This window comes from Tachyglossus aculeatus, chromosome 26 (assembly GCF_015852505.1).
Source record: "Tachyglossus aculeatus isolate mTacAcu1 chromosome 26, mTacAcu1.pri, whole genome shotgun sequence".
In the NCBI taxonomy this organism is placed as follows: domain Eukaryota; kingdom Metazoa; phylum Chordata; class Mammalia; order Monotremata; family Tachyglossidae; genus Tachyglossus; species Tachyglossus aculeatus.
The window spans coordinates 8548233-8692411 of record NC_052091.1 but is presented as its reverse complement, the minus strand read 5'-3'; the positions used below and the strand labels follow the sequence as shown (position 1 = coordinate 8692411).

At 48.4% G+C, this 144179-nt stretch overlaps 1 protein-coding gene across 1 annotated transcript; it reads right to left on the bottom strand.

Annotated features, from left to right (window-relative positions):
* Window positions 1–34476: 34476 nt before the first annotated feature.
* On the bottom strand, window positions 34477–117243 carry SMAD6 (SMAD family member 6). The gene is made up of 5 exons (XM_038766996.1): window positions 117072–117243; window positions 116543–117025; window positions 101490–101546; window positions 97473–97550; window positions 34477–35085 (listed from the first exon to the last, which is right to left on the bottom strand). The coding sequence occupies exons 1-5, from the start codon at window positions 117241–117243 to the stop codon at window positions 34544–34546; spliced, it is 1332 nt and encodes a 443-aa protein (XP_038622924.1). The 3' UTR covers window positions 34477–34543.
* Window positions 117244–144179: the final 26936 nt, after the last annotated feature.

Sequence of the window (144179 nt, the reverse complement as noted above, 5' to 3'; positions counted from 1 at the left end):
AACTCTGAGAAGGAGAGACATTGTGAGCCTTTCATAGCCAGTTTGGCTACAGTAAAATGTCCATGTTTCTGGTGCCTCACAATTTTCCTCCTGTAGAGACAGGACTACTTTAACAAGCCATACAGATAGGTGGCAAAGTAGAGAGATGATTCAGGGCCGTAAAATAGGGAAGGATCTATGGAAAAGTCAATTTTTATCCCTCCACCCTCCCACATCCCAGCTTAGGTGCGGGAATTCTGTTGTCTGTGCTATTACAGGGATTTAGGGAATTTTCTGCTGTGCTGGGGGAGGGGAAGATATTCATCCCATTCTCTCTGGGTTATGTTTAGGGATGGAGATGAGTGGCAAAGAGACCAATTGTCCAGGATCACGCCAACAAGCCTGGCTTGGGTGATCACTGATGGTCCCAGAGGGTGCCCAATGCCCAGATGCACGTGACATCATATGGGTTACACCGGGTGTGCAGTGTAAAATAATGGCATCATGCTCACCATTCTGCGGAAGTCTGACTCCACCCGAACCCGAAGTACAGTTCGGAGAAAGGAGGGTGGAGGGTGGCGAGTGGTGTTCTGACCCCTCCCTTGCTCCAGAGTCATTCCACTCCCTTCGCTGGTCCCCGTGACTCCATGGCAAAAGCCCAAACCCAGGGAACCTGGGTGCTAAAAATGTAAGTGACAGATGTAAAGTCAACCACTATGCTGCTCTCTGAATCAGAAAGGGGGGAAGACCAGTTGAAACCCAGACCATCCGAAGTAAAATCAGACCAGTTGCTGGCCACCCTGAGATCTGGGCGTAGGCTACTACTGAGGAAGAGTCATGAAGTCAAAGAGGAGAGAGTGAGTAGGCATGGGGCCAGAGCTCAACTGGGAGCTGTGCACACTTCCTCCACTGCAATGTATGGATGCTGCTCCAATCCCACTACCAAATCCCTAAAAATCCTTTCTCCAAGAAGGGCACCAGGGGAAGTTGGGTAAGTGCTTTCCTTCTCAGTCCTGAGACTACTGAAATGATCGGTGGGTTATTTTTCCCATAGTCATCACTGGTGTTATCACTACCAAACATTAGGAAAACAGTCAGTACCTGGTGCAGTGCCCATTAGAGCATAAACTCCTTAAGGTTAGGGAGGGCACATCTTGGACTTGGGTTCTTTCTCAAGTGCTGAGGACCGAGCCATTGCATCAAGTGGGTGCTCAATAAATACCATTACTACTACTAGCTACTACCATCAAAGAGAAATCTATTTCCTCACAGCAAGAAAGGGGTTCATTTAGGAGTCCAACCGGAGAGGCAAAAGGATTTTTTCTGGTCCTCAAAATGTTACCCTTCTCTCTTCTGCACGCAACTGAAACTGCCAGTCTGAGTGCAGGATCAGACATCTTCTTGAACAGGTCTGTGGGAGGGATGTTCCCTCGTGAGTCTGTTTGCTGCTTTCTGCTTTTCTATATTTTTAAGCCAGCAGGCCCCCAGACTGCTGCTCTGAGCAGGAGGCAGCTGTTTTCCCTCCAATTTTATATTTTAAATGTCTCTCTAGAATCACAAAGGGAGCAGTTCCTTTATGAGGCACACATTCAGGCGATAGTATTGCAGTTGGAAATTTTATTTATAAAAGCATAGGGGTGAGTTCAAGTGAAAGATACCCTTTTACAAATCTAAAATTAAGAAAAAAATCTAAATAATATGGTCAAATGCCGAGGGAGAGGTCACTTTTCACATCAACAAATGATCTCCAGGTCACCATAGGCTTGAGGCTCCACCCTTTAGGAAGCAGACATGAATGCCCTCAATGAGAAGACCCTGAGGAAAAAGCTCTCACTCGAGCATGGGCTGAGCCTGCTTAGTAAAATTGCCCACAAACACCCAGTGCCTGCTCATTTCCTCCTGTGAATGGGGGTACAAGAGTCTTGCCAGGGAGAGGCAACCATGAGCCCAACTTTGGATGCCATACCTCCCCCATCAAGAAATGGACCTTAGAAGAGTCCCGGTCAACATGGGGAGCAGCTTCCACAATAGTGGAAGCAGGGAGGGCCCTGGGGCCTCCACTCATCAGGCTGGCAATCTTCTAGACTGTCTGGCGACCAAAGAGAGTTGCTAGGTGTGGGGGCTTCTGGGTTTGGGACCATATTGGGTAAACTTCTAGGGTGGGCACTGATGGCCCTCTACTGGGCACATAAACTCAGGTGGACCCACAAGTGATAAACAGCTGGGTACCCCATGTAATGTGGTGATGTCATCATAAGTGACATTTGGCTGAAGTACACAAAGTCCCCCCCGTCCCCAACCTAGAGTGGTTCCCTTGGACCCACCCCCATTTGCTCCAGAGCCTTTGCGTTCCCTGCATGTCCCGGAGAACACAGGTGCCCCCGCTAAACTGTGGGAACAGCAGTGGAAGCCAGGGCTGAGGGAGTGCATGAAGGCAATCTGGCGCCTTAGCCGTGCTGAATGGGAGACAGACCAGTTAAAAACTGGATGGTCCAGAACAGTACAGGGTGAATGGCCACTTCGGTGACATTACCATGGGACGGAGCTAGAGATAAGCCAGAGATGCTACTGCTCCCATGTCCTCCTGGAAAAATCCAAAAAAATGTGACTTGCTATCCAGGTCAGAGGCCCCGTGCCCAAATCCCCTTTAAGGGGATCTGACCCTTCCTGGTGGGAGTCACAAACAGGAATTTCATTAGCTTTTTATTGTTCCCAGAGAAAATTCTTGTAATGGAGCCCTGCTGTGCTTCTCCTAAACCTCTGGATGCACGTTCATAGAAAAAGACGATTCCCCCATGTGAACTCTAGTTACCCCAAATCTAACCCCGGGACACTTTAGGGCCTGTGTGGGAGTCCTTCCACTCCCAAGAAGGTGGAGTGGGGGCCATTTTGGGGATGGACATGGGGCAGGAAGCTCAAAACAATCATGGGGAGTCAACCAGAGGAAAGAGTGGATCCCATAGAGACTGATGAATCAATCGATTGATCAGTGGCATTTTTTGAGCACTTGGAAGAGTACAGTACAACAGAATTAGTAGACACGTTCCCTACCTACAAAGAGCTTGCAGTCTAGAGAGGGAGACAGACATTAGGACAAATTATGGTTGTGTACATAAGTGCTGTGAGGTTGAGGGTGAGGTGGTAAATACAAGGACCTACGTGCATAGGTGATGCGGAAGGGAAGGGCAAAGAAGAAATGAGAGCTTAGTCAGGGAAGCCCTCTTGGAGGAGATGTGATTTTGATAGGGCTTTGAAGGTGGGGAGAATGGTGCAATTGCAATGCAAAGATAGAGGGAAAAAAATCCTGACACTAGATTCAGAAACCCGGCGTCAGCCTACTCACTCTCTGTTCTGAGCTCAGATGGAGCTCACCCTCTCATCGGAGGAGTTGGGATGGGACTATTTTGCAGGGGGGCCAGCTGGTTTTAAGTTCTGCAGTTCCCTGTAGAATAATACATCCACTCCTCATCACAGCCCCCCACCCAGCAGTCAAACCCGGCAATTTGTAATCAGCAGTCAGCATGGTCCAACTGCAGTGCCATAAATCATGGTCGAGCCCCTGTTTAATCATAAATCACTGGTAACTCACTTTAATGCAGTATCCAGCGAAGTTCTGAAGCGAAGATTCAGAGTCTTGGGGAAAAAAAAAGAAAAAAAAAAGATAAAGACATAAAGACTTTAGGAGAGGCCACCAGGGGTCACTGTCATGGTAGAAATGATCCCAGAAAACAGACTTTAGAAATGGGGTGGCCAGATTAATTTTTGCTCCCTATAAACACAAAGCAGTGGGTGGGGTAAGAGAGCATTTCCTGAGCCCAGGTCAATTGAAATTTTTTTCCCTTCAACCCACAAAATCAAAGTAAATGGAGGGGTGGAGTTTTAGCCAGAGACCCACCATCCCTGCCTCCACACAGCTGAGCCCCTCTGGTTTCACCTCCAAGACTGCACCATCAACCAAAACGAGGAGCTTCATGGAGGACTTTTCCCTGGATAGAATGCAATTAGGGTGAGAAGCAAGTTGATGTAGTGGATGGATACAACAAAGGTCAGGAAGCCACTTGTGTGCTGTGTGACCTAGGACAAATCACTTCACTTCTCCGGGCCCCAGTTTCCTCCACTGTAAAACAGGGATTAGCTATCTGTTCTTCCCTACCTTTGGATTGGGAGCTTCATGTGGGACAGGGATTTGATTATCTGGGTTATACCCCAATGCTTGGCACATAGTAATTGCTTAATAAACACCATTATTAAAAATACCTTTATTTCCATGAGATCAAAGACCAGCAATGAGCTGAAGTAGGGAGCAAAGTTGGGTCTATGGTCCTCTCCCCAAGAGGATCCAGTCGCCTGGGGGTTTTCATTGTGGCAAACGTAAGGAACCTGGAAGGAAAATGACTTCCAATCAGCAGGGCGCAATGACATTTATCCTAAAATATTACAGCAGGCAGCAGGGAACATAGGTCTGGCTTCAGTTAAACTCTTCCATATGCTCAGTACATTGCTCCACACTCAGTAGGTATTCAATAAATACGTTCAATTAGTTGACTAAAGGCAAGCATCCAGGTGACCTGCTCCCCAGGCCAGGTTCCAAGCTTTGCCATACTCTGGGAAGAGCCAGCATCAAAAGTCACCTGCTTGATTCTAGCGGGGCGTTAGCCTTGTCTCTTCCCAAGAGTGGAGCAGGTTAATGAAGGATAAAGGATAAGGACATGGTGCTTATCTTTACCTTTAGTCAAGAGTCCTGAGAATTCATAAAGGACAAGACACAACCCCAAGAAATGGAAAAGGTAAATGCTGTGTCCACCATTAAGTTAAAATGAGGCCCCTGTAATTACAGATCAATCAGTGACATTTATTGAGCGCTTACTGTGTGCAGGGTATTATACTAACCACTTGGGAGAGTTCAATAGATCAGATTTGGAAGACATGATCCCCACCCTCGAGAAACTTACACTCTAGTGGGGAAGGTCAATAAATACCATTGATTGATTAATTGGGTGACAAACATTAAAAGAAATTCAGATAGGAAAGATGGCAGAATACTGGGATATTAGACAAGTGCTACGGGGGTGGGTGCAAGTGAATGTCAAAGTGCTTAAGGGTGATGTGGGGCTGGGGCAGGAGAGAAAGTGCTAAGGGATGCAAGCATAAGTGCATAGTTCATTCAAGATGGTGGGTGAATAGCTGGGGATTGGAGTACTTTGAAGATGGGAAGAATGATGGAGTGTTAAATGAAGGGAGAAAGAGTTCCAGGTTAGAGGACATGAGCAAGGGGTCAGCAGCGAGACAAATGAGATTGAGGTACATTGAGCATATAGGTGGCAGAGGAAGGAGAATGCAAGCTGGGTTGTAGTGGGAGGGGACAGCTGATTGAGTGCCTTAAAGCCGATGGTAAGGAGTTTCTTTTTGATACTTGGGTGGATGGAAAACCATTGGACATTTTTGAGGAGGGGGAGATATGGACTGAATGGGTTTTTAGAAAAGTGAGCCAGGCAGCAGGGGGAAGTATAGTTGGGAATGGGGAGAGACTCGAGGTAGGTAGGTCAGCAAGAAGGCCAAAACAGTAGTCCAGATGGGATTTGATAAGTGGTCGGAGCAGCATGATAGCACTTTTAGATGGAGAAAACAGAGGGGTTTGTAGACATCCTGTGATGAAAGAACCAACAGGATTTGGTGACAGACTGAATGTGTGTGTTGAGAGAGGTGAGTTGAGGATAATGCCAAGGGTATGGGGCTTGTGAGATGGGGAGATTGGCAGATTGGCCAATTGATTTCAGTGTCTGGGAAAATGGCCAGACAGACTGTTTGCCACAACCTAAAACAGCCCTAGATCCTCTGAAGCAGCCTAGGTCTGTGTCCAGTGTGGCACATAGCACAGGCTTAGCAAATACTACAAATCATTATTATAATTAAGACGATTTGGGGAAGAGCAAATGGGGCTGGATAAATTTAATCTCTTCCTGGATTGCCAGTACTGTGGACAGGTGGAAATTATGTCTGCAACTGATCTCACTACAGCAATCAAGCTTTAGTTCAGTCTCATCCCAGGGGAAGATTGGGGAAGGTCTCAGGGGTCAGAACAGAGGGTAGGAGCAGCCTAATCTGAAGCAGAACCCCTTTTTCCCTCTCCCTGTCCCTCCCCAAAAAGCTAGAGATTCCTCCTTGAACTTCCATGGGGCCTGCAAGAGGTTTAAAACCTCCCCCAAAGTTTTCATCGATGTGGAGCAAAATTCTGCATTGTGGGAATAAATGTCAGCAGAGTGTCAGAGTGAGTTAAGAGAAATAATTCTCTGCCTTCAAGGATTTTTGATGCCAAGGCCTTGGAGAGATATGCACATTATTTTCCCAGGGCCTCACCTATAAAAATGGAATCAGCCACAAAGCTATTTGGCCCAGAGCCACCTAGGAGAGTATCTGTGGACTGCAGGGAACCAGATTCCCAATTTCCATTTGATTTGGATTCTGGTCTCCAGCTTAAAAAATAGCAGTCTGGGAGTCAGGAGACCTGGATTCCAGTCCTGCTCTGCGGATTCCCTGCCCTGTGACCTTGAGTTGTCCTTCAGTTCAAAAATGTCTTTGCCAAAGGTAAAGCCACATCTATAAATGTGAGTGTCTTTGGTAGAGATCCACTTGCATAATGTGTTCATAAAATTTCAGTTCTGCTCCTTTTCTGGCCCCTTTGCAATGGGGTGAAAATTGTGCCCTAGTCAGCGGAACTTACTCTGGAGTTGGTTCTGCAATGGTGGTGGTGGTCCCCGCTGAGTCCTCCACATTCTTTTCCCTCAACTGAGGGAGTTCCTGGAGGCTAAGACTGCAGATCTGTCTCTTCTGACTCAGAGAGCCCTCTTGGAGGGTGATCAGCCCATAGCCCAGGGCTCCACGCGGTACATGGAATTTCAGGGAACACAGCACTCAATCTAGCTTCTTCTCGTCATCAGATCCCAACAGTCTTAGCCAAAGATTTGGAAAGTGTAGAGGAGGTGGTGGGGATTCCTCTAGACTCTCAGAGTGTAGTAGGCAAGGGAGCCTGTCTACCAACTCTGTTATACTGGACTCTCCCAAGCACTTAATACAGTGCTCTACACGCATATAGTGCTCAATAACTACACTTCACTGTTGATTGACTGATCATTGGTTGTGGGCCAGATAGCTGGACAGCCCCTTCTGGAGGAAGACAATGAGGCCTGCCTCAGTTCCCCTGGTGTGTGTGTGTGTGTGTGTGTGTGTGTAGGAGGGAGAAGGCTGATGCCAGGTGAGAAGGTGTGGGGGGTGGGGGGGTGGTTTCACCAGCAAATGACACTGGTTCAACAGGAAAGGAAACCAGTGGCTGGGGATATGATGTCTAGTAAGATCAATCAATCAATGCTCTTAATTGAGCACAAAATGCTACATGAAGCTCTTGATGTCTTAAATCCAGTTCTGGAACATTTTGGGAGGGGGTTTCTAATTAAGCAGCCATCAGAGTCTGGTTGTCAGTGTGGCTTCAGTGAAGATCCAGTTTTGGGCATTTAGTGTTGGACATGGCTGGAGAAACTTAGTAAATGGGCATCACTTCCCAGTGTTCCCAAACTGACAATGAATAATCCCCTGAAGCCTGCCGGCCGGCAACACCAACCCACCAACCTCCCTTTGCCCTGTTTCTCTCCTCTCCCACCCCCTCATCTAATCCTCTCACCGGACTTCTGCCCCAACATCCCTCCCTCTTCTGTGCCAGCCTCTCCTCCCAGTGGTAACCTCACCCCTATCTGAGGCAAAGCATTCCCCAAACCCACAGCCCTGTTCTTCCCGCTAGGCAGGGCCTAAGGGACCTGTCCCAGATGCTTCTGGGATTCTCACAGCCCGATGATGGCAAAGCAGGCACTGAGCTCAGCTGAGGCCAGGGGCCGGCGCAAGCAAAAGCCGAGAGAGCCAGGGTCTACTAAAGGGCATCTGTAGATGGAGAGACTGATGCAGCACAGGTCGGCCAGGTGGAGCGGGCTCCTCTACTGGACGATCTTTCTGGGGCCATGATTCTGATGGCTGATGGGATCATTGTGGGCAGGGAATGTGTCTGTTTATTGTTGTATTGTACTCTCCCAAGCGCTTAGTACAGAGCTCTGCACACAGAAAGTGCTTAACGACTGAATGAGCTAACATGGCCTGTGGAGGCTCTGCTCCACAACCTGCCCTGAGCATCACAACAACCAGCTACTGAAATGGCCCTCCCAGACCGGTCAATCGATCAGTGGTATTTCCTGAGCACTTATTATGCGCAGAACACTGTACGAAGCACTTGGGAGAGTAGAAGAGAAAATAATTAGCGGACACGTTTCCTGACCATAATGAGCTTATGGTCATCAGACACCTCTCCACTCCAATGTCCTGCAGGAGGACCAAATCGGGCAAGAGAGAAGGGGCAAGTCCCTCCCCAGGAGGATGGGAAACAAAACAGGAAGACTTGTCCCACATCATTCCCAAGTGTCTGCCCTGCCGAGACCTGCTTCCTATACGGACCCTAACTCTGTCCCACTCCAAGCTCTACAGGTTCCCGATCCCTTCCGTCAGTTCGGAGAGTGTGGTGTTTTTCACCCTTTACCAATCTCTCTCTTCTTCCTATTCTGTTGTATCGTGATCCTTCCAAGTGCTTAGTATAGTGCTCTGCATATAGTAAGCACTCAATAAATACCACTGATTGACTGATCCTACCTCAAGGGGATGTCAGGTAATGTGCCCTCAAATGATTCTGTGGATCCATGACCCCTTCACTGTAATGATGCCCTGGAAAGACAGGGCTGACTTCAGGGAGCAAGACAGCATGACCTAGCAGATGGAGCATAGGTCTGGGAGTCCGAGGATCTGGGTTCTAATCCCAGCTCCACTGCTTGCCGTCTCTGTGACCTTGAGCCAAGTTACTTTACTTCTATGGGCCTCAGTTACCTCATCTGTAACATGGGGATTAGGACTGTGAGCTCTATGTGGGCCAAGGGACTATGTCCAACTTGATTAGTTTGTATCTATCCCTGAACTTAACTAGAACTTGGCAAATAGTAAGCACTTAACAAATGCCATAAAAAAAGGAAGGCAGTAGTCCGGGAGATTTTTGGCTCTCTGTGCCTCAGCTTCCCATCTGTAAAATGGGGATGATGCTTCTTTCTCTTCCTCTTAGGTTGTGATCCCCTTGAGTGACAGGGATGTTGTCCAAAGTTTTTTATCTATCCCAGTGCTTGACATCTAAAAAGTGCTTAATAAATACCATACTCATTATGTATTTACACCCATCCTCAGCACTTATGAACATATGCCTATTCAATTGTACATTCAATTATTTATGCTACTCCATCTTAAAGATTTTTGCTGCTCTCAGTTATATCCCCATTATTCCTCCTGCTCCCATTTCTTTCAAAACTTTTGTGCTTGCTTGTCTCGCCAATTGGATTGGAAGCTCCTTGAAGGCAGGGACTGCATCTCTTGCTTCTGCTATACTCTCTTGGGCTCTTAGAACAGCATTCTGCCAGCGGTAGGCATTCTATAAATGTCATTGATCAAGAAGCCATCTTCATTAATAATATTAAGGACATCATTACCCACTTACTATATGTAGAGCATTGGGTAGATTCAAGGTTATCAATCACACACAGTCCCTGACCCACGGGAGGTTCACAATCTATCTTATTCCCATTTTACAGAGGAGAAAACTGAGGCCAGAGAGTTTGTGACTTACCCCAGGTCACATAGCAAGCCAGTGGCAAAGTTGGAACAAGAACCTGGGTTCCCGACTCCCAGGCCCATGTACTTCCTTTGAGGCCACTGACTAGCCAATGCCACCTACCAGCTGGGAGACAGTGGCCAGAGACAGACCAGCATGGCACATTGCCATCCAAAAAGGGTCAGCTCTTTTTCCAAGCAGAAACTGCAAATCTGGGATTAAATCTGACTTCATTATCTTGGATACAGAACTAACCAAGGGCTTTGGATGGGGCAGGACACATAGTGAACACCTAGCAATACCATCATCCTAATGAGACTGGGAGGGGAAATGAAAAATGCCCCAGGACTCGCAAAAAAAAAAACAAACACCACAGCAGAACGTAGGACAGTCTTTGTGTGCACAGACTGTGGTTGAGACTGTGGCACTGGCATTGGTCTTTTCAGCCACACATGCCTCCACACATAAATTTCACTCCCAGTTGGCACCTTTGATAGGAAGACTGGTGCATGTAGTAAGGGAAAAGGAACATAGAGAACACTTGCCAATTTCCCAGGAGTGTTTCTTCCACAGCCTCCCATTTCCACAATCTCTCGACTAATGAGAGTATGAGGTTTCAAATTTGGGACATGATACTTAGTAAATATGTAATATTTTGAAACCCCTGAACAAGAAGAGGTGCCATCCTTGCAAGCATTTCCAAAGGATGGTATGTGGTGGGCCAAATCATTTCAAAGCTTCCAGCTTCAAATGCTCTGTGTGAATCAGTGGGGCCCGATCAGTGTTCGGTTATGAATGTTTAGAGAAAGGCACTCAGGAGAGAAATTAAACAAGCCTTGCAAATAGTTACTTGCCCAGAGTAAGTCCCAGTGCAAGCCAAGTAATTAGAAAAGGAATTAGCCAAGTAGTTAGGAAAGACTGCAGACCCATTCCTTTGAAACCCCAGATGGCTTAAAAAAATCCAAAAGGCACTACTCTTTTTGTACTGAGTTCTCCTAAAATGAACAATATCATTAAATGCTAAATGTGTGTAAAGGACTGTACTAAGCATTGAGAAAGAATACACAGCAGGAAATTAAACAAAGGTCCCTGTCCCTTAGGGAGCTCCCAATCAATCAATCAACCAGTTGTATTTATTGAGTTCACACTGTGTGCGAGCACTAGACTAAGCATGAGGGAGAGGACAATACAACAGAGTTGGAAGACACGTTTCCTGCCCACATTGAGCCTCCAGTCTAGAGGGGGAGACAGACATTAAATCATTTATAGATATGTACATAATTGCTCTTGGGCTGAGGGTTGGGTGAATATCCAATGCCCAAAGCGGTAATATATAGTCTACACAGGAATGGTATTGCTGATGTACTCCACATTATGGAAATCTCATGCTGAAATATCCACTCGACCATTTTTTCCAACATCCAATCATATTCTCTCCATGGCAGATGTGTACTGTCGGAAGAAATTCTTTAACTCCCTAATATTCTACCCAAAATGTATATAAAAAGCAGCATGGACTAGTGGATAGAGCACTGGCCTATTGCTAGTCAAATTGCTAGGAGACCAGCAAGTCACCCTCTGGGGTCTTTTCAGCCTGGAAGCCATCAATCAGGTCTTTTCAGAAACTTGGGAGGAGCAAGCCTGGGAGTCTCTAACTCAGAAAACTATGGGGCCCATTGCTCCCATCATCCTACCCCACTGTGGAGAGGACACGTTTTCATCAGCTTCATTCAGGTAATCCTCAAAACCATGCCAGGCTTATTGGTCATATCTTGACCATTATTTATGCTTCTCAAAATAACCTCTGCTTCTGTGCATAGAATAATAATAATAACTGTGGTATTTGCTAAGCACTTGCTATTTGCTAACTGCCAGAGTGGATACAAGGTAATCAGGTTGGACATAGTCCCTGCCCCATATAAGGCTCACAGTCTTAATCCCCATTTTACAGAGGAGTAACTGAGGCCCAGAGAACTTAATTGGCTTACCCAAGGTCATGCAGGAGACAAGTGGCAGAACCGGGATTAGAAACCAGGTCCTCCTGACTCCCAGGCCTGTGCACTATCCACTAGGTCACGTTGCTTCTCTGTGAAAGTTGGTGACTGTGAATGTTAAATGGGACCTCACCTCCTGAATTTCTTTCTCCAACTTCCAAAAGAACAGAGGCCTCCTGTCTTCCAAAATGCTCTGTTATATGTTTCTAGGGGAACATTGGATCTGAACGGTGGCTGTCCCTTCCGGCTGGATATACAGCAAGACTGCCTCACTCTGGGAGAGCTAATCAAGGGGCTCCAAGCTGTCATTAGGCCTGCTTCCAGGACTGCACCGTCAGCAGCTTTCCAAACCATGCCTTGGTGTTGAGCCAAAACTCAAAAACTCCCTAGGCCTCAGAACCCCTGATTCTCACATGTCCCCAACCCCCAGTTTCCTTTCGTTCCCTAATTTCTTCCGGGCTCAGGGGTCCACATTGATTCGCCTGGCTGGGTTGCACCTATCCCATTCACACTGTAGCCATTGGCCTCAGGGGCCACGCCTTGGGCTCTCCGGCCAGGCCTCTGGAAATTCCACAAGAGCAGGAGGAAACATTCTCCGGCAGCCCAGGTGGTAGCTTCAGTTACCACCCCGAACTTTCCCAGAGAAGCACTGCACATCTGATCTAACAGAGCCACTGACTAACATCCATCCAGAGGGATCAATCTGCCGCAGAGCCCGCGCCCTTGGCTCACAGCCGTACTCTGCTCGAGCCACAGAAACGCACAGTAGCCCAGCTGGAGCTAGAGCTGAGGTGTCTAGGCTTGGATCATCATCCGTGGTTTTTATTGAACACTTCCTATGTGCAGAGCACTATTCTAAGCACTTGGGAGAGCACTGCACTAAGCATAGGATGATGACTTGTGGAAAATACACTCAATCAATCACATTTATTGAGTGGTTACTATGTGCAGAGCACTGTAATAAGCGCTTGGGAGAGAACAATGTAACAAAGATGGCAAACACAGTCCCTGCCCACAATGAGTTTACCGTCTAGTCTCTCTCCCTCATCTCAATCTCCCCACATCTCCCCCCTATCAGGCTCATGTCAAATAGTTTTCTGGGACATGGTGTGGGGGCCTGGGGGGAGACCATTGTCCTCTCCTGGGGAGTGGAGCCACAAAGATACCTAACTGGAGGTTTTGGATTAGGGGGCTGAGGGAAGAGGAGGGCATCCCCTGAGTCCAGGTGAGAGATTTCCAGTTTCTGGAGCCTGTATCTCTGCAGGGGTCTCTGCTGACTTTGGGGTTTTATCTAAACCACCTCAAAACTCCTCCGGAACCAATCACTCATTTTCACTCTGCATGGGCCTGTCCCACAGGAAGCCTGCTGTCCCTCAGCCAGGGCTCTTTTGTGATCATCGGCACTTGACTCGAAAATCAAAAAGGAAGAAATTGGTCGGGGTGGCGGGGGCGGGGGGGAGAAGGGAGCATGAGGCTACGGGAGGAACCAAAAGGGGGTCGAAGAGATGTTTCCGACCTCGCTAAACCTTTGTGTTCAGCGGGATGGGGAAGGGCTCACCCTCCCCACATCGGTCAGTCGGTCTCTGCAGAGGAAGCGGTAGCAAGCACGGACTGAAATGACCTCAGGGCCTGGAAGGCAGGCCAAGAGGCTCCCCAAGCCAGGAGTCTTGGCTTATGACTTTCCGGGGAATTTACCCGCCTGCTTGCACCTGGGGGCGTCAGTGCAAATCCTATTAAAGGGTCAGTCCCTGGGCAGCAGCTCCTAGCCACAGATAAACAGGAAGGAGTGGGGACCCCCCCCCTCAACTCCTGGCAGAGATACCAGCCCTTCCCAGCCCCAAGTCTTGCCTTCGGCCAGAATCCCGGGCACCGGGCACACTGGCTTCAAGTGGTCTTCCAGTAGGGCCAACCATCGCTCCGGCCCCTGCCGAGCGCAAGCCACCCCAACTCCTCCCGGATCCCTACATTCACCCCCACCCCACCGGCTTGGCGGGGGTGCAAGAGGGCGGGGGGTGGCGGGTGGAGGCCACCTCCCTGACCAGAGCTATTTCCCCAAGCCCTGTTGTTTAGTTCAGCCACTCGAGCAAAGCGGTAGTTAGAGGGTTCTCGGTGGGATGACTCACATTTCCCCAAGAATTCCGGGAAATGCCTTGCTACTTTTTAACGAGTCGAAGGTTTGCCGTTGATTTCCATAACCAGTCTAATAAACGTGGAAAGGAGTAAGACATTCCAGGAATACGGGGGAGGGCGAGAGGTGGGGTGGGGAGGGGCCGGAGGGGTGAAACACCTCTGCTGACCAGCAACCGGCCCCCGGGTCCACCTTGCCCTCAAAGCCCAAACCTGGTTCAGGCTGAGGTGCGCGTGCACATTTTTTTTTTTGCAGTGGGAAGGAAGGGGTGGGTAAAGGGGAGGCAGCTGCCAGGGATGTTTCGATGCAAACGGGGCGGCTTCACAAAGGCACAACTGTCAGAGAGGTTGTAATTTGCCCAAATAAAACTTAATTTGATCCATGAAATAACTGAGGTGGATGGTGTAATATATGTGCTATGTGCGTTTTAATTTAATGGAATCCAATATAATTGTGATCCAGGGTAGCTTGGGCAGGGCGAGGCAGCCTGTTCCCACTGTGCATGGCAGGGATGCAGCGCCGGGCACGGGATGGGCGGGGCACCAGCAGGGAGTACGGTGGCGTTGTCCAGGCGATATCCAGAATCCCGTGGGAGCGAGGGGGGAAAGGCGGATGGAGGAAGCTGGGGACTGTGGAGAGAAATGGAGGCTGGTTGGGGAGGATGGACTCCTTGCCCGGTTCAGCAGGGGAAAGGGCACAGGACTGGAAATCAGGAGGCCCAAGGCCTAACCTGGCTTTAATAATAATAATAATAATGACATTTATTAAGCGCTTACTATGTGCAAAGCACTATTCTAAGCACTGGGGAGGTAACAAGGTGATTAGGTTGTCCCACAGGAGGCTCACAGTCTTAATCCCCATTTTACAGATGAGGTAACTAAGGCCCAGAGAAGTTAAGTGACTTACCCAAAGTCACACAGCTGACAATTGGCAGAGCTGGGATTTCAACCCATGACCTCCGACTCCAAAGCCCAGGCTCTTTCCACTGAGCCACGCTGCTTCTCTAGTGGCTTTGCCACTTGCTTGCTGGGTAACCTTGGGCAAGTCACTTAACCTCTTAAACCTTATAGAAGGCACATCTCCTCCAAGAGGCTTTCCCCAACTAAGCCCTCTCCTCGTTTTCTTCAACTCCTTCTGCATCATCCCGACTTGCTCCCTTTATTCATTCTTCCCCCTGCCCAGCTCTATAGGATGTGTGTACATATCTGTAATTTATTTATTTTCACGGCTGTCACCCCTCTTGACTGTAAGTTCGTTTTGGGCAGGGAATGAGTCTGTTATATTGTTCATTTATTCAACCATATTTAATTAGTGCTTACTGTGTGCAGAGCACCGTGCTAAGTGGTTGGGAGAGAATAATATAACAATAAACAGACTCATACACTGCCCACAACGAGCTCTCAAGCACTTAGTACAGTGCTTTGAACATAGTAAGTGCTCAATAAGTACGATTGATTGACTGATTCTCTGGGCATCAATTTCATCATCTGCAGAGTGGATGTAAAATATCTGCTCTCGCTTCCTCTTTGACCGTGAACCCCGTGTGGGACAGTGACTGGATCAGATCTGATTACTTTGCATCTGCCCCAGTGCCTAGCAGAGTCCTTGGCACATGTGGTTCAATAAATGCCATCATTAATAATAATAATGATAGTAACTGTGATATTTGTTAATTGCCAAGCACTGTACTAAGTGCTGGGGAAGATACAAGATGATCAGGCTCCACGTGGGGCTGAGAACAGTATTGAATCCCCCTTTTACAGAGGAGGAAACTGTGGCCCAGAGAAGTGAAGTGATTTTCTTAAGGTCACACAGCAGGTGAGTGGCAGAGGCAGAATTAGAACCCAAGTCATCTGACTCCCAGCCCCACACTAATAATAATAATAATAATAATGGTATTTGTTAAGCACTTACTACGTGCAAAGCACTGTTCTAAGCGCTGAGGAGGTTACAAGGTGATCAGGTTGTCCCCCAGGGGGCTCACAGTTTTAATCCCCTTTTTACAGATGAGGTAACTGAGGCACAGAGAAGTTAAGTGACTTGCCCAAAGTCACACAGCTGACAATTGCACACTCTTTCCACAGCCACACTGCTTCTCCATTGTTACTACTGTTTGGCCTCCACCTCCATGATCCTGGCCACTACTCCAGGATCGTGGGTGCCTTTGCGGTGAGTGCATCAGGAGGGGTTGGGGGTGGGGGGAGGAATGGCCAGGAGTTGGGTGCCCCCCCAGAGGGAGGGGGTCCAAGCCTGGCCAGCAGGCTCTTGGGAATTTTATGGCCACGGCCCAACACCCAGCTTGCTCCGCTCCCAGGCAGGGTTCACAGGGAAAACTCCCTGGAGGAGCGTGAGTGGCAGGGAGGGTCCAGTCGGGCCCCCTCCTCAGTCACCAGCCCAGAGGCTGGGCAGGAGACCCCAACCCTTCCCCCTCCCATTCCTACTCCCCCTTTCTCTCCAGGCCGCTTGTGGTTCCAGGTCAGCAGCCCGGCACGGTGCCGCAAAGCACGAAAACGGTCACCCCTAAGGGCCCCCACATGAGAAGCAAATGCCAGCGGAGAGAAACTTGGGCTGAATAACAAACTTTAGGGAAAACAATCGCTGAAATATCAGCTGTCAGCAACTCAGCCATCCAGTGGTCAATCTTCAACAGGCCAGTCGTGAAAACCCAAACTAATCAGCACCCATCCCTCTCCCACTTCCTGACCCCCACTTCACCCTTCCCTTCCTTCAATTTGCTGACAACAGGGGCCATAGGGTTTGATTGCAAAGTGTGGAGCCATCAACAGCTTGACTTGGGTTTATTTCTTTTAGGAGATCTGCTGCCCGAACCGTCTTTTGTACATATACCGCCTACCTTCACGTTGGGACGGGATACTATTGAAGGGGTCTCCCAAACTAGAGTGTCAGCTCCTTATTAATAATAATAATAATAATAATGGCATTTATTAAGCCCTTACTATGTGCCAAGCACTGTTCTAAGCACTGGGGAGGTTACAAGGTGATCAGGCTGTCCCTCGGGGGGCTCACAGTCTTCATCCCCATTTTACAAATGAGGTAACTGAGGCACAGAGAAGCGAAGTGACTTGCCCAAAGTCACACAGCTGATAATTGGCGGAGCCGGGGTTTGAACCCATGACCTTTGACTCCAAAGCCCGGGCTCTTTCCACTGAGTCACGCTGCTTCTCTTGAGGATAGGGACCATGTCTTGTGCTTCTCAGAGTCGGTCAATCAGCCAGTCAATTGTATTTATTGAGCTCTTACTGTGTGCAGAACACTGTACAATGCACTTGGGAGAGTATAATAGAACAATATAATGGACACCTTCCCTGCCAACAATGAGCTTAGAGTCTAGAGGGCCACAGCACCAAGTACATCCATTATGTATCCTTCCTACCACTACTAGATATCCTTGGGAGGGGGAAAGGGAGGAGGAGCTTAGGGTGACCAGGAGCCCCTTCCACATCAATCTGGCCATGGCCTAATGGAAGGAACAGGGGCCTGAGAGACAAAGGACCTGGGTTCTAATCTCAGCTCTGCCATGTTTCTGTTGCATGACCTTGGACAAGTCACTTAACTCCTCTGTGACTCACTTACCTCATCTGTAAAATAGGGATTCATTGCTACTCCCTCCTACTTAAACCATGAGCGTCATGTGGGACAGGGACTAGTGTCCAACCTGATTAACTTGTATCTACCCCAGTGCTTGGCTCATAGTAAGCACTTAACAAGTACCATTATTGTTACAATTATTATAATACTCTCCCAAACACTTAGTACAGTACTCTGCACAGAGTAAGCTAAGCAATGTGGCTTAGTGGAAAGAACATGGGCTTGGGAGTCAGAGGCCATGGGTTCTAACGCCGGCTCCGCCACTTCTCAGCTGTGTAACTTTGGGCAAGACACTTAACTTCTCTGTGCCTCAGGTACCTCATTTGTAAAATGGGGATTAAGACTGTGAGCCCCATGTGGGACAACTTGATTACCTTGTATCTACCCGAATGCTTAGAACAGTGCTTGGCACATAGTAGGCACTCAACAAATACCAGTATTATTACTATTATTACCTTGATTGATTTAGAGACTCCCCCCCAGGAGCCCCTGACCTTATTCTTTCATTCTTCATCATCATCATAAATAATATTTATTGCCAGCCTACTGTACACAGAGCATTTTATTTTTTTTAATGGTATTTGTTAAGCCCTTACTATATGCCAGGCATTGTACTAAGCACTGGAGTTAGATACAAGATACAAGGCACTTGGGAAAGAACAATAGAGTTAATGTCACTGCCCTGATGGAGCCTCCAATCTAGATCTGCTTCTAGACAACCAGTCTGGCTTTTTTTCTCCACAGGAGCCCCTCCCAGGCCCGGTTGCCATTCCCTAGGCAGCCCTGCCAGCTACCAATTATGCCCACCACAATGTGACTTTAAGTTGTGCTTGGTGGGTCTTTCAGTCATTTTCATTCATTTATTCATTCATTCATTCAATCATATTTATTGAGTGCTTACTGCGTGCAGAGCACTGTACTAAGCACTTGGGAAAGTACAGTTCAACAATAAACAGTAACATTCCCTGCCCACAACGAGTTTACAGTCCAGCGGGAGGGGGACAGACATCAATACACATAAATAATATGACAGATATGTACATAAGTACTGTGGAGCTGGGTGGGGGGAAGAGCAAAGGGAGCAAGTCAGGGAGACACAGAACGGAGTGAGCAGGGGTATGTGTATTCCTTCCTCATGGTGATTTGCACAGCAGTTGCCCTGCAGCAGTGACCTTGGAAGCCTGTTTTCATCCATTCCAGGGAACTGAGGGGGCAGTGAACATCATTGCCAGGTGTGTAGACTGGCTATACTGTAGGACGGATGGACGGACGGACGGACAGACACACACACACACACACACACACACACAAACACAACCACCACCACCACCCCCTCCCACCCCAGTTCTCCAAAACAGCAAGGCATTTCCTCCGGGGGAGCCTCGCTCTCTCACCCTCTGTCCCTGCGGGGCCTAGATTTTTGCTGCTCTTCAAAGTATGGGGCAAGAGGCACCGGCCTTCTTGGCCTCTGGCTCTCTTTTCCCTAGGAATTTTAGCTAATCAGTCAATCAATCAATCTATCATATTAAGTGCTTGGGAGGGTACAACACAACAGTGTCACATTACCTGCCCACAACGAGCTTATAGTCTAGAGGGGGACAGACATTAATATAAATAAATAAATAAACTACAGGTATGGACATGAGTGCTGTGGGGGGAGGGTGGGTGGTGAATAAAGGGAACAAGTCAGGGCAACGCATAAAGCCATGGGAAAAAAGGAAATGAGGGCTTAGTCAGGGAAGGCATCCAGGAGGAGATGCCTTCAATAAGGCTTTGAAGGTGGGGAGGGTAATTGTCCGTCGGATAAGAAGAGGGAGGGCATTCCAGGCCAGAGACAGGATGTGGGCAAGAGGCTGGCAGTGAGACAGACAAGATTGAGGTTCAGTGCTTAGGTTGCCAGCGGATCTGGTTTACAGGCCAGATTTTGAATAGGGGTTTTCACACCTCCATCCGCCAACTAAAGTCAGGCAGCTCCTCAGCTGGGCTTTACCTGGAAGAGATCTGAAATCTAAATGCAGCCAAAGCTGCAACAGAGTAGAGAGACAGCCTGGCCTAGAAGAAATGGCTTGGCACTGGGAGTGGAGAAACTCAGGTTCATGTTCCACTGATGCTACCTGCCTGTTGCGTGACCTTGGGAAAGTCACTTAGCCTCTCTAGGCCTCAGTTTCCTCATACTGAAATGGAAGGGAATGACGATTCAGAGAGAATCTGCCTTGCACAGTGACAATAACAATGCTGCCTCTGGTCATTTGAAAAAACAAAGCCCCAAATCTCAGAACAAAAATTGGGAGTGTGCCGCAGAAGGGCAAGTTAACCTTCAGGCGGGGTGACAGCAAGTCAAAAAGTAAATTTCAAGTCAGGTTAGGGATAGGTCAGCATGATTTTCTGATTATTTTTCAAATGCATTAGTAATCATTTACCAGGTAAGACACTTGTTCTGAGACCCTGAAAGCCAGAGGGGTGAAGTTGGTGTTGGCTTTGGGTTTAATATTAATGGAACCTCAGTCGACTGGTGGGGGCCTGGAGAGATTTAATTCTCAGCATTGCTCAATAAATATGATTGATTGATTGATTGATTGGCTGGTGAGCTGCAGGGTCGTTGGATGGAAACCGACCTGTACAGCTCTGGCTTCCAGGTGAGGTAATAATAATAATAACAATAATAATAATCGTAACAGTGGTATTGGTTAAGACATTCACTATTTGCTGAGCACTGTACTCAGTGCTGGGGAGGATACAAGATACAAGCAAATTGGGTTGGACACAATCCCTGTCCCACATGGGGCTCACAGTCTTAACATGTATTTTACAGATGGGGTAACTGAGGCTCAGAGAATGAGCACTGCTGATGGGGAGGGTGGAAGGGAGGCTCTGACTGAAACAATCACTGTACTCTCCCCAGTACTTAGTATAGTGCTTTGCACACCGTAAAAGTACTCAATAAATACTACTGAATTGAACTGGACCACCTGCCCAGCCCCACAAGCTCCCCTAAAGTGAGGCTTCTTGGTTCATTCACTCATTCAATGGCATTTATTGAGTGCTTAGTGTGTGCAGAGCACTGTACTAAGTGCTTGGAAAGTACAATTCGGCAACAGAGACAACCCCTACCCAACAATGGGCTCCCAGTCTAGAAGGCGGGAGACAGACAACAAAACAAAACAAGTAGACAGGCATCAATAGCATCAAACTAGATAAACAGAAGTGTGTGTGTGTGTGTGTGTGTGTGTGTGTGTGTGTGTGTGTGTGTGTGTGTGTGTTGTGGGGGTGATTTTTTTTGTTGTTTCTGCTGTTTTTTGTTTTGGATTTCTTGGGTTTTTTTTTACTTTTCCTCTGCATTTCACCAGAAAGTGGAAAGCACCCTCCCCCAATCCTCACTGAGCCCCTCAGCATTATACTCACTAAAAGCTTTCTAGGGCCCAGCAGTTGTCCCTGCAGCTGCCACTGCTGTTGCTGAGGTAGAAATATGACTTATTAAATGCTTACTGTGTGCAGAGCACTGTACTTAGCACTGGGAAAGAGTACACAGGTGGAAATTAGACACGGACCTGGTCCATAGAGGAGCTCACAATTTCTGAGTTCTCAGAAATGTTCTGGCCTGTGACGGTCTCACAGTGGGGGTAGCTGCACATGGGGGGACTGGGCCAGACAGTGCGGTTGGCTCCACGACCACCCTCACCACTACTACCTAAACAACTCCAGCACATGTCCTGCTGGTGGTAAGAAAAACCTTCCCCCTCTTAACCACTGGGGTCCAAAAAGCACTCCCCACAAATGGCCAGAGACCTCAAAAGGTGCCCAGTGATTTTTTCATAGATTCAGGGTGCAAATGTGCCAGAGGAAGCCCCCTGACTCAAGCTCACAAACGCAGGATTGCCATTGGCACGACCATCTTGGAACAGAAGGTTGACTTATTTCCTGGGTGAGGTCTCATCCCTGACTGGAAGGGGCAGATATGAAAACGCCTGCCCTAAAATGTCTTCACTCTCCCCTGCCCCTTATTGCTTACCATTCATGACTTTTTAATAGTACCCTTCTCTACACTTCCCTAGGGCAGGGATCATGTCTTCTAATTCTACAAGCAGTACAGTGCTCTGCACGCAGTAGGCACCCAATCAATCCCACTGACTGATAGACAGGACTCTCCCTGTCCTGCATTACAACCCTCATTTTCAGTCTGTCACCAAATCCCATCAGTTCTACCTCCTCAACATCTTTGGAATCCACCATTTCCATCCAAACTGTTACTACTCTGATCCAAGTGCTTATAATAATAATGATGGTATTTGTTAAGCGCTTCCTAAGTGCCAAGCACTGTTCTAAGCATTGGGATAGATGCAAGGTAATCAAGTTGTCCCATGTGGGGCTCACAGTCTTAATACCCATTTTACAGATGAGGTAACTGAGGCACAGAGAAGTTAAGTGACTTGCCCATAGTCACACAGCTGATGTGGCGGTGCCAAGATTAGAACCCACGACCTCTGACTCCCAAGTCCATGATCCTTCCACTAAGCCACGATTATCCCACCTTGACTACTGCATCAGTCTTCTCACTGACCTCTATGCTGCACCATGCTCTCCCAAGCGCTTAGTACAGAGCTCTGCCCACAGTAAGCAATCAATAAATAATAATAATAATAATTATGGTGCTTGTTAAGACAGTCAGTCATATTTATTGAGCATTTACTGTGTGCAGAGCACTGTACTAAGCACTTGGGAAAGTACAATATAATAATGAACAGGTACATTCCCTGCCCACGCTTACTATGTGTCAAGCACTGTTCTAAGCACTGGGGTAGATACAAGTAAATCAAGTTGGACATAGTCATTGTCCCACAAAGGGGTTAGAGTTTAAGTAGGAGGAAGTAGGATTTAATCCCCAAACAGGAAAGGGACAGTTGTGTTTGACACAGTGCTTAGAACAGTGTCACACATAGTAAGCACTCAACAAATACCACACACACACACAAAAATGTTCTGGGTCGGCTGTGTTTATGTCCACAGCCGCTGTCCTATCTCATCTTAAGCCTCTCCAAATCAAAGTCAGAGGCAATTTCAGAGTTTGAAATACCATGCGTCGCCATGAGCAAGGGTGGGGGCTGACAATTTCCAAGTGAAAAAATTAATCAAGGCACGACCAAGCGCATGCAAAAAATGAACAGCCCTCTCAAAACTACATTTTTGGAGAATCTTCTGAGTGTGGAAAAGATTCCTTTCTTCACGATTTGGGAGGAAAATCCAGGGCCCCACAGCCAGGGCTTGGCATTTCAAATTTTATCCCTAAGGAAATGCAGACTGCTGAGCCCCTCGCCCTTGAAAAATCAGGATTATAAATCATAGAAAATCCAAAGGACTCTTCACTAGTGTTCCCCCAATGGTGCCATTAGGGCTTGATAGGATTTGGTGTGGTTTCCTACATTAGTTGATTTTATAGTTGCTGTTTGGAAAGAAGGAATTATTAAAAATTGAAATAGTCATCTCTCAAATGCTAAAATGGCAAGCATCTGCCCCCCAGGAGAGGCTGTGGGCTTCCCCAAACTGGGGGCAAAAGAAAAGGGAAACTTCAATTTCAGAATCATCTGCTTTTCGTTAAGAAATTTAGAACCCCCCACCAAAAAATGCATCATTGTAATAAGGCAAGAAACTGGGAACAAAGATGTAGGGGTTAGTTCTGAAAACATTTTTTGCAGTCTTACAGGTAGGGCCACGGTACACAATGTGATTTTTTTCTCTTTTAGGTTTTTTTTTAATAATAGGTATGGAAATGTGTGGGTATGTGCTTGTGTGTTTCTGTGCATAGAGAGTGTGTGTGCGTGTGCGCGCGCATGCATATATGCAGGCAGGGGTAGGTAGTATGTGAATGTGTGCGTGCAGGTGCAGGGGTCAATACTGCAATAATAATAGTAATAATAATAATAATGGCATTTGTTAAGCTCTTACTATGTGCCAGGCATTGAACTAAGTGCTGGGGTGGGTACAAGCAAAGCAAGTTGGACACAGCCCTGTCTCACATGGGGCTCATAGTGTCAATTTCCATCTTACAGATGAGGTAACTGAGGCAGAGAAGTAAAGTGACTTACCTAAGGTCACACAGTAGACAATAATTCTTAAGTGTTCAAGCTCTGTACTAAGCACTGAGTTGACACAAGACAATCAGATCAGACACATTCCCTGCCCCACATGGGGCTCACTGATGAGGAAATGGAGGGCCATAAAAAGTGAAGTGACTTACCCAAGGTGTCACAGCAGGCAAGTGACAGAGCCAGGATCAGAACTAGATCACTTAACTCCCAGGCCCAAGCTCTTTCCAGGACGCCTGAGAAGCCACCGGGTTATGAGCCATGGTTGGTGGGGGGGGTTGTGTGTGTGGTGTGGTGTGGTGTGTGTGTGTGTTCGCACGTGTGCACATGTACCCAGGTGTGTGTGCAGAGGTGTGTGAATATCTGGCCGCTCTCACAGCCCAAAAGTAACCAGTGGCCATCTCACGCCAGCAAATTTCACTTTTCCTTTGGAGGCAGTTTCATTTTCTACTCGGCTTTCAGGATCCAAGCATAAGTACAAAGAAATTAAAGGAAAAACCCCAACAGCGATGAGTCCACGTTGGAAAAATTCTGCTCATTGTCTTCCCCACCCCAGCTCCTCTGGACGGCAGACACGAGACCGAAATGAGAAACAGTCACAGCCTGCGTCTGGCGGGAGGCCTGCCTTCAGAAAGGACCCGAACTCACTGCCGTTGCGGGGCCCGGGGAGGGGGCGTGAAGTAGATGCGGTTTCTCTTCGCAGTGGCAGGGTTTAGTGTAGAGGCATTCCAGCTAGGCAGGGCGAGGGGACACAATGGCCTCCCCATCCCCAGCCCAGGAGAGTGGAAGGAAGACCCTGAGCAGATACGGAAGTGACAGATGGAACTTGTGTGACATAACGACTGTGTAAGTGCCCCCCAAAAGGCTCTTGGCAGGAATCCTCAGATCCTAAAGAATCCCACCAGCAGGACAGCTACCCAACTCCCTTGCTCCACAGCCTCTGGAATACAAGCAGGGAATGTGTCTGTTTGTTTTTATAGTGGACTCTCCCAAATGCTTAATTCAGTGCTTTGCACACAGTAAGCACTCAATAAATGATTGAATGAATGAATGCATGAACAAAGATAGCTGGGGCCAGTTTCAGACTGGGCAACGGAAAGACCAGAGGAAACCTGGCAGTGTCCACTGAAAACCTAGAAGTCAGTCTGTCAATAGTATTTATTGAGTGCTTACTTTGTGCAGAGCACTATACTAAGTGCTTGGGAAAGTACAATACAATAAACAGACACATTCCTGGATCACAATGAGCTTACAGTCTCAAGAGGTCTAGAGGGGTCCAGATGAGAGATGACCCCTACTCACAGCCCAGAGCCTAGCATGGGTACAGCCCGTGGGTTAAACCAAGACAGAAAAACATCAGAGGTGAGCCAGGAGAGGCAGTCCCCTCAGGTCCCAGCACGTTCCTCCCCCACCCCCCAAAATCACCCGACTCTGGGTGTAGTGGCTAGAGCATGGGCCCGGGAGTCAGAAGGTCATGGGTTCTAATCCCGGCTCTGTCACTTGTCTGCTGTGTGGCCTCGGGCAAGTCATTTCACTTTTCAGGGCCTCAGTTACCTCATCTGTACAATGGGGCTTAAGACTGTGAACACAATGTGGAACAGGGACTGTGTCCAACCCATTTACCTACCTTGTATCTACCTCAGTGCTTAGTACGGTGTCTGACATATAGTAAATGCTTAACAAATATCACATAACAAATTATTATTATTATTACGATTACCACAAGTGTCACTTCATTCTTAAATCCTCCTTCGTCACAGGAAAAGCAAAGTGATACTTCGGAAGTCAGGGTCCCATTAAAGAGGGCATCCGACTTCCTGGTGGACAGAAGCACCTGGCCCAATCTCAGACGCTGCTTCCACCAAGACCTCTGCAGAGTGCAGTTGGGCCAGCCGGCTGACCGGGCCATGGGGAATTTCGGATCTGGAAAGATGGTCCAGCGGGGACTGGAATGGGGTGGTTAGGGGTGGGACGAGAGGAGGAGGAGTGAGGCTGAGGTCGGAAAGCAAACCAGATAATCTAGCCCTGATCCCTATATTGTGGAGGGGGTGGGCGGGTGGTCTGTCCCACTGAAACTCAGGCAGGTACCCCCACTCTGTCACTGCCTAAGGAGGTCTCCCCATGACTGCCCGGGGACAGATGCGGCAGGGGCTCAGAGCCGGCTCTCACTGAAACTGCTTCTGCTGCTCTCCTGGCCCCTTGGCCCATTGCCTGGGAGCATTGGCTTGCACACCAAGGTCCTCTCCTCTCACGGGGCCCCAGGCCTTCAGACCCCCTGCCCCTACTCCACTTGGCCTCCTCAGGTAACACTGGGCCAGCCCTCTGGTCTGCAAAGAGACTGCGGCCACGCCCACCATTGAGCCTCTCCGGCCTCCAGAAAACTTTCCAGCCTGGAAGAAGCCAAAGAGGAGGGCTAGCTCTGAGGAGAAATGGAGCGAGGACCGAGGGGAGCCCCTAACGGAGGGGAGAGCAGAAAGGGGGGGTGTCGGTGAAGCGAAGGAGGGAGCTGGAGGCCCAGCTACTTTTCTGTCTTTTGAGGGAAGGAATAGGACCCGAGGAGGCAACACTGCAGGCAGGGGACCATGCGCCCCCAACTCTGGAGGAACTATCATTGAAGGAGTCGTTGAAGCTCTTTGGGTATGGATTCTAAAACCTGAGGAGGAACCCAAGACCCAGGCTCCTTCTGTCTCTTCTGGTCCTCCTTCTCCTCTTCCTCTGCTTCCACGTGACTTCTGGAAAGCCCTTTGGCTTGTTTAGATTGAGTTTCTAGAGCTGGAGAAGGCTAAGTCACGCGTGCCAGGGAGCCGGGCCCCTGGGTGGTCTGAGGGAGACCGTAGCCAGGCCTGTTGGAGGAGCACACCCCCTGCCACTCACCCTCCAGCTCTGGGACTCATGGCGGCATGGGAGGGTGGGGACGAGACACGGCAGTGGGGTGGGAGAGGTGGAGTCCCAGGACCTGGGATTTTTCAGGGGGTCCGCAACTGAACACAAAACTGCTCTTTTTACAGGATGGTTAAATCCCTAGGGGACTTGAGAGGACATCTTGACCATCCCCACCCCCAAAGCAAGCAGCCCCTGCTCTGACCCAGCCAACTGACGCGGCCTGGGATGGCAGAGAAGCAGTATGGTGAAGGGGGTAGATCCCTGATCTGAGAGTCCCGGCTCCACCACTTCACTTCATTTCACTGGGCCTCATCTGTAAAATGGGGATTGAAACTGTGAGCCCCACGTGGGACAGGGACCATGTCCAAGCCGATTTGCTTGTACCTCTTCCAGCACTTAGTACAGTGCCTGGCACAGAGTAAGCACTTAACAAATACCATTATTATTATTATGGCACCAGGTTCTCAGAGGGAATTTTAACCCCAAGGTAAAAGCCCATCTCAGCCCTGTTCCTTCCTCGCAGCCCCGCGTGGCTTGGGAAATGCTTTGGGGCCAGCTGGAGGGGGGCTGTTGTCTGTTCCAACAGGATCCAGTCAGTCCATCGTATTTATTGAGCGCTTACTGTGTGCAGCACTGTACTAAGCACTCGGAAGAGTACAATATAAGAATATAACAAGCAGACTCATGTTTCAGTCTCCTCTCCTCATCCTCTCCTCATTGACTGTGAGCCCACTGTTGGGTAGGGACTGTCTCTATATGTTGCCAACTTGTACTTCCCAAGCAGTACAGTGCTCTGCACACAGTAAGCGCTCAATAAATACGATTGACGATGATTTGTGGCCAGAAACTTCTTCATTAGAACTACTGGTCTTTGCCCGCCTGGGTGAGGCGGGACCCAAGGCAGTCACCTAGTGCAGCCCCCTGCGTCCAGGCAGCCTCACCTTGAAACAGACAATTAGCAACAGTCTCCAACTTGAACTCCTCCTTAATCATGGTACGTTTCACACTCTGGTGACCCCTCTCACTTACTTCCCACATTTCACAAGATGCGGGGGATAGGCTGGTGAAGGCTTTCTTGGCCTCGTGGCAAGAGCCCAGCCCTGGGAGTCTGAGGTTGTAGGTTCTAATCCTGGCTCCGCCACTTGTCAGCTGTGTGACTTTGGGCCAGTCACTTCACATCTCTGGGCCTCAGCGACCTCATCTGTAAAATGGGGATGAAGACTGTGAGCCCCACGTGGGACAACCTGATGACCTTGTATCTACCCTAGTGCTTAGAACAGTGCTCGGCACATAGTAAGCGCTTAACAAAAACCATCGTTATTATTTCTTGAAATTGTCAGACGCGAAACTCCTTCAAGTTGGAGGTGGTGACTCCCAATTCACTTGTAAACCTCCAAGCACTCAGCACAGTGCTTTGCACAAGGTAGGAGCTACAAAAAGATGACTGATTGGCTAGCAGAGAGGAAGTGCTTCAATACCATGGATCAGGAAGTTGGAAATCCAACTGGCGCCCCGATTCTAGAATGTGGCATGATCTCCAGGTGCTTAGTACAGTGCTCTGCACACAGTAAGTGATCAATAAATATGATGGATTGATTGACTGAGATGCACCCAATTTTCTCCTAGCACATGGGCTCTGGCTTCACACTTTGGGTAGAATGCCATCCGGGAATTGGAGAAGGGTCTTCCCCTCGATCTGTGCCTGCATCGATAGAAGGTCATGTCTCTAGACTGAAAGCTCTTTGTGGGCAGGGAATGTGTCTGTTTGGAGCAGCACAGGCCTGGGAGTGAGAAGGTCATGGATTCCGATCCTGACTCTGCCACTCATCTGCTCTGTGGCCTTGGGTAAGTCACTTCACATCTCTGGACCTCAGTTCCCTCATCTGTAAAATGGAGATTAAGACTGTAAGCCGTATATGGGACAGGATCTATGTCCAACCCAATTTGCTTGTATCCTCTCCAGCGCTTAGTACAGTGCCTGGCACATAGTAATAATAATGATGGCATTTGTTAAGTGCTTACTATGTGCAAAGCACTGTTCTAAGCGCTGGGGAGGATACAAAGTGATCAGGTTGTCCCATGGGGGGCTCACAGTCTTAACCCCCATTTTACAGATGAAGTAACTGAAGCACAGAGAAGTTAAGTGACTTGCCCAAAGTCACACAACTGACAACTGGTGGAGCCGGAATTTGAACCCATAACCTCTGACTCCTAAGCTCGTGCTCTTTCCATTGAGTCATGCTGCTTCTCTAAAACACTGTTCTAAGCGCTGGGGAAGTTACAAAGTGATCAGGTTGTCCCACGGCGGGGATCACAGTCTTAATCCCCATTTTACAGATGAGGTAACTGAGGCACAGAGAAGTTAAGTGACTTGCCCAAAGTCACACAGCTGACAACTGGCGGAGCTGGGGTTTGAACCCATGACCTGACTCCAAAGCCCGGGCTCTTTCCATTGAGCCACCCTGCTTCTCTATTGAGCCACCCTGCTTCTCTTAACAAATACCATAATTATTATTAATGTTATATTGCACTCTCCCACACGTTTAGTACTGTGCTCTGCAAACATTAAGCGCTCAATAAATACAACTGAATGAATGAATGTAGTAAGAAACAGCGGCGAGGTCATTTTTAGAGTAGCCCCACTGAATGTGCTTGGGTATTAAGGCAGGGAAAGTATTTGCTAATTCTGTTTTCCTCTCCCAAGCGCTTCGTACAGTGCCAGCTTCAAAGGCTGGGGGATCGGGGTTGTGGGGGCGATCCAGGAGGTGGGGAGGGCTGGGGGTGGATACCATTTCTCTGTCAGCAGTGTTTATTGTAACATAAGCAAAGGACTCATCCCGTCACGTAGTATCATAGCCCTCCAGTGGCCTGAATTCTGCAGAATCCCCCTTAAAACTGTTAAAACTCCCAATGGGCAGGGACCGCAAATACCAACTCTATTGCTATGGCCCCTCCCAAGAGCTCAGTCCAGCGCTCTGCACACATCTAAGCAATTAATAAATACAATAGAGCCAGTAATTTCAGGCAGAACGCAGAAGACTCCAGATGCGCTCAAGAGGCGACAGTTGGATGACCACTCACCAGGACAGCGTGAACGTAGGGTGGCCCGTCCCTTGGACAAGACCGAGCCGGGCATTCGACGACTGCTTGCCGACTGTCTGTAGTTCTCGGCTTCTGGCCTTCATCCTTCTCCATTCCCTCTGGTGAATCCTGTGGCTTGGAAGCAGCTCAGTGTTCAGGGGACCTGGGGTGGGGGAGGATACCCTGGAGCAAGGGAGGGGCCAGGGGAGCAGCATGGCTTAGTGGGTACAGCACGGGACCGGGAGTCAGAAGGACCTGGGCTCTAATTCCGGCCCTGCCACCTGTCTGCTGCTTGACCTTAGTCAAGTCTCTTCACTTCTCTGTGCTTCAATCAATCGATCAATCGTATTTATTGAGCGCAGAGCACTGTACTAAGCGCTTGGGAAGTACAAGTTTGCAACACATAGAGACAGTCCCTACCCAACAGTGGGCTCACAGTCTAGAAGGGGGGAGACAGAGAACAAAACAAGATATCAGTTATCTCATCTGAAAATCAGGGATCGCGCTGTAGTAAGCGCTGGGGAGGACACAAGCAAATTGAATTGGACACAGTCCCTGTCCCACGTGAGGCTCAAAGTCTTGATCCCCATTTTACAGATGAGGGAACTGAGGCCCAGAGAAGTGAAGTAACTTGCCCCAAATCACAAAGCAGGCAAGTGGCAGAGCCAGGAGAACCCATGACCTTGATTCCCAGGCCCGTGCTCTATCCAATATACCACACTGCTTCTCTAAGATTAAGACAGCTAGCCCCAAGTGGGTCAGGAACCGTGTCCAACCCAATTTGCTTGTAGCCATTTCAGTGCTCAGTACAGTGCCTGGCACATAGTAAGCACTCTAATACAGGAACAAATATCCAGCCATTCAGCGAATAGGTCGGTTCCACCAACATCCACCCAAACCTTGTGTCTGTTTCTTATATAAAGTAAGCTAGGTCAAGGGGTATCTGGAATTCCTTCATGCCATCAGTGGCCACCCTCCTCAACTTCAGGCTTGACCATAACCACACCACGATCCCTTCTGACTCACATTCTCTGCCCCTTAGGAAACGTCTAAACCATCTAAACCTAAAAGGGTGTTTGGGAAAAGCCCAGCGGCCAAACAATTAGAATGCTTTGCTGAACAGAGAGGCTTTCTCCATGGGGCTTCCTGTCGCCTCAGAGGCCCGAGGGGACAGACAGGGAGGGCGGTGGCAGCTTCTATGTCTTGTTTCACTGGTCACGCAGTGAAGCGAAGTGACATCATATTCACATTCGTAGAAACCGCATGGCCTAGTGGAAAGAACACAGGCCTGGGGGCGGTCACGCTAATCCCCCGCTCTGCCAACTGCTTGTGGTGTGACCTTGGGAAAATCACTTCACTTCTCTTGGCCTCAGTTTCCTCATCTGTACAATGAGGATTAAATGCTACCCCCTCCTACTGGAGACTATGAGCCCCGTATGGCATAGGGACTGTGTCCAACCTAATTAATAACTTGGATCCACCCCAAGCGCTTACAACAGTACTTGACACATAGTAAGCACGTATAATAAAAGTCCATCTGAGCCAGCCTAGTCCCAGAACATTTCTCTGGGGGAATCCCTGCTCAAACCTTCTCCGCTTGTTCTATAAGTAAGTTGCATTCCCTCCCTCGCCCCTAGGAATAGGGGTGCCTCTTCTGAGCCATGGGATGCAGAAGCAGGAGCCAGGGTGGAGAGAGGCTGGGCACTGGAAAAAAAAAATACTTGACAGGACTTTGGTTGTTGTATCCATATTGAGCAAGGGACAGGCCAGTCTGGAACCCAGACTGTCTAACATAAAACTGGACAAATAATAAAAACGATTATGATATTTGTTAATCACTTACTATGTGCCATGCACTGTACTAAGCGCTGGGATGGATACAAGCAAATCAGATTGGATACAGTCCCTGTCCCATGTGGGGCTCACAGTCTCAATCCCCATTTTCAGCTGAGGTAACTGAGACACAGAGAAGTAAAGTGATTTGCCCAAGATCACACAACGGACAAGTGTTAGATTAGATTAGAACCCATGACCTTCTGACTCCCAGCCCCGTGCTCTATCCACTAGGCAATACTGCTTCCCCACTGGCCTGGCTAGAACACAAAAACCAGATAGACTGTAAGCTCATTCTAGGCAGGGAACATGTCTATTGTTATATTGTACTCTCTCAAGTGATTAGTACAGTGCTCTGCACATAGGAAATGCTCAATAAATGCAATCAAATGAATGAAAGAACCAGGTATACCCTTTCATTATCATCATTAATGGTATTTATTGAGCATTTATGTGTGCAGAGCCCTGTACTAAGCACTTGGGAGAGTAGAATATAAAAGAATTAGTAGATACGTTCCCTGCCCACAGCAAGCTTACAGTCTAGATGGGGAGATAGACATTATTATAAATTATGAGTGACCATCATGTGGGACAGGGACTCCTGGATTTTCTAGCTGTAGAATGGGCAAAACAGACCCCATTTCAGCAGCTAGGGCCTCAACCAGGTTTAAGACCCTGCCTCTCTCCCCTGAAGGGTTTGGATCTAGTCTAGCTGAGATCACTCCTGAAATAGCCACGTAATACCGTATTTTTATGAAGAAAATTCTAGGGATCCACTACCAGAACGACTGCAGATGGAGGTGACGTGTTCTGGGATAGATGCGTCCATTGAGTCTCTGTGGGTCGGAGACGACTCGGCATGACGGAAGAGGCCCCACCTACGATTTTCGGCATATATATCCTTAGTAGTTTCCCCACACGTGGAGGTAGGGTATCAATCAATAGTATTTATTAAGTGCTTTACTGTCTGCAGAGCACTGTACTAAGCACTTGGGAGAGGGCAATACAAAGATGTGGTAGACCCGTTCCCTGCCCACGAAGAGCTTACAGTCTAGAGTATCCGGTGGAAAGGACTTGGGCCACGAGCAGGAAGCTCTTGGCTCTGATCCAAGTTCTGCCCAGCCCTGCATCATTGCATAAATCACATCACTGCTGTGCCTCAGTTTACTTAAATATAAAAGAGATGATCCGCTCCCCACCTCCACCTAACTCAGGTGAGAAGAAATCATCTGGAGGGTTCTTGAGCACCATTCCCTAATAATAATAACTGCGGTATTTTTTAAGTTCTTACTATGTGCCAGGCACTGTAATAAGCACGGGGAGGGGGGAATACAAGCAAACCGGGTTGGGCACAATCCCTATCCAACATAGGGCTCACAGCCTTAATCCCCATTTTACAGATGAGGTAACTGAGGCACAGAGAAATGAAGTGTCTTGCCCGAGGTGTCAAAGAAGACAGATGGCGGAACCGGGATTAGAACCCTGGTCTTTCAGGCCCTGGCTCTATCCTCTAAGCCATGCGACTTTTCGTGCATTTTTCACAGTTTACATTTATTGTTTTATGGGTCTGTCGGTCCCTGATTTGGATTACGTGCCCCTTATGGGATGGGACTGAACTGTTTATTTGTATCTTTCCTAGCATTCAGCACATAGTCCGCTCCCAATAAACACTATACGCAATCAATCAAGAGAAGCAGAGAAGCAAAAACCGAGGGGAAAGAACCCACAATTGAGAGTCGGGCATCTTAGGTTCTAATCCTCACACTGCCATTTGCCCACCACGTGACCTTGGATAAGACACTTCACTTCTCTGTGCTTTAATTCCCTTATCTGTAAAATGGGGAATAAGACTGTGAGCACTGCATGGGACAAGGATGTGTTCGATCTAATTGTACTCCATTTACCCTGTGCTTAGCACAATGGTTGTGCCGGACAAATACCATTATTATTTTTATTATTACAATCACTTACTAAGCGCTCAAAGCAGTTCAGAAAAGGGGAGCTGCTGCAATCCAAGTCGTTGCTGTGGACTGAGAAGCAGTCTTTCGGATGTCTGGAATGCAAGTCACCTGGAAAGTCCCAGAATCCCCTACTGACATTCCAAGTCCTTGGCTCTGACCATCCCCCGGCCCTCTGCCACTAGTGAAACTCAGAAAAGCCACTCCTCAAGAAACTCCAGTTGTTGCCCTTGCACCTCTGCATCAAATGAAAAAAATCTGCACTTTGGCTTCAAAGCAACCCCCTTGCTCCCTCTTACCTCAGCTCACTACCCAGCCTGCACACTTTGCTCCTCTAATACTAACCTTCTCCATGTGCCTTAATCCCATTTATCTCACCATCCACCCCTAGCCCACATCCTGCCTCTGGCCTGGAATGCCCCCCCCGCTCTTATTCGACAGACAATGACACTCCCTCACTTCAAAGTCTTATTGAAGGCCCATCTCTTCCAAGAGGCCTTTCCTGATTTAGCCCTCCTTTCCTCTTCTCCCACTCCCTTCTGCATCACCCTGACTTGCTCCCTTTATTCATCCTCCCCACACCACAACACTTAAGTAAATACCTGTTAATTGCTTATGTCTGCCCATCTCCCCTTCTAGACTGTAAACTAGTTGTGAGCAGGGAATGTGTCTGTTTATTGCTCCACTGTACGCTCCCAAGCGCTTGGTACAGTGCTCTGCACATAGTAAGTGCTCAATAAATATGACTGACTGAATGAATGAATCTGATCCCCTCTTCACACCACCTCCCCACCTAGAGCACCCAAAGAGGGACAGTTCAGAACAGCCCTGAATACCCCTCCCCTTTCAAAAAAAAAAAAAAGACGGCCCCCCCAAGCTATAATGCGAATACTTTATTATCAATGAGTGACTGGTATTAGCTTTTTTTCTGGGTATTAATAATATTTTTTTTAAAAAAAACCATACATCAGATTCTGGGGTTCTCTCCGGATTCTGCTGTATCGTTTTTTTCTTTTTCCTCTTAAAAATCTGTATTGAAAGAATTCTATAAGCCAAAGTGCATTTTCCTTTCTTTGTCCATATACACATTGCACCGTACATAAATAATTACATTGTAAAAATGACTCCATAATTACAAGTATAATATATATATTTCCATATAATATATAAAACTTTATATTAAATCTAGGAAGGTGATATTTTGGGGGCCGTCCGTGGGGGGGGGGGAGTGTCTGTCTGTGTGTGTGTGTGTGTGTGTGTGTGTGTGTGTGTGTTTTCTCCTTTGTTTCCCCCCCACCGGCGGCAGCCGCTTGTTATCTGTGGTTACTGAGCAAGATCTCGAGCCAGCAGGGACAGGAGGTGATGAACTGCCTGGAATAGCAAGGGCCCCAGCCCTTGGCGAAACTGATCCTCACGCTGTTGGGGTCGTAGGGCCCGTCGCCGTAGTCCAGGTCGGCGGCGTGCTGCAGGAGGCAAGACTTGTCGAAGTCGAACACCTTGATGGAGTAGCCCGGCATGACTTTGCGCACGATGACGGTCCTGCAGTTGGGAATGTCCAGCGTAGGGGAGTTGACGAAGATGGGGTGGTCGCCCCGGTTGTAGGCCCACACCCCGTCGGGCTCCTTGCTGAGGAAGATGCCGTAGCCGATCTTGCTGCGCGTCCTTTTCACCGTCTCGCTCCGGTGGTCCAGGTTGAGCTGGCCGAGGCAGAAGCCGTTCCCTTGAGGTAGGTCGTAGAAGATACTGACGGACTGTTCGTACACTGTGTAGAGGCGGCCCACTCGAGTCCGGTGCTCCCAGTAGGCGACGTTGCACCAGTGGCTCTGCTTCAGGGTGTCGGGGGACATGCTGGCGTCTGTGGAGACCAAAGGAAGAGGGCCGCCGGTTACTGGGGGGGAAGGGGGACCGGTTGGCCGAAGCCCCTTTGGGGCTGGGCTCACGCTAAACACGAAAGATGGATTGAGGGAATAATAGTAATCATTTTCAGTGTTATTATTATTACTGTGCTTTCTAATTGACTGTCAACCCACCCAAAACCTGAGTATCCCCCCCCCGCGCAACAATGTGATTTGGGCTTTTATGGTGTTTGTTGAGCTCTTAATAAGTGTCCAGCACTGTTCTAAGTGCTGGGGTAGATCAGGTGGGACACAGGCTCTGTCGCACATGGGGCTCACAGTCCAAGTAGGAGGGATGGTAGGTATTTCATCCTCATTTGACAGATGGGACAACTGAAGCCCAGGGAAGTGAAGTGGCCTGACCAAAGTCACGCAACAGGTGATTTAAGGAGCTGGGATTAGAACCCAGATCCTCTGACTACCAGGGCGGGGCTCTTTCCCCTAGGCCACACTACTTCTTAAGGTGGTGTTGGAACAAACACCTGTACACTTGTATGGGTGAACATGGTACTGAACAAAACAATTTCTCCCTCGAGAATACACCCCTGCCATCTCAGGAGCTTCCCTGAGACCTATCCCCAGAACTTCTCCAGCACCCCAATCAATCAATCAATCGATCGATCAATTGATGGTATTTATTGAGCACTTAATATGTGCAGAGCATTGTACTAAGGGCCCTCGTAACCCGCCTAAGGGTTCTCTGAACCACTGCAACGGTGGCTCACGTGGCCTGTTGCTCTCCAGCATCCGCCAACCTGGCCACCACCATGCCGATGGACGGCCACAACAATCGTTCCCCACCCCAATTTCTGGCCCTCGCTCGCCACCGAGGCTGTTTCTGTTGGGAACTTCTCGCTGAAACCTCCATCCCTCGCCGCTTCCCAACACCCAAGGTCGAGTCTGTTGATTGTTATAGTGTCCTCTCCCAAGCTCTTGGTACAGTGCTCTGCACACCATAAGCACTCAATGAATACGACTGACTCTGCTCTAGTGTGAGCTGCCCTCTCCCTCCGCTCCCCGTCCTCACCTCACAGCCCCTCAGTTGGCAACAATCAACCAGTCATTCAATCAAATTTACTGAGTTCTTTACTGAGTATTTACAGTGGGCAGAGCACTGTACTGAGCACGTGACAAGCTCACCCGGCCTCCACAAGTCTGCCAGGAGCTGGGCTTGGCCTTGAGCCCGGCAGTAAGGTCCCTGACAACATATCACAAGACCCCGGCCTGGGCCTGCGGCCACCCCATCTCCCCCACCCCCACCTTCACGCCATCGGATCAGATTAACTCATACACCCGCTGAAGGCATTATTTTGCTTCAGAGACTCTATTGACATTGCGGATTTCAAGCCCAGGAGCTCAAGGGAGCAGGGGCCCTCATTTCCTTTCATTCTCCAATTACCCCAGGGTCGGCCTCTCCTTCCCCATTAGCAGCCGCCCGCCATTGTTCTGGGGTCTGAGGAAGTGGCAGTTACAGCTCAGGGGTACGGAACTGGGGTCCCCCATCCCTCCCCCAGCAACTGGGGGGCGGGGGCGCCGACCCCATAGAGCCTCCAGGAAACTTGTTCCATCCATTTCCTAACTGTGGGCCGGACCCTGCTCTCCAAGACAATGGTCCTACAGAGGGCTTCCACAGGGCTCCTCACTGACTACAGCCCCAAGTGTCCATAAGTCAATCCCTAGGAACTCTACTGCCACGCCAACTGGCCTGGCCCTCCCCTTCTTCATTTTTGCTGAAATGCCAGATTTCAAATCAATCTCTTAGTGAATTGATTGAGAGCTTACTACATAAAGGCATCTGGCGCCATGCCTGTATTGGACAGGGGATCGACCGACAAGACACCGAACAGTCACAGTAGCCATCTTAAGTCGAGAAGCAGCATGGCCTAGTTGGAAAAGCAAGGGCCCGGGAATCAGAGGACCCGGGTTCTAATTCCAGTTCTGTGTGACCTTGGGTAAGTCACTTCACTTTTCTGGCCCAGACCATCACTGTGCCCTAGAGGGCTGAGATGGAAACCACCGGGAACTTGCCGGGGTGGGGAGGAGAACCTTATTCTCAGGCCCAAAGCGTCACAGCTCAGGCAATCTGATCCCACTGATCTTCGGGTGCCCCATTTCGCCGCCTGAAATGCGTCCTTGTGACCATAAAGCAATGGTTATGAGAAGCCTGCAATTTTGTGTGGGGCTGGGGAGCAGAAGGGGAGTTCTTGGAAAAAGACTTAGCTCCAAATAAGGCACGACTGTTTCTCCAAATCAGTGATTTTCTATCCGGGTGGAGGGCAGACTGACTTCAGCTCATTCCCTTTTGTCTGTGGGAAATCTCTGGTCAAAGGAGAGACAACTAATCTGCTTTATGTCTTCACGAAGATGCCCCCATTTGAATGTGTGGTAAATTCTTGAAGGGAAGAGACTCGATTTCATTTTCCCCAGCAATCCCCGCCTCCCGCTCTTGGATAGGAGATCCTCGTTTCAGGCTTTGTACCCTTCCTCGTCTTCTTCTTCTTCTTCTTCAAGACACAGCTTGGTCACAAATAGGCAGCTGGTAAGATTTTATTCATCCAAGGAGTCTCACAGAAGACGCGGCCTAACGATGCTCCAGCAAGGGACACGGCTGCTTATGTTTTCACCTTACAAAGCCAGATCCCATGGGCTCGGGAAGAGTCAGGAGACCTGGGTTCTAATCTCACCTCAGCCACTGGCCTGTTGCATGAGCTAGGGTGAATTACTTACCCTCTCTGGGCCTCAGTTCCCTCACCTGGGAAATGGGGACGAGACCGTGGCTTAGAGGATAGAGCACAGGCCTGGGAGTCAGAAGAACCTGGGTTCTAATCCTGGCTCCTACAAGTGTCTTCTGTGTGAGCTTGGGCAAGTCACTTCACTTCTCTGGGCCTCAATTCGCTCATCTGGAAAATGGGGATTAAGAGTGTGAGCCCCGGGGGGGACAGGGACTGTGTCCAATCTGATTAACTTGTATCTACCCCAGCACTTGAAGAGTGCTTGGCACATAGTAAGCACTTAACAAGTATAATAATAATAATAATAATGCCTGCTCTCTCTAACTTTTTGACTGTGTGATTGTGGTTAGGGATTCTGTCTGACCTGTGATTATCTTGTCCTTGGCACCTAGCAACGGCTCAAAATACTACTATGGCATTTCTTGGCAGAAAGTCACCCTTCTGAGAGGTTGCTTTCACCTACTGCCATGCCCCTAACAAGCCCTCTCTACTCAACGAACCCCCTCCAGTCTTTTTCCCCTCTTATGCCCCGTGAATTCTGTCTGCCCTACCTCTGAGCTCTGACAGTCTTCATGGTTTTCCATCTGTTGGGTACTGCAGCCTGGTACTTATTATGCGATCCTGCATCCCTTTAGCCTAAAACCCTTTTAAAAGCCCCTTTTGCCTCTTAGATAAGTAGATTTTGTTTTCATTCTTCCTTTTCCCTCATCAGACGATGGGGCCACTACCATTTCAGACAGCCCTACTTAACCCTTCATTGTTCTCTGCAGCCCTGAGAAATGGCTTTTGATTCCGCAGCAAGTAGAAACAAGTCCCGCAATGGGGGATGTTGTTTGAAAAAGGGAGTGTGGGGGAAAAGTTCCTTTCACTTCCTTGGCCTCATGGAACAGTATGAGGTCGGGGGGCAGGGGGAGCACACAGAGACCATCTAATAATGTCCATGGTCAGTTCCCAAGAGCTCTCCCTCAATCGTATTTCAATAATATGTATTGAGCCCTTCCTTACTTGGGTGGAGCACTGTGCTAAGCACTTAGCATAGCATCTCCTCCGCTGGCATTTCCAAACCCCATAGGTCATCAATGGAGGTTTCCTCTTTTGATCCATCTTTTCCTCTCCCCATCTTCTCCCAGGCTTCCAGGATGAAGTTCCTAATCAATCGTTACTAGGCGGCCACCAAGTTTGTTGCTGCTGCTGTGACTCCTGGGAAAGTTGCCCCTTCTGGTCTCTGGGGCGGCAGGGACCCAAGCTGCCATTGGGGATGCTTCCATCCCTGTTCCCTGGCTTCAGGTAATTGCGGCCAGAGGAAAGGGGGTGCCTGGGGACAAGACAGGAGAATGGATGTCCCACGCGAAAAAACCTTTAGAAGGCACGTGTCTGTGTAGCATGAAGAAGGATGCCTAGGTTTGGTTATTACGCCTGCCAAGACAAGGATCCTACAAGCCCCAAGGGGCAAGATCACGTTTTGAGGGGTTTGGGGCCCCTGTTGCAAAAGATGGAGGGGGCTGGGGGTAGGGAGTGTGTCAGCCATCCCATGGCCAAAGACGAATGAAACCAGCAATAAAATGTGGCCGGGATAGAGTCCAAAGCCTTGGCACCTCCTCCGGCCGTTCCGCCCCCGGCCCTTTGTAAGAATAATAATAATTATTAAAATTATGGTACTTTTTAAGTGCATACGATGCACCAGGCACTGTTCTAAGCACCGCTGTAGTTACAAGCTAATCAGATTGGATGCAGTCCCTGTCCTACATGGGGCTCACACTCTTAATCCCCGTTTTCCAGATGAGGGAACGGGCCCAGTGAAGAAGTGAAGTTACTTGCCCAAGGTCACAGAGCAGACAACTAGTGAAGCTGGGATTAGAACCCAGGTCCTTCTTACTCCCAGGCCTGTGCTCTATCCATTAAGCCACACTGGTTCGCGGTCAGGCAAATCCTGAGAGACGAACTCATCCGGCTGGCCTGACACTGAGCAAGGGCTCTCTGCAGGCCCCAAGACTGGCGGGAGGGGAGGGGGCCTGCTCTGCTTCTCATCCCCAGCCAACTCTGAGTTTTGCCCAGGCGAGCTATTAGGGCCTACCACTCGCCAGGCAGAGGGGTCGACCGGCGGGGAAACGACTCGCACGCACCCCATTTCAGCAAACATTTCTCCTCCTCCTCCCCACCTGACCCCGAGGTGGCCCTTCTGTCCAGAAGACACGGCTACCCCTCACCCCCGCCAGCCCGCAGGAGCCGAAGGCAGTTCGGATTCCCTCGGTGGCCAGGAACGCGGACCCCAGCCCCTTCCCCGCCTCACTCAATGGAACGCGCCACATTTTTCACTTGGAGCGGGGCAGGCAGCTACAACTTGGAACGAGCCACATTTAGGCTGGCGTCAGGGCTATCTCTTCCATCAGAGCCAGCTCCATCGATCAGACGTAGGCACCGAAGCGCCGGCTCTTGTTTACACGTGGGCCTGCCCCGCGCCCTCAGTCACCGTTTCCTGTGTGGTGGAACGGCATCTCCTCGGGCACATCGAGAGGAAACCCGAACAATCTGCGATAAAAACAAAACCAAGTGGAGCGAGCCAAAGAATCCGCACTTGACCATGGGAAACCACAGGACTAGTGAAGGATGCGGGATATGGATGTGTGCAGATGTGTCTAGAAAGTTAGCTATGATAGTGAGAATAATAATAATAATAATAATAATAGTTGTGGTATTCATTAAGCGCTTACTAGGTGTAAAGCACCGTGCTAAGCGCCAGGGAAGTTACAGGATAGATAATCAGGTCCCACGTGGGGCTCACAGTCTAAGTAGGAAGGAGAACAGTTATTGAATCCCCATTTTGCAGATGAGGGAACTGAGGATGGAGAAGTGAAGTGACTTGCCTAAGGTCACACAGCTGACGAGTGGTGGAGCCAGAATGAGAAGCCAGGTCCTCTGACTCCCAGGCCTGTGGCCCTTTCCACTAGGCCACACTCACACTGGCTTCTTAGCTGTGGGAATGGTATTTATCAAGCCCCCCTGCTTGCTATGCACTGCACTAAGCACTTGGGAAAAGACAACAGAGGGATAAGAGACATTCCCTACCCAGAAGTAGCCTATACTCTCTGGGGGAGTCAGAGACATATTTACAAACAATTGTATCAGACTAAATACACTGAATATTTGAAGGAAGATGCATATACACAATGCTGAGGATGGGTATAAATAAATACATAAGTGTTAGGGCTGGTTGCTGGGTTGATACAACTGGGATTTGGGGAATTAGTAGGGGAAAGCTAATCGGAGGAGGTGGGATTTTAGAAGAGCTTTAATCAATCAATCGATAATATTTATTGGGCACTAACACCGTGCAGAGTACTGTGGAGAGCCCAACAGTTAGCAGATATGACTCCTACTCTCAAGGAGTTTGGTGGTGAAGGGGTGGGGATGGGTTGAAGCCTGGCAGATTTGTGGAGGAAGGGAATTGGAGACATATGGGGTTGGACGTGAGTGAGACGAGAGCTGGGCAAAGTTAGGAGGTGGGCTAGGGAGGAAAAAAGAGGAGCGAAGGGCGGAGGGATCCAGCTTGGATAATGAAAAAGGAAAGGAACGTTCCATAGTTCATGTGCTTAGTTAAAGAAGGGGCCATGTTTTTAAAACAAAAGGGTTTGGACTTTCCTCCCATTTACTAATGGGAAGGCAAAAAACACTTGAAAACTCCTGCTTTAAGAAAACAAACACAATTCAGAGACCTCCTGGGAAGCAGAAGGCTTTTATTTTACCCTGATCACCCTGAAGAGTTTTCAAAATAAAAATATTTGTGCCTAAAATTAACTGAACCCACCCAACATTTCAGCCATCGAGATAAGTAGGCTTTGAAAGAGAAAAATAGTTCCGTTCTGGAAAAATGAAAATAGTTCTATTCTCTAACGATATGAATGGAGGAGGAATGAACTTATTTAGTAAAGCATTTACAAGCATAATGAGGGCCCTTAGGTCAGCTATGAAAACCGTCCACTTTTTTCATGTTTCTCTTAAGGGCCCTACTCACAACCCAGCAGCTTTGGGAAGCTTTTTCTGATAACCCTCTGGGCTCCCCCAGGACCCCCCACCCCCCACCCCAGAACATACCCCCACATAACCAGTTTTCCCAGCACTTTGAGGAGAGAAATACTCAAGAATGAATGGATTTCATCTGGCCCAAACCACAAATCCTTTATATGTCTCTTCCCAGCACTATACAGTGTAACATAGGTGCTCAATACATAGTACTGCTTCCATTCCAGATTCTGGTGATCATTGTCTTTATCCTGGGTCTTAATTCTCTGGGGGTGTATTCAATCAGTGGTGCTTATTGCAGCATGGTGCAGGGGCCAGAGCACGGGCTTGGGAGTCAGAAGGTCATGGGCTCCAATCCCGGCTCCGCCACTTGTCTGCTGTGTGATCCTGGACAAGTCACTTCACTTCTCTGGGCCTCGGTTACCTCATCTGTCAAATGGGGATCGAGACTGGGAACCCTGTGTGGGACAGGGACTGCGTCCAACCCCATTTGCTTGTATCCACACCAGTGCTTAGTACAGTGCCTGGTACACAATAAGTGCTTAACAGATACCATTATTACTATTCATATTATTAAGTGCTTACTGTATGCAGAGCACTGTACTAAGCACTTGGGAGAGGACAATACCACACAGTTGGTAGTCATGATCCTTGTCTGCTGTGTAAACTTAGGTAAGTCACTTCACTTCTCTGGGCCTCAGTTCCCTCGACTGTAAAATGAGGATGAAGAATGTGAGCCCCATGAGGGACAGGGACTGTGTCCAACCTGATCAGCTTGTATCTACCCCAGCACATAAAACAGTGCCTGGCACATAATAAGTGCTTAGCAAATACCAACCCCAAAAAGCGGGGGGAACCTGGCTTCTCATTCTGTCTCTACCACTAGTCATTGGTGTGACCTTAGGCAAGTCACTTCACTTCTCCATGCCTCAGTTCCTTCACCTGCAAAATGGGGACTCGATAACCGTTCTCCCTCCTACTTGGACTGTAAGCCCGACATGGGACCTGATTATCCTGTATCTACCCCGGCGCTTAGCACAGTGCTTGACACCTAGTAAGGGCCCCGCCATCCCCATGGTACTTTTGTACATATCTGTAATTTATTTACACTAACATCTGTCTCCCCATCTAGACTGTAAGCTCACTGGGGGCAGGGAATGTGTCTGTACTCTTGTACTCTCTCATGTGCTTAATACAGTGCTCTGCACACAGTAAGAGCTCAATAAATACCACTGACTGATTGACTGACTGGTGGCTTTCTGCCAAGCAACCCAAGAGCCCCCCAAAACACACCCTGTGTCCTACAGTGGGGGAGGGAACATTCTCAGGAAACACTCTGACCCTCCTGAACTCTACCCAAAGAGACAGTTCCACCCTGGGGCAGGTCACTTCAAAGCCACGGCTCATCCTGAGAAGACAGGCAACAAGCTTTAGGGGCAGAGATAAAACTTCCCCACAGAAGAAATTGTTGTGATTCCAAGGGGTTGGGTTTTCTTTTCCCTTTTTTTTCTTCTCTCTCTCCCAGGGCTATAAAAATTCCTTCTGTTAAGCCAGTGTGAGTGCAATGTAAATATGCTGCAGGTACCCTCCCCCAGCCTGGAAATTTTCCACTGGAGTATAGGCCCCTTTGAATTAAAAGACCAAGTTCTAACAATTCATGGATTCTAGCTCCAAATCCAACACAGTGCCCTGCCTGCACACAACTGTGAGCCCCCCGTGGGACAACCTGATCACCTTGTAACCTTCCCAGCGCTTAACAGTGCGTTGCACATAGTAAGCGCTTAATAAATGCATTATTTAGGGGAAGCAGCGTGGCTCAGTGGAAAGAGCTCGGGCTTTGGAGTCAGTTAATGGGTTCGAATCCCGGCTCCGCCAATTGTCAGCTGTGTGACTTTGGGCAAGTCACTTAACTTCTCTGTGCCTCAGTTACCTCATCTGTAAAATGAGGATTAAGATTGTGAGCCCCCCTTGGGACAACCTGATCACCTTGTAACCTCCCCAGTGCTTAGAACAGTGCAACATAGTAAGTGCTTAATGAATGCCATTATTATTATTATTAACTATACCCTTGGATCTGTGACCTATGGACAATTCATATTCGCCCACCCCCAACTCCACAGCACTTATGCACAAATCTTTAAATTATATATTACAAATTACTCATTCATATTAATGACTTTCTCCCCTTCTAGACTGTAAGCTCATCGTGGGCAGGAAAGATGTCTGCTAATTTTGCTGTACTGTATTCTCCCAAGTGCTTATTACTCTGCACAGTAAGCACTTAATAAATAACACTGATTGACTGATCTAAGAGAAAAATCTCCCCTTCTCTCCAGCTCAATTTTGAAAACGTCATCAAGTTTATTAAGGTACTGGGATACTGACCTGTGGCAGACGGCATAATCGTCCAGAAAATCCTTTGCTTGGTCAAACGAGATAGGCGAAAAACTTCTAGTTTTTAGGGTAGTAACATGACCTTTGATCATTTCCCTGGGAGACAGAGGATCTGGGTTCTAATCCCTGCTCCACCCTTATCTGCTGTGTGACCGTCACTTCACCTCTCTGCACCTCAGTTACCTCATCTGTAAAACAGGGTTTAAGACCGTGAGCCCTATGTGGGACAGGGGCTGTCCAATGTTGATTACCATGAATCTACCCCAGCGCTTAGTATAGTGCCTGTCTCGTAATAGGTGCTCAACAAATGCCATAACTATTATTATTCCCTGTGCCTGAGTTTCCTCAACTAAAACGGACATTCAATACAAGTTCTCCCTCCTACATAGCCCAAGTGGGGCTGCGGCTGTGTCCGACCTGCTTATCTTGCATCTGTCTAGTGAGTGCTTAACAAATACATTATTACCATTATTATTTATGCCAATGCTTTAGTACAGTGCTTCGCACATAGTAAGCGCTTAAGTAAAACCACACATTACTCGTGGCATTTTCCCAAAGTCCCCATTTTGTCGTCTAGCGCATAAACACCCCCTCCCCAACCATCTCCACCCCTTTCCTTTTTCAAAGGCCCTGTGAGATTCCCTCCAATCAGGCCTTTTCAGTTGAGCCCCAACTGTTCACCTGCAGTGCTGCTGAAAAAGCACCCTCCTGGTTCCAATTTTGGTTTTTTTTTATGGTGTTTGTTAAGCATTCACTATATGCAAAACACTTTTGTAAGCGCTCAGGTAGGTACAAGTTAATTAGCTCACAGTCCCTGTCCTGCACAGAGCTCACAATCTGAGTGGGGGGTAGGGAGGGAAACAGGTATTTAATCCCCACTTTTCAATTGAGGAAACTGAGGCATAGGGAAGTGAAGTGACTTGCCCGAAGTCACACAGCGAGCAAGTGGCAGAGCCGGAATGAGAACCCAGGTCCTCTGACTCTCAAACCTGTGCTCTTTCTACTAGGCCATGCTGTGTTTTCAAATAACTTCAAAAAATCAGGACAGGCAGTTTCTGGGTCTTCAGGAGAAGGCTGGTTTGAGGGGTGGTGGTGGCTAGGTACATTTTTGGTGGCTTGGTAAGTATGGTGCCTGAATTTGCTGCGCACAGAGAAACGTGTCTTATTAGACAAAAAAGGGCAAGCCCCTGTATTATGTACTGACTACTCTGCCCTGAGAAATTTTGCAAGTTTTTTAGATTGTGAGCTCCCCAAAGCCCAAGTCCAAGGAGCCACGTCTAATCTCCACCTGTTTGCTCTTTTCCAGCACTTAGCGCAGTGCTCTGCACACAGTCAGTGTTTAAGAAATATAATTACTACTATGAATAATAATTGTGGCATTTGTTAGGCTTTTACTATGTGCCAGGCACCGTACTAAGCGCTGGAGTAGATGCAAAGTAATCAGGTTGGACACAGTCCCTGTCTCACAAAGGGCAGCCAGTCTCAATCTCTATTTTACAGATGAGGTAACTGAGGCACAGGAAAGTGAAGGGTCTTGTCCAAGGTCACACAGAAGACAAGTGGCAGAGGCGGGATTAGAACCCAGGTCCTGAGACTCCCAGACCTGGGCTCTGTCCACTAGGCCTCGCTGTTCTCCTTCCTACTTCATCTGTGATCCCCCTTTAGGACAAGAGATTGCATCTGACTTGATTAACTTCCATCTACCCCAGCGTTTAGAACAGTGCTTGACACATTGTAAGCACTTAAATATTTTATTATTAGGAAACATTTTTCGCTTGGGAGCTTTAATCCTGTAGTATATTGTGGTGATCTCTTTGGCAAACTGATGGCCCACTTAACTTCTCTGTGCATCAGTTATGTCATCTGTAAAATAGGGATTAAGACTGTGAGCCCCGATTACCCAATCACTTAGAAGACTGCCTGGAACATGTGTCTTGTCTTACGCTGTCCAGTCTTCTCCGATCCGCCCACTGTTGGGTAGGGACTGTCTCTATATGTTGCCAACTTTACTTCCCAAGCGCTTAGTACAGTGCTCTGCACACAGTAAGCGCTCAATAAATACGATTGATTGATCCATAGCGACACCATGGTCACATCTCTCCCAGAATGCCCCACCTCCTTCTGCAACTGTTCTGGTCACGTATCCACAGAGTTTCTTGGTAAAAATACAGAAGTGGTTTACCATTGCCTCCTTCCGTGCAGTAAACCTGAGTCTCCACCTTCGAATCTTTCCCAGGCACATAGCCCTTAACGAATACCATTATTATTATTATTCACTTCTTTGTGCCTCAGTTTCCTCAACTACTTCTACTTGGACTGTGAGCCCCCTGAGCCTGGCCAATAGTAAGTGCTTAACAAATACCACAAAAAACAAAACAAGACTCAGAAAGGTGTAGTGCCTTGCCCAAAGTCCCCGAACTGACCCATGGCAGAGCTGAAATTAGAACCCAGGTTTCTGTCTCCCAATCCCAGGTTCTACCCCTCTATATTGTAAGCTTCTTGTGGGCAGGAATTGTGTCTGCCAACTCTGTTGAACCATATTTTCCCAAGGGCTTTGTTCAATACTCTAAACAGAGTAAGCACACCGTAAATACCACTAACTGATTGATAGTCAGAGGAAGTGCTCAACCCCATTGGCTAGTATGTACCCCAGCGCTTAGAACTGCACCGAGAAGCAACATGGTGGATAGAACACAGTTCTGGGAGCCAGAAGATCATGGGTTCTAATTCCGGCTCTGCCACTTGTCTGCTGTGTGACCTAGAGCAAGTCACTTCACTTCTCTGTGCCTCAGTTCCCTCATGTGGAAATGGGGATTGAGACTGTGAGCCCCATGTGGGAAAGGGACTGTGTCCAACCCAATTTGCTTGTATCCACCCCAGCACTTAGTGCAGTGTCTGGCACATAGTAAGCACTTAACAAATACCATTATTATTATTATTATTATTATTATTAACAGTGCCAGGCACATCGTAAGTGCTTAACAAAAATCATAAAAAAAATGGAGTGCATAGAATGATATGGTCCCTGTTTGGCAGGTAGGGAAGTGAAGGGAAGCAGCGGGGCTTCCACGGCTGCCTGAACCTGGTAGCGGAGACCAGCCTCTTTCCCTGGCTGTGGCCGGGAGGTTGGCGGAGCCCCGGGCCAATAGTAGGAGTCGGAGGGTCTGCATTCCTTCCATAGGACAGGCGGAGGATCCAGGACAATTCATCTCATAAATCACTGAATTGTAAATTTCCCTCTCAGCCCTGGCAGAGTCAAACTTTTCCTTCCCCCTACTGTTAACCATTCTTTGTTGGCTTTAACCTGCCGGACGCCCCCCCACTCCCACCCCCGCCCCCAGTTTCAAGCTGGCTGGGGGCCGGCTCGCAATTATTAATTAATCTGAGAGGGGCTAGTTGTACCCCAGGCCCCCCTCGCCACTTCCTACTCTGGCCGAGGACTTCAGCCTCTGCCAAGTCCTTTGAGTTACATCAAACTCCTTACAATATCTTGGCTGTATCTTGCGACCGCAAGCTGCGAGAAGGAACGTTCCCAATCGAAAAGTAAAAACAACTTCAAATAGTGCCCGCCCCACCCCACGACATTCGACGACGGCAAAATGAAACCCCAATACCTGAATAGACAGAGTCTGGATAATACAGTTGCCACAGGTGCAGGAAACCCAATGAGTGCCTGGGACAGTGGCTGGTCAGGAGGAGGTGACACGGGTGTTTTCATAATAATGATAATAGTAATAATAACTATGGTACTTGTTAAGCACTTACTATGTGCCAAGCACTGTTCTAAGCAGTGGGGTAGATACCAGTTAATCAGGTTGGACGCAGTCCCTGTCCCATAGGGGGCTCACAATCATAATTCCCATTTTCCAGGTGAGGTAACTGAGGCCTACAGAAGTTAAGTGTCTCGCCCAAGGTCACACGGCAGACATTAGAATAATAATAATAATGATGGCATTTATTAAGCGCTTACTATGTGCAAAGCACTGTTCTAAGAGCTGAGAAGGTAACAAGGTGGTCAGGTTGTCCCACGGGGGGCTCACAGTCTTAATCCCCATTTTACAGATGAGGTAACTGAGGCACAAAGAAGTGAAGTGACTTGCCCAAAGTCACACAGCTGACAATTGGCGGAGCCGGAATTTGAACCCATGACCTCTGACTCCAAAGCCCGTGCTCTTTCCACTGAGCCACGCTGCTTCTCTTATTTATATTCTGTATATTTATATAACTATATATAGTTCTCATATGTAGAGAACTATGTATAGTTATATATATATATGCATTTAAAATAGCCCCCTCTACCATCTCCCCCTGGAGACTGTAAACTCTTTATGGGCAGAGAATGTGTCTACCAATTCTGTTATATTGTACAATCCCAGGTGTTTAGTACAGTCAGCCAGTCAATTGTATTTATTGAGACGTACTGTGTGCAGAGCATGATAGTAAGCGCCTGGGAGAGAACAATATTAACAATAAACAGACACATTCCCTGCCCACAATGAGCTTACAGTCTAGACACAAGGGGAGGCAGTCTTTAACATAAATAAATAAATCACATATGTGTAAATAAGTGCTTTGGGGCTGGGAGGGAGTACAGTGCAAAGGAGCGCTCAATAAATACCACTGATTTTTTCTTCTCTCTCTAGATATATCTCTGAATTATTCAGATTCACTCAGCGCTTAGTTCAGTACTGTGCAGACAGTAAGCATTCCATAAATACTACTGACTGACTGATACTCTCCCAAGTGCTTAGTAAGTGCTCTCCTTGTATGTAGACTGTATCCTTGGGGACAGAGATTTCACCTGCCAAGTCTTTTAATGTACTTTCCCAAGTCCTCAGTACAGTGGTCAAGCAAAGAGTAAATACCACTGACTGAATGACATTCTTCCAAGTGTTTATACAATGCTCTGCACACAGTAAGTGCTCAATCAATCAATCGTATTTATTGAGCGCTTACTGCGTGCACAGCACTGTACTAAGCGATTGGGAAGTACAAGTTGGCAACATATAGAGACGGTCCCTACCCAACAGTGGGCTCACAGTATAAATACCACTGATTGATTGATTGATTTCCACTACACCACACTATCCCTGAGAAAGTTGGATTGGGGCTGGTCTCCTTCCAGCCCAGAGTCCTTCAGCCGTAGCCGGTAAAGACAGCCGAGAAACCGTCAGGAAAATAAAGTCGTGAACCTTCTGGCTTTCACTCACCTGATGCCCGCCTGGTGGTCCAACATTCTAGGTGGATCCTGGACTTTAGAACTGGCCCTAGCCTCAGAAGGTTTGTCTTCCCAAGGATGGATACTCCTCACAGAGCCACTAGAGAGGCTCACAAGGGGCTCACAGGCCCAGTGATGAAATATTTTCATGTCTGTCTCCTCCCCCTTTAGAACGCAAGCTACCTGTGGGCAGGGAATGTGTCCCCTAATTTTAGAGCACTCACTATAGTGCATTACACGGAGGGGGCTTTCAACACTTGCAGTAGAATATAGTAGAGTATTATGTACATCATATCCCACCTTCCTGATTTCTTTGCAGCAAAGAGTTCCCATCCAATAAGAGCATGTACTGAACGCTTACCACAATACGGTACTATACTAAGTACTTGTGAGAGTACACCAGAGTAAATGGAACCAATCCCTGCCTTCAAGTAGCTTACAAACTTGCGGCATCCATCCGGGGCCTAATATATGTTTCATACCCATCCTCAGTATAACAATAATAATATTTGTTAAGCGCTTACCGTGTGCCAGGCACTGTACTAAGCACTGGGGTAGATACAAGATAATCAGGTTGGACAGTAATCAGGTCGGACACAGTCTTAGTCCCACACAGGGCTCCCAGTCTCAATCCCCATTTTACAGATGCGGTACCTGAAGCACAAAGAAGTGAAGTGATTTGCCCAAGGTCACACAGTGGACAGGTGGCAGAGATGGGATTGGAATACAAGTCCTTCTGGCTCCCAGGCCCGTACTCTATCCGCTAGGCCATGCTGCTTCTCTAAACATCTGTGTATACATGTACGAGTGTGCACTCAACTTATTTTGTTACTGTACTTGTAAATATTTTAATGTCTGTCTCCTCCCCCTTTAGAATGCAAGCTACCTGTGGGCAGGGAATGTGTCCCCTAATTTTAGAGCACTCACTATAATGCATTACACGGAGGGGGCTTTCAACACTCGCAGTATAATATAGTAGAGTATAATGTAGTCTAGTCTAAACTAGTCTAGGCTACTACCGACACTCCATTTTCAAGGCAGCCAAAGACAAACTGGGAGGGGAAGGGGAAGTGGAGGGGGAGGGAGGCCAATCCAGCTAGAATGTGGAACACCCCAGTTTCCTCAAGCTCGCCCCAGCTGAGCCCCCGCCGGCCCCGGGAAGTGGGGAGGGGCAGAAAACGGCGCCTCCGAGCGCCGGGCCTGAACGCGGGCTGCCGGCCAAGGGAGCTAGAAATTCCGAGAGCCATCCGGGCAAACTGGGAATCCGGCCTGGGCGGAAGAAAGCCAGGTCAGGGAGATGTGCTGATGGGGGGCAGGGGATAGAGGCTGGGGGCAGAGTTGAGAGACAAGGTGGGTCACAAGGGGTGGGGGGGGGGGGGGGCGTCAGCTTCTGCCCCACAGTGCTGGTGTCCATTTCGGGCTCCCGGTCCAATCCCCTCGCCTCAGCCCACTGCCCCGCTCCTTGGGGAAAGAGCAGCGAACGGCCCTGAGGCCTGGCATTTGGATCGGTGACCAGCTTCCGGCGCCAAAAACTGCCATTCCCTCTCCACCATCACCCCCTGAAATTCAGAAACCACTGGCTGCAGCCCCATGAGGTCAGCGTGCCACCAGTAGGCCCTGCCCAGCTCTGGCCTTCATCGAGCTCCACGTGGCTCTCCCCGCTGGACGCTTGGCATTCTGGGGACGAGCGAGATGCTGACAGTGCCCACCTGGGAGAGGGAAATCGTTCGAGGGGAATCTTGTGACCTTGGGGAAGTCACTTAACTTTTCTGGGTCTCAGCTGCCGCATCTGTAAAAAGGGGATTAAGAGTGAGCCCCATGTGGAACTGGGACTAGGACCAACCTCATTAACTTGTATCTACCCCAGTGCTTAGAAAGGTGTCTGGCACACAGTAAGAGCTTAATGGTACAATTACTATTATTATTACTATCATGGAGGGCTCTTTCAGCCAGGGCTCCACTCTTCCCAGCAGCCGCTCCCCTCTTCCTCCTCCATCTCAGGCTCCTCTCCGTTACTCCGGGTCAAAATGCCTATTCCCTCCCTGGCAATACTTCTGCCCCATCCCTCAATAGGTAATCCTCTGCTAAAAGGCAAATGTTCCTTTGAACCAACAGCTACTCACCTCCCAAACTTCCCCTAGCATGAATCTTCCTTTTTCTTTTCAGCAAGCCCACCAAGGCTCTGAACTGGGGGCTAAAGCTACTCCGGGAGAAGAAACTTTTCCTCCAAGTTCACCATGCCGGTTACTGGCCCGGGGCAGGTGGCTAGTTCCTGGGTCCTAGGCAGCAACTTTCTCACTGATTTGTGCTGTTCTGCTTTTTGCCAGCCCCTCTCCAATGCCCTGGACCACCACTGCCACTGGGCAGGACCCCAGGGAGCGGTCCGATGCATGACCTCACGGTTTGCCTCAGAGGGTGGGAGGAGGCGGGAGGCAGAGGAAGGCACAGTAGCGAGCCAGCTCCTGCCCCTCATTCCGAACTGCTTCCAGAATTTCCTGCGCTCTGGGCCCCGGGGCCCCTCCGGCCGGAGGATGTGCGTTTCAATAGGGGGTAAAGCTTCCTCTCTGGGAGATAACATTGTGAGACACAGGACGTCAGCAAGAGGAGGCAGTTTGGGTCGCCAGCAGCCTCCTGGAGCCTAGTAACAATAATAATTGTAGTATTTGGTAAGCACTTACTATGGATCAAGCACTGTACTAAGACCTGGGGTGGATACAAGGTAATCAGGTCAGGCACTATCCCTGTCTTCCCATGGGGCTCAGAGTCTAAGAAGGAGGGAGAACCGGCACTGAGTCTCTACTTAGGAAGAAACCGAGGGCCAAAAGTTAAGTGACTTGCCCAAGGCCACCCAACAGGCAAGTGGCAGAGCTGGATACAGAACGCAGTGCCTCTGACACAAAGGCCCAGCTCTTTCCATTTGGCCATGCTGCTTGGTTTGCATGCTTTCTGAGATCAGGATCCCCAAATGATGGATGGGAGGTGGGGAGAGGAGGTGCCCATGGGAGGGGAGGGGCAGGCTGTGTTAGGTTGGTGTTCCAGTCCCGTGATGAGGAACCCACTTTTTCTAACTACACAGAAACCATGGGGTGAAAAGGAAAGCAAACGCACTAGTACACAACTTGGGGTTCAAATAATTATCCCACCCCACTATGGGCAGAAAACAGAAAGAAAACCAACAAATAACTTCACCTCCACCTCCCACCCACCCTGCAAAGAAAAAAAAATCCACCTCAACCCAGGCTTGATGTGAAGTGCTGCCAATTATGCAGTGGAAGGAGGGCCTGGGATGCCCTTCTCACCAGAAGCTCAAAGTAATGGGTAGGGAACGTGTCTATTAATCCTGTTGCATTGTACTTTCCCAAGTGCTTAGTGCTGTGCTCTGCATATAGTAATGATGATGATGATGGCATTTATTAAGCGCTTACTATGTGCAAAGCACTGTTCTAAGTGCTGGGGAGGTTACAAGGTGATCAGGTTGTCCCACGGGGGCTCACAGTCTTCATCCCCATTTTACAGATGAGGTAACTGAAGCACAGAGAAGTTAAGTGACTTGCCCAAAGTCACACAGCTGACAATTGGCAGAGCTGGGATTTGAACCTCTGACCTCTGACTCCAAAGCCCGTGCTCTTTCCACTGAGCCATGCTGCTTCTCCTAGTAAGCTTCTCCTAGCTGCTTCTCTAGTAAGCGCTCAATAAATGCCACTGAATGACTGGAAGAACTACAGAATTCCCACCTCCTCCAGGAAGCCATCTCAGACTAACCCTGCTAGGTTCCAGTCACTCCAACCTCTCCAAACCCCCCATTACTCCTGAACCTGAACAGCAGAAGAACAGCGAGGCACAAGTACCGTTTATACTTTTGACCCAAGAGTTTCCCGTTTCTGTTAGGTTGTGAACTGCATCCTGTCCTTTGGTGATTGCCCTCGGTCTCACGGCACAGTGTAGGCTGCGTCACCTCTGGGGCCAGACTGACCGTGATTCCCATGACTGAGTACCTACTGTGAGTGCAAAGCACTTTACTAAGCATTTAGGAAAGTACTGTAAAGTGAGTAACCACAATCCCTGTCCCCAAAGAGCTTTAAATCTACACTGCCCAGAGCACTACACTGAGCACTTGGGAGAGCTTAACAGGTTTTTTTAATGGTATTTGTTAAGCGCTTACTATTTGCCGGGCACTCTGCTAAATGCTGGGGTTGATACAGGCAAATCAGGTTGGACACAGTCCATGTCCCTCATGGAACTCACAGTCTTCATCCCCATTTTACCGATAACTGAGGCACAGGGAAATGAAGTGACTTGCCCAGGGTCACACAGCAGACACGTGGTAGGGCTGGGATTAGAATCCAGGTCCTTCTGACTCTCAGGCCCGTGCCCTATCCACTAGGCCACATTGTTTCTCTGAAAATGTGATGTGGCTGGGAAGGCCAGGAATGAGGATGAGTGAGCCTGGGATTCAACGGGAAAACTCTGTTCCCTAGGGCCCGGTTTGCCCCGTGTCCGCTCCCTGCCCCTTGCCGTCCCGGGAGCCACCCGCCTCACAAAGTCCAACACCGCTCCAATACCACCAGGGAAGGCTGCGCTGGGCCTCGTCCACACTCCAAACTGGGGGCGAAAAATCCTCCCGGGAATCCGGACCGGAATCTTCCCGCTCCCCACCCCCGCCCTCCCTCGGCCCGGGACCCTGGGGTTCTCCTCTCCCTGCATGGTTGCCTTCCAGCAAGGAGGAGCTGCTGCTGCTCCTGCAGCACACAGGGCAAAGGGGCAAAGGGGAGGGGGAGGAAGAGGAAGGAAGGACTTCTGTTTACTGCAGGCCGCATGCAAAGAGCATGTGAATTCTGGGCCAGGCGCCTGGGGGTGAGAGGTGGGGAGGAAATGGGCGGGGTCGGTCTGGGAGGGCAGAAATCTTCTCCAGCCGAGTGAGGGGGTTCCCTCAGATGTCACCCCTCATCCTGTCCAGGGTTCTGGATTCGAGGCAGAACACTTTGCCAACAGCAAAATGCCCCCCGTTGCCTAGATGTCCCAACTCCCCCATCAGCAAGGACTGCAGGGGGGAGGTTGTGGGGGCGCAGGGATAACAGATGCCTTCCTCCCTCTGCCCCCACCCCCCACCTCAAAAAATAGAAGTCGCTGGCAACAATGGACATCAGGCTTCACCCACTCCAAGTTGCTAAGCCCCCTCCCCAATCTTAGATCCTTTAGTCATTTGTTAGTTAACGGTGGGGGAGGGTGGGGGGGAGGAAGGAGGGAGGGAAAAGCAAATATTTTCAGTGATGGAGTAAACAATGCAGTTGGGCACGACAGACCCAGCCTAGTGACTGAACCAGCATCCCTAAACTGTTAAAAATAGGAAAGAAACTGCACAGTTCACATATTTTGCAAAGCTGGGTTAAATCAACATCTGCAAAAAATATCCCCGTTAAACGAAATAGCAGGATTTCATTAAGTAAATTGCAAGTTGGCAAAAATTCTGAAAGAAAGGGAAAAAGCCACAGCCAGGCCTGTAATTTAAACCTTATTTTAACTGTGACAGCATGGTTGCACAGGGCTGCATTTCCAAACTTTGAAAAAATAAAACAGACGAAAACTGCCCCTTTCTCCCGGCTTCTCTGGACCCGCAAAATTTTCGTTAATTATAATGTTACCTAGGTTTCCCATGGATATGATGACAACTAAAAGCGAAAAATGGAGAAAGGGGGAATGGGGGAAGGGGGCTGGGGGGGAGAGGGAGAGAGGGAGAGGGGGAGAGGGAGAGGGAGAGGGAGAGGGGGGGAGAGGGAGAGAGAGAGAGAGAGAGAGAGAGAGAGAGAGAGAGAGAGAGAGAGAGAGAGAGAGAGAGAGAGAGAGAGAGAGAGAGAGAGAGAGAGAGAGAGAGAGAGAGAGAGAGAGAGAGAGAGAGAGAGAGAGAGAGAGAAAATGCTCAAAGTCATCACTGCTGCCTCCATTTGGAGAGGGGTTTTTTGCCCTTAGTCCCCAAATTGCTCTGAATGTGGAGGACTGGAAATATGTCCTTTTTCCCAGGGACATGTCCAGCCATTGGAGGCTCCCTCTGCCCACTGCTCCATGTGTTTGGGAGAGTGCAACATAACAGAGTTGGCTGGTAGATATAATACCTGCCCAAAAGGAGCTCATAGTCTAGAGGGGGCACCTGAAGGAAAAGGTGTCTTGTGTCTGTCTGTCTGTCTGTCTGCTTGGATTCCCAGATGATCCTAATGGCTGGTCAGCCCAGGTTGAATTAGTGTGTGTTTTTGTGTCCCCCGAAGAACATCAACTCCAGCTGTGAACTGCCGTCTTCTAACTCTGTTGTTCTCACTTGTCTGCTGTGTGACCTTAGGCAAGTCACTTCACTTCTCTGGCCCTCAGTTCCCCTAGCTGTAAAATGGGGATTAAAACTGTGAGCTCTATGTGGGACAGAGACTGTGTCCAATACAATGTTGTATCTACCCCAGTTCTTAGAACAGTGCCTGACACATAGTAAGCGCTTAATACCATAATTATTATTATTCTCAACCAAATGCTTAGCCCAGTGCTCTGCATCTGCGGTAGGCACTCAATAAATACCAGCAACTGATTCCAAAGAACCACTTCCCTGAAGTTTGGGAGGAGAGGCTTCCAGGCGAGGCCTTCAGTAACACCTGAGGGACACCCGGAAACCAACTTCCTCAGGGAACCGGAACAGCAGCCCAACCTGGGGGGACAGAGCACTGCCAAGCTGTATCCCCACTCTGGAGATTATGAGGGAGGTACCCCAATTTTAAAGGCCTCCCGGGAATCTGTGGTGCTCATACTTAGTCTTGACCCCTTGACTGGAACTTGGGCTTCAATTCCGACTTGAGCTCCTTCTTTAATTTAGATGGACAAAGGCAGAGACTGGGTTAGTAAAGGATGTTTCAGCAAAAGGTTGATGAAAACTATAAATTAAAATCTATTGGAAGGGACCCCCTCCCCCTCAAAAAAAAAAGAGGGTGGGAAGGAGAATTGAGAAGACAAGTGTGAGATAAGGACTTATTCTCTGCTTTTTGCTCATGGGGTGACACATTTTCTAAACAATTCCAACTTCCACGACCCCGCCCAAGAATTCACCAGCAGGGGGCAGCAGCAGGGGGCAGGCTGGTTTTAGGAAATTAAAAGTCAACAACTTCCTGGTCCCAACCAAGGGAAAGGATACTCACTGGGCCAAGGCTGGAAAGTTAAATCTTGGGCATTTTTAAAAATAATCTCCTTTTGTTGGAGAAATGAAGGAGGTGCCGGCTGCCCTGGTAGGAAAGGTTAAAAAAAAATCTGATCAAATCCACAAGTGAGCAGAAAGAAGGCAATGGCTGAAGTTTTTCCAATGGCCAGGTCAATGCTTGCAAATTTATCCCGGTAATCAATCAATTAAAGGGATTTATTGAGTGCTTCAGGTATGCACAGCAGTGTATTAGGCGCTCCGGGGGAGAGTAATACAGTAACAGTTGGTTCTTGCGATCCCTGCTTTTAAGGAGCTTATGATCTAATGGAAACTAAAACAGCTTCCCTGCTCCCCTAATTCCCCCAAAATATACTTTGGTTTCCATTAGTTAGACATTTCAGGCCAAAAACAGCAAATCACTTTCCCATGAAATACACCGATAGTTGATGTCAAGACATTTGGGGGCCTGAAATATGCAAATAATTTATTAGTGTAGACACAGCCCGAGTCCAGTTTCAATGAAGCCATCAAAGTTCTATCCGAGTCTCCAAAAAGAAAAATCTAAGATTCCTCTAGATTCTAAACTAGGTGTGGGCAGGGAACACGTCAACTGACTCTTGTTGCACTGCGTTCTCCCAAACGTTTAGTACAGTGACCTGCACACAGTAAGTGCTACATAAATACCATCGATGGCCTGATTGATTGATTCCCAGAACCATGAACAGCCTCAAATTCCCTGTGCTACCCAAAGCTACCCCGATAATAATGATGCTAATGATCAAGCGCTTTCTATGGGCCAAAGCACTGGGCTTTATTGCTCCTGGGTCTGAGGAGAGGGGTCCCCAATGCAAGCTGTCCCTGGGTCTGAGGGGAGACTCTAGGCTGTGAGCTCGTTGTGGGCAGGGAATGTCACTGTTTATTGCTGTATTGCACTATACCAAGCACTTTAATTCTCTGTGCCTCAATTTCCTCATCTGAAAAATGGGAATTCAATGTCTCCTCTCCTTAGACCGTGAGCTCCATGTGGGACAGGGATCGTGTCTGATCTGATTATCCTGTATCTACCCCAGCACTAAGAAAAGTCCTTGGCACTGAATGAGTAATTAACAAATACCACAACTATTACTAAGGGGGAAAAGTGACAACTCACCCTGAGGAGAATGAACCCATATGGTCTAACTGGATGGCTCAAAAGTGATAACGGCACCTTGGGTTTCTTGAGGGTGTTTTGGCCTCCTTTGAAATGACATACACTACATTAAAGCATTCCCATCTGCGTTCTTCTCTAAGGCTTCAGATCACTCTTTAGCTCTAGCCACATTTTAAAGCTGCTGAGTCCCGTGGACCCCGTGACCCCTAAGCCCCAGCCCCAGGTGAGTTGGGAACTCCGTGAGAGCCCAGATTCGGGCTGCGGCTGCTGTATCCCAAAGATGCCCTCCTCTTGCAAACAAGGAGCAGGAAATAATCAGGGCCCGTTGGGCCGTAAAACACTTCCCAAGCATCAGCCAGTCAAGTCATCGGGCTGAAGTCACTGGGCTGGCACGCTGGCTTTGTGGCAGGCTGGCTTTGTGATCGTTTCTTGTGCATGCCTGCCCCACCTCTGAGGGAAAAACCGGGCCGGTCTGGGAAACGGGGGCTGCAGCCATGACTCGAACTCAGTCTTCGTAAGGGAAAACGAATCTGTCAGCAGGCCCTGGTCTTTGCCTGTAGTCCCTGCAACCTTTAAAGAGCACTCGTGCGCACGCACACTCAAGTACACACACCCACACCCCCATTTACACATGCAATTAGGCTTAACTCCTATTTCATCAGAACAGGCGCCCCATCTGGGTCGGATCCCTGAATGACGAATTTTCATTCCATTCAAAATTTCTGAGCAGCGGATTCTGAGCCAGGCGGGGGATATTTCCGAGTTCAGAAAAGGGGGCTCTCCTAGGCCCTTCCTTGGAGTGAACCTCAAGGGACAGAGGGAGACCGAGGAGAAAGGGTTCAGGACAGGGGCTCCCCAGGGACTAACACTGGCATATCTGCTCAGAGGGGTGGGGTGCATCTGGACGGCACAGGGGAGATGTAGTGCATTTATCCCCCCCAGCTCTAATTCTCCAGCCCAAAAGCCCTTTAAACTAAACTAACAGACCATATGATGGGTTTCCGCCTGCCACATTCACCGCGTTCCCGCTGAATTGCCTCTTTCTTGAAACTGTAGGTGCCTTGGAGAAAGTTGGGGTCGGGGGGACGTAGGGCGGAGGGGAGACAGAAATATGAAAAGCGCCAACTGAACCCAGCCAAAAAGTACAGCTTTGTATTCCGAATGATGAAGGCAAAGGAAAGTTGGGATGGAAGTTCAAACGCTAATGTTTTAAAGATGAAAGTAAGTAGGCTATTCAATTAAACGTTTAAATAATGTTTTCTCATACTAAATCATTTAAACGTTTTCACATTCCTCAGATTTCTAAGGGCACTGTTCATTTTTATTTATTGTTGTAACCCAATCCCCTTCAGCGATATGAATGGGGCTATTTGAAGCAAACTTGTTTTGGAAGGGGAAAGTTGTGTCACGTGCCCTAAAAAATTCATATGAGCCTGATAGCCAGGCTCCACCACTTGTCTGCTGTGTGGCCTTGGGAAAATTGCTTCACTTCTCTGGGCCTCAGTTACCTAATCTGTAAAATGGGGATTGAGACTGTGAGAATGTGGGACGGGGTCTGTATCCAACCCAATTTGCTTGTCTCCACCCCAGAGCTTAGGACAGTGTCTGGCACACAGTAAGTGCTTAACAAATACCACAATCCTTATTATTATTATTACTATTAATGTACAAGGCACTATTATATACTTTAGAGACTGCAAGCTTGTTGTGGACAGGAAACACATCTACCAACTCTATCACACTGTATTTGCCCAAGCGCTTAGTACAGTGCTCAGCACACAGTAAGCATTCAATAAATTCCACTGATTGATTCGATTGAATAAAGTACTTTATAAGTCAGGGCTGATTTTCCATTCACCATTCTGTTTTCCAAAAATCTGTAAACAGGCTGTCCACACAAACCCTCTTGATATTCAACTCCTCGCTCTTACATGACCACTCTTCTCCAGGGGACTAGCTTTAAAAAAAGTTTAAAAAACTTCCAAGTACACACATTTTTTCAATTAGGGCCTGCTTAGTGCCAAAATGTATGGATCCTGCTAATAGCCAGAAGTAATCTTAAGGTCTTTTCCCTAAATATTTTGATTATTTTACAAATCCCCAAGGAATGTGCTTTCAATGGATGTTTGAACTGGGGGGCGGGGGGAGGAGAGCTCCGTTTTTATAGCTCAGGGAGAGGGGGGTTGATGACACAGACGGCTGGGTTCCAGAGGAGAGGTCATTCACTCAGTTGATCATATTTATTGAGCACTTACTGCGTGCAGGGCATTGTACTAAGCGCTTGGGAGAGTACAACATAACAACAGATACACTCCCTGCCCACAAAGAGCTCACAGTCTAGAGGGAGGTTGGACAGATGGGCAAGGGAGTGATGGAGGGCCTCAATCCCCATCAAACCAATCCCCCACCCCTCGTCGCCACACCATCAACCAAAGAAACCCCTCCTCACCATCACAATGAAAAACCAACGACTTAGATTGTGGGAGAGGGGGAATTTTTTGCTTTTTCTGGCCTCTCAATGGCAAATAAAAAAGCATAACATCTACGAAAAATTCTTTACTTAAATGTGGGTTTTGGCCAGCCTCTTCCTACCTGCCTCTCTGGCCTAAAAATTCACTTTCACTTGAAATGAACCTGATAAACTTGAAAAAGCAGTGAGTGCAGGCTGAATTACCCCAGATAACTGCCTCAGTTTTCTTAATTTTTATAACGGCATTTATTAAGCGCTTACTATGTGCAAAGCACGGTTCTATGCAGATGATTCCTGATTCTACCTCTCCAGCTCAGAATTCCCCCCTTCTCTGCAATCTAGCATTTTTTCCTGTCTTCAGGACTTGGGTTTCCTACTGACATTTCAAACTTTAAAATGTTCAAAACAAAACTCAATTTTCCCCCCAAACCCAGCCCTCCCCATCTTTCCTATCACTGTATCACTATCACCACCATACTCTCTATCTCACAAGCCCACAACCTTGGCATTATACTTGACTCACCTGTTTCATTCAGCCCCCATATTAATTCTGTCACCAAATCCTGTCAGTTTTCCCTTCATAACATCCCTAGAGAATATGCCCCTTCCTCTCCATACAAATGACAACCACACTGATCCAAGCAGTTCTCATATCCTCTTATTTCTCTGGCCATTCATTCTCAGTCTCCTTTGAGGACTCCTCCTCTGCCTCCCACCCCCTAACTGTGGGGGTCCCTCAAGGTTCAGTTTTGGGTCCTCTTCTATTCTCCATCTACACCCACTCCCTTGGAGAACTCATTCACTCTCATGGCTTCAACTACGACCTCTATGCAGATGATACCCAAATCTACATCTTAAGCCCTGATCTCTCTCCCTCTCTCCAGTCTCGGATCTCCTCCTGCCTTCAAGACATCTCTACTTGGATGTCCTCCCATCACCTCAAACTTAACAACTCCGAAGCAGAGTTCCTTATCTTTCCATCGAAACCCTGTCCTCCCTGTGACTTTCCCATCACTGTAGATGGTACCACCATCCTTCCTGTCTCATAAGCCTATAACCTTGGCATTATCCTTGACTCCTCTCTGTCACTCAACCCACAAATTCAATCCACCACTAAATCCTGTCGGTCCCACCTTCAAAACATTGCTAAAGTCCGCCCTTTCCTCTCCATCCAAACTACTACCACATTAATAGAATCACTCATCCTATCCCAAGGAGACTCACAGTCTTAATCCCTTCTCAACAGATGAGGTAACTGAGGAGCACAGAAGTCAAGTGAATTCCCCAAGATCACTCAGAAGACAAGTGGTGGGGTCAGGATTAGAACCCAGGCCCTTCTGACTCCCAAACCCATGCTCTATCCACTAGGCAACACTGCTTCAGTTATTCCAGCTGTATTCACAACCTCATCAGGTTCCAAAAGGAAGAAGCCTTAATGGCTCTACTAGTAACCCTGGACTGTAAACTGCTTGTGGGCAGGGAACCTATCTACGGATTCTATCATACTGTCCTCTCCCAAGCTCTTAGTACAGTGCTCTTCCCAAAGTAAGCGCTCGATAAATATGATTGATTGATTGACCCTTCTAAACTGAAGAAGCATGGCTTAGTGGAAAGAGCACGGGCTTGGGTGGTCGTGGGTTCTAATCCTGGCTCTGCCACATCAGTTGTGTGACTCTGGGTAAGTCACTTAACTTCTCTGTGCCTCAGCTACCTCATCTGTAAAATGGGGATTAAGACTGTGAGCCCCATGTGCGACAACCTGATTACCTTATATCTACCCCAGTACTTAAACAGTGCTTGGCACATAGTAAGTGCTTAACAAATACCATTATCATTATTATTATTATTATCATTAAGTTCCTTGTGGGCAGGAAACCCATCTTCCAACTCTGTTGTACTGTATTCTCCTAAGAGCTTAGTAGTACTCTGCCCATCAGCACTAGGTAAATACCACTGATTGATCCTAGTAATTTCTCCAGGAAGCAGGACTCTCTCCACCCCCACCTCAGCCTGGAATGGCAGAAGACCTTAGCGCTCTCTCTGAACTCTCCCAAGACATAAACCCAGGGAGCAGAGCCAGGAGCTACACAGCAGAGAGAGACCTGTTGGATGGAGAGTTAATCCCAAATGACCTTTATCCCAAACACAGAAACCACGGTTTAAAGCAAACTCAGCAGCCGGAATGGACAGACTCGCACACATCTCACATTCACAGACATATCTCTCTCCCATGCTGCTTCCCCAGCCCCATGCCGACCTCCCCCAAAGAGAAATGGGTGTTCCTCTCCCCTCCTCCATCTGTAGACTGTGTCAACAGAGCAAACAATGGGTTGAGGTCAGGTGGCCTGGAGGGTGTGGAAGAAATTGCTGGGTTCACATGGGAGAACTTTAACTTCCAAGAATCACACATGTCCCACCTCAATCAATCAATCAATCAATCGTATTTATTGAGCGCTTACTATGTGCAGAGCACTGTACTAAGCGCTTGGGAAGTACAAATTGGCAACACATAGAGACAGTCCCTACCCAACAGTGGGCTCACAGTCTATAAGGGGGAGACAGAGAACAAAACCAAACATACCAACAAAATAAAATAAATAGGATAGATATGTACAAGTAAAATAAATAGAGTAATAAATATGTACAACCATATATACATATATACCTCAGAAACCTTCAAGGAAAAAGAAAGGAAGGAGAGGGCTGGAGGAGACAATTGGGCCCGGATAGGTCACTTGGCAGCTGGGCGGACCCGAGTTTTGTTCTGCCCTCAAAACCTGACCACCAAAACCAATCATGTCCAGGGCCCCTAATACAGCACGACAGCTCTTCTCCATCTCTTACAGTCCTACCAGAGTGCTACCGGAGGAACTTTTTTATTCTTTACTCTTTGTGGAAGGCAGCCCTCTGTTCCCTGCCCCGGTCCATTCCAGTTAACTTCTGGCTGCCTCTTCCAGCTTATCTGGAGCAGTTGGGTGGTAACCACATGACCTAGTGGATAGAGCAGGGGCCTGGGAATCAGAAGGACCAGGATTCTAATCCTGCCTCCACCACTCGTCTGCTCTGTGACCCTGGGCAAGTCACTTCACTTCATCTGGAAAATGGGGTTTAAGACTGTGAGTCCCTTGTGGGACAGGGACTGTGCCCAACCCGATTCCGGCTCAGTGGAAAGAGCACGGGCTTTGGAGTCAGAGGTCATGGGTTCAAATCCCAGCTCCGCCAATTGTCAGCTGTGTGACTTTGGGCTAGTCACTTCACTTCTCTGTGCCTCAGTTACCTCATCTGTAAAACGGGGATTAAGACTGTGAGCCCCCCACGGGACAACCTGATCACCCTGTAACCTCCCCAGAGCATAGAACAGTGCTTTGCACATAGTAAGCGCTTAATAAATGTCATTATTATTATTATTATTGTATCCACCCCAGAGCTTAGTACAGTGCTTGACACATAGTAAGCGCTTAACAAATGCCACAATTATTATTATTATTATTATTATTAATAACCACTGCACATCCACAGTGCTCCTTGGTCTGTGGCTCCTGGAGTATGGGGGGGAGGGGGGGAGGAGGAGGGGGGATGGAAGGAAGAGGAGGAGGAGGGGAAGAGTGGGAGGAGGGAGGAGAGGGGGAGAGGAGGTGGGGGGAGGGCAGTGGAAATGGGGAGGAAGGGAGGAAGAGAGGGGAGGAAGGGAGGAAGAGAGGGGAGGAGAAGGGAGCTCTAGCCATTCATTCATTCAGTTGTATTTATTGAGCAATTACTGGATGCAGAGCGCTCAATAAATACGATTGAATGAATGAATGAATGTGTTGAATCCTCAGTTTACAGATGAGAAGCAGCACAGCCTAGTGGAAAGAGCATGGGCACAGGTCAGAAGGACCTGTTCTAATCCCAGTTCCGCCACTTTTCTGCTGTGTGACCTTGGGCAAGCCACTTCACTTCGCTGGGCCGCAGGTCTATCATTTGTAAAATAGGGATTAAGACTGTGAGCCCCGCACGGGACAGAGACTGGGTCCAACCTGATTAGTTTGTATCCTCTAGACTGAAAGAGGCCTTCCCACATTAAGCTCCACTTTTCCTCATCTCCCACTCCCTTCTGCATGGCCCTGACTTGCTCCCTTTGCTCTTCCCCCATCGCAGCCCCAAAGCACTTATGTACATATCTGTAATTTTATTTATTTGTATTGATGTCTGTCTCCCCGACTCTAGACTGTAAGCTCGCTATGGGCAGGGAATGTCACTGTCTGTTGTTGTAGGGTACTTTCCCAAGAGCTTAGTACAGTGCTCAGCACACCGTAAGTGTTCAATAAATACAATTATGGGAAGCAGCATGGCCTACTGGCAACAGCATGGGCGTCAGAGGATGTGGGTTCTAATCCTGGCTCCACCATTTGTCTGTTGGGTGAATTTGGGCACTTACTTCTCTGTGCCTCAGTTACTTCATCTGTAAAATGGGGATTAAGACTGTGAGCCCCACATGGGACAAGATGATTAGCTTGTACCTACCCCAGCGCTTAGAACAGTGTTTGGCACATAGTGAGCACTTAACAAATTCCATAATTATTATTAATACAATTGAACGAAAGCTCTCTGTGGGCAGGGAGCGTGTCTGCACGTGCCTGCCAATTCAGTTGTATTGTACTCTTCCAAGCGCTTAGTACAGTGCTCTGCACAGTGTAACTGCTCAATAAACACCACTGACTAATTGATCTACCCCAGTTTTTAGTTCAGTGCCTGGAACTTCGCAAGTGCTTCACACATGCCAAGATTAGATAGATAGATAGATGGAAAGATAGATAGATATAGATAAAATGATTGACTACTGGGTGCAGCACACTGTCCTTCAATTCCCTTTGGTGTCACCCTGACTTGCTCCCTTTAGTCCTCCCTCAATCAATCAATCAATCAATCGTATTTATTGAGCGCTTACTGTGTGCAGAGCACTGTACTAAGCGCTTGGGAAGTACACGTTGGCAACATAACTCCTTCCAGCCCCACAGCCCTTATGTCCATATCTGTCATTTATTGATTTCTACTAATGTCTGCCTCCCCCTCTAGACTGTAAGCTCACTGTGGGCAGGGAATGCGTCTCTGTTATATTGTACTCTCTCCCAAGTGCTCAGTCCAGTGTTCTCCACATAGTAAGTGCTTATTAGGACTGGCTGACCATTCATTCATTCATTCAATCGTATTTATTGAGCACTTACTAAGAGCACTGTACTAAACGCTTGGAAAGTACAATTCAGCAACAGAGACAATCCCTGTCCACAACAGGCTCAGTCTAGAAGGGGGGAGACAGCCATCAAAACAAGTAAACAGGCATCAACAGCTTCAATACAAATAAACAGAACTATAGATATAAACACATCATTAATATAAATAAATAGAATTATAAATATGTACATACATACTACTAAGCGCTGGGCAGGACAAGGGCCTTACAGTGCTCTGCAGTAAGCAATCAATAAATATGACTGACTGGTCAACTGATTTAACTGTATTGAAATCTGCCCCATTCCCCCTCCCCCCCCGACCCCCGACCCCTCTGTAAGCTCAGTGTGGTCAAGATTGTGACTGTTTATTGTTGTACTTTCCCTAGCATTTTGTAATAATAATAATAATAGTAATGATGGTATTTGCTAATAACTTACTATGTGCCAAGCACTGTTCTACACACTGGGGTAGATAGAAGGTAATCAGGTTGTCCCACGTGCGGCTTACAGTCTTAATTCCCAGTTTACAGATGAGGTAATTGAGGCACAGAGAAGTTAAGTGACTTGTCCAAGGTCACATAGCAGACAACTCCCAAACACATGCCCTTTCCCCTAAGCCAGGCTGCTGCTCTACAGTGCCCTGCACACAGTAAGCACTCAATAAATACTACTGAATGAATGAATGAATGACTACTAAGAGGTGGGCAGGGTGAGGGCCTCCTTGTGCAGCACAACTCACCTCTTGTGGGGAGGGACAGCCAGGCCGGGGTGGAGCCTGGTCAGTTGGAGGGTTGGGGGAGAGGCCATCTCTGCCGCCCACCCGAAGCGGTCGAATTTAAAAGCAGGATGTTTGGCTGGGAGCCTCTCTTCTCTCAAATAAACAATCTGCGACCTTATTCAAAACAGAGAGGCACCGCTGGGGAAGGACTGGGGAAGTCGCTTTATTTCCCCATCCCAAGGCCCGATTTGGCCACCCGCCCACCCGCCCCCCAGCCCCGCAGGGGCTTCGGGATACCTTGGAAACTGAAGGCAGCCAAGGCATCCGAACAACGGGAGTTAATTTCTGGGTGCCCGGCCAAACGCCGAATCGGACCGGGGCTCCACGACGGCCTGGGAGGTTTGTGCCCGTCGTCGCCGTCTGTGCCCTGGGGAGGAAGCGGCCCCCTCCTTCCACCACCGATCCCTGTGGGTCGTCCGGGACAGGATCCGTCTGCCAAGGGATGTGAGGGAAGCTGTGGAGGGCCAGCTCTAGGGGCCTCCTGGAGGAATAACTGACCCCGGTTTTTGCTCCCCATGAGCAGCCAGACTGCCAAAGAGAAACAAGCTGGCACCGGGCAGAGAGTTGGCCTTGGTGCCCAAAATCAAGTGAGGGAAAGGCCGAACCTGAAGGCCACCAACAGCACTGCAGCAGGACCTGAGGCTCATTCATTCACTTATTCAATCGTATTTAGTGAGCGCTTACTGTGTGCAGACAACTGTACTAAGCACTTGGAAGAATACAACAATAAACAGACACATTCCCTGAGCTTACAATCTAGATGGGGGGCGGGAGGGGGAGACAGCATTTATACATATAAAAGAAATTACAGGTATGGACATAAGTGGAGTAGCAGCGTGATTTAGTGGAAAGAACCCTGGCTTGGGAGTCAGAGGATGTGGGTTCTAATCCTGGCTCCACCACATGTCGCTGTGTGACCTTGGGCAAGCCACGTAACTTCTCTGTGCCTCAGTTACCTCATCTGTAAAATGGGGATTGAGACTGTGAGCCCCACATGGGACAACCTGATTACGTTGTATCTATCCCAGCGCTTAGAGCAGTGCTTGGCACATAGTAAGCGCTTAACAAATACCATCATTATTATTAAGTGTTGTGGGGTTGGAGTGGGGGGGAAGAACATACAGAGCAAGTCAGGGCATGGCAGAAGGGAGTCGGAGACTAGGAAAGGGGAGGCTAAGTCAGGGAAGGCCTCCTGGAGGAGATGTGCCTTCAATAAGGCTTTGAAGGGTTGGGCAAGTAAGGAGACTCATGGAGGACGGGGAGGGGTGGGGGGCTGTGGGAGGCCAAGGGCTGCCCCCTCATTCATTCATTCATTTCATTCGATCGTATTTATTGAGCGCTTACTGTGTGCAGAGCACTGTACTAAGCACTTGGTAAGTACAAGTTGGCAACATATAGAGACGGTCCCTACCCAACAGTGGGCTCACAGTCTAGAAGTGGGAGACGCACAACAAAACATATTAACAAAATAAAATAAATAGAATAAACGTACAAATAAAATAGAGTAATAAATACGTACAAACATATATACATATGTACAGGTGCTGTGGGGAGGGGAAGGAGGTAAGGCGGGGGGATGGGGAGGGGGAGGAAGGGGAGAGGAAGGAGGGGGCTCAGTCTGGGAAGGCCTCCTGGAGGAATTGAGCTCTCAGTAGGGCTTTGAAAGGAGGAAGAGAGCTAGCTTGGCAGATGTGTGGAGGGAGGGCATTCTAGGCCAGGGGGAGGACGTGGGCCGGGGGTCGACAGCGGAACAGGCGAGAACGAGGCACAGTGAGGAGATTTGTGGCAGAGGAGCGGAGGGTGCAGGCTGGGCTGTAGAAGGAAAGAAGGGAGTTGAGGTAGGAGGGGGCGAGGTTATGGAGAGCCTTGAAGCCGAGGGTGAGGAGTTTTGGCCTGATGCGTAGGTTGATTGGTAGCCACTGGAGATTTTTGAGGAGGGGAGTAACATGCCCAGAGTGTTTCTGCACAAAGACGATCCGGGCAGCGGCATGAAGTATGGATTGAAGTGGGGAGAGACAGGAGGATGGGAGATCAGAGAGGAGGCTGAGGCAGTAATCCAGTCAGGATAGGATGAGAGGCTGAACGAGCAGGGTAGCGGTTTGAACGGAGAGGAAAGGGCGGATCTTGGCAATGTTGCGGAGCTGAGACTGGCAGGTTTTGGTGACAGATTGGATGTGAGGGGTGAATGAGAGAGCCGAGTCCAGGATGACACCAAGGTTGCGGGCTTGTGAGACGGGAAGGATGGTAGTGCCGTCAACAGTGATGGGAAAGTCAGGGAGAGGGCAGGGTTTGGGAGGGAAGATAAGGAGTTCAGTCTTGGACATGTTGAGTTTTAGGTGGCGGGCAGGCATCCAGATGGAGATGTCCTGAAGGCAGGAGGAGATGCGAGCCTGGTGGGAGGGAGAGAGAGCAGAGGCAGAGATGTAGATTTGGGTGTCATCAGTGTAGAGATGATAGTTGAAGCCATGGGAGAGAATGAGTTCATCAAGGGAGTGAGTGTAGATAGAGAACAGAAGGGGACCAAGAACTGGCCTCTGAAGAACCCCTACAGTAAAGGGGATGGGAGGGGGAGGAGGAGCCTGCAAAAGAGACTGAGAATGAACGGCCAGAGAGATAAGAGGAGAACCAGGAGAGGACAGAGTCTGCGAAGCCAAGGTTGGATACCGTGTTGATGAGAAGGGGGTAGTCCACAGTGTCGACGGCAGCTGAGAGGTCGAGGAGGATTAGGATAGAGTATGAGCCATTGGATTTGGCAAGCAGGAGGTCATTGGTGACCTTTGAGAGGACAGTTTCCGTGGAACGTAGGGGACGGAAGCCAGATTGGAGGGGGTCGAGGAGAGAGTCATCTTTCCCCCATTCATTAATTCCTTCTTTCATTCAATCAATCAATCGTATTCATTGAGCACTTATTGTATGCAGAGCACTGTACTAAATGCTTAGGAGAGTATAATACAACAATAACCCGCCCACAGATAGTTTACACTCCCTTGAGGAGGGGGGGGTGACGTCCAGCAGCAGGGCTCCTGCTCCCCAGCTGAAGACCATGGGTCAGGGCACGGGCGGAAGGGTGAAGGATTTGTTAAGGGCTTACTATGTGCCAACCGCTGTTCTAAGCACTGGCATAAGTTAAGCATAAGTTAAGCAGGTTGGATACAGTCTCTGTCCCACATGGGGCTCACACTCTTAATCCCCATTTCACAGATGAGGTAAAGCCCAGAGAAGTCAAGTGACTTGCCCAAGGTCACAAAGCAGACGTGTGCCGGAGCCTGGATTAGAACCCATGTTTCTTCAGGCTCCCAAGGTAGGTTCTTTCCTCCAGGCCCTTCCAGGCCCCGCTCCCCATTCTCCAACCTGCTCCCCCAGCTTCGTACTCCCCCCGCCACCAGCATCGGACAGAACGCTGGCCTCTCCACATCTAAATCCCTGCAGAAACCACACCTGCTCCAATGAACTCTCCCCGACTGATTTCCCAATACCCTGGACCATAAATATAATCTCTTCAGTCACCTCAGGATTATTTTGTGTCAGTTTCCCACACTGAAGCAGAGAAGCAGCATGGCTCACTGGAAAGAGCACAGGCTTTGGAGTCAGGTCATGGGTTCAAATCCCAGCTCCGCCAACTGTCAGCTGTGTGACTTTGGGCAAGTCAGTTCACTGCTCTGTGCCTCAGTTACCTCATCTGTAAAATGGGGAATAAGACTGTGAGTTCCCCGTGGGACAACCTGATCACCTTGTAACCTCCCCAGTGCTTAGAACAGTGCTTTGCACATAGTAAGCGGTTAATAAATGCCATCATTATTATTATTATTGTTGAAGTGCAAACGCCTCATGGGGAGGGGAACACAGGGCTTCTGCTATACTTTCCTAAGGGCTTATTACTGGTCGTTGCAGCCAGTTAAGTGTTCAGAAGCACCGTGGCCTGGTGGAAAGAGCAGGGGCCTGGGAGCCAGAGGACCTGAGTTCTAATCTCGCTCTGCCAACTGGGTGACCTTGGGCCAATGGCTTCATTTCTCTATGCCTCGGTTTCCTCATCTGTGAAATGGGGATTAAATACCCATTTTCCCTCCTACTTAGACTGTGAATCCCATGCAGGACAGGGACTGTATCTGACCTAATTAACTTGTACCTACCCTGATGCTTAGAACAGTGTTTGACATACAGTAAGCACTTAATATCATAAAAAATACTACTACTGCTATTACTAGACACTAAGCATGTTGTGGATAGGGAATGTGTCTACCAACTCTGTGGTACTGAACTCTCCCAAGCACTTAGTACAGAGCTCTGTATGCAGTAAGCTTTTAATAAATACCACCGATTGACTGATTGATATTACTACTACTACTACCACTTCTACTAATTCAGCACACTTGTTGGGGTGAGGGGAGGATGGTACCAAAAGGCCAAAGCTGTGAACAAGATTCACCCCTGCTACCCTGGAGCCTCTAGGTAAGCAATCACATTCCCATCAGATCTGAGCTATTGGCTTTATCCCTGAGAGGAAATGGCTGATCCTGGGAGTGGTGAAAGAAGAAAAATAAACAAACAATCCAGAGTTGACTTTGAGGGTGTAAAATCCTTTTTATCATGTTGCCATCTGGAGACGACTTGCAATTGGGTTTGCTAATAAAAATAATGATAATCAGCAATCCTGTTGCCATCTGGAGACAACTTACAATTGGATTTGCTAATAAAAATGATGATAATCAACAATCCTAAATCATGAGGGTCCCAGCTTCATAACATTGCTAAAATCTGCCCTTTCCTCTCCATCCAAACTGCTACCATGTTAATCCAAGCACTTACCCTATCCTGCCTGGATTACTGCATCAGCCTCTTTGCTGACCTCCCAGCCTCCTGCCTCTCCCGGCTCCAGTCCATACTTCACTCTGCTATCTGGATTGCTTCTCTTCAAAAACGTTCAGGACATGAAATCCCCCCTCCTCAAAAAACTCCAGTGGTTGCCCATCCACCTCCGCAAACAAAGAGCACATCACCATTGGCTTGAAAGCAGTCCATCACCTTGCCCCCTCCTGCCTCACTTCACTACTCTCCTAGTACAACCCAACACGCACACTTCGCTCCAATAATGCTAACCTTCTCACTGTGCCTCGATCTCACACCGCTGACCCCTAGCCCATTCCCTGCCTCTGGCCTGGAACACCCTCCACCCTCAAATCTGACAGACGATTACTCTCCCCTCCTTCAAAGCCTTACTGAAAGCACATCTCATCCAAGAGGCCTTCCAAGATCAAGCCCCCACTTTCTTCTTCTCCCTCTCCCTTCTGCATCACCCTGACTTGCTCCCTTTATTCATCCCTCCTCCCAGCACCACAGCACTTATGTCCATGTCCACTTATGTCATTTATTTATTTGTATTTATGTCTGTGTCCCCCACCCCTAAATAAATAAATAATGATGGCATTTATTAAGCGCTTACTGTGAGCTCACTGTGGGCAGGTAATGTGTCTATTTTTTGTTGTACTGTACTCTCCCCAAGCGCTTAGTACAATGCTCTCCACACAGTAAGCACTCAATAAATACGACTGAATGAGTGGATGAACAATCAGGGGCCTGCGAGTCAGAAAGACCAGGGTTCTAATCCCAGCTCTGCCACTTGTCTGCTGTGTGACCTTGGGCAAGTCACTTAACTTCTCTGTGCCTCAGTTCCCTCCTCTGCAAAATGGGGATTCAATTCCCATTCTCCCTCCTACTTAGACTGTAATCCCCATGAGGGACCTGATGCACTAAGCGGTTGGGAGAGTAAAATACAACAGAGTTGGTAACACACTTCCCTGCCCACAACGAGTTTACAATCTAGAGTAATGGACAGCAAGCTCCTTGAGGGCAGGGATTGTGTTCACCACCTACATAACCCCTCCCGAGGGCTTAGTACAATGCTGCATATAGTTAGTACTCGATAAATACCATGGACTGATTGATCGGCCCCTTCCTCATCTACTGTCCCTTTCCCCCAGTGTAATAATAATAATAATAATAATGATAATAATGATAATAATAATAATAATAATTGTGGTATTTGTTAAGCACTTACTATGTAGTAGGCACTATACTAAGCACTGGGGTAGACACAAGCAAATCGTGTTAAACATGGTCCCTGTCCCACATGAGGCTCACAGACTCAATCCCCACTTTATAGATGATGTAACTGAGGCCCAGAGAAGTGAGGTCACACAGCAGACAAGTGGCGGAGCTGGGATTAGAACCCATGACCTTCTCACTCCCAGGCACGTGCTCTATCCACTACGCCACATTGCCTTCCTGCACTCCAGTGCACACTGCTCACTGCTGCTGGAAGAACTAGTGAAGTGCTCACTCAGGGAAACATTAGAAGTGCAGGAGAAGGGGAGGCAAAAGAGGAGGGCTCAAAGACCAAGAGTGAAAGAGCAGGAATCAGATGCATCATCATCATCATCAATCGTATTTATTGAGCACTTACTATGTGCAGAGCACTGTACTAAGCTCTTGGGAAGTACAAATTGGCAACATATAGAGACAGTCCCTACCCAACAGTGGGCTCACAGTCTAAAAGGGGGAGACAGAGAACAAAACCAAACATACTAACACCCACTTCCTCCTGGTATTCTTCTAGACTGGAAGCTCGCTATAGGCAGAGAACCTGTCTGCTAATTCTGTTGTATTCTACTCTCCCAAGCACTCAGTACAGTGCTCTGCATTTAGTAACCGCTCAATAAATACCATCGATCGATCCCTCTGTTCTACAACAAGTGGGGCATAGAATCCACTGGAGAAAAAGAATCCCACCTTTAAAAAAAAAATGGTACTTGTTAAGCGCTTACTATGCGTTAAACACCATTCTAAGTGATGAGGTAGATACAAGTTAATTAGGTTGGGCACAGTCCATGTCCAGCATGGGGCTCACAGACAGAACACGTCTCCCCATTTTACTGTTGAGGAAACTGAGGCCCAGGGAAGTGAAGTGACTTATCCAAGGTCACACAGCAAGCAACAGTATTAGAACCCAGGTCCGTGCTCTATCAGTTAGGCCACGCTGCTGCTCTTTATTGAGCGCCTAAGGTGTAGGTTGCCCAACTGTCCGAACCTACTGGGCCTGAAGCGACATATGTTCATCTGCCCCAATGTACAGCCAAGGGGAAAAAAACAAAAGCAAAAACCAACCCCACACACCCAACACAAAAATAGTGTGCATTTCAAAATCAACAGACCCAGGAGGAAAGCATTTTAAAGACTCGGAGACCTGAAAGGGAGCCAAAGAGCACGGAGATACAAGCAATGAACATGCCCTGGCAAGGGGCTATGCCAATTCCAAACTTCGCCAGGCCTCGCCAACACAGCTTGCTCTCTGCCTTCAAGGGAAAAATTCATCTTCATAGCCAGCTGTTTCTAATTGTGGACTTTTCACGGCCGCCTTAACTACTTGGGGTGTGGGGGGAGGGAGACGGTGGTGGAGAGTGTTAGTGCTATAATATCGTGCACAAGCCCTGAAGACGTTCTCAGGGTGGGGGAGATGGGGCAGACAGGAAACTCTATGGATCCTGTAGCATTTCTGACAGCAGCGTGACCTTTTTTCCATTGCTTTTGGTGAGACACAGAGGAATGGGGAGAATCACAGACAACTTTTAGCTGAAAGCACTCTCCTTCCTCCCCACTACCGAGTAAAACATTTCTTGCTTTTCCTTGCCTCAGAGAGATGGAAATTAGACAATGGAGTTTAAGAACTGGTGCAGTCAGTCAGTTGATCATATTTACTGAGTGCTTACTGTGTGCAGGACACCGTACCAAATGCTTGGGAGAATACAACATAACAACAGACATATTCCCTGCCCACTCGTGCAGTATGGGAAAGGGGAAAAATCCAGTTGAGGCACTTCTCTGTGCCTCAGTTCCCTTGTTGGAAATATGGGAATTAAATACTTGTTCCCCCTCCCTAACCTGTATGCCCCATGTGGCACAAGGACTGTGTCCTTCCTGCTTATCTTGTACTACCCCAGGGCTTAGTACAATGCTTAGCACAGAGTAAGTGCTTAACAAAAACCATCATTGTTATTTTTAATTTAATTTATTTATATTAATGTCTGCCTCCCCCTCTAAATCCTAAGTGCACTGTGGGCAGGGATTGTGACGTTTGTTGTTATACTCTTCCAAATGCTTTGCACACAGTATGTGCTCAATAAATATGACTGAATGAATGTTATCATTATCATTATTACTGTTCATTATCCAGTTTGCATGGCCTAGCAGATAGAGCTTGGGCCTGGGAGTCAGAAGGACTTGGGTTCTAATCCTGGCTCCGCCACTTGTCTGCTGGGTGACCTAGGGCAAGTCACTCCCTTCCTCTGGGGCTCAATTCCCTCATCTGTCAAATGGGGATTAAGACTAAGAGCCCCATGTGGGACAGGGACTGCGCCCAACCTGATTATCTTGTAATAATGATGGTGATGATTGTGGTATTTAAGTGCTTACTATCCAGGCACTGTACTAAGCACTGGGGTGGATACAAGCAAATCGGGTTGGACACAGCCCCTGCCTCCCATGGGGCTCACAGTACCCATTTTATAGCTGAGGTAACAGAGGAGTGAAGTGCCTTGTCCTAGGTCACACAGTAGACAAGTGGCAGAGCCAGGATCAGGACCCAGATGCCCCCTCTCCTCCGACCCAGCCCTATTCCGACGGCTTTCACCCTCAAATATGGGCCCCAGGAATGGAAAACCAGAAAGGCAGAGAGGAATTTAAGGCCTTGGTTCATCTCCTCTGGCCCAGACGGGGCTTAACGAACCAGCTCAAACTGGGTCAGACAAGTGGCCCCAGGCCCATCACCTTCTCCCCCGACTTCCCACGCATGAAAAGATACCTAGAATGTGTTCACTTCTTCACGCCACATCGGGTCCTCCGGGAAACCCCACTGTTGCCCGCCTTTCCTACACAAAGCTTCGGGCACCGGAGCTGGATTGGGCAAAGATCCCGCCGGAGTCTGAGGCTCCATGGCTGGAAGCAGGGTGTCATCCCTCTCGAACATGGAGAGAAAACTCCTTTTTTTTTTTATTAATAGTATTTGTCAAGCACTTACTATGTGCCAGGCACTGCACTAAGCACTGGTGTATAAACAAGTTAAGCGGTTTGGACAAGATCCGTGTCCCATGAGTGGCTCCCAGGCTTAATCCCTATTTTACAGATGAGGTCAGTGAGGCACAGAGAAGGAAAATGACTTGCCCAGGGTCATCCAGCACACAAGGGGAGGAGCTAATTAGAATCGAGGTTCATCTGACTCCCAGGCCCGTGCTCTAGCCACTAGGCCACACTGCTTTTCTTCAAAACAGTCCTGCCCTGTTGCCCGAGGCCCGTTTGGGCAAGTTCTCCGGAGGCCTCGGAGGCGGCGCCAGGCTCCTGGAGAAATCCCAACCAGGCAATTTTCTTTGGGAGTGAAGAGCAATTATTTCCTCCCGTCCCTCGGGAACCATCGAGGGCATCACCGCTCCAGAAGCAGGGGCCCCGGGGCATGCCCCTCGGGCTCTTGGGCTCTATCACAGGGCACTGAAATTCCGCTTTCAGGATAGATGGGAAAGGGGGCAGCAGAGGTGGGTTGGGGCTACGGGGAAGGGCACAGACGAGAACCAAATAAAAACACCCAAACCTAAAAATAAATCCAGCGCCAGCCAAGAGAGTCCACTCGAGCAGGAGTGGAGGCAATTTCTATTTATATCATTTTTGTTTCCTTTGTCAAGATCCAGTCTGCCGCAGCTCTGCTCTGCCCCGGCCAAAGACCCTGCCACACAAAGGCAACAGAACCTCCCTCATGGGCAGTGTAGGAAAATACAAAGTGTCAGGCCGCCTTTGAAGCCAGCCCCTTCAAAGGCAGAGCATACCAAAGGCAAACGGAGATTCCTGCACAAACAAATTCAGTATGGCAAGAGAAGGGCTAATTTGCACAGATCTCTTAACGTTCAAAAGTTTCAAATGACTGACCCCTTTCAAACACAGCTGAATTCAATTCCTGGGGCTCGGCTCGAGATTCCGATCCCGAGACCAGGCAGAAAAACTCGGGAGGGTATTCTGAGAGAAAATTGAAGTCCTAAGGCCGTAATTACCTGCAGGGAGACCCGGCTCCTGAAATTTTAAAAAACAGGCAAGAAAAAAAAATCCCCAAGACTATTTCCCTTCTACCGGAGAGAGGCTGGGAAGCATTTCCGATTTTAAAAAAACCTGTTGGATGCCGGTGCCTATTTCTGTAGACATTTCCCTTGCTCTAAAGTGACTCGATACTGAAGAGGAGAAAGAAAAGAAGCTCCCCTTGCCCGGACTGTTCCGTTTCTTTGGACTTGCAAATTGATTTCTGAGTCCCTGTCATATCCGAGTTGGGTCGGGGTGGCACATGATCATGAGAACACTAAGAAATGCCATTTACTGGTTCAAACCACTCGGAAGAGTGACCAGTGGTGGTACTTCAGGACACTGGGGGCCAAGAGGTGGGGGCTGGGCTAGAGGCCACGGAATTCCAGCCAGGAGCTACAGCCCAGCCCGCACCCTCTGCTCCTCTGCCACCTAACCTCTTCACTGTGCCTCGTTCTCGCCTGTTCCGCCGTCGACCCCCGGCCCACATCCTCCCCCTGGCCTGGAATGCCCTCCCTCCGCACATCCGCCAAGCTAGCTCTCTTCCTCCCTTCAAAGCCGTACTGAGAGCTCACCTCCTCCAGGAGGCCTTCCCAGACTGAGCCCCCTCCTTCCTCTCCCCCTCCTCCCACCCTCCTTCCCCTCCCCACAGCACCTGTATATATGTTTGTACAGATTTATTACTCTATTTTACTTGTACATATTTACTATTCTATTTATTTTATTTTGTTAATATGTGTTGTTTTATTGTCTGTCTCCCCCTTCTAGACTGTGAGCCCGCTATTGGGCAGGGACCGTCTCTATATGTTACCAACCTGTACTTCCCAAGCGCTTAGTACAGTGCTCTGCACACAGTAAGTGCTCAATAAATACGACTGAATGAATGAATCTCTACTGCCTCCTGCTGTTGGCAGGCCCCCAATGTGGGGGGAGGGTATCAATCAATCAATCAATCAATAGTATTTACTGAGCACTTACTATGTGCCGAGAACTTAAGAATAATTTGGTATCTGTTAAGCACTTACTCTGTGCCAGACACTGTGCTAAGTGCTGGGTGGATACAAGCATATCGGGTTTGTACACAGTCCTTGTCCCACGTGGGGCTCAGAGTTTCAATCCCCATTTTACAAGAAAGGTAACTTAGGCCCAGAAGAATGAAGTGACTTGCCCACAGTCACTCAGCAGACAAGTGGTACAGTTGGGATTAGAACCCATGATCTTCTGACTCCCAGGACCATATTCTATCCACTACACCATACTGCTCCTCTAAGAACCCAGGTCCTTCTGACTCCCAGGCCTACACTCTATCCATTAGGCCACACTGCTCCTCCACGTACTGAGTTTAGACTCTTTACTCTTAAAGTACTGAGTACTTTTAGACTGTGAGCCCACTGTTGGGTAGGGACTGTCTCTATATGTTGCCAACTTCTACTTCCCAAGCGCTTAGTACAGTGCTCTGCACAAAGTAAGCACTCAATAAATATGATTGATTGATTGATTGATTGAGTTCTTGGGAGAGGACAAAACAACAGAATGAACGTATAAATTCCCTGCCCATAATAAGTTTATAGTCTAGAGGGAAAAGCAACTCGAATTGGACACAGTCTAGCAAGCACTTGGGAGAGTAAAATGCAACAGAGTTAGCAGATACATTCCCTGCCCAAAACGATCTTACAATCTAGATGGGGCGGACTGGGGCTCCCCACACCCCACTGTTGCTGGAAATGTCCCAGAGGGTGGGAACGTAGGTACTTTCCCCAGTTGAGGAAGTCGGGGGAAGGTGATGTCGATGTCTAGCATCATCATCATCACTGGTATTTATTGAGCATTTGCTGTGTGCTGAGCACTGTTCTTTAAGCACTTGGGAGAGTTCAGTACAAAAGAGTTGGTAGACCAGTTCCCTACCAACAACAAGCTCAGTCTATCTCCTTGTGGGCAGGGATGTGTCTACTGTTGTACTGTATTCCGTCGAGTGCTTAGTACAGTGCTCCGCACACAGTAAGAGCTCAATAAGTACAACTGAATGAATGAATGGAGGCCCCATTCACAATCACAAGGGGACCGTGATCTTGCTGTGAACCCAAAGTTGCAAGACCGTTCTTTGGTTTCTCCCTCTAGACTGTAAACTCCCTGTGGGCAGCGAACATTTCTACCACCTCTTCTGCTGCCATCTTCCAAGTGCTTAGGACCGTGCTCTGCACACAGCAGGCGTTCAATACACAGGGCTGATGGACTGACTGATTAAAAGTGGAGTGCTGTAAGTGCTGTGGGGCTGAGTGGGGTGGATAAAGAGAGCATGTCAGGATGACACAGAAGGGGGTGGGAGAAAAGGGTGGGGGCAATGCTTAAATGAGATCAGAGGACCGGGAAAAAGAATGGTTTGGGAGATAAATCATTTCAGTGAAGTCTGGATAAACACTGAATCAATACGCAGTGGAGATGTTCTAAACCAAACTTCAGGTCTGTTTGGTGTTCCTTGTGACAGGGACAAAGTAAATTTAAAAAACAAAAAGGCAGTCAGTCAGTCATATTTATAGAGTGCTTACTGGATGCAGAGCACTGTACTAAGCGCTTGGGAGAGTACAATAAAACAATATAACAGATACACTCCCAGCCAACACCGAGCTTACAGCCTACAGGGAAAACCAAGAGCGGAGGCAAACTGACAGGACGAGGCCTCTGTCTTATTCAAAATGAGGTTTCGGGCATGAGGTTTAGGTTTCTTTCACAAAAAAAAACAAACAAAAAACCCAACCATAAAACAATACAATGGCTTTCAAGAGAAAACCTAAAACATTTCCTTTCCATTTCTACATTTTAACCCTTTTGAAGTACATTCACTGAATGCCCAAAGTCAACACGGCCTGGTGGATAAGAGCACGAGCCTGGGAGTCAGAAGGACCCGGGTTCTAATCTTAGCTCTGCCACTTGTTTGCTGTGTAACTTTGGGCAAATCACTTCACTTCTCTGTGCCTCAGTTCCCTCAACTGTAAAATGAGGATGAAGACTGGGGGACAGGGACTGTGTCTAACCCGATTTGCTTGTCTCTACCCCAGGGCTAAGAACAGTGTGTGGTATATAGTAAGCGCTCAATAAGTACCATTGTCTGATTGACTGATTTGCCAAGCGCTGCACTAAGCACTGGAAATCTAGGATATTAGGTCAGAGACAGTTCCTATTCCACCTGGGGATCACAATCTAAGTAGGATGGAGAATATGTACTGAATTCCCATTTTGCAGATGGGGAAACTAAGAAAACAGAGGATTTAGGTGACTTGCTCAAGGTCTCCCAGCAGGCAAGCGGTGGAGCCAGTAGAACCCAGGTCTTCTGATTCCCAGGTCCAGGCTCTGTCCTCTATTTGTACATATTTATTCTATTTATTTTATTTTGTTAATATGCTTTGTTTTGTTCTCTGTCTCCCCCTTCTAGACTGTGAACCCTCTGTTGGGTAGGAACCACCTCAATATGTTGCCAAATTGTATAATATCTGGGCGGGGCTGAGCCTGGGACCAAAAAGCCCTCCAGAGCCCGGGGTTACCAACCTGGCTGTGGGGCGGGGCCTGGACTCAAGGCATTCTGAGCTGGCAGCCCACAGGATCGGCCGTCCCTCACCAAAAGCTAACGGGCCACCCTGGGCCCAGACAACCCCAGGAACCATACTTGGCCTTTTATTCACTCTAAGGCCTGCCACCTAGACTTTATCCCTCCTTTTCTTCTCACCTTCACTTGTCTTTTATGTAGCTCTGACTCCAGGTCTCACCGTGGCTCGGATTTTTCCAAACTGAAGTCCCACCATGACTAACCTAACTAGATGTGTTCTCTCTCTCTCTCTCCCCCCCCGCCACTCCCTTTTTATGGTATTTGTTAGGCGCTTACTATGTTCCAAGCACTTTTCTAACCACTGGGGTAGATGCAAGCTAATCAGGTTGGACACAGTCCATGTCCCACATGGGGCTCCTAGTCTCAATTCCCATTTTAAAGATAACAGGCCCAGAGGTGAAGTGACTTGCTCAAGGTCACACAGCAGACAAGTGGCGGAGCCAGGATTAGAACCAACCCAGGTCCATCTGACCCCCAGGCCCGTGCTCTACCCACTAGTTCATGCTGCTTCTCTTTCTTTCTCTCTCTCTTTCTCCCCCCTCCCTCCCCCTCCCTCTCCCATCAAGGAAAGGAAATGGAAAACAAGGATCAGGAGAAGGGGGCGAAGCAAGAACCAGGCTGCTAACACGTTCCAATGTTTTTCCCTGGACATGGCTTATCCCTGTTCCAAACCAAGCAGCCGGGGAGGCCTTTCAAACCCAGCAGACGACACCTTGGGAAGAGGTCAGCCCAAACCGGCATTTCCAGGCAAAATGTTTTTATTCTTACAAAAAAAGCCCAAGGGAAATGTAGCCGCTTCCACCAGGGGCCAAGGGCTCGTTGCACAAGCCATCTTGTCTGCCCTCTCCAGCCAACTGTTATTATTATTATGGAATTTCTGAAGGGTTTACTAGGTGCCAAGCACTGTTCTAAGCATTAGGGAAGGTACAAGTTACTCAGGTTGGACACGGTCCCTGTCCTGCATGGGGCTCACAGTAGGAGGGAATAGGATGGAATCCCCATTTTACAGATGAGGAAACTGAGGCACAGAAGTGATTTGCCCAAGGTCACCCAGCAGATAAGTGGACCTGGCATTAGAACCCAGGCCCTCTGACTCCCAGTCCCGGGGGTGGGGGTCTATTCACTAGACCGAACTGCTCCCAGAATTTTCCAGGGATCTGAACGCCAGCACCGAATATGGCCACACACGTAACCGTGGGCTCACCTGGTCACCCTTTCCCACATCCCCACCCACTCTTTGGCCACATCTCCACTGGCAAGGTCAAGTGGACCAAGGAGAAAATTAGCTAGACCATTTAGACAGAAGTGGGGTCTTTTGCCTGAACTGGGTAAACCCCCTGGGAGTGAAGTCATAATTTTTTCCCCTCTGGTGAATTCTCCTGAGAGCTCAAAACGGGGCTCTGATTGATTGATAGAGAAACGGATTGAATGAATTACCCAGGATAATTTTCTCCAGATCCACAGTGCTTTGTTAATGAAGACTGAGCCCTTGGGCTTTCTAGGACAGACAGACTAAGAGAGAATCCAGTGAAAAGCAGCGTTGTCTAATGGATAGAGCCCGGGCCTGGGAGTCAGAAAGACCTGGGTTCTAATTCTGGCTCCACCACTTGTCTGCTGCGTGACCCTGGGTAAGTCACTTCATTTCTCTGTACCTCAGCTCCCTCATCTATAAAATTGGATTAAGAGTGTGAGCCCCATGTGGGACAGGGACTCTGTCCAACCTTGTATGTACCCCAGGGCTTAGAACAGTGCCTGGCATATAGTAAGCACCTAACAAATACCACAGTTAGTATTATTATTAGACCTTCCTATAGGCCGAAATTTCCCAAGAATGCGATCCTCGCGTTACTGGACAACAAGGGATACAATTTCCCCCTCTGGCTGTGGGACCCCAACTCATTTAATCAGGGGGCCCAGCCTGCAGAGAGAATGGAGCAGTCCCGTTCCGAAGCAGCGGGGCCTAACGGAAAGAGCACAGGCCTGGGAGTTAGGTCGGACCCCAACTCTGCCACTGTCTGACGTTTGTCCTTAGGCAAGTCATAACTTCTCTGGGTCTCAGTTTCCTCATCTTGTAAAATGGGGACTAAAGGACTGTTCTCCCTCCTCCTTCCCTGTAGACCGTAATGCCCTTGTAGACACCGGGAAGCAGAAACATGGGCCTGAGAGACAGAAGGACCTGGGTTCTAATCCCAGCTCTGCCATATTTCTGCTGCATGACCTTGGGCAAGCCACTTCACTTCTCTGTGCCTCAGTTCCCTCATCTGTAAACAGGGATTAAGACTGTGAGTCCCATGTGGGACAGGGACTGTGTCCAACCTGATGAGCTTGTATCTACCCCAGTGGTTGATACAACAACTGGCGCATAGTAAGTGTTTAACAAATACCGTTTGTTTTTTTTAAAAAGGCGTGGGGGAGATTGTACTACCAACTCTGTTGTATGGTACTTTCTGAAGCGCTCAGTACAGGGCTCTGTACAAGGTAGGCGCTCAGTAAAGTCTGCTGATTGACTGATTACACTGTGAGCCTTGTGTGGTACAGTGACTGTGTCTGATCTAAGTATCTAGCATCTACCTGAGCTCTAACAGTGCTTAGCCCATAGTATCTGCTTAACAAATACAATTTTTCATTATTATTGCTGTCATTATTATTTTGGCCCATACCACATGCTTAACACACACAATTTATTTATTACTATTACTGTTATTCTTGCCCATAGTATATGCTGAACAAATACAATAAATTGTTATTAATAATAATTACTATTATAGTACTTGTTAAGTGCTCACTTTATGCCAAGCCCTCTTCTAAGCACTGGGGTAGATACAAGTTAGGTTGGACACAGTTCCTGTCCCACATAGTGATCACACTCTTAATCCCCATTTTACAGATGAGGTAATTGAGGCCCAGAGAAGTGAACTGACTTGCCTAAGGTCACTGAAAGGACATGTGGCGGAGCCGGGATTAGAACCCATGACCTTCTGCCTCCCAGAGCAGTGCTCTATCCACTAAGCCACGCTGCTTCTTATTGCTCATAGTACATACTCACCAAATACAATTTATTATCATTATTATTACCAATAATTATCACTACTACTAATAATAATATGAAAAAGAATCCCCACTATCCAGCCATGTACCCACGAGAGGGGCCAGGCCAAAGGGTGGCATTTCTACAGAACTGCTCTCCTTCCTTTTCTCACCCGACACACTTCTTTTCCAGCTCAGTCCGAGCGGAGAGTGTTTACTCAGTCAAACCATATTTTCCAGGCCCGGCCTGGCCTGTCATCCCCCCACCGCCCCAGACGCCCGCCCCTCTTCCACATCCCCACCCCTCATTTAGCCTCCCGGACTCTTCCGCGGTGAGGGCTGAGGGGGCCCCTGGCGTCCGAGAAAGCAGATGCCTTTGAAGAATATCAACCCTATAAGACTTCAATCGGGTCGGCGGGCACGCCACCCTTAATACGTTATTTCTGTGGAAAACCTTAGCCGCTCGGTTATAAATCAGGCTCGTAAACACCTCTCATTCATCAAAGCACCCCCGGAAAAAAATGTGATTTTACTCTAACTCCGAACACTAACATTTCTCAACAGGTTCCCAGGAGCAGCTTGGATTCCTCCCGCAAAAATCCACGATTTTTTCAAAGACGTTGAGGAAACTGAGCACAGACTTCTCCGCCACACACACACACACACACACACACACACACACACACCCCTCACTCATCTTGGATACTAGATTCAGAATCTCACAAAACACACACACACACACACACACACACACATACTCACACACAAAATTCTTGGAGACTGGGGATTTGAAGGTCACACACCCAAACACACTCACACACCCATATGCAACTGGAGACTGGAGATCTAGTCTCTCACACATGTGCATGTACACACACACCCAAACAGAATTCAAGATTGGTGATTCAGAGTCACGCACATACACGCACACACATGTGCGCATGCACACACACACACACACACAAACAAAAAGAACACCTCCTGAATACTGTAGATTCAGAGACACACGCATACATAGACCTCCTGGAGACTGGAGATTCAGAGTCATATATACACACACAAACACACACATAGACCTCCTAGAGACTGGAGATTCAGAGTCTCTCTCACTCACACACATCTCTCTCCTGGAGATAGGGCACTGTCGCAGCCCCCTGCCTGCCTCTGTCTCTCTGAGGGTCTGCTAGCATTGACCCTGCCACACTTTACTACCTCCAAACTCCAACCAAAGTCACGCAGGGTACAAGAATGTCATGTTTTGGCTGCCGGTATGAGCCTGGTGTATTGGAAACACACTGCTTATTTTCCTGTGTTTATTTTTCTCTTGCTCTCCTCCTCTTTTTTTCTTGGTTCAGGTCCCTGGGAAGGGAAGAGCCAGGGATTTGAAGCCAGAGGCCAGAGCTGCGTAATGAAACCAGGAGGCAAAAACTGTTCCCTCTACCCTCCCCAAGAATGGTGCAGCTACCCAAATATTCTCGCTGAAAGCCATCTGGGTTCTAATCCCATCAGAAGGACCTGGGTTCTCATCCCGACTCCACCACATTCCTGCTGCGTGACCTTGGGCAAGCCACTCCACTTCCCTGGGCCTCAGAGAAGTAAAATGTAAAACGGAGATTAAGACGGTGAGCCCCATGTGGGACAGGGCCTCAGAGTCACAGAACGTGGTACTAATCCCAGTTCCACCATCTGCCTAGTGAACGACCAAGGGCAGTTGCTTAGCTTCTCTTTGCCTAAGTTTCCCCATCTGTAAAATGGGGATAACGCACCTGGTCTCCCTCCTACTTAGACTGTGAGCCCCATTTGCATCAGGGACTGTGTTCAATCTGATAATCCTGTATCTATCCCAGAGTTTTGTACATAGCCGGGCATGTTGTAGGCACATAACGAATACCCCAATTTTTATTATTTAGTGCTTTTTGAGCGCAGGACACTGTACTATACGCTCAGGAGAATGCAATACGATAGTTGATAGACATGATTCCTGCCCCCAAAGAGCTTATTTCTACACTCACTCATTCACTGGTATTTGCTGAGCACTTACTATATGCCAAGCACTGTACTGAGAGACTACCAAGAGACGGAGTTGGTAGACACGATTGCTGCCCTCATGGAGCCTGAAGTCTAGTCCACTTGAGATGGAATGACACCCCAGCTCCTTCCCCAACTTCTTCTTAGTCACGGTGTCCATGAGGCCCTGGCATGGCATCCTGGGTCAATCAAGTGATTCACAGCCCTGGGCCTAAATGCCAACTTTTCATTTGGAACAGGGATCTGAGAGGGGGCTTCAAAGCCCTCAAAGGCCACAAAGTCACCCTGTTGGATTTTTCTAACTTTTTTTTTAAAGGGTATTTATTGACTCTTTACTATGTGCCAGGTACTCTATGAAACACTTGGGATACACAGAAGTTAGTCAGGTTGGACAGTGTCTCTGTCCCACATGGGGTTTCCCAATCTTAAACCCCAATTTATAGATGAGGGAACTGAGACCTGGAGAAGTGAAGTGACTGGTCCAAGGTCACACAGCAAGCAACTAGCAGAGCCGGGATTAAAACCCAGATCTTCTGACCCCCAGGTCTGTGCCCTTTCCACTAGGCCACGCTGCTTCTCCAATGTTGACGGAAGGAAATTCCGGGCCATCCCATGAGATTAAAATGCCTCCCAGAATCCTATCAAGGAGCTTCACTAACTCCCCCCTTTAAAGATTAATTAGTTGTTTAAGCAATGATTCACCTTGTAGTCTGAAACTAGGCCTTTGATGTCTGTTCCAGACATGGTTACTTTGTTTTTATTAACACAGCAACTTTTAAAAGGGGGACGATGGGGGGGAGGGGAAACGGACGGAACTTTCCTGCTTCGGCTTCGTCAATCTCCACAATTCCCGTTTATAGATTTAGGGAGCAGTGAGTTGGGGTCCCTGCCAGAAGGAAAGAAAGAAAGGGGGGAGAAAAAGCCCCACAAATATCAGGGATTCTTTTCAAAAGTCAACTGCAGAATAGATGCCCTGTTGCTTCCCTTTGGCAGGCAAATTCTACAGAGGAAAAATGTTTAATATAAAAACATCTGACAAAGTGCCTCCAGGATGTATTTTCTGCATCAAAGGAGTCGCTCTTGGCAACGGAGGCCTCGGCCCCCATCCAGAAACCGTTTGAGTCCCGGCTCGGATTGTGAGAGACTCCTAGGAGCAAAACACACCCGCTCACCTGAAGTTTCCACGGGAGGGAAGAGCTTCTGCCAGAGACACAGATGGTTCTTATTAAAGCTGGAGCCACACAAGGCCATTTTCTGGAATTTCAGATCTTCCCCCAAACCTGTCATTTTCTCAACTCGACAACTCAGGCAGGAGCAAATTATTCTTATTACGGTACTTGTTAAGTGCTTACTATGGGCTAAGTACTGTTCTAAGCACTGGAGTAGATATAAGTTAATAAGCTTGGACATGGTCCCTGTCCCATATGGGGTTCCCACTCTTAATCCCCATTTTACAGATGGGGGAACTGAGGCCCAGGGATGTGATCTGACTTGCCCAAAGTCACACAGCAGACAAGTGGAAGAGCTGGGATTAGAACCCAGGTCCTTCTGACTCCCAGGCCCAAGCTCTATCCACTGAGTCACACTACTTCTCAGTATGTCCTAGGTGGGGAACCGAGGACACACAAGAACACCACAACAACACACACACACACACAGACACACATACAGAAACACAACCTCCTCCAATAATAAATAAATAGGAAGGAAACTCCATTCATTCATTCATTCAATCGTATTTATTGAGCGCTTACTGTGTGCCCAGCACTGTACTAAGCACTTGGGAAGTACAAGTTGGCAACATACAGAGATGGTCCCTACCCAACAATGGGCTCACAGGCAAGAAGGGGGAGACAGACAACAAAACAAAACATGTAGACAGGTGTTAAGTTGTCAGAACAAATAGAATTAAAGCTAAATGCACATCATTAACAAACCAGAATAAATAGAATAGTAAATATGTACAAGTAAAATAAATAGAGTGATAAACCTGTACAAACATATACAGGTGTTGTGGGGAGGGGAAGAAGGTAGGCCAGGGGGATGGGGAGGACAGGAAAAAGGGGGCTCAGTCTGGGAAGGCCTCTAGGAGGAGGTGAGCTCTCAGTAGGGCTTTGAAGGGAGGAAGAGAGCTAGCTTGGCGGATGTGTGGAGGGAGGGCATTCCAGGCCAGGGGGAGGATGTGGGCCAGGGGTCGACGGCGGGACAGGTGAGAACGAGGTACAGTGAGGAGGTCACCGGTGGCAGAGGAGCGGAGGGTGTGGGCTGGGCTGTAGAAGGAGAGAAGGTAGGAGGGGGCGAGGTGATGGAGAGCCTTGAAGCCAGGAGTGAGGAGTTTTTGCTTAATGCGTATGTTGAAAGGCAGCCACTGGAGATTTTTGAGGAGGGGGGTAACATGCTCAGAGCGTTTCTGCACAACGATGATCCGGGCAGCAGCGTGAAGTATAGACTGAAGTGGGGAGGGTGGGATATCAGAGAGGAGGCTGATGCAGTAATCCAGTCGGGATAAGATGAGCGATTGAACCAGCAAGGTAGCGGTTTGGATGGAGAGGAAAGGGCAGATCTTAGCAATGTTGTGGAGGTAAGACCGGCAGGTTTTGGTGACGGACTGGATGTGAGGGGTGAATGAGAAAGCGGAGTCGAGGATGACACCAAGGTCGCGGGCTTGTGAGACAGGGAGGATGGTAGTGCCGTCTACAGTGACAGGAAAGTCAGAGAGAGGGCAGGGTTTGAGAGGGAAGATAAGGAGTTCAGTCCTGGACATATTGAGTTTTAGATGGCGGTCAGACATCCAGATGGAGATGTCCTGAAGGCAGGAGGAGACACAAGCCCGAAGGGAGGGAGAGAGAGCAGGGGCATCCATTCCAACCCCATTCAATCTCCAGGGAGTCCATACAAAGTTAGTACTGGCAAATACAACAGGTTGGCTTTTTTCATCATCAATAGCCAGTATGATCTCAGAATTCAAGGACCCCTATTCTACTTGTCAAACAGAATTTCTTACCATCCAACACAGCTCATCTCTAACTGCCTCTGGTCCCACTGAAATCCTCAGCTTCCCTTTCCTGCTTGCCCGAACTGAGACACAGAGAAGTTCAGTGACTTGCACAAGGTCACACAACAGCCAAGCAGCAGAGTTGGGATTAGAACCCAGGACTTCTCACTCCCAGGCCCATGCTCTTTCCACCACATCACACTGCTTCATTAGACTTTGAGCTCCTTAAAGGCAGGGATCTTGTCTACCAACTCTACTGTATTGTACTCAGCATTCATTCATTCATTAAGTAGCATCGATTGACCAATCTTTTGAATGTCCTCATGGGGCCCAACAATAATAATAATTATGGTATTTGTTAAGCACTTTACTATGTTCCAGGCACTGTACTAAAAGCTGGATCAGATACAAGCAAATCGGGTTGGACTTAGTCCCTTTACCACGTGGGGCTCACAACCTCAACCCCTGTTTTACAGATGAGGGAACTAAGGCCCAGAGAAGTGGAAGTGACTTGCCCAAGGTCTCAGTGCAGGAAAGTGGCAGAGCTGGCATTAGAACCTGGGTCCTTCCTATTTCAGGCTGAAAAAAGGCCCACAGGGCTACGCAGCTTCTAGTAAGAAAAGGAAGCGTTCTGTGAAAAATCATCCTCCTTTCCCTTGGAAACCTGACTCCCCTGACGGACAAACCGACCAGTCATCACCATCATCATCAATGGTACTTACTGAGCACTTTCTATGTGCCAAGCACTGTATTAAGCGCTTGGGAGAGTACACTACAGTAGAGTTGGTGGACCCATCCCCTGCCCACAAGAAGCTTGCAGTCAAGAGAGTGAGAGAGACATTAACGTAAATAAATAATTTATAAGATGTAATATATAGCTACATACATAAGTACAGTGGGGCTCCTGTCTTACTTGTACCCCTCTTTCTATCAATCAGTCACCCCATCAATGGTATTCATTGAGTGCTTACTGTATGCAGAACACTGTACTAAGCACTTGGGAAAGTACCATACAATAAGTTGGTAGGTGTGATCCCTGCCCACAAGAAGCTGATAGTCTATAGGGGAAGGCAGGCATTAAAATAAATTACAAGCAGGGCTATTCCTCTACTTAATTCGGACCATGGAAGTATCGAGTTCTTGGGACTGGGAAAAGGCAGACTCTGAATTCAGAGGGCTCAGGGGCTGCTCGACTAAGAAGAGGCCAGACCTCACAGTTTGGCCTCTGAAAAGTGGATACAGAAATTCTTTCCCACTCAGAGAAGCGGCGAATCAGGGGACCTTGGTTCTAATCCCAGATCCTCCACTTGCCTGCTGAGTGACCTTGGGCAAGTCACTTAAATTCTCAGAGCCTCAGCTACCTCATCTGTAAAGTGGGGATTAAGATTGTGAGCTCTATGTGGGACAGGGACGGTGACCAACCTAATTGGCTTGTATCTACCCCAGCGCTTAGTAGAGTGCCAGGCACAGAGTAAGCACTTAACACATACCATAAAAGAAGAAAAAAATAAATTATCTCTAATAATAATAATAGCATTTACTAAGCACTTACTATGTGCAAAGCACTGTTCTAAGCACTGGGAAGGTTACAAGGTGATCAGGTTGTCCCACGGGGGGCTCACAGTCTTAATTCCCATTTTACAGATGAGGTAACTGAGGCCCAGAGAAGTTAAGTGAGTTGCCCAAAGTCACACAGCTGACAATTGGCAGAGCCGGGATTTGAACCCCTGACCTCTGACTCCAAAGCCCGGGCTCTTTCCACTGAGCCACGCTGCTTCTCCAGCATGGAGAAGCTGCTTCTCTGTCTCAGTTTCCTCATCAGTACACTAGGGGATTAAATCTCTGTTCTCCCTTCCCCTTAAGCTGTAAGCTCCAGCTGGGACAGGGACTGGGTCTGCTATAAAACTGCACTGAACCTACCGCAGGGCCTGGCGCATAGTAAGCGCTCAACAAGAACCACCATCATTATTTTTACTCCAGGGCCAATCCAACTGGGCCTCTTTCTATGTGCCTGCCTCCCACTCCGGGGCCAGGAGGTCTACTGCATCTCTAAACAGAGCAGCCCAAGAAATGTGCCTGAAGGAAAATCCGTCCTGATTTACAAGTGTTTTTTTAAAAAAATAAATACAAATTTTAAAAAATAGTATTTATTAAGAGCTTGCTATGTGCCAGGCACTGATGTCAACCCCGGGGTAGATAAAAGATAATCAGGTTGGACACAGCCCGTGTCCCACATAGGACTCACAATCTTAATCCCCGTTTTACAGGGCCCAGAGGCCCAGAGAAGGGAAGTGACTTGCTCTAGGTCATAAAGCAAACAAGTGGGGGTGCTGGAATTACAATACCCAGGTCCTTCTGGCTCCCAGGCCTGGGCTCTACTCACTAAACCATGCTGCTTCTCAGTTCTCAGGGGTGAAGCAGACTTCTCCTCCTGGACCAGGCTTGGGCTGACACAGGGGATGTTCTCAGTTAGGAAATTCCTAATGAGCAGTCATGTGGCATCCTGTGGGAAAGGTCAAGGGTGACCTGGCACTCCATCCCGGGAATGGAGGGACAGACAGGCAGCGAGAGGGGCTGGTGGCTTAGCTCCTTGGAACCCTGGGAGGCTGGGATCGATTGAGATAATAATACTAATAATAACTGCGGTATTTGTTAAGCGCTTACTATAAGCCATGCACCATACTAAGCGCTGGGGTGAATACCAGCAAATCAGGTTGGTCACAGTTCCTGTCTCACGTGGGGCTCACAGTCTCAATCCCCATTTTACAGATGAGGTAACTGAGGCACAGAGCACTCAGGAGGAGCGCAGAGGCACAGAGAAATGAAGCGACTTGCCCTAGGTCACAGAGCGGACAAGTGGCATAACCAGGATTAGAACCCATGACCTTCTGACTCCCAGGCTTGTGCTCTAGCCACAGCACCATGCTGTTTCCCCTTAAGAGCCTTCTGAGCACAAGAATGGTACAGAGCGCTTAGGAGAGTGGAACAGAAGCAAGTCACACAGCCGCAGTTTACTATTCTTGGCTAGTTTCCACCCTGCTACTTGTGTTGCCACAATCCTCTAGGCTGTAAGCTTGTTGATGGCAGGCAACATTCCTACCAACTGTAGTGCTCTCCCAAGCACTTTGTACAGTGCTTGGCACGCAGTAAGTGCTCACTGACTGATTGATTAATAGCAAGGGGCAGAGAGTGCTCCACCTGAATTATTATTAGCCCAGAGAAATTTCTCTCAGCTCAGGGAACGAACCCAGCATTTGTTCCCTCTTTGATTCTTCCTCAAGCTCCTACTGGGCAGGGAATGTCAGTCAGTTAACCGTAGCTACTGAGTGCTTACTTTGTGCAGAGCACTGTACTAAGCACTTGGGAGAGTATAACACAACAATAGACAGACACATTCCCTGCCCACAATGAGCTAGGTCACGCTGGTAATTCACGTGATTGATTGATTTGGGGGGGGGGGGGGAGGAATTATCTTCACACAAACATATATGTATAGATATATATGGATATGTATCTGTATATAAATATATCTATAGATATATATCAATCGCTTTTATTGAGCACTGACATGTGCAGAGCATTGTACTAAGTGCTTGAGAGAGGACAATACAACAATATAACAGACCCATTCCCTGTCCACAGGTAGCTTACAGTCTAATATTTATATCTACAGATAGATAGATGTGTATACATATATATATATATATATATATATATACATACATCAATCAATTGTATTTATTGAGCACTTACTAAATGCAGAGCACTGTACTAAAAGCTCGGGAGAGCATTAATACAAGAGCATTAATTTGCAGACAGGTTCCCTGCCCATAACAAGCTTACAGTCTACGTTATATTTCCTTTAAGACGGCCTGTCATTGCTTCCCACACCACCCCACATCCACAGCCAACCAATCTCCCCAAGTTGAACAGTAGCCCCCAGAACGCTACCCAGTAGGTTTTTTGGAGCTGGGTTGGGCCAGTCCTCCATCTGGATAAACCAGCCGGACATGGTAGATCAAATGCTCTACAAACATGTCAATCAAGTGCCTTGGCATATAGTAAGCGCTTAACAAATACAATGAAAAAAAATCAATCGTATTTACTGAGCACTTACTATATGCACAGCACTGTACTAAGTGCTCGCGTGAGCACAACACAACAGAATTGGCGGACCCGTTCCCTGCCCACTATGAGCTTACAGTCTAGTATCTTTATTACTGCTGAGTCAAGAGCACTTAGTTCAGTGCTCTGCACACGGTAAGCGCTCAATAAATACTTCTGACTGAACAGCATGTGAACTTTTTGGAACAAGGCACCAGTTCTGCCTTGGGCTCCCTCACTGGGGGCCCTGGAGAAAGCCAGAATAGATTTCTCTTATCTCTGGAAAAGGTGCCCAAATCCCAGGGTGGGGTTTTAGGGCAGCTAAAAATAGCCCCATTGGAGCACTGTTCTGCTAATTTGCTCCCTGTTGCTTGGCAAAGTCTTAGATTCCCCATGGGGCTGAGATCCTTTGCAGGTTTTTCACGTGGGCTGTTTTAACTGCTGCCGTTCCTTAGAGAGACTGTCTCACCAACTAGACTGTAAGTGACTTAAGGGCAGGGATCCCATCTACCAACTCTATTTTATTGTATTCTCACAAGCAGTTAGTACAGTGCTCTGCACATAGTATGCACTCAGTAAATGCTATTGATTGAATAATTGGTTAGGGGAAACCATGTGGCCTGGTGGAAAGAGTAGGGGCCCGGTAGACAGGGTTCTGATCCCCCCTCCACCACTTGCCTGATGTCTGACCTTGAGCAAGTCACCTAACTTCCATGTTCTTCACTTGGAAAATGGGAGTGAAATACCTGTTCTCCCTCCCCCTTAAACTGTGACCTTCATGTGAGAAAGGAGCTGTGCCTAATGTAATTATCTTTCATCGACAGTGTATAGAGTAAATGCTAAACACACATCATACTTAATTAACCGTTGCTAGTTCCTGGCCGGAAGAACTCAACCCCCACTAATACAGTGGAGGCCCCTCTCCTCAAGCAGGGAAAATCCAATGAGCTTAAAATTCCTCCTAATAATAATAATCATAATAGTAACTGTGATATTTGTTAAGGGCTTACTATGTGCTAGGTACTGTTCTAAGCCCTGGGGTAAATAAAAGATCATCAGATTGAACACAGTCCATATCCCCATGGGGCTCACAGTCTTATTCCCCATTTTACAGATGGGATAACTGAGGCCCAGGGAAGTGAAATGACTACTTGTCCAACGTCACATAGCACATACATGGCAGAACTGGGATTAGATCCCAGGTCCTTCTGAATCCCAGGCCTGAGCTCTATCCACTATACTACACTGCTTCTGCTTACTGTGTGCCAAGCACTGGAGTACATACAAGACAATCAGGTTTTTAAATGGATCAAAGAAACACCAAATTGCCCTGCACTAGTTCAGAGAGATGGATGGATGGATGGATGGATGGATGGATGGATGGATGGATGGATGGACGGACGGACGGACCATGATTCTGGCTCATTTGAAGGGGGGAAATTTGGGTCCTTCAGTTCTAAGCAGGGATTCCATACCAACAAGATAGGAAGATAGAGAAAGAAAAGGACAGAGGAAGTGAGGGTGGGAAGGAGAGGAATTGAGAACAAGCCACTGTAATCTTTTCATTCCTCTCCACTCAATCAGTCTATCGATCGAGTCCTAATGACAAGTCATGAGGAATGCTCACAGGTTCTTTTAAAAGGCTATCTCTCTTACCAGTTACCCCAAGGAGCCCAGCATCAATGAATCCCAAGGGATGGATTTTCCTCCCTTAAATGCATAGCTGACAAAGCTGAGTGAGCCCAGCAGAACGGAAGGTGTGACAAAGTTCTGCTAATCCTATGCAAAGGAGGAATTTAAAGTCAGATTTTCTATTCTATCTGTCTCTGCCTCTCTTTCTCTCTCTCTCTTCTTTAGCCATTGCTCACAATTTGAATAGCCCTGAGATGAATAATAATAACTATGGTATTTGTTAAGTACTTACTGTGTGTCAAGCACTGTTCTAAGCACTGGGGTAGATACAAGTCAATCAAGTAGGACACAGTCCCTGCCCCATAAAAGGGGCTCATAATCTAAACAACAAGGGAGAACAGGTATTTTACAGTTGAGGAGACTGAGGCACAGAAAAGTTAAGTGGTTTGCCCAAGGTCACGCAGTAGGGGGAACTGGAATTATAACCCAGGTCCTCTGACTCCCGGGCCTGTGCCCTTTCCACTAGGCCACAGTGCTTTCGGACGGAGCCTATTTCTATAAATTGGGATTGAAATATCCTCTTGTCTTGTGTCCCACCTTTCCCCTCTCCCACCCCACTCCCCAGCTTTTAAGCATCCTACCTCAACTTACATCCCCAACAGGCAACAGGGAAGAATGGGTCTCTGTTACCCTGGAACTCAACTTTGTGGTTTGTAAGAAGGGAATACATTCTCAGTGATCAAAGTTTTAGGGATAAATTGTCATGGCTTGGTACAAACTCCACAATCTTTCTTATTTTTGGAGCAAGAGCTGGTTTCTTAGACATACAACGATGGAAGGACACAGTAATCCCAGCTCCCCCACCTGCCTGCTGTGTGACCTTGGGCAAGTCACTTAACTTTTCTGTGCCTCAGTCTCCTCAACCATAAAATACCTGTTCTCCCTTGTATTTATACTGGGGCAGGAACTGTGTCCTATTTAATTAACTCGCATCTACCCCAGTGCTTAGAACAGTGCTTGACAAACAGTAAGCAGAAGGAGTTTGCTGTCATTTACCTCCGAAACATCAACTAGAGTTGGGCCGTGTCTCAAAATGGGAAATATCAAAGCCCACGAATGCCCTGGTGAAGAAGAACTCTTGCTTTCACTTAGGGGAGCTTGTGGGCCCGGACCTCATCTGGGTTAAATTTTGGCAGGTTTCTCTGGTCTGGTTTTTATACCAATGAACCCCCAGTAAAAATAAATCGACACCCTATATCACTGAGAGGAATACCGTTTGGAAGGTCTCAGGGAGCGAGAGACCCCAGATACCATTTCCATTACCTCCCCTTCAAACCAAACTTTTAAAATCTTTCCCGTTTTCAGGAGAAGGGGTTTGTTTGGCTGCGCTAGGAGCCCCTCATAGGACAGGGACTCTGTCCAACCTGATAACCTTATATCTACCCCAGCGCCTAGAACAGTGCTGGGTACATAGTAAAAGGTTATTATTATTATTATTATCATCACCATCATCATCTCCACGGAGCCGGCAGAGCCTTTCAGCATATAGGGGGGAAGGAAATGCCTCACAAGCTCCTTGTGAAGGTTGGGAGTGATGCAAAGGGATGGATCAATCATATTTATTGAGTGCTTATTCTGTGCAGAGCACTTTAGTAAGCACTTGGGAAAGTACAACACAACCCTACAAGCAGCTGCTTGCCTGCTGTGTGACGCTTGGGTGGATCACATAACTTCTCTGGCCTCAGTTTCCTCCTCTGTAAAACAGGGCTTCAATACTTGTTCTCCCTCTCCCTTAGACAGTGAATCCCCGCGTGTGATGGGGACATTGTCCGACCTGATTACCTTGGATCTAATCCAGCGTTTAGTATAGGTCTTGGCACACTGTAAGTGCTTAAACTCCACCATTATGATTGTCATCATTCATTCATGAATTCAATCATATTTGCTGAGCGCTTACTGTGTGCAGAGCACTGTACTAAGTGCTTATCATTCTACCCATAAGAAAGTCTCAGCTTCCTCTCCCCATCAACCCATCTCATCTCTCCTCCGTTCTCACCATCCTGCTCCCTCTCCACAACTAACTGTAAAACTGAAACCCGGCCACTGAGTGTTCTTCCATACTGAAACCATCAGGCAGGGGTGACAAGCGCACCTGCTATTAAACAGGGAAACTGTGAGGAGACTCACATTAGAAGGAAAACTCTGGGGAAACTGTGAGGAGAGACCCATGAGGAGGCGAAATCTGGGGAAACTGTGGGGAGACACATACTAAGAGGTGAACTTTGGGGACACTGAGAAGACACACATTAAGAGGCGATATCTGGGGAAACTGTGAGGAGACTCACACTAGGAGGCCAACTCTGGGGATCGAGCTTCACCAGATGGCATGCCTCAGGGGCCAGGGTGAGGGGAATAAGGGGATCCGCAGTCCAATAGCAGCCACAAAAGCCAACAAAGCCATCTCAGAACATTGAGCCCTAAGAGGATCTGCCACAATCCCACCAACACTTCTCAAGTGCCTGTGGGCCTGCAGTTGGCTGGGCATGGCATCAGCCAGCCCCTAAACTGGCATTCCCTGTGTTTTCATTTACCCAGACAGCTGGGCCTTCATCGAGCGCTCTGGAGCCCACCGTCATGCTCCCTACAGCCATGCCCATGGGCCACCAGGCAAAGGGCTCCACAGGAAACTACAACACTACTGCTCTTCCTCTATTTCCCGATCAAACCCGCCAGTGCGTTTGCACCAAGGAGATCGCCGACGCAGAAGTCAAGCCAAGCCGGCACCTCCCCATTTCCCATTGCCTTACTAAATGGAAGTGTAGGCCCGACTTCCTGAAGAGTGATCAGAATCAATCAATCAATTCGCCGACGGTTTTTAATGAGTGCTATGTGCAGAGCGCTCTACTTAAGCACTTGGGAGGGTACAATAAAAGCAGAATTAGTGGATATATTCCCTGCCCGTGACAAGCTTATGAAGCTTGGACATCTTCTACTCTCCCAAGTGCTTAGTACAGTGCTTTGCACACACTAAGCGCTCAATAAATACGACTGAATGAATGAATATCCACACTCTGGATGATCCCAGCTGTGACAGATTTGGGTTATTATCCCTGTGATATTCATACAATCAACTGTCCATCATCCAGAGCCAATGGACTCCCCCTCTAAACTGTAAGCTTCTTGGGGGTAGCAAAAGCTTCTACCAACTCTGTTGTAGTGTACTCTCCCAAGAGCTTAGATCAGTGCTCTGCACACAGTAAGCGCTCAATAAAACACCCTTGATAATGATAACTGATCTGTGGGGTGGGCACCCTGGACCAATTTTGCTTTCCTTTCTTCTTCTTGCTCTCTGCCTTCTGCCGGTCTCATGGGTCAATAGCCCCTCCCCAGCAGGGAGAGGGGAGGAAGCAGAAAAGGAAAGTGAGATGAAAGTCAGAAGCATCAATTTGGCTTCTTATGAGCAGCCCGAGGAGGGAAGAGATTGAAGCTTTCGGCTCTAGTGAGATTTCTGGATTATCTGCCTGTTCCATTTATCCAGGCACTCTGCTCCCCATCCCCTCAGGGAGTAGGGAGAGGACTGTGTTTAATCTCGTCATTTTGTCATTCGTCCTCTTTATTATAAAAAGAAAAGTGAAAACCACCAAACCCATCCCGGTCTCCTTTCATCATTCAATTCCAACCAACAACGTTTAGTTAGTAAAATTTCCAACCTGAGAATTCACCAGTCATGATGTTCAGCGAGTTTGTGGCCTCTGTTTCAGTGTAAGACAACGTGGATTCTGATAGATCTGGGGGAAATAAAAAAAAAAGTAGAGGGGATTTGATGAATTTGAGTGGGGCACTTTGGGTGGCTTCTGGGGGTCACTCCAAGATCACCACCCCTCTTCCCTCCAGATCCCAGGGTCGGGATGACTCTTCCTGAAAATGCTGACTTTCCATTTCCCTCCCAAGCAGAATGAAAAGTTTCAATGGCTCTGGCCCACAAAAATAGCTGAAGATCAGTGGATCAAGCAAGTAGAAACTTGGTGCTTACTGGGTAAGGTTAAATTAAGCCCCTAAACAATTCATAGTTGCTCTACTTAATTACCACCATTAAAATTCTTGAAGCTGTTTATTCTTGCTTCCTTCCTTCCTTCCTTCCTCCTTGCTGAAGCTGAGGAAACCTTGTTTTAACAAGTTAACAGTCATCCTTACTCTTTTCTACTTACACCCCTCTAATTAAGTACTCAAGTGTTTGCTCCCAGATTAACTATTATCATTTTGTTTCAATCAAATAGGTCCTCAAAGCAAATCTCTGTCCCAAACTGTTGTTTCAACAAGTTCACCTGTCCTTCCTTATTTTCCCTGTCTGTGGCACAATCAGCTTCTGAAGTGACTTATTTTCTTGTGCCTCATTTTCTCTAACACAAGACCTACTTCAAGACAAGTCAACTCTTTGCAGAGCAGATTCAAGTCAAAAATCTCTGTGGGTTGGTTCTGTGCTAACAAAACCACTAATGTTCCTTCAAATGAATCAGCAGTAGCAAGAAACTGTACTTCATGAGTGTCTACAGTGTACAGAATTAGGGGCTGGGAAGAGACACCAGAAACGGAGAGGGAATCCAAGACCTTGGAAAACATAAGAGTCCTTCCATGAGCTACTGTCGCCCTAAGAAGGTAATTCTGCCCCCAACTAGCCTAGAAGTCTTGGTTTTTTTTATTATTATGGCATTTGTTAAGTGCTTACTATGTGCCAGGGACTGTACTGAACTCTGGGGAGATATAAGCTAATCACATCGGACCCAATCCATGTCCCAGCTGGGGCTCACAGTCATGGGGATGAGAGAGGAGGCAAAATGCTCCTGGTTTTTGTACCACAATATGACAGAACTTGTCTGGAACTTTGAAGAGTATTTTAGTTTAGTTTTCTTCTTATGGCATATACTAAGTGCCTACTACGTGCCCAGCGCTATATTGAGTGCTAGGGTAGATACAAGCTAATCAGGTTGGTCCCAGCTCATGTCCTATGTGGGACTCAAAGTCTTCATCCCCCATTTTACAGATGAGGTAACTGAGGCCACAGAGAAGTTAAATGACTTGCCCAAGGGCACATGGCAGACAAGTGTCTGGGCTGGGATTAGAACCCAGGTCCTCTGACTCCCAGGCTTGGGCTCTATCAGCTAGGCCATGCTGCTTCTTATGATGTTGGGAGTCTTTCCCTAAAGAACAGCCTGATGGAGAGACTCAGGCTTCCCCTTGTTCCACATCCCACAGTTCTTTTTTTCTCCTTTTGAAAAAATTCCTCAGGGCACCAGAAATCACAACATCCACCCATTGGTCTTCTCTTCCTGTCAGATGCAGACGTTATTTTTCTTTTAAATCACAGTGACTCCAAAGCAAAACCCAAGGTGGTAAGGCTCACTTTAAGTAGGTTTGCAAGCGACAAGTGACCGGGAATGGGAATAATGGAAAACGGAGGGCACGGATGAGATTTAAAATGAGAATATGTCATGAGAGGATTGTACTGTTCTGTATTGTACTGTTCTTTCCCAGTGTTCGGCACACAGTTAAGGGCTCAATAACTACCACTGATTGATTGATTGATTAATTATGAGCAAGAACTTAGGCAAGTTTGTTTGTGAAGGTTCCTCGAAGCCAGGGATCAGGTCTTCTACCTCTACTGTCCCCTCTCAGATGCTCAGCACCATAATCTGTACACAGTAAGGTGTTCACTCGTTTAATTGTATTCACTGAGTGCTTACTGTGTACAAAGCACATTGTTGTTGGATGGAATCAAGACTCCTGATTTGATTGCTAGGAAGGCAGCACAGTCTAGTGGAAAAAACACGGGAATGGGAATCTGGAAACCTGGATTTGAATCCCAGCTCCATCACTGGCCTACTACGTGATCTGGGGCAAGTCTCTTAACCTCTCTCTAGGCCTCAGTTTCCCCATCTGGAAAATGGAGATAAGACAGATTTGGAGTCCCGTGTGGCACAGGGACTCCGTCCGTCCTCGTAACCCCATCATCATCATTATTCTTGACACTGAACAACAATTGATCATATTTATTAATTATTATTATTATTACTGTACTTTTAAGCACTTATTATGTGCCAAGCACTGTTCTAATCACTGGGGTAGATACAAGTTAATCAGGTTGGACTCAATCCCAGTCCCACATGGGGCTCACACCCTTAATCCCCATTTTACAGATGAGCTAATTGAGGCACAGGGAAGTGGAGTGACTTACCCAAGGTCGCCCAGCAGACATATCAAGTGCTGACTTTGTGCAAAGCACCGTACTGAGTGCGATTCACAGTGCTGCGCCAATGTCTTAGAGGGGCCGACCCCGACCGGGAGGGCTGACCCTCGGCCCTCGGAAAAGAGTTCGAGCAAATGACAACCCCGGCAACATTCAGGGAGGCCGGTCCGCACAATCTGCCATCTCCACTGAGCCCCATGGCCTGGGCTCGGCTGTTAATCTCCTTGGAAGGGAGGGCGGTCTTTAATGAAAATGGCTTGTCACGGTCCCCGGCTGGAATTTAGGAAATGTCACTAAAATGCCTTCCTTTACTCCCTGGATTAATAAGCACTTCCGCCGGCGAGGCTGCTTGGGGGAGTAAACTAAGCCCTAAATAGAGAGCAGGCTGGCTATCTGGAGGAACGTTAAAGTCTCCCAAGCCACTAGGGTGCCATTTAGCAAATGGACCGCGGCTCTCGTGTATTAATAGCTCCCTCATGGCCAGGATCTGAACCAGGGAGCCAAACTCACTATCCTTAATGGAGCGCCTGATACTGGATGACTCTTGGCACAAACTTAAATGAAAAAAAAAAGGAAAAAAAAGACAAAAAAGAAATCATTCGCCCGGGCTTAACAGGTCTACTCCTCACAATCCCCTAGGAATCCTGGCTGATGCCCATCGACCGCCAATTAAGAAAAACATTTTCTTTCTGTTAACAAGATACTAAGAATAATAATAATAAAAAGATTACAAATAGCCAACCTGGGTTCACCTCTTCTGAGCCAAGGGGTTTCTATTTACTAATATGAAATCTTTTTTAAAACAGTCCAAAGTTGTTTCCGCTCAGGTGAAATTCTTGGCTGAGCACAAAGGGAACGAACGCTCTCTCGGTAAAGATTTAATGCTCCACATATTTATTACAAATATGTACTAATGAGCGCACACGTAAAAACACATGCATACATATTTGGGGGGCAGAAGAACAGGGGAAGGAGGGAGGGAGTGGTTAAGTTGAAAAGTACCCACCTTGGCCAGTCAAAGGTCACAGAAAGGTTAACAGTGGGTGAAGAGATACCAAGTTTTAAAGACAGTCTGTTTTCCCACAACAGCTTTTTATCTACCTCAGCGCTTAGTCCAGTTCTGGGTTCACAGTAAGATCGTAACAAATGCAACAAAAAAAAACAAAACTGTAGGGGTGGTGTTCTCACACAGCTCTGTTTGTCCAAGGCCAAACCCAAGCACACGACTGTCTCTCCAGACCTTGCCCTCATTCCACTGTCCAAGTGCACAGTTCAAACTCCGACTTTATTCTCCTTTGGAGGTTGGGAATTGGGATGCCACTTCAGGTGTTTCTTTCTCTTTCTTTTTCCCCAAAGCATCTTCAAAAATGCAAAAAACCAGCCACCTGGCATTTCTATCCCACCCTCTTGTCTGAACTCTCCGGACCCCAGCTCCGGAGCGAACCCTGAATTAACCCTCCCCAGAAAAGTCCATCGTACTCACCCAACGGCTTTTGCTCCTCGTCCGGAGAAAGCCGAGAATAAGGGGGTGGTGGAGATTCTGAAAAAGACAAGACATCGCGGGTTACTGTCGGGTTTTAGGGGACAATCATCGCTCAAACCAGCCCATTCGCGTCTCCGAATAAATATATGACTTCTTATAAGAGGATATTCACATATAATAATAATTTTGGTACTTGTTAAGCGCTTACTATGTGCCAGGCCCGGGGTGGATACAAACAAATCAGGTTGGACAAAGTCCCTGCCCACCTGGGGCTTACAGTCTTAATTCCCATTTTCCAGATGAGGTAACTGAGGCACAGAGAAGTTAAGTAACTTGCCCAAGATCACACTGCAGACATGTGGCGGAGCCGGGATATGGTAAGTACAGTAACTTTAGTGGGATGTTCCGTCATGTAACTGTGGTGCTTGTTAAGCACTTACTAGATGGCAAGCACTGTACTAAGTTCTGGGGTTGACAGAGGTTAATTGTTAAGAGGTTAGAGGTTTCTAACACTTGCTAATAAGGCTGACCCACATCAGCACCTCCCTCACCAGATCCTGCAAAGCCATAAACAACGGACCAACCTGTCCCATGTCTTCCCGTTAAGCCCAGTTGTCAAGATCCCAGAATGAGTTATTCATTAGGAGTGAGAAACACTGCCTCTCATGAAGCCAATTTAGGTGTTTGCGTGGGGAGGGGAGAGTTGAAACTCACTTCCAAGAAACTTGCCTTGAGTCCAGGATTTTCTTCACATTATAGACCCAGCCTGACTCCTCACTAATTCATACATGTGGCATTTTTCTTTCTGTTTCCCTTCATTTGCCTAAAATACTCCCCTCAAAAAACATATACTTTAATGTTCAGAAGAATTCCTCGGGTTCTCGGTTTACGGCAAGTAACAATTTGCAGGAATAAAATGGCCCTCCATCTTTAACACATGAAACCAAATGCCATCAGCTTACTAACTGAAAACAAAACCTCGCTGGTAATAACACAGCCATACCTATCATTACCAGGAGTATCACTAATGACACAAGGAGTAATAATCCATGCTTTTCCCCCATTGCTAAGAGACACAATTAGCAGTGGCGACCTGTGTATAGCTCTCCTCTTCACAATCCCTAAAAGTTACGTGACCACCGATTCCACAGGGTGTTTCAATGTCTGGAGCCATTTCTGGAATTCAGGAGGAGGGTCCCTTATAACCGGGACCGGAAGACCAGATAGGAACGGGAGCTTAGTGGTTTTTACTGGGAGAGAAGGAGAGCAGAGAAGAGTATTCAGAGGAGTAAAGGACTGTGACTGGAAGTTACATGGAAGCAGCGTGGCCTAGCGGAAAGAGCCCAGGCCTAGAAGTCAGAGGACCTGGGTTCTAACCCTGTCTCTGCCAATTGCTTGCTGTGTGACCTTGGGAAGTCGATCAATCAATCGTATTTACCGAGCACTGACTGTGTGTAGGGAACTGTACTAAGCGCTTGGGAGAGTACCACACAACAATATTAACAGACACATTCCCTGACCACACTGAGCTTCCAGTCTCCAGGGAGCGACATCTTAATACAGACAAGTCACGTAACTTCTCTGTGCCTCAGTTCTCCCTCCTTCTTAGACTGTGAGCCCCATATGGGGCAGGGATCGCATCCAACCTAATTAACTTGTATCAACCACGGCACTTTGAACTGCTTTTGACACACAGTGACAGCTTCACAAATCCCATACAATCCAAACAAGAATTGTGGAAGAGAAAAGTTGCCTGAAAATATTGTGACAGCAGAGTGGCTTTTTTATTCAATCAGTCATATTTATTGAGGGCTTACTGTGTACAGACCACTGTACTAAGCACTTGGGAGAGTACAATATAACAAAAATCAGTCAAATTACCTGCCCACAACGAGCTTGCAGTCTAGAGGGCTGGGAATCAGTCCAGGATTCTAGTCTCAGCTCTGCCACCTGTGACTTTGGCCAAGTCACTTAACCCCTCTGTGCCTCAAGTTTCCTCATGTATAAATTAATCAATCCGCGGTGTTTATTGAGCACTTGCTGGATGCAGAGCATAAGTGCTCGGGAAAGCACAATACAGTGGAGTTGGTAGATGGGGGTCCCTGCCCATGGGGAGCTTCCAGTCTGATGCCTGCTTCTCCCTATTTCACAGGGACGTTGTGAGGACAACACAACACAAGATCGATGATGCAAAAAGAGTTTTGGAAAACAAAAGGCACTCTATAAACAGGAAGTATGAAGGGGAAGAACATGATGGTTTAAAAGACCACCTGACTGCCACAGGATCAGCAAAACATTCCCGTTGCACAATTATACAGAAAAATCTACCTAGGCAGAAAAGAGGTCATGTAGAAGACTGCTGGGGAACAGGGGAGTTAGGGGGATTCTCGATACCCACATAACAGCATGGCTAAAGTGAGAAAGAGTCAGTGTTATCAGATTAGATAGACTTTTAGACTGTGAGCCCACTGTTGGGTAGGGACTGTCTCTGTATGTTGCCAACTTGTACTTCCCAAGCAATAAGTACAGTGCTCTGCACACAGTAAGCGCTCAATAAATACGATTGATTGATTGATGTGTGATCCCAAAGATTCTTATGAGGTTTGTCTTCATTTGTGCCAGAATATGATTTTTTTTATGGTCTACGTTGTGCACTTCATTCATTCAATTGAATTTAGTCAGTGCTCACTGTGTGCAGAGCACTCTACTAAGCTCTTGGAAAGTACAATTCAGCAATAAAGAGAGACAACCCCTGCCCACAAGGGGCTTCCAGTCCCAGGCACTGAACTGGGCACTCGGACTGATATGAGCTAATCGGGTTGGACACAATACCTGTCCCACATGGGGCTCACAATCTTAGTCCCCATTTTACTGATGAGGAAACTGAGGTGCAGAAAAGTTCGGTGACATGCCCAAGGTCACTCAGTTGACGAGTGGAGGAGCGGGGATTAGAACTCGGGTCCTTCTGACTCCCAGGCCCGGGATCTACCCACTAGGCAACACTGCTTCTCGTGTCTGTCCTGTGACTGACCCCTGAGATGAGGCAATGAGAATCTCACCCAACTCTGCATTTAATGAGACCCTTAGGATTCAAAACGTGAAACTTGACTGTACAAGGTAGAGTCTGGACTCCACAGCAATTAAAAACATTTTGGCCTCATCTTGCTTTCCAATCACTGAGGGTTTTATCATTCAGTCAATCACTGGTATTTACTGAGGGCTTACTCTGTGCAGAGCACTGTTCTAAGTGCTTGGGAGTGTACAATGTAACAGAGTTGGTCAACATGTTCACTACCGACACAGAGCTTACAGTCTGGAGGGAGGCAGGCATTAAAACAGATTAGGGATGGGGTCCAGAAAGTACAGCTGGATTAGAGAGAAGAGCGAGTGCAGTGAGATGCAAATTGATCAATTAATCGTATTTATTGAGCGTTTCATCTGCGACAGCATCCGAAGCTTAGAGGAATGAGCACCTGACCGGGAGGTTAGCAACCTGGGTCCTAGCCTCAGCTCTGCCCCTGGAGTTCTGTATGGCCTTGAGCAGGTTGTTTAACCTCTCTGGGCCTCAGTTCCCTCATCTGTAAAATGGGGACCAGACATCTGCTTTCCTCATCTCTAACATTCATTCATTCATTCATTCAATCACATTTATTGAGCGCTTACGGTGTGCAGAATAATAATAATAATAATAATAATAATAATGATAATGGCATTTATTAAGCACTTACTATGTGCAAAGCACTGTTCTAAGCGCTGGGGAGGTTACAAAGTGATCAGGTTGTCCCACGGGGGGCTCACAGTCTTCATCCCCATTTGACAGATGAGGGAACTGAGGCATGGAGAAGTGAAGTGACTTGCCCAAAGTCACCCAGCTGACTTAGAACACTGTACTAAGCACTTGGGAAGTACAAGTCAGCAACATATAGAGACGGTCCCTACAATAACACTGTGAGCTCCTTATGGGGCAGTCCCCCAGTAGACCAGAAGCTCCTAGGAGGCCGGGATTATGCCCACCAACTCTGTTACATTGCATTTTTCCAAGCATTAAAGCAGCATGGCAGAGTGGACAGAGCACAGGCCTGAGAGTCAGACGGTCATGGATTCTAATCCCAGCTCGCCACGAGTCTGCTGTGTAACTCTGGGAAAGTCACTTCACTTCTCTGTGCCTCAATTACCTCGTCTGTAAAATGGGGATTAAGACTGTGAGCCCCACGTGGGACAGGGACTGTGTCCAACCCGATTTACTTTTATCCACCCCAGCGCTTAGTAGAGAGCCTTGCACATAGCAAGCACTTAACAAATACCATAATAATAATTATTATTATTATCATCATTAGTGCTCTGTACACAGTTAGCCCTCAGTAAGTAATCAATCAATCCAGCGTATTTATTGAGCGCTTACTGGGTGCAGAGCACCGTACTAAGCACTGGGGAGAGTAGGATATAACAAAGTTGGTAGACGTGTTCCCTGCCCACTCTCTCCTTTGACTGGAAGCGGTGTGGCCTAGTGGCTACAGCCTGGGCCTGGGAATTGAAAGGACCTGGGTTCTCACCCCGGCTCCACCACTTGTCTGCTGGGTGACCTTGGGCAAGTCACTTAGGTTACTTAACTTCACTAGAAAGTGAATCCGGAGCGGAGAGCAGGCCAAATAGAAACAAAAACGGACCTTTCCCCCACCCCCCGTCATTCGCATTTATTGAACACTTACTGTGTGCAGGGCACTGTACTAAGCACTTGGAAGAGCACAATATAACAACCCCTGCCCACAAAGAGCTGACAGTCTAGAGGGGGAGATGGGCATTAAGAGAAAGAAATAGATGACAGATATGAACATAAGTACCATGGGGCTGGAAGGGAGGATGAATAAAGGGAGCAAGTCAGGGCGATGCAGAAGGGACAGAGAGAAGAGGAAAGGAGGGCTTCCCAATTCCAATCCAGTCTGTGCATCTAGACTGCAAGTTCGCTGCAGGCTGGGAATGTTTCTGTTTATTGTTATATCGTACTTTCCCCAGCACTTACTGCAGTGCTCTGTAGACAATAAGTGCTTAATTAATATGGCAAAGAATGAACTACACATTTACAGGAATCCCTTGAACTTACTTCTACCACCTCCATTGTACTGTAATAATAATAATATTTGTTAAGCGCTGACTAGGTGCCAAGCACTGTTCTAAGGCCAGGGGGAGATACAAAATATTCAGATTGGACATGGGCCCTGTCCCACATGGAACTTCACAGTCTAAGCAGGGGGAGTAGGATTTCATCTTCATTTACAGATGAGGAAACTGAGGTACAGAGAAGTTAAGTTCCTTATCCTGGATCACACAGTGACAAGTCTGCGGAGCTGGGATTAGAACCCAGGTCTTCTTACTTCCAGACCCATGCTCTTTCCACTAGGCCACACTGCTTGAAACACTTAATACAGGGTTCTGCACGCAGTAGGTGCTCGATAAAGACCACCAATTGATGGACTGCACTATACTGTAATCTGCCAAGTGCTTGTAGTATGGTGGTCTGCACATGATAAGCTCTCGATAAATACCATCGACTGACTGCTTCAACTGTACTGAACTCTACTGACTGCTTCGACTGTACTGAACTCTCCCAAGTGCTTAGTACAGGACTCTCCCTACAGTAAGCACTCAACAGATACCACTGATTTAAGACACAATTGGCTCCTGAAAACCGTGTCTACAGTCAAAACGTCGTCGGCACCAGTTTTCTCATTTCAACCAGGTTAAAATGAAGGAATAATAAAAATAATGTTGGCATTTGTTAAGCGCTTACTATGGGCCAAGCACTCTTCTAAGCGCTGGTTTCACACCAGCGCTTTTGGATACCACATTTTACCCCCAAATGGCCCAGAATCGTGTAATCAAGTAGAGAGGAGAAATACACCTACACTCACATTTTTGGCTTCACAACTGGGTTCTTAAGGACCTGCGTTCTAATCCCGGCTCTGCCACTTGTCTGCTGCGTGACCTTGGATAAGTCACTTCATTTCCCTGTGTCTCAGTTACCTCATTTGAAAAATGGGGATGAAAACTGTGAGCCCCACATGGGACAGGGACTGTGTCAGACTGGATTCGCTTGTATCGGTACAGTGCCTGGCACATAGTAAGCGCTTCACAAATACCATTTTAAAAGAAACAACCAAAAACTGGGTAAGCCAATTTTTACCTCAAGGGTTGTGCAGTGGATATGGCAGGCCTCCCTGGGAACACCACCTCCTGACCAGACAGTCACGGCCCCGCCTGGTCTTTCCACTCTATTATCCCATTTTCCCGGAGCTCCCGGAAACTCCCCCAGGACCCACCATAAGTTATCCCTATTAAGGAGACCAGTGTTGTAAAGTCTCTTTCCCCTTTACACCTCGAGCCCCATATGGGACAGGGCCTGCGTCCGACCTGCTTATTTTGTATCTACTCCAGTGCTCCGAACAACTTTTTTTTTATGATACCGGTTAAGTGCTTACTATGTGCCAGGCACCATACTAAGCACTGGGTTAGATACAAACTAATTGGGTTGATCACAGTCCATGCCCACATGGCGCTCACGGTCTTCAATAACCCCTCACAGCAAATTCCCTTCCCCTGGAATCAAATCCCGTGGCCTCTTCATGTTAAAAGGGGCAAAAGTGTGGCCTAATGGAAAGAGCATGGGTCTGGGTCTCAGCAGATTTGGGTTCTAATCCCTGCTCTGCCACTCATCTGCTGGGTGGCCTTGAGCAAGTCACTTCACTTCTCTAGGTGTCAGTTTCCTCATCTGTAAAATGGGGATTACGTACCTGTTTTCCTTCCTTAGACTGTGAGCCCCACACAGGACAGAGAGACTGTGTCTGGCCTGAATCTCTTTTATCTACCCCAGCACTTAGTACAGTGCTCGACGTAGAGTAAGCACTTAATACCCCACTTATCATTATTATTATAAAATATATTAAGAGTAAGCAAAATCTGCTGCTGACCATTCATGACAATCAGTCAATCAATCAATCAGTGGTATTTACGGAGTGGTTACTACACACAGACCACTGTACTAAGAACTTGGCAGAGTACAACACAAGAGTTTTTTGGGGGGTTTTTTAAATGGTATTTGTTCTGTGCTTACTATGTGCCAGGCACTAAACTAAGTGCTGGGGGAGATACAAGCTGATCAGGTTGGACACAGTCCCTGTCCCACTTGGGGCTCACAGTTTTCATGCACACTTTATAGACGAAGTAACTGAGGGCCAGAAAAGTGAAGCGACTTTCCCAAGATCACCCAGTGGGCAAGTGGCAGAACCAGGATTAGAACCTAGGTCCCCCTGACTCCCAGTCCCAAGTTCTATCCACTAGGCCACACTGCTTCTCATAGTGTTGGTAAACATTTTCCCTGTCCACGATGATCTTACAGTCTAGAAGGGCAGGACTAACTCAGAGCTCTCTCACTACCACGGTTGCCAACTTGTACTTCCCAAGCGCTTAGTACAGTGCCCTGCACACAGTAAGCGCTCAACAAATACGACTGAATGAATACCACTGGGTGCCCCATTAAGAGCAGATGGCGAAAACTCAATTAAGAGATGGTAGTCATCTTTGACCTGAACTCCTTATCTTCTGTTCTATTCTTTTGCCCTTCTCTTGGATGTCCATATTGGCAAAGGAGAGGCTCGGGGGGTTGGAGGGGGGGTCCCTTCCACTGGTCAGCCCACCCTCTTTGGGGGAGAATTGGTCAAGGCTCCCCAGAAGCCTCGGCGAGCCCAACGAAGCCAGAGCAGGCCGAAAGAGTAGCTGAAAAGGGACGCTGCAGCTTTAAGGAAGACACCAGTTAATTGCCTAGATTCTCCAGTCAGTCAGATAAACAGCTAGTCCGGCTGGCGCCAGCAATATGCAAACTACATATTATCACCACTTCTTCACCTAAATAGCAGAAGAGACCTCCTCAGGAAAGAGGGAAAGAAGAAGAAGGAGAAAAAAAGAAGGGGAGGGGGGTGCTTTTTAAGCACAACTGGAAACTGAACTCATTTCAAAGGGATAATGCCAGGGCAAATAAGAAAAAACTTTTTAGCCTGTTTTAATTCCCATATCCTTTGCCCAAGAAACCTATGTTTTTCTAGGCTGTCTTCTCGAGTCATTTCAAAGTTCTCCCTCTTTCTCTGTCTCTCTCCAGGAGAATTTAGATAATAGCCATTTACTGAAAATAATTACAGAAAAAGAAAACGGTGGTGAAGCAAAGAGCCCGAGTTAATATATACTTTTGGTAGAAAGGAGTTTTAAAACACTAGTTGGATCCGTGATTAAAGTATTCCTTCAAATTTCTGTCCACGGGAATCATTTCCACGAAATGGAACAGAGGGACATGGAACTACCGGCTCCCCACCCTCCCTCTTCACCCAGCAGGGAGGATTCATTCATTCACTCACTCATTCAATCATATTCATAGCACTGTACTAAGCACTTGGGAAAGTACAATACAACAATAAACAGTGACATTCACTGCCCACAATGAGCTCACGGTCCAGAGGATACGGCAGGATCCTTAAACCCACCAGGCCTCCTGGAGAGGTGAAAATGCATTTATTTATTTGTGTAATTACTAATAGTGATAATAATAATGGTACTTGTTAAGCACTTACTAGGTGCCAAGCACTGTTCTAAGCCCTAAGGTAGATACAAGGTAATCAGGTTGAACACAGTCCCTGTCCCACATGGGGCTCACCTTCTTAATCCCCATTTTACAGATGAGGTAACTGAGGCCCAAGGAAATGAAGTGCCTTGCCAAAGGTCACACAGCAGACAAGGAGGAGCAGAATGGCCCAGTGGATAGAGCCCGGGCCTGGGAGTCGGAAGGACCTGGGTTCTAATCCCGACTCTGCCACTAGTCTGCTGTGTGGCCCTGGGCAAGTCGCTACACTTCTCCGGGCCTCAGTGCCCTCATCTGGAAAATAGGGATGAAGAGTGTGAGCCCCACATGAGGCGGGGACTGTGTCTGAGCTGATTTGCTTGCATCAACCCCAGTGTTTAGTACAGGGCCTAGAACAGAGGTAAGCATTTAACAAAAACCACAATTACTTGTGTGTCCAATAGATGTGTGCATTTATGTCTGGCCATCTTTCAGTGCTTAGAATAATGCTTGGCGCATAGTAAGTGCTTAGCAAGTACCATAATTATTCTGACTGTGCAAATGCATGGATCACTCCGTAGGTGTCCGAGTCGCTTGGGGCTTGGGGGTATGTGAGTGTATGTCTGTGTGGCAGAGAAGCAAGGGCTTTGGCGTCAGAGGTCATGGGTTCGAATCCTGCCTCTGCCACTTGTCAGCTGTGTGACTTTGGGCAAACCACATAATAATAATAATAATAATAATAGCATTTATTAAGTGCTTACTACGTGCAAAGCACTGTTCTAAGCGCTGGGGAGGACACAAGGTGATCAAGTTGTCCCACGTGGGGCTCACAATCTTAATCCCCACTTTACAGAAGAGGCAACATAACTTCTCTGGGCCTCAGTTACCTCATCTGGAAAACGGGCATTAAGACTGTGAGCCCCACGTGGGACAGCCAGGTCACCTGGTATCCCCCCCAGCGCTTAGAACGGTGCTTCGCACATAGTAAGCGCTTAACAAATACCATTATTATTATTATTATTATTATTTTCCTAGCTGCACAATTCTCTATCCCTCTGGGTCCCATCCCTGTCCTCCCCTCTCCTCCCCTCCCACCGGATCACGCCAGGCCACAGTCCCCAGTAATTAGACTTCTTCCAGGCACTGGGGACGGACAAGCAGGAGCCTTTATCAGGCCACGCACCAGCGAGCACCAGCTATGTGCCCGCCGGGGCCAAGGGAGCCAGGGTGGCAGGGCCCCAGCTCGGCAGCGGACCCAGGGGTGTCCCGTTCCCCGCCTTGCTGCCCTCCCCGCCCCGTGGCCCTGCACCTCAAGAAGGCCCGGGACCCCCAAACCCCCGGCCCCTAGCCCGGAGACTACTCACCCTCCTGCCAACTGACAGAGGCACAGCAGCCCCACCCCCATGTCCCTCCCAAACTGGCACTGATCAGGGGCCATTGGGGTGACCGGGATATTTTACAGGAGGGCGGAGGCGGGGGTCGAAATACAGCACGGGGTAAAGGGCAAACCAGTCTGGAGGCAGGTCAGGGGTGAGAAGGGGTAACCGAGGCGGATGATTCCAGGGGAAACTGGACTCCAACCTGCGTCCCAGGCCGAAGAGCCTGGGAAGGGAGAGCACGGCCCAGGAGCTCCAAATCTGGGCTCGGAGCAGCCAGGGGAGGGCTGGCTCCTTCCCAAGTCTACGGGAGAAGCAGCCAGTTCCCCAGTGCAGGGAGAAACCCTGGGGAAAGACGGGATTAGTAAGAGCGAGGGTCACCGCCCCACACATATCACCCCAAAGAGTTTCCCAGTTTCCCAGGAGTCTAGAGATACCGGGCCTGTCATAATAACTGTGGTATCTGTTCATTCATTCAATCGTATTTATTGAGCTCTGACTGTGTGCAAAGCACTGTACTAAGCACTTGGGAGATGGGGGGAGGACAACAGAACAATAAACAGACATTTCCTGACCACAACGAACTCACAGTCTAGAGTTACGAGTTTACTATGTGCCAGGCACTGTAGTGAGCGCTGGGATGGATACAAGCAAATCGGGTTGGACACAGTCCCTGTCCCACCCGGGGCTCACAGTCTTCATCCCCGTTTCACAAGTGAGGGAACTGAGGCCCAGAGAAGTGAAGCGACTTGCCCAAGGTCACACTGCAGACAAGCGGCAGAGCCGGGACCAGAGCCCAGGTCCTTCTGACTCCCAGGCACGTGTTCTAGTCACTCGCCACGCTGCTTTGGTCCCGAACCAGAGCAAAGTAAGGAAGCCTTTTGCCAATACCCCAAATCCCCTTCCCACCCCCAACTTATCCTCCAAAACAAGTTGGTAGACAGGCCTCCAGCCGCTCATCCAGATAGCATCTCCTGAACCCAACGACCAATCAACAGTATTTCTTGAGTGCTTACTATGTGCATGGCACTATACCAAGTGCTTGGGAGAGTAAAACACAACAAAGTTGGTATGCGTGATTCCTGCCCACCAGGTACTTACGTTCTACAGTCACGCCAACTGACACACCCTGCCTCAACTCCCACTACCAACACACATTAACACATCTCTTCTGGGGGAAATGAAACTAAGATCTGGGCAAACTATGGGGTACTAGCATACCTCTCCCCTCCTCACTAAATGAATGGAGGCAGTCAGGGAAGGGTTCCAGGGACCAAATCAATCAATCATATTTACTGCGCACTTACTATACTCAAGCACTGTACTAAGTGCTTGGGAGAGAACAACACAGCAGAGTTGGTGACCGTATTCTCTACCCACAATGAGAAATGTCTTTCTCATCCTCAGTCATTCGCTCTTCTCCTACCCATTCCTCAGGGGGTAGTAGCAGCGTGGCTTAGTGGAAAGAGCACTATCTGGAAAGACAGAAGGACGTAGGTTCTAATCCCGGCTCTGCCACATGTCTGCTGTGTGACCTTGGACAAGTCACTTCACTTCTCTGGGCCTCAGTTACCTCACTGGCAAAAATGGGGATTAAGACTGAGCACCACTTGGGACAGGGACTGTGTCCCATCTGATTAACTTGTATCTACCCCAGCACGTAAAACAGTGTAAGCACATAGTACAGATGCTCACAGTAAGTGCTTAACAAGAACCACAATCATTATTCTTATCAAGGGCACCCTCTCCTTCAACTTTAGCCCTCTTTACATACACCAGTGACCTTTCTGTGACTTACATGGCCATCCCACTCAAACATGGTTGAAAGGGGAGCAAATATAGGGTGTCTGGCTGCTGGCAATCATGGCATTGGGGCTCTGCTCGGTGCCTCTCTACATCTGAATTTGGCAGAAGCCAAGGAGGATCTGACTAGAACAGCCGGAATCCACACAGCTGACAAACAGAAGGGGGTGTGATGGTCCCAACCGTCACAGGGAGAAGGGGTCCGGCTTCCACAGGGGGCCAGACCCCCAAGAGACAATTCTGTTGACAAAGAAAAGACAGAACAGGGTTCTCCCTGCAATTCCGCCCCTCGTCTAGCAGCCCTCCCCGGTTGGATCTTGCCAGATGTGGTGGACAACTTGGGAAAGGGGCCTTTGCCCAACTCCCAACTGAAGGGTTCGAGAACCAGGTGTGAGTGTGTGGCCAGACTCAGATCCAGAGGCACCGGGGGGCCTGGGGTCTGAGAGGGGAGGGAAGGGGTGTCAAGAGGGCAGGTGGGGTTCGCAAGTTAAAGTGGAGGCGAAAGTTTACAAAGGACCTGCTCTACCTGGGCATGTGATCCATGGACACAGTCTCCTAGAGGATAAGCCCATGAACATCGACATACACATTTGCTGTTACTGTGTACATGCGTCTCTACTAGCCACATCTGTGCACCCCATGCGTCGTGAACACATCTATATATGTATGTTAATGTGGACCTGCATACCCACTCGCCCTATCTGTGCACCCCCTTGCACCACGTATTCATTTATGTATGGGCATGGGCACCCACTAGCCCTATCTGTGCACCCCTGAACATCATGGATTCTCACAGATGCTATGTACAAGCACACCCTTGTCATACGTATGTGTCATACATACATATTTGCTAATGTATCCACACACACCCAGTAGTCCTATCAGTGTACTCCGATGCATCAGGTACGCACAGGTACACTAATATGTACATGCACCAGTCACATTTGTCCACCCCATAGGCCAGGTACACATCTACATACATGCACTTGTACACTCCTATGCATCACGTACACCCCCACACAGCTCCTGTGTGGACGCACACCCATTAATTAGCTCTATCTGTGTGTTCACAGGCATCACCTACACACTCATGTGGCAGATGGGAAGAGGCACACCTGGTCATCGCATGTACAAACACACAGCCCAGCGTGCAGACGCTCACAGACATAAAGTATGTTTTTCAACCGCCGGCTCGGTGGATGTTCCCGCTCAATTATTCAGGGGCTGCCTAGCCAGTCCGCGGATAACCTCCTCCTGTCCATCTTTCTGCCACAGAGGATGAAGAAGGGGCGGGGAAGGCGCATGTAAAATAAAACCCGCCCATCTTACTTGACCTCGACGGCGCTGATAAAAAAACCAACAAGTTGGGGCCGGGAGGGGGCTGAAACCCCGGCCTAAAAGGGGTTGGGGGGAATCCGCGTCGGGGCCGGGGAATTTCAGTCTTGCCCGGGGGACCCCCAAATGGACACGTGTGGCCACCACCTGGACGTGGATCCGAACTCGCCCCATGAGGGAGCGCACGTGTATCTGCAGTCTCCACGCGCGGGCACACACACGCAAATATACACACCGAAACAGCCACCCCCATATATATCTATATCTATCATCTATATGTATATAGATAGACAGATAGATATATAGATAGATAGGTAGATATACACATCCCCAAATCCATTTTCTAGACACGTACACACCACTACCCACCTATCGGGCAAGCCACTTCTCTGTGCCTCAGTTACCCATCTGTAAAATGGGGATTAAGACTGTGAGCCCCCACATGGGACAACGTGATCACCTTGTATCCCCCCCAGCACTTGGAACAGTGCTTTGCACATAACAAGTGCTTAACAAATACCACCACCATCATCATATAAACACACCCAAACGCCTTCTTCACATAAACCCACCCACGCACACCTACCCAAACGCTAATGCACTCTGTACACAGCCACCCACGCACACCTATCCAAACCCCAATGCAGTCTACAAACACACATCCACACCCCCACACCTATCCAAACCCCCATGCATCCTACACACACATTCACACCCACACCTACCCAAACCCCAATGCACTCTCTGTACACAGCCACCCAGGCACACCTATCCAAACTCCAATGCATTCTACACACACACACACACACACACACACACACACCCCTATCCAAACCCCAATGCATTCTGTACACATCCACCCAGGCACACCTATCCAAACCCCAATGTATTCTACACACACACACACACATCCACACACCCACACCTATCCAAACTCCAATGCATTCTGTACACATCCACACACCCACACCTATCCAAACCCCAATGTATTCTACACACACATCCACACACCCACACCTATCCAAACCCCAATGCATTCTGTACACACATCCACACACTCACACCTATCCAAACCCCAATGCATTCTGCACACATCCACGCACCCACACCTATCCAAACCCCAATGCATTCTGCACACACATCCACACCTATCCAACCCCCCATCCATTCTGCACACACATCCACACCCATCCAAACCCCCATCCGCTCTGCACACACACCCACACCTATCCAAACCCCCATCCACTCTGCACACACACCCACACCAATCCAAACCCCCATCCACTCTGCATACACCCCCGCACCTATCCAAACCCCCATCCACTCTGCACACACATCCACACACCCGCACCTATCCAAACCCCCATACATTCTGCACACACATCCACACCTATGCAAACCTCAATGCATTCTGCACACACATCCACACCTATCCAAACCCCCATCCATTCTGCACACACATCCACACCTATCCAAACCCCCATCCATTCTGCACACACATCCACACCTATCCAAACCCCCATCCACTCTGCACACACACCCACACCTATCCAACCCCCCATCCACTCTACACACACATCCACACACCCGCACCTATCCAAACCCCCATGCATTCTGCACAGACATCCACACACCCACACCTACCCAAACCTCAATGCATTCTGTACACCCATCCACCCACCCACCCCTATCCCAACCCGACGCCTTCCGCGCCCACCTACATCCAGGCAGCCCCGTCCAAACCCAGGCACACTGTGCGCCCGCGTATCCACATCCAGACCCATTCACGTGTACGCCTCCGAACCCCCTCTGCGTGCCCAAACAGACCCGTAGGGCTGACAACGGCGCAGTAAAGGCTTCACAAGGAGCACCCTAAGGACACCATGGAGACCCTTGGGCCCATGGGTGGGCGGCAGCAGGGGCCCCCGGCGACCGACCTGGTCCGCAGAGGCGTCCGAAGTGGTAGGGGTTGCAGCAGACGAGGGGGCTGCGGGCATCGGGGTGGGCGAAGCTGTGGCAGCCGCAGAGGGGCTTGAGCTGGGCGGCGTGCTGCAGGTCGGGCCAGCGGAACAGGCGGGCGAGGACCAGGTGCGGGGCCAAGGAGGCCTCCCCGGCGGCGGCGGCGGCGGCGCCGTGGTGGTGGTGGGGGTCGTGGGCCTCCGAGGGGGCCCGGGGCACGAGGACGCAGCCCCCGGCCAGGCCTCCGCGGGACTCGACGGCCTCCAGGAGGCTGCACAGGCCCCGCTCCTTCAGCCGCTTCAGCAGGGAGTAGCCGAGCGCCTTGAGGTCCGGCTCCGGCAGGGAGGGTCGCGCAGGGGGTCGCGCCGGGCCCCCCTCCCGCTCGGGGAACAGGCAGCAGGTGGTCGGGGGGTCCGGAGGGGGCCCGGGGCGGCCCGGGCACCGGCGGGGCGACCCCGAGGGGGTCCCCCCCTCCTCCTCCTCTTCCTTCTCCTCCTCCTCCTCCTCCTCCTGTCCCTCCTCGTCGTCGTGGTGGCCGTCGTCGGGCGCGGGGGGGGGCCCCGCCGGGGTCCGGGGCGCTGGGGCTGTGGAGCCGGTGGCCCCGGTCCCCCGGCCGCTCCCACCCCAGGCGGCTCCTCCACAGTCGCCTTAGCAACCCCGCCCGTTTGGACCTGAACATGCGATAGAGGGTCCGGCGGGGGGCCGGGGGGGGGCCGGCGGGGGGGGGCGGGCCCGCTCAGGCCCGGCGGCCCCGCATGCAGCTTCTCCTCCTCCTCCTCCTTCTCCTTCTCCTCCGCCGCCGCCGCCGCCGCCCCGCGCCGCCCGGCCCCGCACAGCCTGTCGCCGATAGATCGCAACAGCGCGGCCACATCGGGGGCCGGGGGCGGCGGGAAAAGGGGGCTACAGCCAGGACGCCCCGAGACCCCCGAAGCCCCGCATCCACCCCCCGGACGGTGCCCGGTGGGGTGCAGGCCGCAAACGCGACCTCTGACCCCAAAGACAACAGGCGCCGAGGGAAGGCAGGCCGGGCAGGGGGTCTCCCCTCCGGGCAGGGGGGTCCCCCACCCCCGGTTCAGGCCGGGCGGGTGGGCTCGGGGGGCTCCTGCCCCCGGGGTCGCGCCATGGAAAACAATCCGGCCCCGACACACACCCCCCTCCCCCAAAATAAGGCCGAAAGGGAGAAAGAAGGGGAGGGTCTCCCGGTTGTCCGCGCTGGTCCTTCTCCCTCTGCCTGTCTATATGTGTGTGTCGCTCTTTTTTGTTCTCCTCCAACACACACACACACACACACACACACACAGAGAGCGGGCCCCCTAGGAGGGTCGGCGGAGGGGTTGGCCGCCGCCTCCGTCCCCTCCCCTCCTCTCCCCGTCTAGACAGTTTGGCGGCTCTCTGCTGCGCTGATTGTTGCGCAAACAAGGTTTCAAGTTTCTTCCCTCTTAAAGGAGAACGCGCGGCCCGCGCCCGGGGAGCCGCCCCCACCCTCCCCTGACCTCTGACCTCCCACCCCCGACCCCCCCCAACCGACCCCGGCCCGGGCCGGGCCCGTCCGCACACTCACAAAGACGGCAGAGGGGTGGGGGGGAGACACGCGCGAGGGGCCATTCAGTCATTCAATCGTATTTATTGAGCGCTTGCTGTGTGCAGAGCACTGGACTAAGCGCTTGGGAGTCAATCAATCAATCAGTCAATCGTATTTATTGAGCGCTTACTGTGTGCAGAGCACTGGACTAAGCGCATGGGAAGTACAAGCTGGCAACATCTAGAGACAGTCCCTACCCAACAGTGGGCTCACAGTGTAGAAAGGGGAGACAGAGAACAAAACCAAACCTACTAACAAAATAAAATAAATAGAATAGATATGTACAAGTTAAATAAATAAATAGAGTAATAAATATGTACAAATATATATAAATATATAGAGGTGCTGTGGGGAAGGGAAGGGGTAAGATGGGAGGATGGAGAGGGGGACGAGGGGGAGAGGAAGGGGGAAGTTGGCAACACAGAGGGACGGACCCGAACCAACAATGGGCTCACGGTCTAGAAGATCCGTCAGAATAGAAACAGAACAGAGTTTAAGTACCCTTGGAGAGCGCCAAAATCACATCATCTGTAATACCATATTCTTAGGGGAGAAAGGTCCAGGAGTTTAAACCCTCTCCCCTACATCTAAAGTCTACCGCACTCGGCTGTTACGATAGTAGCTATGAGAATGAAGTTGGCTTAAGCGTTCTAAAATCTGACCACCAGATTTTCTATTCAAAGACTATAGGGCCAGATGAAGCCACCCAAGAACGGGGCTAACGTTTGAAGAGACTGTTTTAAAGGTACAAAGAGTAAGTCTGTTGCTTTCTGGATCTGACCAAGGGAGAAGGCAAGTGGTTTCCATTTGAAAATCAAAAGTCTCCAGGAAGAGCGCTCTTCCCAGAAATTGGCCTCCATATTTTTTTTTTCCAGGTCTCCTAAAACCTACCTTCTTTCCTTCCTCGAACTTTGTCTTTAGAACAGTGCTACTACTAATAATAATAATGGTATTTATTAAGCACTTACTATGTGCAAAGCACTGTTCTAAGTGCTGGGGAGGTTACAAGGTGATCAGGTGGTCCCTCGGGGGGCTCACAGTCTTCATCCCCATTTTACAGATGAGGGAACTGAGGCACAGAGAAGTGAAGTGATGTGCCCAAAGTCACACAGCTGACAATTGGCGGAGCTGGGGTTTGAACCCATGACCTCTGACTCCAAAGCCCGGGCTCTTTCCACTGATCCACGCTGCGTCTCTAATAATAATAATGTTGGTATGTATTAAGCTCTTACTATGTGCCAAGCACTGTTCTAAGCACTGGGGGGGAATCCGAGGGAATCAAGGTTGTCCCACGTGGGGCTCACAGTCTTAATCCCCATTTTCCAGATGGGGGAACTGAGGCCCAGAGAAGTTAAGTACAGCGTGGCTCAGTGGGTAGGGACCGTCTCTATATGTTGCCAACTTGTACTTCCCAAGCGCCGAGCACTGTTCTAAGCATCGGGGTAGATCCGAGATAATCAGGCTGTCCCACGTGAGGCTCCCAGTCTTCATCTCCATTTTACAGGTGTGGTAACTGAGGCACAGAGAAGTTAAGAGACTCGCCCAAGGTCACCCAGCAGACAAGCGGGGGAGCCGGGATTAGAACACACGTCCTCTGACTCCCAAGCCCGGGCTCTTTCCACTGAGCCACGCTGAGCGCTTACTGTGTGCAAAACACTATACTAAGCGCTTGGGAGAGAACACTATAACAGGGCTTGGCACATAGTAAGGACTTAACAAATACCATTATTATTATCAAACACATTCCTTGCCCTCAAGGAGTTGACAAGGCCTGAGGAGGGTGGGGGGGATCCGTCCCTAATCCTGGGAATGACGAGGGGGGGTGGCTACAAGGGATCTGTGGTCCAAACTGCTGGATCGCAAACGGAGGGCCTGGAGAGGAGGAGCGGGGAGTTATTCCTCAAACCCTGGAGCCTGGGAGGGAGGCTGGGGAGAAGGAGCCTGGAAGGTTTGAGGGTATCTTTTCCTTTATGGCATTGGCTAAGTGCTTACTATGTTCAAGCGCTTAGTACAGTGCTCTGCACACAGTAAGCGCTCAATAAATATGATTGAATGAATGAATGGGTTCTAAGCACTGGGGTTAATACAAGGGAATCAATCTGGACATAGTAGTCCCTGTCCCATGTGGGGATTCAAAGTCTTCATCCCCATTTTCATTTCATAGAGAAGCAGCGTGGCTCAGTGGAAAGAGCCCGGGCTTTGGAGTCAGAGGTTATGGGTTCGAATCCCAGCTCCGCCAATTGTCAGCTGCGTGACTTTAGGCAAATCACTTAACTTCTCTGGGCCTCAGTTACCTCATCTGTAAAATGGGGATTAAGACTGTGAGCCCCCCATGGGACAACCTGATCACCTTGTAACCTCCCCAGCACTTAGAACAGTGCTTTGCACATAGTAAGCGCTTAATAAATGCCATCATTATTATTATTATTTTCCAGATGAGGGAGCTGAGGCACAGAGAAGTGGAGTGGCTTGCCCAGGGTCACACACTGCAGACAAGTGAGAGAGCCGGGACTAGAACCCAGGCCCTTCTGACTCCCAGACGGGGCTCTAACCATTAGGCCACGCTGCTTCGCTGTCTCCCCCTCTAGACTGGAAGCTCGTTATGGGCAGGGAATGTATCTGCTAATTCAGTGGTACGCTCCTCTCCCAAGCCCTAAGTATAGAGCTCTGGCAGGAAATGTGTCTGTTACACTCTTCCATTGCACTCTCCCGGCCACTCACTACGGTAATCTGCACACAGTAAGTGTTCAATAAATGCGATTGACCGACTGCTGTGCATATAGTACACGCTCAGGAAACGCCATTGGCTGATTAACTGGAATAATAAGGATGGTACTTGTTAAGCACTTACTATGTGCAAAGCACTGTTCTAAGCATTGAGGCGGCGGGGAGAGGGGGGCGGTTCCAGGTGATCAGGTTGTCGCACGTAGGGCTCCCAATCTTCATTCCCATTTTCCAGAAGGGATCGGTTCCAGCTTTGGGAACCTCAGTTAATAATAATAAAAATAATGATGGTATTTATTAAGCACTTACTATGTGCAAAGCACTGTTCTAAGCGCTGGGGGGATACAAGGTGATCAGGTTGTCCCACGGGGGGCTCACAGTCTTAATCCCCATTTGACAGATGAGGTCACTGAGGCACAGAGAAGTGAAGTGACTTGCCCAAAGTCACACAGCTGACAATTGGCGGAGCCGGGATTTGAACCCCTGACCTCTGACTCCAAAGCCCGGGCTCTTTCCACTGAGCCACGCTGCTTCCCTCAGTTGCAGGCAGCCCATAGGTCTAGACCCTAAATTCTTCCTCTAGACTGTAAACTCATGGTGGGCAGGGAGCGTTTCGACCAACTCTATAATATTGTACTCTGTTTTGCACACAGTAAGTGCTCAGGAGCTACAATTGACTGATTGATGTACCTCTTTCACCCCATTACTCTCCCTTCCACCACAGTGTTTAGCACAGTGATTGCCACACAGTAAGTGCTTAACAAATCATCAGTGTCATTTATTGAGCACTTACTAAGTGCAGAGCATTATACTAAGGGCTTGGGAGAGCCCAATGTTACAGTCCCTACCCACAACAAGCTTAACAAATACCACAACTATCCCTAGACTGTAAGCTCATTGTGGTCTGGGAACGGGTCTACCAACTCCGTTGTATTGTAATAATAATAACAATAATCACTGTGGCAATAGAAAACCGGTACGGCGTAATGGATAGAGCTCGGGTCTGGGAGTCAGAAGGTCACGGGTTCTAATCCCGGCTCCGCCACTTGTCTGCTGTGTGACCTTGGGGGAGTCACTCAACTTCTCTGCACCTCAGTTACCTCATCTGTAAAATGGGGGTTGAGACCGTGCGCCCCATGTGGGACAGGGACTGTGCCCAACCCGATTTACTTGTGTCTACTCCAGCGATTAGTAGAGTGCCTTGCATGTAGTAAGCACTTAATACCATAATAATTATAATTATTATAATTAACTTGCTTCTACCCCATGTAAAATACAGTGCCTAACACAGAGTGAGTGCTTAACAATTAGTTATTAATTAATTACTAGTACGTGCCAGGCACTGTGCTAAGCGTTGGGATAGATAAGAGCTCATCACATTTCTCCCAAGCTCTTAGTACAGTGCTCTGCACACAGTAAGTGCTCAATAAATACCATCGATTGGTGACCTTCGCATTTTTTGCACTATCGGGCAGCGTGTCTCTCCCTGGCTGCGGGCTCCTGTGTGGCGGAGATGGATCCCACCTCTTCTTTCCCCTCCCCGCCAACCCTGCACCCGCCCCGTCCCGGCTCCGGACCTCCCGGGGGCCCTTGCCCCCTTTTCATTCAATTCGTTCAATTCTATTTATTATTAATAATAATAACAATAATGATTGTGGTATCTGTTAAGTGGTTACTATGTGCCAAGCACTGTACCAAGCACTGGGTTAGATACAAGCAAAGCGGGTTGGACTGTCCCACGTGGGGCTCACAATCTCGATCCCCATTTTACAGATGAGGGAACTGAGGCCCAGAGAAGTGAAGTGACTTACCCAAGGTCACACAACAGACAAGTGGCGAAGCAAGGATGAGAACCCAGGTCCTTCTGATTCCCAGGCCCGGGCTCCAGCCACTAGACCCTGCTGCTCCTGAGCACTGTTGAGTCCTTACTGTGTGCAGAGCACTGTACTAAGCGCTTGGGAGAGGACAATACAACAATAAACAGCACATTTCCTGCCCACAGTGAGCTTACAGTCCGGAAGGGGGGTGGGGAGGGTGGACAGACATCAACAGAAATAAATAAATTCCAGAGATGGACGGCAGTGCTTAGGGATGGTGGGGCGGGTAGCAAAGGGAGCAAGTCAGGGAGACGCAGAAGGGAGTGGGATATGAGAAGAAGGGGGCTTAGTCAGCGTGGCTCAGTGGAAAGAGCCTGGGCTTGGGAGTCAGAGGTTGTGGGTTCAAATCCCGGCCCCGCCACTGGTCAGCTGTGTGACTGTGGGCAAGTCATTTCACTTCTCTGGGACTCAGTTCCCTCATCTGTGAAATGGGGATTGAAACTGTGAGCCCCAAGTGGAACAACCTAATCACCTTGTATCCTCCCCAGCACTTAGAACAGTGCTTTGCACATAGTAAGCACTTAACAAATGCTATTATTATTATTGTTATATTTTCCGGGCCTCAGTTCCCTCATCTGTAAAATGGGGATGAAGACTGTGAGCCCCAGGTGGGACAACCTGATCACCTTGTATCCTCCCCAGCGCTTAGAATAGTGATTGGCACAGACTAAGCGCTTAACAAATGCCATCATCATGATTATTAGTCAGGGAAGGCCTCCTGGAGGAGGTGCACCTTCAATCATTCATTCATTCATTCATTCAATCAATCAATCAATCGTATTTATTGAGCGCTTACTGTGTGCAGAGCACTGTACTAAGCACTTGGGAAGTACAAGTTGGCAACATATAGAGACAGTCCCTACTCAACAGTGGGCTCACAGTCTAAAAGGGGGAAACAGAGAACAAAACAAAACGTATTAACAAAATAAAATAAATAGAATAAATATGTACAAATAAAATAAATAGGCTTGGGAGTCAGAGGTCGTGGGTTCTAATCCTGGCTCCGCCACTTGTCGGCTGTGTGACTTTGGGCAAGTCACTTAACTTCTCTGTGCCTCAGTGACCTCATCTGGAAAATGGGGATGAAGACCGTGAGCCCCACGTGGGACAGTCTGATGACCTTGTATTCCCCCTGCAGCACTTAGAACAGTGCTTTGCACATAGTAAGCGCTTAACAAAAACCATTATTATTATTATTTGGGAGGTGGAGGGGGGGAGTGTGTGGCGGGCCACGGATCAGGAGGGAGAGGGGGACGAGTTCAACCACATGAGAATATATACTACATATATCATACGATAATATTCATCCCTTCAAAGCCCTACTGAGAGCTCACCTCCTCCAGGAGGCCTTCCCAGGCTGATCCCCCTTCTTCCTCTCCCCCTCCTCCGCCTCCCCATCCGCCCGCCTTACCTCCTTCCCCTCCCCACAGCACCTGTATATATGTATATATATATTCGTACGTATTTATTACTCTATTTATTTTACTTGTACATATTTATTCTCTTTATTTTATTTTGTTAATATCTTTTGTTTTGTTCTCTGTCTCCCCCTTCTAGACTGTGAGCCTGCTGTTGGGTAGGGACCGTCTCTATACGTTGCCAACTTGTACTTCCCAAGCGCTTAGTACGGTGCTCTGCACGCAGTAAGCGCTCAATAGATACGAGTGAAGGAATGAATGAATGAATGAACCTCCTAAGAACCCCATTGGCCCCTGGGCGGAGAGAGGGGACCCGCCCAACCAATCCCGACGCCCCGCCCAATCACGACGCCCCGCCCTCCTGCAGCCGATTGGCTCCGCTGAGGGGTGGCCACGCCCACTACATACGCGCGCGCGCCCCCTCCAACGCCCCCCCCACCATCCCAAGCCTGACGGTGAATGAAACCCAATCCTCCGCTCCCATTGGTCCCGGCCTCTGCGCCAATCACGGGCCCGCCTGGGGGCGGCAGGGGGCGGGGACAGGAACCATAGAGACACACGGAGAGGCGGGAGGTGCGCATGCGCGTGCCTCCGGCTGTCCCCTCAGTCCCTCAGCTCCTTCATAATCCTAATTTTCGTATTTGTTAAGCGCTTCTTGTGTGCCAAGCACTGTTCATTCATTCATCCAATCCTATTTATTGAGCGCTTACTGTGTGCAGAGCACTGTACTAAACGCTTGGGAAGTCCAAGTTGGCAACATCTAGAGACAGTCCCTACCCAACAGTGGGCTCACAGTCTAGAAGGGGGAGACAGACAACAAAACCAAACATATTAACAAAATAAAATAAATAGAATAAACACTGTTCTAGGCCCTGAGGTAGATACAAGGTGATCAGGTTGTCCCACGTGGGGCTCACAGTCTTCATCCCCAAGCGCTTAGTACAATGTACAGAGTACTTAATACAGAGAAAAAGCATGGCTCAGGCGAAAGAGCCCAGACTTTGGAGTCAGAGGTCATGGGTTCGAATTCTGGCTCCGCCACATGTCTGCTGTGTGACCTTGGGCAAGTTACTTAACTTCTCTGAGCCTCAGTTCCCTCATCTGTAAAATGAGGGTTAAGGCTGTGAGCCCCACATGGGACAACCTGATCACTTTGTATCCCCCCCAGAGCTTAGAACAGTGCTTTGCACATAGTAAGCGCTTAACAAATGCCAACATTATTATCAGCTCTTAGAACAGTAATTTGCACCTAGTAAGCGCTTAATAAGTGCAATCATTATTATTACAATGCTCTGATTGATTGAATAAATACAATTGAATGAATGAATCTGGAAAATGGGGATTCATTCATTCATTCAATCGTATTTATCGAGAGCTTACTGTGTGCAGAGCACTGTACTAAGCGCTTGGGTAGTCCAAGTTGGCAAAATATAGAGACGGTCCCTACCCAACAGCGGTCTTACAGTCTAGAAGGGGGAAACAGACGACGAAACAAAACATCGTAACAAAATAAAATAAATAGAATAAATATGTACAAATAAAATAATAGAGTAATAAATACGTACAAACATATATACATATAAACAGGTGCTGTGGGGAGGGGAAGGAGGTAAGGCAGGGGGGACGGGGAGGGGGAGGAGGGGGAGAGGAAGGAGGGGGCTCAATCTGGGAAGGCCTCCTGGAGGAGGTGAGCTCTCAGTAGGGCTTTGAAGAGGGGAAGAGAGCTAGCTTGACGGATGTGCAGAGAGAGGGCATTCCGGCCGGGGGTCCATGATGTGGTAACTGAGGCACAGAGAAGTGAAGTGACTTGCCCAAAGACACACAGCTGACAAGTGGCGGAGCCAGAATTAGAACCCGCGACCTCTGACTGCCAAGCCTGGGCTCTTGCCACTAAACCACGGTCAACCTCCCAGCCACGGGCAATCTCCTTAAGGGCCAGGAATGTGTCAGATAATAATAATAATAATGGTATTTGTTAAGCGCTTACTATATGACAGGCACTGTACTAAGCGCTGAGGTGGATGGAGAAGCAGCGTGGCTCAGTGGAAAGAGCACGAGCTTGGGAGCCAGAGGCCATGGGTTCTAGCCACTTGTCAGCTGTTTGACTTTGGGCAATTCACTTAACTTCTCTGGGCCTTAGTTACCTCATCTGTAAAATGGGGATTAAGACTGTGAGCCGCACGTGGGACAACCTGATCACCTTGTTACCGCCCCAGCGCTTAGAACAGTGCTTTGCACATAGTAAGCACTTAATAAAATGACATCATTATTATTACACAGACAAATTGAGTTGAGCACAGCCCCTATCCCACATAGGGCTCACAGAGTCAATCCCCATTTTACAGATGAGGTAACTGAGGCCCAGAGAAATGACTTGCCCAAGGTCACACAGCAGACACGTGGTGAAGTCAAGTTTAGAACCCATGATCTTCTGACGCCTAGGCCCGAGCTCTTCCCACTAGGCCATGCTGCTTCTCATTATATTGTTATATTATACTATATATTATTTATATACTATACTGTTACAAGTATTTGTAACAGTGTAGTTACAAATTTTATTTTGTATTTTAGTTATTTTATTTTGTTGGTATGTTTGGTTTTGTTCTCTGTCTCCCCTTTCTAGACTGTGAGCCCACTGTTGGGTAGGGACTGTCTCTATATGTTGCCAGCTTGTACATCCCAAGCGCTTAGTACAGTGCTCTGCACACAGCAAGCGCTCAATAAATACGATTGATTGATTGATTGATTTGTTACAAGTGTCCTATCCCAAGCGCTTAGTACAGTGCACTGCACACAGTAAGCACTCAATAAATACGATTGATTGATTGATTGATATACTATACTGTTACAAGTGTCCTCTCCCAAGTGTTTAGTACAGTGCTCTGCACACAGTACGTGCTTAATAAATACAATTGAATGAATGAGTGAATGAATTACCCCCATTCCTTCCTTCTGGGAGTAGTGGGGGAAGTGGGGAGAGAGTGTGTGTGTGCGTTTGTTTCACCCTGACTTGCTCCCTATATTCATCTCCCGGCCCCCCGGACTTCTATCCATACCTGTCATTTATTTATTTGTATTAATGTTTGTCTCCTCCTCTAGACTGTCAGCTCCTTATGACAGCTCCTTTATTTTACTTGTACATTTCTATCCTACTTATTTTATTTTGTTGGTATGTTTGGTTCTGTTCTCTGTCTCCCCCTTTTAGACTGTGAGCCCACTGTGGGGTAGGGACTGTCTCTATGTGATGCCAATTTGTACTTCCCAAGCGCTTAGTACAGCGCTCTGCACATAGTAAGCGCTCAATAAATACGATTGATTGATTGATTGATTGATTCCCCACAGCACCTGTATATATGTATATATGGTTGTACATATTTATTACTCTATTTATTTATTTATTTATTTTACTTGTACATTTCTATCCTACTTATTTTATTTTGTTGGTATGTTTGGTTCTGTTCTCTGTCTCCCCCTTTTAGACTGTGAGCCCACTGTTAGGTAGGGACTGTCTCTATGTGATGCCAATTTGTACTTCCCAAGCGCTTAGTACAGTGCTCTGCACATAGTAAGCACTCAATAAATACGATTGATTGATTGATTGATTGATTATGGACAGGGAATGTGTCTGCTTATTGTTATGGCGTCCTCTCCCAAGCGCTTCATCCAGTGCTCCGCACATAGTAAGCGCTAAACCCACTGAAAGGAAGCACTGAATGTGTGTCTGCGTCCCTGCGGGGAAGGGTCAGCCATCCTGGGAAGCCCTGGGAAGCGGGGTGACCTCGGAGGCCCTGGGCAGGCGGGCTGAAGGCCCTCGACTGGGACACAGAACAGTGCTTGGCACATAGTAAGCACTTAACAAATAATATCACCATTATTATTATTACAGTGCTCTGTAATATAATTGCTCTGCAATTATAATTGCAGTGAGCACTTAATAAATACCATTGATGATGATGATGCTCTTCTCGAAGGCCATTCGTGGCCACCTTATTCTACCACTGGACTAGGCAACATGTTGTGAGCAGGGAATGTGTCTGTTTATTGTTGAATTGTACTATCCCAAGCACTTAGGACAGTGCTCTGCACAAAGTAAGCATACAATAAATACGAATGAATGAGTGAATGAATGAATGAATTCCCATTCCCCTCCCCATTCCCCTGCCTCCTTCCCCTCCCCACAGCACCTGTATATATGTTTGTACAGATTTACTACTCTATTTATTTTACTTGTACATATTTACTATTCTATTTTATTTTGTTAATATATTTTGTTTTGTTGTCTGTCTCCCCCTTCTAGACTGTGAGCCCGTTGTTGGGTAGGGACCGCCTCTATACGTTGCCAACTTGTAATAATAATAATAATGGCATTTGTTAAGCGCTTTCTATGTGCTGAGCACTGTTCTAAGCGCTGGGATAGATACAAGGTGATCAGGTTGTCCCACGTGGGGCTCACAGTCTTCACCCTCATTTGACAGATGGGGTAACTGAGGCCCAGAGCAGTGAAGTGACTTGCCCAAAGTCACACAGCAGACAAGTGGCAGAGCCGGGATTTGAACCCATGCCCTCTGACTCCAAAGTCTGTGTTCTTTCCAATCATCATCATCATCAATCATCAATCGTATTTATTGAGCGCTTACTATGTGCAGAGCACTGTACTAAGCGCTTGGGTAGTACAAATTGGCAACATATAGAGACAGTCCCTACCAAACAGTGGGCTCACAGTCTAAAAGGGGGAGACAGAGAACAAAACCAAACGTACTAACAAAATAAAATAAATAGAATAGATATGTACAAGTAAAATAAATAAATAAATAGAGTAATAAATATGTACAAACATATATACATATATACAGGTGCTGTGGGGAAGGGAAGGAGGTAAGATGGGGGGAGGAGAGGGGGACGAGGGGGAGAGGAAGGAAGGGGCTCAGTCTGGGAAGGCCTCCTGGAGGAGGTGAGCTCTCAGTAGGGCCTTGAAGGGAGGAAGAGAGCTAGCTTGGCGGATGGGCAGAGGGATTGGGGGCATTCCAGGCCCGGGGGATGAACCATGTACTTCCCAAGCGCTTAGTACAGTGCTCTGGACTCAGTAAGCCCTCAATAAATACGATTGAATGAATGAATGAGGGAATGAATGAATGAATGACGGGCTCTGAGAGCGTGGGGAGTGGGGGAGAAACGCGCTGCAAGGCCGCCTCCGGACACTAGAGGGAGCTCGCAAAAGGGGCCCGCCAACCACGGACGCCCAGGGCGCCACCGCCTGGTCCCGACCGGGAACAGCAACACTAATATTCATTCATTCATGCATGCAATCGTATTTATTCATTCATTTATTTATTGAGCGCTTACTGTGTGCAGAGCACTGAACTAAACGCTTGGGAAGTACAAGTCGACAACATAAAGAGACCGTCCCTACCCAACAACAGGCTTATTGAGCGCTTACTGTGTGTACTAAGCGATGGAAAGTACAATGCAGCAGTAGAGACATACCCATCATAATAACAATAATAATGATAATAACGATGGTAATTGTCTTATGTCATCGAGTTGTCTCCAACCCATAGCAACACCATGGACTCTCCCAGGCGCTTAGTACAGTGCTTTGCACACAATGACCACAAAATAAATATGATGATGATGATGATGATGATGATGCTGATGATGATGATGATTATTATTATTATTATTATTGACCCATCTCTCCCAGAACGCCCCACCTCCACCGGGCATCAGTTCTGCTTATGGATCCAGAGAGCTTTCTTGGTAAAAATCCGGAAGTGGTTGACCATGAAATCCTCAACAGACACACACCATTTTCGATTTTTCTGTTCTGATCTGAGATCTCTCACAGGACCTTCTGTGGGCTGGCTGGGACCCTCTCCCCTCCCATGCCCCCATCCCTTTTCTGGTGTGGGAAGAGATAATAATAATAATTATGGCATTTATTAAGCACCTACTATGTGCAAAGCACTGTTCTAAGCGCTGGGGAGGTTACAAGGTGATCAGCCCACAGGGGGCTCACAGTCTTAATCCCCATTTTGCAGATGAGATAACTGAGGCCCAGAGAAGTTAAGTGACTTGTCCAAAGTCACACAGCTGACAAATGGCGGAGTCGGAATTTGAACCCATGACCTCTGAATCCAAAGCCCATGGTCTTTGCGCTGAGCCATGCTGCCTCTCTTGGATTAAGACTGTGAGCCCCACGTGGGACAACCTGACTACCTTGAATCTTCCCCAGTGCTTTGAACAGTGCTTGGCACATAGTAAGCATTTAACAAATACCATTATTATTATTATTATTATTGTAAGCAAAGGGTCAGCAGTGGGAGAAGCATGAACATGGACAGAGTCAGTGAGCTTGGGAATAATAATAATAATGGCATTTATTAAGCGCTTACTATGTGCAAAGTTTATTACTCTATTTTATTTGTACATGTTTATTCTAATTATTTTATTTGTTAATATGTTTTGTTTTGTTCTCTGTCTGCCCCTTCTAGACTGTGAGCCCACTGTTGGGTAGGGACCGTCTCTATATGTTGCCAACTTGTACTTCCCAAGCGCTTAGTACAGTGCTCTGCACACAGTAAGCGCTCAATAAATACGATTGAATGAATGAATGAATGCAAAGCACTGTTCCAAGTGCTGGGGTAGATACAAGGTGATCAGGTTGTCCCACGGGGGCTCGCAGTCTTAATCCCCATTTTACAGATGAGGTAACTGAGGCACAGAGAAGTGAAGTGACTTGCCCAAAGTCACACAGCTGACAGTTGGCGGAGCCGGGATTCGAAGAGTGAAGACTGCAAGCTGGGGTGCAGTGGGACAAGAGCAGTGTGGCCTAGTGGATAGATCACAGGCTTGGGAGTCAGAAGGACCCGGGTTCGATAACCAGTTGGCCACTTGCCTGCTGTGTGACCTTGTAAAATGGGGATTCGATATCTTGTCCTCCCTCCCTCTTCAATTGTAAGCCCCATGTGGGACAAGGCCTGTATCTCAATCAGTCAATCGCGTTTATTGAGCGGCTACCGTGTGTACAGCATTGCACTAAGCACTTGGGAGAGTACAATACAACAACAGACACATTCACATTTGGGGCTCTGCCGTCTCTTTCCCTTTTCCCTTCTCTTCCCCCCCTCCCTCCCCTTCTTTCTTTTCCCTTCGGGGGGAGAGAGAGGGGTGGGGGAGGTGGGGGAAGTGGAGTTGGGGGGGATGCAGTGGGTGGAAAATCACCTCCTCCAGGAGGCCTTCCCAGACTGAGCCCCTTCCTTCCTCTCCCCCTCGTCCCCCTCTCCATGCCCCCCATCTTACTTCCTTCCCTTCCCCACAGCACCTGTATATATGTATATTTGTTTGTACACATTTTTTTACTCTATTTATTTTATTTGTACGTATCTATTCTATTTATTTTATTTTGTTAGTATGTTTGGTTTTGTTCTCTGTCTCCCCCTTTTAGACTGTGAGCCCACTGTTGGGTAGGGACTGTCTCTATATGTTGCCAATTTGTACTTCGCAAGCGCTTAGTACAGTGCTCTGCACATAGTAAGCGCTCAATAAATACGATCGATGATGATGATTCCCTACCCACAATGAGCTCGCGGTCTAGACAGGGAGAGAGACATGAGTATCAATAAATAAATTCCAGATCTGGACATACATTCTGTGGGAATGAGGGAGGGGTGTATAAAGGGAGCAGATCAGGACGACGCAGAGGGGAATGGGAAAAGAGAAGCAGTGTTGCCTAGTGAATAGAGCACGAGCCTGGGAGCCAGAAGAAACTAGGTTCTAATCTTGGCTCTGCCACTTGTCTTCTGTATGACCTTGGGCGAGTCATTTCACTTCTCCGGGCCTCCGTTACCTCATCTGTAAAATGGGGATTAAGACCGAGCCCCAGGTGGGGCATGGACTGTGCCCAACCTGGTTAGCTTCTATCTACCCCAGCACTCAGAACAGAGCCTGGCACATAGTAAGCACTTAACATCCTGTATATATGTATATATGTTTGTACATATTTATTACTCTATTTATTTATTTATTTATTTAACTTGTACATATCTATCCTATTTATTTTATTTTGTTAGTATGTTTGGTTTTGTTCTCTGTCTCCCCCTTTTAGACTGTGAGCCCACTGTTGGGTAGGGACTGTCTCTATATGTTGCCAATTTGTACTTCCCAAGCGCTTAGTACAGTGCTCTGCACATAGTAAGCGCTCAATAAATACGATTGATGATGATGATGATGACCGAGCCCCAGGTGGGGCATGGACTGTGCCCAACCTGGTTAGCTTCTATCTACCCCAGCGCTCAGAACAGAGCCTGGCACATAGTAAGCACTTAACATCCTGTATATATGTATATATGTTTGTACATATTTATTACTCTATTCATTTATTTATTCATTTTATTTGTACATATCTATTCTATTTATTTTATTTTGTTAGTATGTTTGGTCTTGTTCTCTGTCTCCCCCTTTTAGACTGTGAGCCCACTGTTGGGTAGGGACTGTCTCTATATTGCCAATTTGTACTTCCCAAGCGCTTAGTACAGTGCTCTGCACATAGTAAGCGCTCAATAAATACGATTGATGATGATGATGATTAACAAATACCATTAAAGAGCAAAATCCATTCCCTGTCCACATGAAATTTCCTCTCTAAAGGGAGAGACAGAGACCCTGGAAATGGTCTCTGTCCTGCTCAGTTTCAAAATGGTGTCTCCCTCCCTCTCTCTCTCTCTCTTTCTCTTCCACCTACTCTCTCCCTCCCTCTCCTCCCAACAGTACCAATATATCCAGCTAGACTATTACCTCATTTAATTAAAAGATGTCGATTTCTGCCATTGTTTTGGCAAGCCATGCGCTTTGCTTTTTCAGCCTGGATAATCACCCTGCTCTCAGCCCCGCATGGAGCACAATGAAGTCTTCATGGTAACTCCAGACTGTTATCATGGTAAGGATAAGTAAGCAGGGCCCCCCCAAAAAGGCCAATTTGACCAAAAGTGCCATCCATTTCACTTTTTTCAACAAGATGACATTGTTTTCCTCTGTAATTTAGAGCAAGAAAAACAGAGTGCTCAATTGTATTTGTCATAATGCACATATAATTTATAATAATGTTGGTTATTAAAGGATTTTTAGCAATTAACTGACAGCGGTGTGCTCTTTCACTGCTTTTTTTTTTTTTTCTGGCCTCTGACGATGATCTGAACTCTGTAAAATGTTTCTGAACTTGCCCCAAAGGCCTCTGATTACAAAGGAGAGCTTAATCCAGCTAAAGTTCTGGAGGGTTTTTCGCGTTGTGCAGATGAAAGCCACTTTCACCCTGGAAGTAAGGCGGCATCCGGACCCAGGGAACTCTCAGAGGGTGTATCATCATCATCAATCGTATTTATTGAGCGCTTACTATGTGCAGAGCACTGTGTCTGCCCACTTGGAGAGAAAACCAAAAGCAAGAAATTCGGCTTGGTCCAATCTCCCTCAGTCCTTCCAGTCTCCTGCTCTGGAAGGTTTCATGTGGGGCACACAGACCTCTCTGAAGCAGTGTGGCCTATTGGGTAGAGCACAAGCTTGGGAGTCAGAAAGGTGTGGGTTCTAATCCCAAGTGTTACCTTGGCAAGTCACTTCATTTCTCTGGACCTCAGTTACCTCCTCTGTAAAATGGGGATTAAGACTGTGAGCCCCATGTGGGACAGGGACCGAGTCCAACCTGATTACCTTGTATCTACCCCAGCACTTAGAACAGTGTCTGGCACAAAGTAAGTGCTTAACAAATACCACAGTTATGTGCAGTTGTCCCTCAGCTTTCCCTTCTCCGGGTTAACTCCATCGCGGATCCAATCAATCATTGTAATTTACTGAACACTTAACTTGGGGAGATCACTGTGCTAAGTGCTTGGGAGAGTCCAATTTAACAGAGTCGGGGGACGTATTCCCCGCACACAACGAGCTGACAGCGTGGAGGGGAGGACAGATGTTAATATATATTGTCAGACAGTCAATCCTATTTATTGAATGCTTACTGTAATCAATCAATCAATCGCATTTATTGAGCGCTTACTGTGTGCAGAGCACTGTACTAAGCGCTTGGGAAGTACAAGTTGGCAACATATAGAGGCAGTCCCTACCCAACAGTGGGCTCACAGTCTAGAAAGGGGAGACAGAGAACAAAACCAAACATACTGTGCACATAGCAAGCGCTTAATAAATGCCATTATTATTATTAATAATTGCGATTGAATGAATGGACGGGACCGAATAAATGTAACAATTTAACAGCTCCAGTGGGGGAGAAAGTTGTGGGGTGCGGGGCTACTCCACGTGGCGGGGGCCCGGCCCGCATGGGAAGGGGGAAGGGGACTCAATCAATCAATCAATCAATCATGTGTGCTGAGTGCTGTTCTAAGCGCTTGGGAGGGTACAATATAACAATAAACAGACACATTCCTTGCCCATAACGAGCTTACGGTCTAGAAGGGAAGACAGACAATTTAAACAAACAAAGTACAGGTATGTGGGCAAGTCACTGCACTTCTCTGTGCCTCTGTTATCTCATCTGTAAAATGGGGATTAAGAGCGTGAGTGTAAATGCGGTGGGGCTGAGGGAGGGGGTGAGTAAACGGTGCAAATCCAAGTGCAAGGGTGAAGCAGAAGGGAGTGGGAGGAGAGGAGGGACCACAAACCAGAAGCAGCATAGGCTAGTGGACAGAGCACGGGCCTGGGAATCCGAGGCCCTGGCTTCTAATTCCAGCTCCGCCAATTGTCAGCTGTGTGACTTTGGGCAAATCACTTCACTTCTCTGGGCCTCGCTTACCTCATCTGGAAAATGGGGAACAAGACTGTGAACCCCCATGTGGGACCTAGACTGTGTCCAACCTCTCTAGCTCATGTCGAGCCCAGCCCTTAGAACAGTGCCTGGCACTTAGTAAGAGCTTAACAAATACCATATAAAAGAGAAAAGAAAAGAAAGTTTCACTGCAAGCGGGCTTCCTAATGCTTTCGTCAGCTCTCCGCTTCTCCTCTGACCTCTCTCCTGCCTCTTCATGATCCTCTTAACAATAATAATAATAATGGTATTTGTTAAGCACTTACTATGTGCCAGGTACTGTTCTCGGCGCTGGGTTAAATACAAGCAAATGGGGTTGGACACAGTCCCTGTTAATCATCATCATCAATCGTATTTATTGAGCGCTTACTGTGTGCAGAGCACTGTACTAAACGCTTGGGAAGTACAAATTGGCAACATATAATAATGACGGAATTTATTAAGCACTTACTATGCAAAGCACTGTTCTAAGCATTGGGGAGGTTACAAGGTGATCAGGTTGTCCCCCAGGGGGCTCACAGTCTTAATCCCCATTTTACAGATGGGGTAACTGAGGCACAGAGAAGCTAAGTGATTTGCCCAAAGTCACACAGGTGACAATTGGCGGAGCCGTGACTTGAACCCATGACCTCTGACTCCAAAGCCCGGGCTCTTTCCACTGAGCCACGCTGCTTACACTCTTAATCTCCATTTTCAGATGAGGCAGTTGAAACACAAAAAAGTGAAGTGGCTTGCCCGATGTCACCCAGCAGACAAGTGATGGAGCCGGGATTAGAACCCAGGTCCTTCTGACTCTCAGGTCTGGGCTTTAGCCATCAGGTCGTGCTGCTTTTGCCTAGAACTGGCCCAGAATTAAAGGAATGGTCTGACCATAGAAGCCACCTTCCCTCCCCACGATACTCTGGGCTTGGATCCTTTTCATCATCATTAGCAGCAGCAGCAGTGGTACTGAATGAGCACCTACTATATACAGAGCCCTGGGCTAAGTGCTTGGGAGAGCACAACGGAAGTCAGAGGTGTTATCCTGCCCTCAAGGTGCTTACAAAGACAATTGTGGTGTTTGTTGAACACTTACTATGCACCAAGAACTGTTCTAAGAACTGGGGAAGATACAATATAATAATAATAATGATGATGGTATTTGTTAAGCGCTTAGTATGTGCCAAGCACTGTTCTAAGCTCCAGGGGAGACACAAGTTTACCAGGTTGTCCCAAGTGGGGCTCACAGTCTGAATCCCCAGTTTACAGATGAGGTAACTGAGGCACAGAGAAGTTAAGTGACTTGCCCAAAGTCACACAGTTGACAAGCGGCAGAGCGGGGATTAGAACCCACGACCTCCGACTCCCAAGCCCGGGCTCTTTCCACTAAGCTACGGTGCTTCTCGTCGCCGCTTCTGTACCTGATCTGATAATCAGACAAGCCAATCGGGTTGGGTACGGTCCCTGTCATCATCATCATCAATCGTATTTATTGAGCGCTTACTATGTGCAGAACACTGTACTAAGCGCTTAGGAAGTACAAATTGGCAACATATAGAGACAGTCCCTACCCAACAGTGGGCTCACAGTCTAAAAGGGGGAGACAGAGAACTAAACCAAACATACTAACAAAATAAAATAAATAGGGCTCACACTCTTAATCCCCATTTGACAGATGAGGTCACCGAGGCCCAGAGAAGTGAAATGTCTTGACCAGGGTCAGCCAGCAGCCAAGTGGCAGAGCCGGGATTAGAACCCAGGTCCTTCTGACTCCTAGGCCCGTGCTCTACCCACTAGGCCACGCTGCTTCTCAGCTTCCAGGTCTCCCCTGCTCTTTCCCACTGAGCCCCACTGTCCCCACATTTCCCAATCTGTCCCCTCCCTCCTCTCCCAGTCCTCCCTCTGGCACTGGGCCCAAGGTTTCCTCAGTAACAGCGAGACAGTTGAGTCCTATTCAGTCCATATCTGTGGACGGCAGAAGGGAAACGACGAGAGACCGCAATCGGCAGACAGCGTGGAGCTGAGGAGCCGGCTCCGTGTCTCCTCTTCTGTTCCCCCAGTGACATCCCTTACTCCACCCTCTGTGCCGCAGCCAGAAGGAGTTTTAACCTCCCCCCTCCCTCTGCCCTTCCTCACCCCCTTCCACCCCCTTCCCACCACCCCTCATGGCTTCCGACAGTGACGTCTGACCCTCAGCCACTCCACCGACTCCTCTTCCCGCCACATTTAAAGAATATGAAGAGAAGCAGCGTGGCCTAATGGTTAGAGCCCGGGCCTGGGCGTCAGAAAGACCGGGGTTTTTATCCCAGTTCCTCCACTTATCTGCTGGGTGACCCTGGGTGAGTCGCTTCACTTCTCTAGGCCTCAGTTATCTCACCTGGAAAACGGGGATTAAGACTGTGACGTCATCCCCCTGGCCTGGAATGCCCTCCCTCTGCCCATCCGCCAAGCTAGCTCTCTTCCTCCCTTCAAGGCCCTACTAAGAGCTCACCTCCTCCAGGAGGTCTTCCCAGACTGAGCCCCTTCCTTCCTCTCCCCCTCGTCCCCCTCTCCATCCCCCCATCTTACCTCCTTCCCTTCCCCACAGCACCTGTATATATGTATGTACATATTTATTACTCTATTTATTTATTTATTTATTTTACTTGTACATACCTATTCTATTTATTTTATTTTGTTAGTATGTTTGGTTTTGTTCTCTGTCTCCCCCTTTAAGACTGCGAGCCCACTGTTGGGTAGGGACTGTCTCTATATGTTGCCAACTTGTACTTCCCAAGCGCTTAGTACAGTGCTCTGCACATAGTAAGCGCTCAATAAATACGATTGATGATGATGATGATGTGAGCCCCACGTGGGACAGGGATCATGTCCAACCTGATTTGCTTGTACCCACCCCAGCGCTTAGTACAGTGCCGGGCACACGGAAAGTGCTTAACAAATACCACAATTATTATTAAAATGGGGATTAAGATTAAGGGGTGACCAACCTGATTAGCTCGTATCTACCCCAGTGCTTACCCTCTCAGGGTTGCACCTGGAAAATTTCCAGCCCTCTACCATGCTCAGCTACAGGAGGGAGAGTCAAGCAGAGGCCTACCCATTCCATACCTAGCTTGGCCAGTGGCTAGCGAGCGGAAGGCAATCTGCTACAAGTCAAAACTCACCCATGCTGGACAGCAGGGACATGGGAGAGAGTTGAGGGTGGAGACTCGAGTTTACTGCGTGGAAGGAGGCAGTGGTATAAACCATTTCTGGATTTTTACCACGAAAACTCTATGGATCCACTACCGGAATGATTGCGGATGGAGGTGAGGCGTTCTGGGATAGATGTGTCCAAGGAGTCGCTATGGCTCGGAAATGATTTGACAGCATCAGACAAGACCCCAGTACTTAGTACAGTGCCTGGCACTTAATAAATGCTTAATAAATACCGTTAAAAAAGGGGGGCGGAGGCGGGGGAAGGTCCAGGCCCTAGTTCTGTTGCCCTTGAGGAAACTATCCTCAGTTTCCCAGCATTGACCCTTGACTCTTCAAAGCTCACCCCAATTTCCATGTAAAAGGCCCAGGCCTCGGACTCCCACACTCTGGCGGCTCTGAGGTCTGAGCCCGGGGGGCCGCCGGAGAATGTGTTAGCCCCCTCACACTCCTTTATGTTCATGTTATTATGACCTGGACACTTGATCTCATAAAGAAGAGGATGGAAAAACGCTTCGGAGAGGCCGGTGCGACCTTCCGAGCTTGTGTTCCTGGATACTAGGTTAAGTTCCTTTTCAGTTGTTTTTCCTTTTCAGAACTTTAAATAGTGTCAAAAGAAAACATTTTGTTTCCTCATTTTGGAGCCGGGCAGTATTCATTCCATCACATTTACTGGGTGCTTACTGTGTGCAGAGCACTGGACTGAGAACTTGGGAGCGTACAATACAACAGTAAGCAGACACATTCCCTGCCCACAACGAAATTACAGTCTAGAGCGGGGGGAGACAGGCATTAATAGAAATAAATAAATTACAGATATGTATGTAAATATTGTGGGGCTGGGAGTGGGGAAGAACCAAGGGAGCAAGTGGGGGGGATGCAGAATGGAGTGGGAGAAGACAAAAGGAGGGGCTTGGTCTGGGTGGGCCTCATGGAGGAGACGTGCCTTCAATAAGTCTTTGAAGCCGGGGAGAGTAATTGTCTGTGGGATTTGAGGAGGGAGGGCATTCCAAAACAGAGGCAGGACATGGGCCAGGGGTCCGCGGAGAGGTAGGCGAGATAGAGGCATAGTATGCCGGAGAAGGGGACCAAGAGGACATTCCGCCCTTGTGGCCAATCGATCAATCAGTGGTATTTATTCAGCGCTTATTGGGCGTAGAGCACTGTCTGAAGCTCTTGGGAGAGTACCATGCAACAGACACATTCCCACAGACTTCTTGGTCTACATATCCATAATTTATTTTAATTTATTTTAACATCTACCTCCCCCTCCAACTGTTAGCTCCTTATGGGCAGGGAACTTGTCTACTGACTCTGTTGTATTGTAATAATAATAATAATAATGATGGAACTTGTTAAGCATTTGCTATGTGCCAAGCACTGTTTTAAGCACTGAGGTGGATACGAGTTAGTCATGCTGGACACAGTCCCGTCTTACCTGGGGCTCACAGTCTTAATCAATCGATCGTTTTTATTGAGCGCTTACTGTGTGCAGAGCACTGTACTAAGCGCTTGGGAAGTACAAGTGGGCAACACATAGAGACGGTCCCTACCCAACAGTGGGCTCACAGTCTAGAAGAGTAATCCCCATTTTCCAGAGAAGGGAACTGAGGCCCAGAGAAGTGAACTGAAGCGTGGCCCGCTGGTTAGAGCCCAGGACTGGGAGTCAGAAGGACCTGGTTTCTCATCCTGGCTCTGCCGTTTGTCTGCTGGGTGACTTTGGGCAAGTCACTGTGGTATTTGTTAAATGCTTATTATGTGCCATGCACTGTTCTAAGTCGGGGGGAGGGGGGTGTCGATGCAAGATTCGTTCATTCATTCATTCAATCGTATTTATAGAGTGCACACTTTGTGCAGAGCATTGTACTAAGCTAATCGGGTTGGACACAATCCCTGTCCCATGTAGGGCTTACAGCCTTAATCCTCATTTTACAGATGAGGGAACAGAGGACAGAGAAGTGACTTGCCCAGTCCACTATGCCATGCTGCTTCTCTGGGCCTCAGTTACCTCATCTGTAAAATAGGAATTAAGACTGTGAGCCGCATGTGGGACAGGAACCGTGTCCAACCTGATTAACTTGTATCTACTCCAGTGCTTAGTACAGTGCCTGACACATAGTAAGTGCCTAACAAATATTATTATTATCATTATGATTACTATTAACATACCAGACAACCCCGGCTGCCAAGTTTACACAGACCGGTGGTGGGCGGCGGGGGCAAATGGACTCTGGAGCAAGGATGGTTTGGGGAAGCCCCCTTCCCAGGAGAAATGCTTCAGGGTCACCCCAAGTCCACAGCGCTTACACTAGGTGCCCAGCGTGATGCGTGTGACATCCCGTGGGTCTCCCTGCTGGGTCTTGGCAAAATGCTTTCACTGGATACCCTCGCTGCCCACCTAGTCCATCCCACCCAGGCAGAGAAGCAGCACGGCCTAGTGGACAGAGCCCGGGCCGGGGAATCAGAAAGCCCTGGGTTCTAATCCCGGCTCTGCCGCTTGTCTGCTGCGTGACCTTGGGCAAGTCACTTCACGGAATGAGATCATGAGCCCCCATGTGGGACAGGGACTGTGTCCAACCCGATTACCTTGTATCTACCCCAGAGCTTAGTACAGTGCCTGGCATATAGTAAGCGCTTTACGAAAACCACCATTATCATTATTATTATTCAGTTCTCAGTGCCTCAGTTACCTCACCTGTACGATGAGGATTCACTATTTATTTTCCCTCCTACTTAGACTGTGAGTCCCGTGGGGACCTGATGACCTGGTATCTACCCCAGCGTTCAGTACCGTGCCTGGCACCTAGTAAGCGTTTAACAAATACCACCATTATCATTATTAAGCTCCAGGCACCCGGTGGGCGCCCGCTACCCAGTGATCCCCGACAACAATGGGCTACCGGGCACCACCCTCTGCCAACCCTTGCTGAGGCTCCTGCTTGTCTCACCCCACCCCCATCCGGGACATCTCCTACCGACGACCTTCCCAGTGATGCCGGATCCTTGGATGTTTGTTCAAGAGTAAACACGGTGAGCTGCTGATCCAGCTCTCCTCTCCCGAGGCGGGCCCGCGCTCCGGCCCCCCCACCCCTGGTCCTCCCTCCCGTTGTTTTGGCTCTAAGGGTTAGATGGTATCGCCACCGGCAGACGTTCTATTCCAAGAGCAAGATAGAAACTGCAACTTGGAGTCCACGTGAGGATGTGTTCTCCCCCAAGATACCACCCATCATAAACACGCAGGATTTTGTCCTCTTTATCAGCATTTACTCAGCGGCCTGTGGAGACAGTCTGCCGGTCCTGGACTCTCTTAGAAGCAGATAACGCCAATTCCAACTCTCCGCTGCCCTGGTTTTTGGCTCGCCTCGCGGACTGCGTTTTGACATCGCGGCTGCTCCCTGTTCCCTAGGCTGCCCGTTGTCCCCAAGGCCTGGAGTCTGGTTCTTTCACTGATTCATTCATTCATCTGTTCTGGCATTTCTTAAGTCCTCACTATATGCTGAGCGCTGTACGAAGGGTGGAGTAGAGGCAAGCTTGACCCCCAAGCAGCCTGGCTTAGCAGAGAGAGCATGGGCCCGGGAGTGAGAAGGACCTGGGTTCTAATCGCGGCTCCGCCACTTCGCTGTGTGACCTTGGGAGACTCACTTCGCTTCTCTGGGCCTCAGTAACCTCATCTGGAAAATGGGGATGGAGACAGGGAGTCCCATGAGGGACGTGGACTGTGTCCAACCTGATTAGCTTGTATCTACCCCAGTGCTCAGAACAGCGCTTGGCCCATAGCGCTTAACAAATACCATAAAAAAAATCAGCGGGTTGGACACAGCCCCTGTCCGATTCCCATTTTATAGAATGGGAGGTTGAGGCATAGAAAAGTTGAGTGACTCATCCCAAGATCACACAGTAGGCAAACAGCAGAGTCGGGATTAGAAACCAGGTTCTCTGAGTCCCGGGCCTGTGCTCTATCCACTATGCCATGCTGCTTTCAAGGCCCTGCTGCTTCATACGCCTCTCTGTTCCCCAGCTTCTTCCAAGGAGCCCTTTGAGGGCCTAATTCATTCATTCAGTCGTATTTATTGAGCCCTTACTGTGTGCAGAGGACTGTACTAAGTGCTTGGGACAGTACAATATAAGAATAGACAGACACATTCCCTGCCCACAGTGAGCTTACAGTCTAGAGGGGCTAAAGACTCTGATTGCCCTGGTCTTCTCTTCCATGGGGCACTCTCTTTACAACGCCAGGGAGCTCAGAGCCTTGGGGAAGTAGCGAAAGACCCTAGGCCAAGTGGAAAAGGACCGACTTTCAACTACCCGGGGTCAGGGAGGGTGCGGTGGAATGAAAGCCATGGATAATCCAAAGCCCCACTGGAGTCAATAGTTTCCTTCTCTTGCTCCTTCCCACAGTAACCCGCCCCAAACTTGCAATAGCCGCGCAGGGGCTGGTTTGACTTAGCCCTCTTCTCTCCGGCCCTTTCCCGACTCTAGTAGATTCATTCATTCATTCAATCATATTTATTGAGTGCTTACTGTGTGCAGAGCACTGTACTAAGTGCTTGGGAAGTACAAGTTGGCAACATATAGAGATGGTCCCTACCCAACAGCGGGCTCACAGTCTAGCGGGGGGAGACAGACAACAAAACCAAACATATTAACAAGCTAAAATAAATAGAATAGTAAATATGTACAAGTAAAATAGAGTAATAAATATGTACAAACATATATACAGCTGCTATGGGGAGGGGATAGGAGGTAAGGCGGGGGGGATGGGGAGGGGGCGGAGGGGGAGAGGAAGGAGGGGGCTCAGTCTGGGAAGGCCTCCTGGAGGAGGTGAGCTCTCAGTAGGGCTTTGAAGGGAGGAAGAGAGTTAGAAGAAGAGTAAAGAGGAAAAAGCAGCCTGTATAATTCACAAATAGGGAAGCTGGGGATGGCAGGAAATAAGAGTTGGGGTAGAGAATGTGAACCTGCCTCGTTTTATAGCTTTAAGAATGTTCCACGAGGATGAATGTCCCCGGGGAAGGATGGTGGGAGAGAGATGGAGGCAGAACCGGGCCACTTGTCTGCTGCCTGACCTTAGGCAAGTCGCTTCCCTTCTCTGAGCCTCAGTTATCTCATATGGAAAAAGGGGATTAAGATTATGAGCCCTGTGTAGGACAGGGACTGTGTCCAGCCCAATTACCTTGTATCTACCCCAGTGCTTAATTCAGTGCCTAGCACTTAATGAATACCACAATTATTATTACTGTTGTTATTATTATTAAGCAAGAGCACTCTCTTTTTCATCCTCTGAACCTGAACCAGGGGAAGAGAGCTGCAGTCAGAGGGATTTGGGTTAGACATCATGAAGCTTGTCAGAAATTAGGACAGGTAGCTGGGAATAGTAATAATAATGGCACTTATTAGGTGCAAAGCAAAGCACTGCTCTAAGGGCTGGGGAGGATACAAGGTGATCAGGTTGTCCCACGGGGGGCTCACAGTCTTAATCCTCATTTTACAGATGAGGGGACTGAGGCACAGAGAAGTTAAGTGACTTGCCCAATTAAGCTGACAATTGGCAGAGCCGGGATTTGAACCCGTGACCTCTGACTCCAAAGCCCGCACTCTTTCCAGTGAGCCACGCTGCTTCTCCATGTCATATAGGAATGGTATTTACTGGTTGCAATGCCTGCCACAGTGTTCAGAGTAAATGAAACAGGGAAACGCAGTGAGGGCAGACCAGTCTTTGGGGTTCTGTCCTCCCTGGGACTGTGCCCTCCATGCCACGCTCACGGGGACGGGACCTCTGAAGCCTCAAGGACTCGCTGAATTGCCCTGCCCTACCCTGGGCTTCACCTATGCACCTATGCTTAGTACAGTGCTAAGCACTTAGTACAGTGCTCTGCACACAGTAAGAGCTCAATAAATACGACTGAATGAATGAATGAATGAATGAATGAATGATGAATGAATCTGATTTCCTGGAGAAGATGCAGCTCATCTGGGGAAGGCCCAGGCCCAAAGGTTGGGGGAGAGTTGGGGTTAGGCTGGGTGGTAAGTGGGCTC

Coding starts and splice junctions, on each gene's coding strand:
- SMAD6 (XM_038766996.1), bottom strand. CDS start 117,243: ATGTTCAGGTCCAAACGGGCGGGGTTGCTAAGGCGACTGTGGAGGAGC. Junction 101,547..116,542: donor CGGACGCCTCTGCGGACCAG/GTCGGTCGCCGG, acceptor TGTCTTTTTCAG/AATCTCCACCACCCCCTTAT. Junction 97,551..101,489: donor CGAGGAGCAAAAGCCGTTGG/GTGAGTACGATG, acceptor TATTTCCCCCAG/ATCTATCAGAATCCACGTTG.